At 38.1% G+C, this 105,312-nt stretch overlaps 4 protein-coding genes across 5 annotated transcripts; 3 read left to right on the plus strand and 1 right to left on the minus strand.

The window, feature by feature from the left end:
• Positions 1–17,871: 17,871 nt before the first annotated feature.
• Positions 17,872–51,730, minus strand: LOC127630948 (ubiquitin-associated protein 2-like). 2 transcript variants are annotated; one of them, XM_052108848.1, is made up of 27 exons: positions 51,660–51,730; positions 50,078–50,209; positions 49,434–49,511; positions 44,399–44,509; positions 43,988–44,132; positions 43,515–43,592; positions 41,372–41,432; positions 41,077–41,150; positions 40,067–40,119; positions 39,908–39,978; positions 36,493–36,679; positions 35,903–36,107; positions 33,215–33,450; positions 32,803–32,990; positions 30,201–30,339; positions 29,993–30,032; positions 28,520–28,649; positions 28,340–28,397; positions 28,014–28,206; positions 26,673–26,764; positions 25,882–25,932; positions 25,714–25,789; positions 24,824–25,168; positions 24,185–24,292; positions 21,509–21,570; positions 20,911–21,102; positions 17,872–18,612 (listed from the first exon to the last, which is right to left on the minus strand). In XM_052108848.1, exons 1-27 carry the CDS (start codon positions 51,726–51,728, stop codon positions 18,532–18,534), a joined length of 3,255 nt encoding a protein of 1,084 aa, XP_051964808.1. In that variant the 5' UTR covers positions 51,729–51,730; the 3' UTR covers positions 17,872–18,531. The 2 variants fall into 2 exon arrangements, with proteins under 2 accessions (XP_051964808.1, XP_051964809.1); XM_052108849.1 differs by lacking the exon at positions 24,185–24,292.
• Positions 51,731–52,331: 601 nt separating this feature from the next.
• adamts13 (ADAM metallopeptidase with thrombospondin type 1 motif, 13) lies at positions 52,332–85,735 on the plus strand. Its single transcript, XM_052108893.1, has 31 exons — positions 52,332–52,569; positions 52,864–52,930; positions 53,439–53,707; positions 56,530–56,692; positions 56,911–57,044; positions 57,664–57,747; positions 57,860–57,984; positions 58,138–58,284; positions 58,392–58,526; positions 59,460–59,610; positions 61,017–61,121; positions 61,868–62,019; positions 62,583–62,646; positions 63,369–63,495; positions 64,438–64,586; positions 69,056–69,176; positions 69,294–69,374; positions 71,713–71,894; positions 71,994–72,144; positions 72,933–73,062; positions 76,167–76,346; positions 76,733–76,928; positions 77,229–77,337; positions 77,450–77,579; positions 77,680–77,853; positions 78,569–78,773; positions 79,055–79,415; positions 81,551–81,697; positions 81,785–81,961; positions 83,179–83,360; positions 84,882–85,735. The coding sequence occupies exons 1-31, from the start codon at positions 52,486–52,488 to the stop codon at positions 85,053–85,055; spliced, it is 4,656 nt and encodes a 1,551-aa protein (XP_051964853.1). The 5' UTR covers positions 52,332–52,485; the 3' UTR covers positions 85,056–85,735.
• A 6,493-nt stretch (positions 85,736–92,228) lies between these two features.
• On the plus strand, positions 92,229–95,080 carry timm17b (translocase of inner mitochondrial membrane 17 homolog B (yeast)). The gene is made up of 6 exons (XM_052108931.1): positions 92,229–92,387; positions 92,754–92,853; positions 92,933–92,996; positions 93,123–93,251; positions 93,487–93,597; positions 93,781–95,080. The coding sequence occupies exons 1-6, from the start codon at positions 92,362–92,364 to the stop codon at positions 93,858–93,860; spliced, it is 510 nt and encodes a 169-aa protein (XP_051964891.1). The 5' UTR covers positions 92,229–92,361; the 3' UTR covers positions 93,861–95,080.
• Positions 95,081–96,267: 1,187 nt separating this feature from the next.
• Positions 96,268–103,484, plus strand: praf2 (PRA1 domain family, member 2). The gene is made up of 3 exons (XM_052108594.1): positions 96,268–96,475; positions 98,019–98,236; positions 101,053–103,484. The coding sequence occupies exons 1-3, from the start codon at positions 96,297–96,299 to the stop codon at positions 101,190–101,192; spliced, it is 537 nt and encodes a 178-aa protein (XP_051964554.1). The 5' UTR covers positions 96,268–96,296; the 3' UTR covers positions 101,193–103,484.
• Positions 103,485–105,312: the final 1,828 nt, after the last annotated feature.

Raw genomic sequence — 105,312 nt, forward strand, 5'->3', positions numbered from 1 at the left:
GTGTCCTTGAGCAAGGCACTTAACTCCAGGTTGCTCCAGGGGGATTGTCCCTGTAATAATTGCACTGTAAGTTGCCTTGGATAAAAAGCGTCTGCCAAATGCATAAATGTAAATGTACTTGACATTTTCTCAACCAACTTTTTGAGGTATCAAGAATGGTTTTTAAACAGTAATGAAGGATCTATATTGGGCACTTATTGGCTGCTATTCTTTATTATTTGGTCCAAGTCATCAATTTCCAAATTATTTTTTTAATTACATTTTTGTTTTATAATGAAATAAATTAATATGGTGGTGGCACAATTATATTTTTGTCTACAAAACTAATTTCAAACATTTAAGCATACACCTTCAGATCAAAAGATTTTTAAGATCATGAGAAACATTTCAGTCAAGTGTTTCAATACTTTTGACCGGTAGTGTACAGGGCCGTAGCTAGTGGGGTGAAAGGTGGTAATGATTCTAGTGGCCCACAGGTCCAGAGGGCCCCACAACAAATTCTAAAAAGGGCCCTGACCAATATACAGTCAGGGGGCCAGAATATCTTGCTATGGCCCTGTATGTATGTGTATATATACTCAGGGTTGGGAGGGTTACTTTTGTAATGTTTTCCACCTACAGATTATGGAACACATGTTGTAAAATGTAATTTGTAATGTATTCCATTAGCTCACTCAAGGTCAGTAACATATTCTAAATACTTTGGATTACTTCTTCAACACTGGTAGATTTTTTCACTTGTTTTGACTATAAAGACTCTGCCAGTTAAGTAAGACAAAATACACATGTCAAAAATACATTCTCTGAATAACCTAAATATCTTATGCAGTGTTGATTCTAAAACAAGATTAATCTAATTGATCTTGTTTTAAGGATTTTTCAATATTTTTAATATCAAAGATCTGACTAGAAAATGTTTTATGATACAACGTGAACTTTCCTGATAAAAAAATTATGATCGTTTCTGGTAACTTCTGCATGTAAAATGGCTAGAAATAGCATTTTAGCATAGAGTAAATATGACAATTTACATAAGGTTTATTTCTAATTCTTCTGCTCCAATCTTACTTCTCTGTCTGCTCGTATGAATGTAACGCATCATAAGAAAATGTTTCACCGCTGTTCAAATGCAATTTGGATCGCATCATTTATATGGATAAATGTTTTCCATCTGAAAGGACTAAATATTAAACAAATGACAATAAAATGCAAAGTAATCTCTGCAGTAATAAAAATACTTTTTGAATGTAACTGTAGTGTAACACAGTTACTTATATTTTTTATTTTAAATCCGTAATCCCGTTACATGTATTTCGTTACACCCCAACCCTGTGTGTATGTATTTGTATATAAACTATCGTAAATATTGGGGTAATACCCAAATATCTAAACTCTCCGAATATACCATTGCAACAATTGTATTTAATTTTTTAAAAGAACACATCTCAGTACAATAGTCAATTGGCTAGTTGATTTTACGAACGTTCCATGATCTGAGTTTGGAGGCGGAAATTCGAAAAGCTCAAATTAATAAAGAAATGTTGATGGGAGTATTTTTCGATGTTGAAAAGGCTTATGATATGTTGTGGAAAGAAGGGCTGTTAATGAAATTAGAAAGTTTGGGAATTGAGGGAAAAATGTATAACTGGATTTCAAGTCTTTTGTTTGGAAGAACGATTCAAGTTAGAGTGGGGTCTGAATACTCTAGGATTCTCTCAATTGAGAATGGAACCCCTCAGGGAAGTGTGAGCAGCCCTATTCTTTTTAACTTAATGATTAGTGACATATTTAGTAATATTGAAACTGGAATAGGAAGATCATTGTATGCAGACGACGGGGCATTGTGGAAAAGGGGACGTAATATGCTGTTTGTAGAAAATAAAATGCAAAAAGCAGTGAAGGAGGTGGAGAAATGGGCTGAATAGTTGGGGTTTCGGTTTCTGTGGTAAAGACACAAGTAATTTGTTTTTCTAATAAGAAAAATATTCCTAAGTTAAATATTAAAATGTATGGTCATCAGCTGGAACAAGTTAAAGTAGTGAGATTTCTAGGTATGTGGATGGATTCTAAATTAAATTTTGGAGTCCATATTCAGAAATTGATAGAAAAGTGTAAAAAGGAATAAATGTTTTAAGATGCTTGTCAGGTGCTGATTGGGGGGGCATGTTGCCAGTCACTGAAAATAATTTATTATGCAGTGATCAGGTCAAATATAGACTATGGAAGTATGGTATACAGTTCTGCGAAGAAAACTTTACTTATAAAAATACAAGTTATACAAAATCAGGCCTTACGAATTTGTTGTGGAGCATTTAAATCTTCTCCGGTAGTATCACTACAAGTTGAATTGGGAGAATTACCGTTGGAACAACGCAGACTTCAATTGAGGATGAGTTACTGGTCAGGTGTATGTGGACATCTGGAAAGTCATCCAGTAAAAATATTGTTGAAGGAATGTTGGGAGTATGAATACAAAGAAATAGCAAGCTTTGGTTGGTTAGTAGGGAAGGAGGCAAACAGCTTGGGATTGAAAGATTATTTAATAGCCCCCTCTGTTCCAATACCAGCAATTCCTCCTTGGATGGATCCCATGCCATTAATTGACTTACAAATACATAAAGAAATAAATAAACCAATTAGCATATCAACTGAATTAGTAGTTAAACAGTATGTAAATCGAGAGTACTATTCAGTATTACAGGTATTTACAGATGGGTCAAAGGAACCAGAGTCTGGAAGAACTGCAGCAGCAGTATTCATTCCTACATTTAATTTAAAAATTACAAAAAGAATATCGGATCATGTATCGGTATTTACTACTGAATTAATTGCTATCATATTAGCACTACAGTGGATTGAAGACGTTCAACCAGCTAGAACCGTGATATGTACGGATTCAATGGCTGCTCTCACTAGTCTTATGAGTGGAAAATCTGAATCTCGGCAAGATTTAATATTTGAAGTTTTGCAATGTTTATTTAGAGCAAGGCAGTTAGGGATACTGGTATTTTTTTCTCTGGGTGCCTGCACATGTGGGTGTGGATGGTAATGAGGAGGTAGACCGGTTGGCAAAGAAAGCATTAAATCATGCACAAATAGAAATGAATGTATCACTAAGTAAATCAGAAATCAAGCGATTAATAGCAATTGAAATTAATAAAAGATGGCAAAAGATATGGAATAGTGACTCTAAAGGAAGACATCTTTATCAAATTCAAGAACAGGTTGGAAATGAGAGGAAAAGATATGGAAATAGGAAAAAAGATGTCATTATTACAAGGTTAAGAATTGGTCACACTGCATTGAATTATAGTCTTTATAAAATAGGGAAGCATGATACAGGAAACTGTGATAAGTGTGGGGATTTAGAAACAGTGCAGCATATTCTTTTAGAATGTGCTGCATACGAATGGGAGAGACAACAGTTAATTCAAGAGCTACAATGGATGGGAGTTGCTACAATTTCAATAAGAGTATTGTTAGGAAATGGGTCAAGACAATCAAGAATTCACGAATTAATATTTAGATATTTAAATAAAACAGGAATAATAAATAGAATTTAAATATTTATTTATTTTTTTCTCTCTCTCCTCTCGTTTCTTCCAAAGCCAAGTATACTCCACACTCCAGATCAGTAGGTGGCGGGAATGCACCATTTATGTTGGTCTGCCAATCCGCCATTAAACACCAGAAGAAGAAGAAGAAGAAGAAGAAGAAGAAGAAGAACTTTCCATGATTGTCAGACGTCACTGGTGGGCGATGGTATTTCCGGTCTAACGCTACGTTAGGTTCATCGACGACGCCGGTAACTGTCAGGTAAGACTAGGACCAGATAAACATGGCTTTCTACACCAGGGGGCTGTTCCATAAAAGCCGCTTAGAAAAGCGGGGATTAAAGTCCAAAACCTGACTTGAATGAGCCGAGCTAAACATCCGCGCTTAAATTGGTTCCATAACAGTAAGTTGAGGATCATGTGATCTTACTAATTTGAGTCAGGTTTAAATAGTCTAGATAATTGCGCGTGCACGCCATTGTTTAAAAGTCCTGAAAAGTCGAGCATGGGTCAATCGATTTACTCTGGGCTACCATGGCAACAAAAGGAAAAGATAGAGCAGCGATGTTCACGGCAACAGAACAGCGTTTGCTATTGGAAACATATGAAGAATTTAAAGATGTCATCACCAAAAAAGGCAATACAGCGGCAATAAATAAAGCAAGAGAGAAAGGTTGGCAGGAAATTGCTGATCGTCTCAATGCGTAAGTAGCGGCGTAAACTATTTAAAATACTTTATCAACATTGAATGTGTGTCACAATACATTGCAAAGTTTGTGTGTGAATAACAGTAACATTAATTGCTTTCACGCAGCAGCAACTTAAGTGAAGGAAAAAGAACCTGGCAACAGGTGAAAATAAAATATAAAAATATAGTTCAGAATCGTAAGTAAATCTAATGGTATGTACATATGTAATCAATGCCAGCTTTAAGTTACAACTATTCATTCATTACAACTATTTATTTTTTTAATTGCAGCGACCAAAAAGAAGACTGAGGTTGCTGGCACTGGGGGAGGGCCACCACCAGCCAGCTTCACTCCTGCAGAGGAGCTGGCTTTGGAAATTAATAAAGGGAGGCCCGTCCTTGAGGGAATAGAGGGGGGGACATCATCTAAAATGATATCACGTAGTATAAGGAGTGAGTATATAAAAGGTGTGTGTGTGTGTTTTATTATCATTATTCCTTCTTATCATTATTCCTTATTATAGCAGTAGTGTCACGTAGAGGTACTTGTGCTACTGTAATGGTGCATTTTGGTAAAAAAAAAAAAAATTTTCTATCAAGATTCTGTATGCATTATGGATCCACCAGACATCATGTTGCCTGGGAGTATGAGACCTTTTAAATCAGTCATGTAAGCTAATGAGTTTAACTGAGTTTAATCAGTGGTCACAGGGAGAAGGCCCATCAGTTGAGGAGGATGAGGAGACTGTGTCTGTATGTTCAAGGAGGCCTGAGGTACTCACAGGTTCCATGCTATACTGTATTGAATATTAAAAAGTGTACTTGTGTGATAAAATGATCATAATGTGTTTTCAGTATGCTGACACTGTTCTAGAGCCCTCTCAGTCTGGGACCACATGTGACAAAGTGAGTGTTTTCATTTCTTAATAATGTGACAAGAGTATTCAATGAAATAACTTAAATCTATGTTGCTACAGAACCCAGAAAACATAAAAGGAGTGTATAAACGCTACCTCCTTAAACAAATGGAAGCGATTGATATCGACATCCAGTATAAAAAACTGAAGATGAGGAAGTTGGAGCTGGAAATTCAACAGCTACAGAAAAATGCAAGTAGAACTACCATTTTTAAAAAAGGAAAAGAAAAAAAACATTACCTTTTTGATCACTTTCTACAACATTTATTTGTGTGTTTTCACCCCTAACAGGCAGATTCACTCTGAATAAAGACAAATCACATTAAATACTTTGACTTCTGTGTGTTTGTTCAACTAAGGAGAAAGTTGAGGGGCCAGTGGAAAATTTTAAAGGCTACACATGGTTTAGACCATATTAAGCAAAACAATTATTTGCATATGTGTCTCGTATAAGTCTGCCTGTTTCGTTTTCTTCCAATACTGCTTCATTGCCCTAGTCTTCCTCTTCAACAATCCTTGGTTGCCTCTCTCTCCTCAGACAAGCAATGTTATGGAGCACTACACAAGCAACTACAATGTCACATGCCCTAGGTGGAGTCACTCTGAGGTGCCTCAGGCACTGAAACCTTGACTTTATCAGCCCAAATGGCATCTCTATACAACCTCTTGTGCGTGCATGGGCAATGTTGTAGCGGTGCTGTGCCTCTGTCTGGGGCTCCTGATGGGGAGTCAAGAGGTAAGGCAGGCATGGGTATCCCTTGTCTCCCAGCAAAACTCCGGAGAATTCTCCTGCATAGACAGAATGAATATATATATATAGAGATATATAATGTAGTTTTTTTTTTCTTCTTTTTTTAAGACTTTTTGCGATTTAAGTGATTACTAGCATACCTCTTGCTAGTTGCTGGTAGAGAGATGAGGCTCTAAAGATTCTGGAGTCATGCACAGAGCCTGGATATTTGGCCTCTAATAATAATAATAATAATAATAATAATAATAATAATAATAAATTTTATTTGTAATGCACTTTACACATGAAGGAAAATATCTCAAAGTGCTACAGGTGCACAGGTAAAAAACAAACAATAAAAATTTATTAAAACACTTAATAACAAAATTAAGAACAATTGGTGACAACAAAACAGGATATGTTTTAAGAAAAAGCATTTAAAAATAAGTGGGTCTTTAATTTATTTTTAAAAACCTCTATAGACTGTGGCGCCCTCAGGTGATTAGGGAGAGCATTCCACATACGAGGCGCAGCTACCTGGAAGGCCCTATCTCCCATAGTACGGAGTTTGGACTTAGGAACCTGGAGTTTGTGGCTGTCAGAAGAGCGGAGATGTCGGTGTGGATTATGCAAAGTAATGAGTTCTTTAAGGTACACTGGTGCGCTACCGTAGACACACTGATAGGTCAGGAGACAGATCTTATAATCAATCCTGAGTCTAACAGGGAGCCAGTGAAGTTTTTGGAGGATGGGTGTGATGTGCTCAATTTTGCGAACCCCCATCAGGACCCTGGCAGCGCAGTTCTGAATGTACTGCAATCTTTGTATGCTCCTGCCAGGGATCCCAACAAGTAGTGAATTGCAGTAGTCAAGCCTGGAGGAGACAAAGGCATGCACCAGCATATCTGCATCAGAAAAAGAGAGGGAGGGGCGGAGTTTGGAAATGTTCCGGAGATGAAAAAGTGCAGTTTTACAGGTGTGTTGGATGTGAGTGTTAAATGATAGGTGCGCGTCAAATCGAACCCCCAAGTTTATTATAGAGGACGTCAAAGAAATATCATGGCCAGCAAATGAGTAGACTGTCAGGGGGGAAGATCGGAGTTGGTGTGGGGTCCCAATGAGGAGACCTTCAGTTTTGGTGCTGTTTAACTGGAGGAAGTTATCCGTCATCCATGCCCTTGTCTCCTCCAGGCAGGCATTTAAAGTGGAGAGTGAAGGTGTAGATGATATGGGGTCCAGCTTGACATAGAGCTGAGTATCATCAGCATAGCAATGGAAGGCAACGCCATGCTTGCTGATGATGTGGCCCAGTGGGAGCATATAAATGGAAAAGAGAGTAGGGCCGAGAACAGAGCCCTGGGGCACTCCACAAGTAACTGTGTAGGGCCTCGACCTGGCTCCCCCCAGGGTCACATACTCAACTCTATCAGTCAGGTAGGATCGAAACCATTGAAGTGCTGTATGTGAGATGCCAATGAAGTGTTGCAGACGATGGAGTAAGATGGTGTGGTCAACAGTGTCGAAGGCGGCTGTGAGGTCCAAGAGAATAAGGAGAGATGGAGAGCCCTGGTCAGCAGCCACAAGAAGATCATTTGTGACTCTGACCAGGGCTGACTCTACGCTGTGGCCGGAGCGGAAACCAGACTGAAATTTTTCATAGAGACTATATGAATGAAGATGATTATGAATTTGAGTTGAAACAACTTTTTCAATGACTTTGGAGAGAAAAGGAAGGTTGGAAATGGGCCGATAATTTGAGAAGATATCCGGATCGAGGGATGATTTCTTAAGCCGAGGGTTGATAAGCGCAGTTTTAAGCGAGATTGGAAAATGACCCGATTGCAGGGAAGAGTTAATGATAGTAGTGATGAGAGGACTTAAAGAATTAGTATTTACATTACATACTCTAGTACTCTACATTTGTAGTACTCTACATTTGTGATGATGCAATCTGCATCACTAATCATCTAAAATAAATTAAACCTGTAGGTCACTACATTTTAATTGCAATGAACTAAACACTGGTGCCCAGCTTAGTACAGAACACTCAGTGCTAGAGCATAGCCTTCAATATCATCTCAGTGGGACCGTACCTGTACATTGATGCTGTGTACTGATTTCCTATTCACAAAGTCCGCTTCATGTGGACCAGACGGACACTTAATACGCACATGGGTGCAGTCCAATGCACTGATAACATTTGGGAAACCTAGGAAAATTATTTGTTTGTTTTAAATATGTCCCATGTAAAATCAACAGTCAAGAAATATTTCCAAGTTTTATAGTTATTTGAACTTACCAGCTATTCCATAAAAGGCATGTTTAATGGTACGAATAGCTTTGTGGCCAGGAATGTGATGAACACATTGAGTAGTCTTTTTAAAGAAAGGTACACAGTTCAGTACAGAGCGGCAAACTGATGCTTTGCTGATATTCTCTGCATCTCCAACTGTGTTCAAAAATGTTCCACTGGCAAAAAGCGAAGTGCAATGCACACCGTCTGTGGGACTGTGAGCGCTCTGTTGCGGCATGTATTATTTGCAATGTGTGGGCTTAGTAATCTACAAATATATGCAATGCCATCTCTTGAGACCTATATCGCTCATACAGGTAGCTGTCATTAAAAGCCAATGGGTCTGACCTGTCTCTGAAAGTTCTCTCTCTTTGAAATGCCCTCCGCAAGACTATAGCTCCCTCATCCACCACCTCACCTATGAAAGGACACGCCATGGTTAAGTTTGGAAACGGGTTCAGCTCCCTATTTATATACTTTTAATTAATTACCAAACTCATTAACCAAACTCACCAATTAAACACACAAGTTTTGAACATTTCTTAGTGTATTTATACCTTATAATTTCTTACATTTATTAGTAAAGTACATTTCCTGATTTATTTAAAAAACAAATTTTATTAATAGTGGTTAAGTAAAATAAAATGACATCAAAATACCAGCAGGTGAGTATAAATGGTATGCGCGTTAAGCCTGAACTCAGACTTAGCCTGACAGTTAGCCTGCCCTGGACCAGGTTAATTTGCCAGCATAAGTTGCCGGGGTAACTGAGTTTGAACTTTTTTAAGTTTGATTTATGAAACCGAATCTACCAAAAATAAGCCTGACTAACCGAAATAAGCCTGGCTTATACTCTAATCTTGGTTTATGGAACAGCCCCCAGATCCCTTCAACATCTGCCAAGGATAACGATAAATGACATACACCGAATAATTCAAGCGTCATCATCGGCTCCCAAGAGCAAGAGGGAAAAGGGTTTCAAGATATACATCGCTTCATTTATTGACAATTATGAAGGTAAGTTATGCTATGTCTTTAGCTAGCTGTAGCCGTAACGTTAGCGATGATGCTAGGTGACGTTAGGCTAGAAAGTAACCTTTACAAAATACTTATTAAACGATTAATTTTAGTTGTTGGTCACATGTGGTTTATTATATGTTCATTTTACTATCTGACATTGAATAAATGTATGGGCGTTTCTTCAACAAGGGGCACTTTTAGGCTTGTGAAGTTGAATAAAAAAACTTGTTCAAAAGTCACGTAACACCGTCTCATAAGTTTAAATTATTTGTCTAGTTTTAAGGTCTGTAAGAGGACAAACTTAGATTACAAGAGAAGTTATGAGACTGTGTTAGTCTCATAACTAAGAAGTTATGAGTTATTCTGTTTTAGATAACAGCAGTGAAATGTCATTTCCACCACATCTCAATGCTGTTATTTAAAAACAGAATAACTATGTCAGTCAAGAATTGTCTAGGATCATTTTTGTAACTAGTTTTATCAGTTTTTCCACAATGTACAATAATTATACATTTGTCAATGAGATAAATTAACTGCCCTAAGGACCAAACGGTGAACAGTACACCTGTCACACTCTGAAATGTAATACTGGTTTGGGCAAGAGCTTATTAGAAAATAAATGACTTGCATTTTTATATTAAGTAGAGCATGATCTCAGTAAATTGTGGATACATTTTTAATGTGTGATGAGAACTTTTTAAATATTTTTTAAAAATGTGTGTGGTGATGGAAATTACAATGAATTAATGAAAATGTGGAGATGTTTATTAGAAAAACAATTAAACTCATCACACTCAGTAAACTCAATTCACAAAGCCATTAAACATAACCACAACTGTTTTTAGTGTAGTGCTGTGTTTGATGTATACAACTGATTTGTCTCACAGATGAACGGTTACAGTGCATACTGTAAATAACTGACACAAATTATGGCAAGGCAAAAATATAAGCAATAAATGATGCAACAAAATTGAATTTTCATTCATCTAAATGAAATCAATTAATATAAAAGTATAATTTAGAAATAAAAATAATATTATAATCTAAATATAAAAAGTATTGTAATGTATTATAATATAAAAAGTATTACACAAATCTACTCTTGCAATCCATATCAATTGTACTTTGGTCATATTTTTAAAAAATGACATTTTTGGTTACAAAGTACATAAAAGTGCCCATAGTCTAAGAATCACCCATATACTAATGACTTGTGTTGTTCAGTTACATGTATTGACAGTATTTGGTTATCCCCAGTATCAAGTAAAGACAGACAGGGAGAGTCAGCATCCGTGCTACCTGTCATAGATCTTTGAGGAAACATGAGAAACCTCACACCATCAGAGTAGGATGAAAGACAGTTCAGTTGTTCGTCTGATCCAACCAGTTCTATTCTGGGGCTTCAATTTGGCAATGATGGGTTAAACTGGCAAACAAATGTATAATTACCTAAACAAGTTGAACATCTTAGACAACTATCTAGCTAGCCAAACGTTTGAAGTAGGTAACACTATGATGACACGTGCCTGCCCTATTAGTGTTCTAGTAGACCTACCATTCCTTAATGATCCAAGATGGCGGCGCGGTAGCACGCAGCGGCCACTCCGGATCCACAATGGTGCTATTTTTGTTAAAAAAGCCCGACTTTTGCAACACATGGACATCGGTGCAACCAGTGTTCGTGTCTACCATCGCCAGACACTACTCAAATATAAGACTCATGCAAAAACCAAGCTGCATGATGACCTGCAGGAGGCGCTACGCGTACTCGGCTTGCTGCGGAGACCAGGCCTCCAGCCCTCGGCGTCGCCTGATGCCGTGGCCGGGAGAGGATGTCGAAGCGTGTGCGAAAGCGGAAGCGCGGAAAGAGGGCGGGGTCCATGCTAGGCTAAAACAAACCCTAGCCGGCCGGCTCTCCCGCCTATCCTGCTCTCAAATGTTTGCTCCTGGACAATAAACTGGACTATATCCGACTCCAGCAGGCTACGCAGCGTGAGTTTAGAGACTGCTGCGCCTTTGTTTTCACGGAGACGTGGCTCAGCGACAGAGTTCCGGATGCCGCCATTCAGCTAGACGGGCTCGCCTCGCTTCGCGCCGACAGAAATACAGCTCTCTGCGGTAAGACTCACGGTGGTGGCTTGTGTGTTTACATCAACACGGAATGGTGCAAGAACTCTATGCTAGTCTCTAGTTACTGTTCATCGCTGTTGGAGCTTGTGACTGTTAGATGCAGACCTTTTATCTACCACGGAATTCACCACTGTTTGCATAACCGAGTTTACATTCCCCAGCGCTAACGCTAAGGAAGCGCTCTGTGAACTGTATGGGGCTATGAGCTTAACTGCAGAACGCCACCCCGACGGACTGTTTATTGTCGCCGGAGATTTCAACCATGCAAATCTCAAGACAGTGCTCCCTAAATTCCATCAGTATGTGGACTTTGCAACAGAGGGGCTAACGCGCTTGATCTTGTTTACACAAACATCCCAGGCGCGTGACCGGGCGGAGCCCCGCCTCCACCTCGCTACTCAGACCACATCTCTGTTATGTTAATTCCAGCATACAGACCGCCAGTCAGACGCACAAAACCGCTTCAGAAGCAGGTGAAAACCTGGCCAGCAGGAGCCATCTCTGCTCTTCAGGACTGTTTTGAGTGTACTGACTGGCACATGTTCAGGAGGCTGCAACATATGGCGATTCTACCAACTTGGAGGAATACACAGCATCAGTGACCAGCTACATCAGCAAGTGCATTGATGATGTCACTTTCTCCAAGACCATCACCACACGCTCCAACCAGAAGCCGTGGATGACTCGCGGAGGTGCGACGCTGCTGAGGTCCCGAGACTCGCCTTCAGAGCAGGCGATAAGGCAGCCCTAAGAACAGCTAGGGCCAAACTGTCACGGGCAATCAGAGAGGCAAAGCGCGACACGCCCAGAGAATCCACAGTCACTTCCAGGACAGCGGTGACACGCGCGCATGTGGCAGGGCATCCAGGCCATCACCAACTACAGGACAACATCAGTTGCCTGTGACAAAGATGCCTCCCTTCCAGATGCGCTGAACGACTTCTACGCCGGTTTGAAGTGCAGAACGACGTGATGGCGAGGAAGTCCACCCTCCTCCCAACGACCAGGTGCTCTGTCTTACCACGGCAGATGTGAGGAAAACTCTACGTAGAGTCAACCCACGGAAGGCTGCTGGACCAGACAACATTCCTGGCAGAGTGCTCAGAGGATGTGCAGACCAGCTAGCAGATGTTCTTACCGACATCTTCAACATCTCTCTGAGCAGCGCCGTCGTTCCAACGTGCTTCAAGGCCACCACCATCATCCCCATGCCAAAGAAGTCTTCAGTGTCCTGCCTCAACGACTACCGTCCCGTCGCGACTTACACCCATCATCATGAAGTGCTTCGAGAGGCTCGTCATGAGGCAGATTAAGACCCAGCTGCCCCCTCACTAGACCCACTGCAGTTTGCGTGATCGCTCAAACCGCTCAACGGATCGATGCCATCACCACAACCCTCCATCTGGCCCTCACCCACCTAGACAATAAGGACTCATACGCTCAAATGCTGTTCATAGATTTCAGCTCAGCATTCAACACAATCATTCCCCAGCACCTGATTGGAAAGCTGAACCTGCTGGGCCTGGACACCTCCCTCTGCAACTGGATCCTGGACTTCCTGACTGGGAGACCTCAGTCAGTCCGGATCGGGAACAGCATCTCCACCACCACCACACTGAGCACTGGGGCCCCCAGGGCTGTGTGCTCAGTCCACTGCTGTTCACTCTGCTGACTCACGACTGTGCAGCAATGCACAGCTCGAATCACATCATCAAGTTCGCCGATGACACGCACCGTGGTGGGTCTCATCAGCAAGAACAACGAGTCAGCATACAGAGAGGAGGTGCAGCGGCTGACGAACTGGTGTAGAGCCAACAACCTGTCCCTGAATGTCAACAAAACAAAAGAGATGGTTGTTGACTTTAGGAGAGCACAAGGTGAACACACTCGCTGAACATCGACGGCTCCTCTGTGGAGATCGTCAAGAGCACCAAATTTCTTGGTGTTCACCTGGTGGAGAACCTCACCTGGTCCCTCAACACCAGCTCTATCACCAAGAAAGCCCAGCAGCATCTCTACTTTCTTCAAGGCTGAGGAAAGCACATCTCCCAACCCCCATCCTCACTACATTCTATAGAGGGACTATTGAGAGCATCCTGAGCAGCTGCATCACTGCCTGGTTTGGGACTTGCACCGCTTCGGACCGCAAAGCCCTGCAGAGGATAGTGAGGACAGCTGAGAAGATCATTGGGGTCTCTCTCCCTCCATCAAAGACATTTACAAAAAACACTGTATCCAAGAAAGCAACCAGCATTGTGGACGACCCCACACACCCCTCACACAAACTCTTTACCCTCCTCCCGCCTGGCAAGAGGTACCGAAGCATTCGGGCCCTCACGGCCAGACTATGTAACAGCTTCTTCCCCAAGCCATCAGACTTCTCAATACTCAGAGACTGGTTTGACACACACGTGTCCTGAGTTGCACTTTAATAACTGTCACTTTATAACTGTCTGCTACCTCAATAACTGCTATGTGCATAGAACATTATCTCATAGTATGTTATGTTTACATTTTTAGAAACTGTCATCTTTTTGCACTACTGAGTACTGGTTGGCGCTGCACTGTCTATTGTCCTGTTCATTGTCAGTAATTTGTTGTACTGTCCTGTACTTTTTGCACATGTTTGCACGTGCACTTTATATAGGTATATATAGGTAGTTTATATAGGTATTTTATTCCGTTGTGTAGTCTCATGTGGTCCTATGTTGGTCCTTTGTTGTTTTTATGTAGCACCATGGTCCTGGAGGAACGTTGTCTCGTTTTGCTGTGTACTGTACTAACTGTATATGGTTGAAACGACAATAAAAACCACTTGACTTGACTTGTATGAAACCCCAGAAGCTGGTTGTTGAGACAGTTGCTTTGCTGTTTATATTGTGTTGTGTTTAACTTACTTACTTTCTTACTAACCCTAAAGTAACCTCATTCTCTAACTCATAGTAGCTAACTTGAAAAATAATGCAAAATGCACTTTTGACTTTGAGATATCTGATCAGTTTGTGATCTCTGCTGATTATAACACACTTTTTTGTTTTTTAAAAGATTGTCCTAGAAGACTCCACTCCTGTTCAGCTCTATGAGGTCGAGTGTTCCTGTGTGGCTGGAAGAGCCTTAATCATAATGTTGCATTACTGTATCAGACTGTACAAAACATGTGTTTGTGTGAAAATCAATGTAAATAGTTCTCTTTAAGAAATGCACATGTACATAAACAACAAACCTATACAAGGTACCTCTTGTTATTATGAATTCAGTGTTAGTAGTTATTAGATTACATTAAATTTTATTGTCATTTAGCAGAGTACAGGTACAGAGCCAATGAAATGCAGTTGACATCCAACCAGAAGTGCAAAGAAGCATTAAAGTACTGTTGAGTACTGTATTACAGGTGAAACTCGAAAAATTAGAATATCGTGCAAAAGTTCATTCATTTCAGTAATTCAACTTAAAAGGTGAAACTAATATATTATATAGACTCATTACAAGCAAAGTAAGATATTTCAAGCCTTTATTTGACATAATTTTGATGATTATGGCTTACAGCTTATGAAAACCCCAAATTCAGAATCTCAGAAAATTAGAATATTGTGAAAAGGTTCAGTATTGTAGGCTCAAAGTGTCACACTCTAATCAGCTAAACACCTGCAAAGGGTTCCTGAGCCTTTAAATGGTCTCTCAGTCTGGTTCAGTTGAATTCACAATCATGGGGAAGACTGCTGACCTGACAGTTGTGCAGAAAACCATCATTGACACCCTCCACAAGGAGGGAAAGCCTCAAAAGGTAATTGCAAAAGAAGTTGGATGTTCTCAAAGTGCTGTATCAAAGCACATTAATAGAAAGTTAAGTGGAAGGGAAAAGTGTGGAAGAAAAAGGTGCACAAGCAGCAGGGATGACCGTAGCCTGGAGAGGATTGTCAGGAAAAGGCCATTCAAATGTGTGGGGAGCTTCACAAGGAGTGGACTGAGGCTGGAGTTACTGCATCAAGAGCTACAACACACAGGCGGGTCCTGGACATGGGCTTCAAATGTCAAGCGTCTTACCTGGGCTAAAGAAAAAAAGAACTGGTCTGTTGCTCAGTGGTCCAAAGTCCTCTTTTCTGATGAGAGCAAATTTTGCATCTCATTTGGAAACCAAGGTCCCAGAGTCTGGAGGAAGAATGGAGAGGCACACAATCCAAGATGCTTGAAGTCCAGTGTGAAGTTTCCACAGTCTGTGTTGGTTTGGGGAGCCATGTCATCGGCTGGTGTTGGTCCACTGTGCTTTATTAAGTCCAGAGTCAATGCAGCCGTCTACCGGGACATTTTAGAGCACTTCATGCTTCCTTCAGCAGACAAGCTTTATGGAGATGCTGACTTCATTTTCCAGCAGGACTTGGCACCTGCCCACACTGCCAAAAGTACCAAAACCTGGTTCAATGACCATGGTATTACTGTGCTTGATTGGCCAGCAAACTCGCCTGACCTGAACCCCATAGAGAATCTATGGGGCATTGCCAGAGAAAGATGAGAGACATGAGACCAAACAATGCAGAAGAGCTGAAGGCCGCTATTGAAGCATCTTGGTCTTCCATAACACCTCAGCAGTGCCACAGGCTGATAGCATCCATGCCACGCCGCATTGAGGCAGTAATTAATGCAAAGGGGCCCAAACCAAGTACTGAGTACATATGCATGATTATACTTTTCAGAGGGCCGACATTTCTGTATTTAAAATCCTTTTTTTTTATTGATTTCATGTAATATTCTAATTTTCTGAGATTCTGAATTTGGGGTTTTCATAAGCTGTAAGCCATAATCATCAAAATTATATCAAATAAAGGCTTGAAATATCTTACTTTGCTTGTAATGAGTCTATATAATATATTAGTTTCACCTTTTAAGTTGAATTACTGAAATTAATGAACTTTTGCACGATATTCTAATTTTTCGAGTTTCACCTGTATGTGCAGTTATGTGGACTAGTTATCTACTAACTCATACAAAATGTCAAACGTTGCATCACAATGTTACAATTATAGGAGCCATGTTATTGTTGAGTGTAGTATGACAGCTTGTGTCTTTGTATAATAAATGTGTGAATTAACTCATGTATTTGTGTTCCTCCTGGCAGTGTAAAAGACAATAAATGACATGTAAACATTGTCAATACTTCAGACAATTTTCTGAAAGGTATATCACAAGATACAAAAAAACAAACAGCATAGTAAATTACAAAATATATAAGCAGTATATGGAAGCTCACAGAGAAAAATACAGTCCTTGGCGCTGGTAAACAAAAATTGTTCCACTCAAAAAGACATGGCACAGCTCCTTGAACAAGTTTTCGGCGTCCTGTGGTTATGATGAAATCTTCTAGCTTAAAATGTCGACTGCATAACCGGGTGTTATCGGTAGGAGTGAAGTTCTCGCGTCTTATCTTGACTAGCCACTGAGCTCGTACCTCAGGCTGATGCGGAAAACGATGAAAACTTCAGAATTATACCTCGATGAAACGGCACATCGAGGAACACTACAATGTAATTTAGAGTTGCCAATTTGATACTGATATGTAAGACGTTTCTTATTTACTGTTAACATTTTACATACGGTACTCACTGATAGCTTGCCACTCACTCTTCCACAACATCTACATCGGAAATACCGGTAGTAACCTAAACCGGAAGTCCCCCCGCCCACCACGCAGATTTCGAACGTTCGTCGCGTCACCTGTGCACATAGCGAATAGAATGCTGATATTCCAGTAGATTCGATTTTAAGTGATCATGCAACTGCTGTCACGAATTATCCTTCAGTTTATCTATCAAGGATGCTGCAGGGGTTTTTAAATCAAATTTAAGACTTAAAACATTTTTCAAGACTTGAACAAATCAAATGAATACTGTATCCCCATACCAAAACAAACAATTTTATTTATTCATAGCGCGGAACTTTCAACTTTAAAGGCTGAAATACACCGGGGACTCTTATTTTGAAATGTTTGCGCTTCATTGCTTTTAACTGCTCAACCAAACAATCAAATATGAACGCTTACAATAATCTACAGCGTATTATAACATAAACAATTAAAAGTAAACATTGTCATTTTTCATCAACACTAAATCATCATCAACAATTGATCATAAGCGATCTCTTGTCATAAATCTCTTGATGTGTCCTTATGATTGTGAACTGCTCTACAACTGCTGGAAACACTCACAAACTCACGTTTTCACTCTGAAGGACGTGCATCAGTTCATAATCTCTTGAAGTTTGTTACTGGCATTAGGTCATATCACGATCCCTGTCATTCAGACTCCAAATTTATGACATGTTTAAATCATAATTAGGTCATATAAGACTTTTTATTACCTTACATTTCGGAAAACAGAATTTAAGACATTAAGGATCCATGGGAACCTCGATGAAAAAAAAAAAAAAAAGAACAGATGATTCGAACAGTCATGTGTTTGTGTGTTATGATTCATCTTTAATATATAAACTGTCAATATGCACCTGCCATCACCTGAGCAGTGTGACAAAAGAAGCTGACAAATGGGTGAATAGCTCAGAACCTTTAATCAAAGGGGAACAAGAGTAAAATATAAAATTGATGGTATGTTTTTTTCCTTTTCTGTTGGGACAGAATTTTAATTTCTGCTTTAAACTTAAATTCTGACAGAAGTTAACTTCAGCACCATAGTGCATAAGAACAACCCCCAGAGGGAGGGACTCAAGAGTGGAACAATCTGGATGTTGAAACCTCATGATGTCATAAGTGAAACCCCCACAATATTTCACCCTCCTCCACTGTCAGTGCTCTGGCTCTCTCATTGCAATGTCTCTCTTCAGTTTTCCTCAAAATGCCTTGCCTTTCCTTTAAATGTTTTGCTACATCTCTGCACTTTAAAAAAAAAAAAAAAAATCAACAAAACAAAGAGTCCTTCTAAAAAATAAAATGGAGTGACCATATCTTACAGTGTGTTTGGCTTCTTAACATTTACAGTATATATAAATACTTACATAAATATCTTACATGGAAAAACCAAATTCAGAGAAGGAAAAAACAACATGGGGAAAAAAGCACAGAAGAACTTTGGAGGAGGGAGGACGGGGGAGAACTGATACAGTGTGTGTGTGTGTTTGTTTCAGATGAGAGGCAGGACAGTGCAGGCACACAGATTTGGGTTTTCATGTCAGTAAAAGTATGAAGTGATTGTTCAGTTTGCCCAGTAAGGAGAGCTGCTGTAGTTGGACTTGCCCTGACTCTTCTGCATGCTGTTGGACTGACTGCGTTGGCCCTGCAGAGAGCAAAGAGAAAAACAACATAACATCAATACAACACATTAAAAGGGATAGTTCACAAAAATCCCATAAATGCAGCATAAAAGTAGTTCATATGACTATAGTGTTTCAATATATATTTTCAGAAGTGATATGATGGGTTTGTGTGAGAAACAGATCAATATTTAAGTAATTTTTTGGGCAAGAAATTCTTCTCCCTGCCCAGTTGATGGAGATATGCATGAAGAATGAATCACCAAAAACAGGAGAATGTGAAAGTGTTCTTCATCTTACACACACCTATCATATCTCTTCTGCAGACATGGCTTAAACCACTGGAGTCTTATAGATTACATATACACTCACCTAAAGGATTATTAGGAACACCATACTAATACTGTGTTTGACCCCCTTTCGCCTTCAGAACTGCCTTAATTCTACGTGGCATTGATTCAACAAGGTGCTGAAAGCATTCTTTAGAAATGTTGGCCCATATTGATAGGATAGCATCTTGCAGTTGATGGAGATTTGTGGGATGCACATCCAGGGCACGAAGCTCCCGTTCCACCACATCCCAAAGATGCTCTATTGGGTTGAGATCTGGTGACTGTGGGGGCCATTTTAGTACAGTGAACTCATTGTCATGTTCAAGAAACCAATTTGAAATGATTCGAGCTTTGTGACATGGTGCATTATCCTGCTGGAAGTAGCCATCACAGGATGGGTACATGGTGGCCATAAAGGGATGGACATGGTCAGAAACAATGCTCAGGTAGGCCGTGGCATTTAAACGATGCCCAATTGGCACTAAGGGGCCTAAAGTGTGCCAAGAAAACATCCCCACACCATTACACCACCACCACCAGCCTGCACAGTGGGAACAAGGCATGATGGATCCATGTTCTCATTCTGTTTACGCCAAATTCTGACTCTACCATCTGAATGTCTCAACAGAAATCAAGACTCATCAGACCAGGCAACATTTTTCCAGTTTTCAACTGTCCAATTTTGGTGAGCTCTTGCAAATTGTAGCCTCTTTTTCCTATTTGTAGTGGAGATGAGTGGTACCCAGTGGGGTCTTCTGCTGTTGTAGCCCATCCGCCTCAAGGTTGTGCGTGTTGTGGCTTCACAAATGCTTTGCTGCATACCTCGGTTGTAACGAGTGGTTATTTCAGGCAAAGTTGCTCTTCTATCAGCTTGAATCAGTCGGCCCATTCTCCTCTGACCTCTAGCATCAACAAGGCATTTTTGCCCACAGGACTGCCGCATACTGGATGTTTTTCCCTTTTCACACCATTCTTTGTAAACCCTAGAAATGGTTGTGCATGAAAATCCCAGTAACTGAGCAGATTGTGAAATACTCAGACCGGCCCGTCTGGCACCAACAACCATGCCACGCTCAAAATTGCTTAAATCACCTTTCCTTCCCATTCTGACATTCAGTTTGGAGTTCAGGAGATTGTCTTGACCAGGACCACACCCCTAAATGCATTGAAGCAACTGCCATGTGATTGGTTGATTAGATAATTGCATTAATGAGAAATTGAACAGGTGTTCCTAATAATCCTTTAGGTGAGTGTATGCATCCTTATGTAAAGTTTTGAGCTTCACACTTCTGGCACTCATTCACTTGCATTGTATGGACCTAAAAAATCGGAGAAATTCTTATAAAAATCTTCATTTGTGTTCTGCTGAAGAAAGTAAGTCTTACACATCTGGGATGGCATGAGGGTGTGTAAATGAGAGAATTTTCATATTAAGGTGAACTATTCCTTTAAGGTATCTGTTTATCGAATAATTGACATTCAGCATTTGATTTCTATTTAAAAACACCTGATGGCACTTTCCACAAATAGGGCACAAAAAGTTAATCAAAGTGACAGTGAAAGGTGTTTAACCTTCAGAAAATGTTCATCCACATCAGGTGGTCACACTAAATATTAAACCAGCTGTATAATTTCAAATGTATGATATCAGCAATTTTTGAAACCCATTACCAGCTTAAGTCCCAAAGTGTTAAGAAAATATTTGTTTGATCATTTTTACAACATCTTTTGTAACAGTGTTGAACGGTAATTAATACAATATTTTTCAACAAGGATGTAAAATAAACTTTTGTAATCATGACATTAAAGATGTGTTCAGTTCAGTTTATGTAACATCTCATAGTTCTCTCTCTAAAGACCATGAGATTTGTTGCTTTAAAACAAGTAATGGGACACAAATTAGTCTCTTATTCGTGGAAAGTGGCACATAAAATGAATTCTCAAGTGCAAAATTACTTTTTAGAATACTTTCACGAGTGTATATTTCACCTGTGTGTCTTGAGCCATGTGGTGGTGTAGTAACTGTGAGGGGGGCTGCTGATGATGGGGCAGGATGTGAAGGAAGGGGGCTGGGGCGTAGCCGGGGGCACCTGCAGGGTTAAGCGGCCCGCTTCCTCCCAGAGCTGAGGGCAGGCTGAAGGCAGGGGCCGTTGCTGTGGGGAACCCCTGCTTGTCAAATGTCTAGAAGGGTCAGAGGACAGAGACACAGAATTAATGTCCTATAAAAAAAAATTCAACATGCAGATATTGCATGTAAAATAAACTTTTGTATGCTATTTTCAGGTTAGGTCAAAAGCGAGGATCAAAGTTAAGAGGGAATAAAGTCCATTTATACCAATCAGTGTAATGTTTGTAAACCATGAACAGTTACTCAGACTGAGATTAAGGCAGATCTTGAACACATGCCTGATCAACAGAATCAGACTACGAGTTCATGCTGATGGTGACTAAGACTTACATGAGGGCGTGTAGTTGACAATTATACATTTTAGGTGAATGATTCCAGTTCAGCAAACTGAACACCTGTTCATTTACTCAATACCTGTAAAGATGTTTTGTCCCACCAAGAAGAGGCATGAACCCTCACCTGAGTCTTGCTGTAGATGGTTCCTGTAAGCTCGGAGCTTGCAGATCCAGACAATCCTGGTCCTGTGAAGTGGTTTAAAATATTAAACATGACAACATGACAACATATATTTTCAATACATTACCTTCTAAATGCCAGATTAAGATCTAGTTAGATTTATAGAGGTGAACCAATCTTGGACTGATATACATCAATGACTAAAGGCGGTGGAAAACACTGATAACCGATTAATTGGACGATTGTTTTTAAAATCGATATATAGATTGTTAAAATGTATTTTTATTTTCCCTCCTTACTGTGACAAACACAGACATGGAGCATACAAGATACAAAATGAATAAAATCCCAGATGCAGTTTACAGATCTACCAAATTCCATTTGTGCATAACACAGGACTATTAACTATAAACAAGCCAAAACACATCAGGGACTCTTATTTTGAAATAACGGAAACTTGGCTCCATTCAATGCTCTAGTTTAAAGGATAGGTTCACCCAAAAAGTTAGTCACCCTTATGTAATCCCAGATGTGTATGACTTTCTTCTTTTGAACACAAAGATTTGTATTAGAATAATATTTCATCTCTGTAAGCCCATACAATGAACATGAATAGTGACCAGTTCACAGAAGCTCCAAAAAGGATATAAAGGCAGCATAAATGTAATCCATCATACTCCAATGGTTAAATCCATGTCTTCAGAAGTGATATGATAGGTGTGGGTGAGAAACAGATCAATAAAGTTTTTTTTTTTTTTTTATCTCCAATTTCACCTCTACATTCTGATGTGGAAGTGACTTTCACATTCAGCCATGGAGCTGGTCAAAAGTGAAGATTTATAATTTGCCTAATTAAATAACAATGGTGTTATAAATGTCTAATTAGGTTTGTTGATCCGAAAGTTATTGTGGTGGTTCCCCCGCGGTTTACTTTGGCCTTACAATTATTACACATTTTGAACTTTATGTATTCTTCACTCAAACAGTGAAGATCTTCCATGCCAATGACATGTTTACATGCGGCTGTGACGTTATTGCCAGCGCCGCTGGCAACAAAACGGACCGGCTTGGAATCGGTAAGACGTGAGTCTGACCGGCCGATCACCGGTCCGGGCATGCGGAAAATCGTCTAATTCCGGTCCCTGGCCGGTCGATCGGTGCATCTCTAGTTAACACCAATAAGGGTTAAATGTGTTAAAACACCAATTGTTTTGTGAAAATATTAATTAAAACCTGAATGACTTTTTCTAACATGGTGGGAAAATCAATATATGCACATTTGAGATGCCGCTGTCTGAACTTTGAAATGTTATTTTTGTATTTAAAAAATACTGAAACATTTTGTTTTTAAGTTTAAACATTGATGGCATGAAATCAAGGGACAAACATTCTTTTAAAATTGTTTAAATTATTATTTTGTTCAGCTTTTTGTTTTTGCACACGTGTTAGGCCTCGCACTAATTCTTGCATGAAAATTATTTACAAAATTATAATAATAAAATAACTTTAAATGCCACAGAAGTCCTGAACCAGTTGATAGGGACAAAGGCTTTTTCAAGCAATTAACAAATTCAAACTTCAAGTTGAGGGACATGTTTGTCAACATATTTTAATAATGACCCAAATGTTGTCAGCCACAACCTGGTAAGACACAAAGCTTTCTTTACACAAGGGGGCACTTGAGGGCTCAGAAAACCACTGATCCACATTCAAATCTCAGAATGTTTTATATTTTTTTCACTCTGGAGAGTAATTTTTTATTAAAACTGATAGTTGCAAAGATTCATACTTGTGAATGGAAATCCATCACAGCAGTATCTATAAAATATTTTTTTTAAATCCTTAATCAGTAACAATCGATTGTGGCCCATTCTGTACAGTGCTGCCAAAATAACAGGCGCCACGTGACATTGCCTTCTATTCGCTGTCATCTGGACCTCTGAATTTACATGGCACATGATAATGATACTGTAAAACTAAACTTAATAAACATTAAATAAAAAAGTCCATGCGCTGCACTATATAGTGAGCTTGCAGTGCCCTGTTGCACGTGCCCAATTGCCCATATGGTTAATCCAGCCCTGTATGTAAAGAACTGACTCAATAAGAATCATTTGCTCATCAATTTAACCTTACTGTTCACACTGTATGTTTCTAGCTTGTGCTTCTCGAAACACTGTCAGAGTGTGTTAGTACAGTGTTCCGTCCACACCAGCGGAAGAATGCATGTTTGATAACCATTAACGGAACCGACAGTCATGAAAATCCATCAGTTTTTTTTTTTTATGCAAGCTGTTCTGAATAGCATGGTATGAAAAAACCTTCAAATAAATCTTTTATTCTCCATGATTCATGACACGAGCTGTGAGTTCAAGAATTGGGTTAGGGGGATCTGGTGTTTGGCTGTAGCAGCGGGGGGATGTTTTGTCTTTTTGTAACAGGATTGTATACGTTTTTTGGGAAAAACTTTCCATGTATTTAAGCTATTTAGTGATTTCAGCAACATATTTAATAGCTTTCTATAATTCAAGCACTTTATAAGCATCGCTTGGTAATACATGGCTATTTTCAAGGTTTTCTAGTACTTGTATTTATAAAAAGCCAAATTCAAGTATTTCAAACACCTTGTATGAACCCTGTTTATTATTTTATAGAGTAATGTATGAGTGTAAGGTCTACCTTTTCCTGTACTGTTGTTGACTGCTTTGGCCTGGGACTGAGAGCTGCCTCCATATCCTCCTTTCCCATACTCTCCTCCAGCATGAGCCTGGGACAGCTCGTCAAAACCTTTGCAGAGAACAAGAGCTTTCAAACTAAGAAATGCTGGAGAAACCTTGCGTTTCCCAGCTTTTATAAGAAAATAAATGTATGTTACATTGGGGATTGAGAGTAATTGAATCACAACAAAAATAGTCATCATTTACACATTCGTGAACAAATCGTTCAGACTGTTTAATGAAAACCGTCAAGGGTGAATGTCAGGATTATCAGTGAATGACGACTTAAATTTTGGTCAACTCTTCATTCTTCACACACAGCTATCGTATGATTTCAAATATAGCGCTGATTCTTTTGAACTAGTTATTCTTAAGTTGCTTTTTCTACCTTTTTGATGCTTCATTCTCCATTCATTGTATTTACATGGATAAATGCGACCAGTACATTCTTCATAATTTCCTTTTGTGTTCCATGGAAGAAAGTCATACATGTTTGGAATGACATGAGGCTGAGTAAATGACTGATTTAATTTTTTTTATGTAAACCATTCTTTTTAATAATCCTATGAGGAGTCAAGCAGCCTGTAACTCTGATACTTACCTGGGCCATACGCGTGTTGGCTGTATCCGGCTTGGTGCTGGTACTGGCTGGACGGGCCCATGGCGTGCTGCTTTGTGGATGCTGGGGGCATGAAGACAGTGGGGCCGTACTGGAAGGCACTGGGCACTCCCGGGTAGTATGGCAGGCTGGCGTAGCCGTAGCCTGGGGGGAGTGGAGGGTTGAGGAAGGCCTGGGTCTGACCTTGCTGGGCTAGACCAGAGTTCTGTGGCCCTTGAGTTTGAGGGGGGATGGCACTCTGTTGAGGCTGTGAAGGGGGCACGGAGGAGAGGCTGGTGGCGGGGGCTGGGGAGTTTGAGTCACCGCGTCCAAATTTGGTGGGCTCCCCTGTAAAGGCAAGTCACAAAAAAGTATGTGTAACAGGGCTGTGAAACTAAATTACATTTCATTTACTGAAATATCACCAAAAATATAATTATGTTCCAATTTAAAAAGACATTATTTCAGGTCCAGGGGAAACTAAAATATCTACAAGACAGCCGAATATCTACGAGATCCCTCTTCATTGTGTGGCTAGTATTATTTCTGGACTGTGCATTTTACAGTATACTGTATTTTACTTTTATAGCTCTACGACAAAGTAAAGCAGAAGCACAGTTCAGTACTTGTTGCTCAGATGTCCAGTGAAAATGAATAAAAACATTTGTAAAAAAAAAAAAAAAAAAAAAAACACATTACATTTTTGAATCGGAATACACATAAAGCATCACAATATCATATTGTGACCAAGACATCAATATAATATTATGGGTCCGAACTTATTCCCACCCCTACATGTTTAAGTACTAGAATGTAACAAATGATTTGACCCCTTCCTGTCAGAGTAACAGTAGTTGCACGGAGAAAAAAACCCTGCATAGTGGACTGCTTACCAGAGTATGGATTGCTTGCTAATCCACCATCTCTGCCAGCTAGTGTTGTACCAGGGTACGTCATTCCATAATAATCCTGCAGAGGAGAAAGAACCAAAAACTTATGAAAACAGGGCATTCCTAACAGCCAAATGCGAGTGTTGTTGAAGAAACCAGTGAAATCCTCACCATGGGCAGACGGGACTGCATCATCTGTAGGTCTTCATAACCATAGATTGGCTTTAGGGGTGAAAATGAAATTAAAAGATCAGAAACAGAAATACAAGCAGGGTAGTAGTAACGCTGAGACTAGGGATGTGCATGAGTAATCGATTAATCGAGTACTCATTCAGCTTTCAATATTCGAATAGTAACAACACTACTGGATTTTTGCAATTTAATTTTTTCTTTATGCCTTTGCCTGCCGTGAGCAACAATGAAACTACTTCTCTCACCTAAATCTAGCTATTATAATCTTGCATTGTTGTTGACCAAAAGATTTCATTTTAAGTGATTGTAACGCTTCAGAACTCCGTGATTGCAAATATTTTTGCCGTTAATGTTTTCATTAAAATGTTGTTGTATTTTATGCATAGTGCAAATTTTTCATAAGAAAAACAGATTCAAAGACTGAACTTAAGTTCTAAATTTCAAGTAATAGTAACAGTTTTTTTTTCTGTGTTTGAGTACTGAACAAAAAAATTACTCTATATGGGCAGCCATAGCTGAAATTATAATTTGCGTTATTGCATTAAAATAGACTATATATATATATATATATATATATATATATATATATATATATATGTTTCTAATGTAAAGAAATTGCTTAGCTGTTAATCTGACTCAAGACTTCTTACTTTTGTAATTTAACACACAAGGCACAAATGGAAGGTAAGAAACTTGAAGAGCTCACAATAATGCAATTGAGATCAAATCTTTGCTTTATTAATGTAAGAGCAGTGCAGCCATATACTAACTGGGTAAGCAGGAAGGAGGCCACCAGGACCCATGATGTACTGACTGGCCAGCAGAGGCGGGACTCCTTGAGCCAGGTTTGGAGGAGCTTTACCTGAAGATAAGGAAAAATGTGTTAGACTAATTTAATAACATATCTTTATTAAGTTGTTACAATTTACACATTGCAAACATACTTAACTGAACTTTTATTTCTCCCCTTCCCCCTCCAAAGGAGCTTTTACATTAAATACTGTACATTCCTTATGTTGATTTAAATACATAATCCATAATTTCACACATCTATAGCTTCTTCAATATCTATATTTTTAACAAAGTCCAGTAACACCTCCCATATATTTTGAAATTCAGAGGACTTCTTACCACATATGTAAGTTTTTCTAGAGCCAAGCTTGATATAAAACTTTTAACCATAAACCTAGAGTAGGGCAGCTAGTATTTTTCCAGCATAGGGCAATAGCGTCTGGCTTTTAATAGGCATAAATCCACAATTTTTCTTTCTTTAATAGAAAGAGAACAATTGTCTGGGTGTATATACACGGAGTATACACAATACAGGGTTTAATAGAACTAAAGAAGAGGTAAATTGAGAGATATATCGAATCAACCCATTCCAAAATTTTGCAACTCCTCACTTTCCCATATACAATGAAATAAAGTACCTTGAAGTTTATTGCATTTAAAGCACAGATCCGTGATATTAGAATGAAATGTAATTCGTTTTACCAGAGTTATATACGTTCTCATTGTCCAATTGTATTGTATAAGTCTCATCCATGTGTTAATGGTTTGCGTTTGTGCCTTTAAGCAAATTGTCCCCCAATCCTCATGTGAAATATAAATGTTTAAATCTTGTATCCACAATTAGTCTTTTATTGTCAGAATTTTCTTTTTGATTTTCCACTAGTGATTATATAATTTGGTAACCCACCCCTTACTGAAACAATTCTGTATAGAAATATGGAGGAAGCTGTTCAGAGTTCTTTAGTCATGAAAAAAAAAAAATTCTTAGTTGGAAACATTTGAATTTTTTTTTAGGAGGTATATCAAACTTTGCTGATAACTTGACAAATGGCATTAAAATATTGTCTTCATTTAAGTAAATCAGTCTACCAATGCCCTTATTTAACCACATTTTAAACCCCGTATCAATTTTAGATTGGTGAAAAACAAGAAAGCACTGGAGAATCATCAAGATATTTATGTACTTCATGCCATGTAAAAGACAAATTACATATTTCACTGCTGACCGCACATCACTTTTAAACTCAATTTCAAATTTTAATTTGACATTTAATGTGTTGGCATGACAACACATCTTAAACTTTTCATCTGCACTTTACCAGAGGTGCTGGAGGTGTTCATAGAGGTCTGCTGTGGTGCAGATCGGCCAGCAGATGGAGCGGATGTGCCATTAGCAGCTAGGCTCTGAGTTGCAGCGTTCAGTCCGTTTGAGTTAACTGACGAGCTGGACACACTTGACACAGAGCCGGAGAACACGGGCAGGTTCACGCTCACGTCAGTGCCCATCTGTGACTAGAGGAAGCCATTCAATTAATTTTGAATAAGTGAATAAGAAAATGTGAATAGCTAAAGTGAGGAACGCTGAACCAGGAAAGACAGAATAGATTGAAGAATAATCCTGCAAGACTGTGTGAAGAGAACTTACGCTAAGGGAAGAGCTAGTGGGTGCTGATAATCCGAGAGGGTCCACACTGCTCACGTGACTGATGAGAGAGACAACAACCCAAAAACAAACATTTAGAGAACTGATAAAATCAGCCAAAAAGAGCCATAAATTCCTCTCATGAATAATTAATTAGATGACACATTGCAGTGGAAGTAGTACCTGCTAAGAGAGGGAAGAGCTGTGCTGAGAGCAGGTGCTGCTGTTGAGGAGGTGGAAGATTGGAGCGATGACATGCCGTTTTCGCTCGGGACAGCTGTGGAAACAGACTGTGGAGTGCTGGACGGAGCAGCTACAGGAAGACAAAGACTTAAAATGTCAAAAGGTCAAAGGTCAAATGCAAATATTTGTCTATGCTACAATTCTCATTATATAGTTTCTAGTTGGTCCCCATGCTGGGAAACTCCATCCACAGTGAAATCTTGTGGTCCAGAATCCCACTTCATACAACATTTCCCTTAAGGTAATAACAGAAAAATGACTTGACACTGGATGTGTTATACCCAATTAGGACATGCAAATGGATGCAAGGTGACTTGCTTTGTAACTTTTAAAGGAATAATTCACCCAAAAATATAAATTCTCATAATTTTCTCACCCTCATGCCATCCCAGATGCATATGACTTCCTTTCAACTATAGAACACAATTGAAGGATTTTGGAAGAATATCTCAGCTCTGTAGGTATAAACAATGTAAGTGGATGGAAGCCTGAACTTTGAAACTCCAAATTTTCACTGTAAGTCTCTTTCACTTCTTTTGTTTTTTTGGCAAATCACATTCTTCATGCATATCACCAATTAATGGTCGGGGCTGGTTAAAGGTGCAGATTTATAGTACAAAAGGACTCTTTGTTTTTGGATTACTTTTATGTTTCCATTATGTGATTTCTGGAGATTCGAAGTTCTGGCCACCATTCACTTGCATTGTATGGACCAATAGAGCTGAGATATTGCTCTAAGAAAAAAATTATTTGTGTTGTGCAGAAGAAATAAGGTCATACACATCTGGGATGGCACAAGTGTGAATAAATCATTTTTGGGTGAACTATCCCTTTAAGTCTAATTTATATATTGGAACAAGACTAATTTTTCTCCTGAACAAACTGAAGCACCCAGGGCAAATGAAACATGGTGTTATACTAGACGCAGCATTGATTTAAAATGAGTCTGTTGAGGGTGACGTCATGAAATGATGCCAACGCTCAGGCAGAAAACATCAGTAGATAAGCGGCCTCATATAAAAACTTGTACAGAAAGACAGGCTTATCTCAAAGTTATCCATTTGGAACGTTAAGCAAGTAACATAGCTAGCTACAATTTCCTCAGCTGGCTAGTGGGATTGTAAATAAAGAAAGTCACATCCAAAACAAAAAGATTGGTTTTCACCAATCATCAGCACTATTTGACTAGCAGAGTTCTCCTAGGTCAAGTACATAACCAGATGAACACCTTGGCAGAACAAAAATGTCAGTGTATTTCATCATTATTATTATTATTAGGCAAACTTATATAAATTAGCCTTTGGAGGCTCAATAAGGTTAGTTTGGGGTTAGGGCCATGCCAACATGTCAGGCACCAATAAGGGCAGATAATAATGTAGATCTCACGTAGACGTAATGCAGATAATCACATACCTTCCTGTGAGCTAGATGTCCTCATTTCACTAAATCCATTCTGTGGGTAAACAGAGATTAATTGATTCAGGTGTCAGGTATACTAACATTTCACTTATTAAGAGCAATCATACTAGAAAATCATTTTGGTAAGAAAGATTCAAATTGAGAACTCATTTAAATAACTAAAACTAGTTTAAATATAAGATGAAGGGGTTATCGGTCATACGCTGAGAGGGGTGGTGGCCGATGACTCCACTTTGGTGGCAGAAGAGGGAGCCATGACAGGAGCAGTAGTAGTGCTGGGAAAACCCAGAGATGATGATGGGTAACTGGACTCTGCTGGAGGCAAACCACCTAGAGACTCACTAAAATGATGAGAGATGATACAGACAGGAAGAAACTGATTAGAAATGCATTACTATGACACTCGTTTATTGTATCAAGTCAATACCGGGTTGGACAGCAGTCACAAATAAATCACAGTTTACAACAAAATGAACCATGAATGAGGGAAGAGTTAAAGGCATAGTTCTCCTAAAGGAAAAACACACATCTTTCCAAACCTGTATGACTTTCGTCCGCAGATGCAATATTTGTCTTTCATTGAAACTTTGTAGAATTAAACAAAAAATTCAAATTGGTCTCCTCGCAAATAAGGAAGCAAAGGCCAAAGCGTATCTATGATCAGTATTAGTTGATGTGTTATCAGGAGGCACCCCAAATATAGCTGTAAGAGGGCAGGGGGGAATAGATCCGGGAGTACGTGAGGTGACAATGGGGTACACAAATACAATTCTGAGATTTACCGTGCTTTCAATTTCATCACAGTCTAAAATAACATTCAAACCCAGTTCATGTATTTCTCACTGGCAAAAATTATTTTGTGCGCCCTCAATTGTAGAAACACCAAAATGATTGTGTCATAAAGGTCAGAAAAATATGCAATGAAATAACCAGATATTTTGCGGTTAAAATAACGGATCTACTCATGCGTCACACAAGTATCTTTTTTCGTCAGCCCAGCCCAGTGCAAGATGACATAGCTTAGTGATAGCAAGTAAACTACTTCACTGTTTTGCCATCCTCGCACATGTTAGTCGTCCACGATTTTATTTTATTTGCAGTTTAAAATGTAATTTGTATTTAAAGTTAGATGCATAGGGAGTTTTGATTCTGATGGTATATGTTCAAAAGCTTTGATGACAGGTGTCAGACAGAAAATTAGCTCACCCTTGCTAACAGTGTCAAATTTGACATAAAAAAAAGCACCCTGAGCTGACCGCGCAATTGCACAGATACTTACCCTCAATGCTCAAATTCGGCCTGCAATGATGTGCAATTCCACGCACAGAACCGAATGCTATTCTTGCATACTGCGACACGATGAGTGGGGAGTTTAAGTTATGCAGTTATATCATATCTAGCATTCCCATTTCAATCGGTAAGCCATTTATTCAGTATGTATATGATTAATATAACATGTACAAATATAACATGTTTAATATAAGGGAGTTGTTTTACAAAGACAATTGTGTTAAACAGACATATTTTCAAATGACCATGTGTGAATGTTTGAAGGGGTACGCGCCACTGTAAAAAGTTTGGGAAAAACTGCTTTAGAGAAAGTCTCTAAGTAGGAGTTCCAAAATGTTGCCAGCCTTATACATCCCCAAACCATATGGTATAGGGTATTTCCTGGATAAATCTTGGCTAAAGCTAACTGAATAATGGAGCCGATATACGATTTTAAACTGAATAAGGTCATGGCGTACGCAAAGTGAAGATGATTGAATGCGGTTAAGAGCATCTTGCCAAATCTCATCTGAGAGACATGTCTTCTTCCCAATGAGATTTTACAATAATCAAAGAGGGCGTTCTCAAAGAGCTAATATAATTATACATCTTGGAGAGCATACCTCTAAGTACCAAAGTAAGGTCTTGAACAATCGTTTCAAGGTGGGTTCTGGGGGGTAGAGAAGTAAAGCCTGGAAATCTTTTATGAGCAAAATCCCTGACTGGCAAATAGTGAATGAAATGTACTTTGGGAAGATTAAATGCCTGACATAGTTGTGAGAAACTGGCAAATACGTCATCTATGTATTGATGCTCTATTTGTGTTATTCCTGAAGAATGCCAGGTTCCAAAGGCAGAGCTATGAAGAGATGGAGGAAGTAAAGTATTATTTGCTAAAGGAGAAAATAAACCGTTCATGCAGGCCAAATGCTTTCTTAAACTGATTTAGGATCTTGAATGAATGCCAAACTACAACATTATTTTTGGACACAGACACTGGAAAAAGAATAGAGGCACCAAACCGTGCAGATAGGAAGTAGGGGTGAGTTGTTTTTTCTCTGTTTTTAACCAAATGGTGTATCAGCACTATCTGGTAATTTTACTAATATTAGCTGCTGAATAGTAAAAAGAAAAATTAGGGCAGGCCAAGCCACCCATCCTTTTAGGCATCTGCTAGAAGTCTCAACAAATTCCAGGTACTTTTCCTTGCCAAATAAAACAGAAAATTAAACTGTTCAAATATTTGTTAAGAGTGTTAGGTAAAGAAATTTGGGGAGAAACTTTACAGAATTAAGCCTGCCAACAAAAGAAAGTGAATACAGAGACTTTTAAGGTAGTTTTTGCCCATGCACTTTCACTGAACAAAAAAAGAGAAGCTTGGACATTCTGCCAAACGTCTCCTTTTGTGTTCTACAAAAGAAAGTCATACAGGATTAAAACGACATGAAGGCGCGTAAATAATGACATACTATTCTTAAAGTATCAGCAATTAAACTGAACAGATCAAACATGCTGAGGCAGGTAAACAGACACACCTGATGGTACTGGGTTTGGAGTACAGGATGCTCTGGGTTTGAGCAGCAGCTACAGGTTTCTGACAGCTAGTTTCTGATTGGTTAAGATTCTCCACAGTGGACTCGGGTCCAAAATCCAGTGCACCGAACTGCACGTTCAGCCCAGACACATCAGCAGAGCCTGGCATCTCCACTGCTGAAGAGGGGATCTGGCAATCAAAATGCATAATAGCTTGTTTATTAACTAAGAAATTAGAAAGTACATTTGAATAAAGAACATTTTCTTTGGCAATGGGATTTGGAAACCATTAAACAAGTTAACGCTACCATAGTACTCCCAAAATGAGCCTTCACACTAAATTTTTTAACTCCGGTTCACTTCTGTGGGTGTTCCTCGTTGCCAGATCAATGAAAGTACTAGTTCTGTCAGTACCTTGGAGGGAGGGAGCATTCTCCGTCTCTGTGGTCTGATGTTTTTGGCCTGTGTGGGCTCTGTTGTGGTGACAACAGGCTCAGAGAGGGGGTTCAGGGATGGAGAGGGCCCATCATGTGGGGGGAGTGGGACAGGGTCTCGAGCCTGAGCCGGCAGGTCCGACTGGATTGCTGAATTCTGATGCTGGGTCAGTTGACTTAGGATGGGGGATGGGTCAGGTTGGGCCTTCAGGTCCACTGTAAAGAGCAAAGAGAGCGTGAAATTTAAAGCCGTGTTAAATAAAACGGGTTTAAAAGCTTTGATGGCAAGTAATTGGAAATATGATGAGCCCATTGTGTTGGAACACCTTAAAATGTATAGGCAGCTATACATTCATACCCACTGTAGTGAGTATGAGCTAAAAGTTTTCAAAAATGATATGGACAACATTAACTTTGCATTCAGTTGACAAGTGTATTTTTTTTAAATATAAACCTGAACAGAAAACATTTTCAATTAAAATTGTACAATATATATTGCTCAAAAGCTGCTTTAAAAAGAATAGCTAAAGGCAACAGTGGAGAGGAGAATCCCATGAGAAATATACACTAATACAAACTCAAATTAAACAATTTTTCATTATAAGAAACTACAATATTTGTATTATATGAGCTGTGCTGAAAACTGTAGCGTTTTACAATCTGTGTGTGCGCGCGCGTGCTGATATGTGTGTGTGTGTGTCAAAAACAGAGTAGCGCTCATTCTCAGAAGTGTGCTGCACATACATACTGTATATTTACTTATTAAATACATCCTTTGCGATTCACAAAACCATTGTATGGCTTCAAGAGACTTTAAATTTAATGCACGAATAATTTTGACTGCTACAATGGTGCCTTTATGCTTCTTTAATGTCATACTGGAGTTTGACAGTAAAACGACACACAATACCACATTATCAGAGCACTGGCAAATGCACTTCATTAATGTGCTAATGAGCAAGAGAACAATCAATTCACATCTGGGAATGTGGACTATAATGTGCAACATACTGTATATGGCAATAAGATACAATCAGTAATGTTCCAATTGACAACATCTGTTTTAATGGTTATTATATTTGTGTGCATTATGCAGTGATTTTAAACAACTGTACTTAACACAACTATATGCAGTATTTGTGCCAGTGGTATAAATCACACTTGTAAATTATTACATGTTTTAACTGATAATATAATAATTTTTTTCCACTCAATTTTTTCAAATCTCCCCTCAGATTAACACTGCAGAGCTCCAGACTAAAAAAAGGCTAAGGAGCCATTTGGCTCCTAAAAAGAAACATTTAGGAGACAAATGGCTTTTTTTTAGTTGCCACATCACAGAATTGCTTGATTTAGATTGTTGTTCAAAAACAAGATAGAAAGCAAAAGACATCTCATAGCTCATTAAACAGGTATTTCATATATATATTGTATAATAGTGCACAAATTTGCATTCCCCTTCTGTCTCATACGTTTTCAAACCCCTTTCAGAATTTATATAAATATAAGAGATAAAATATATTTTTATTTAGTTCCGCCCTTCAGAATCTACATAACAGGTATTTATATAAAGTATAATATGCATATAGTAGTGTGTTGCCGCCTTGAGCGTCAGTGAAAGTTTGCACCTTGTGTAATAGTTGTGTATGAGCCCCTCAGTGGTCCCAAGTATCAAAAGCTGGATCTCACATCACAAATAAATAAATTGTGTGTATATATATATACACAGCTCTGGAAAAAAATAATAATATTTATATGTATGTGTTTGAATAAATTAATTTTTTTTATTTATTCTATAAAGTACTGACAACATTTCTACCAAATAAAAATATCGCCATTAAAAATTATTTTTAAAAAAGGGAGAAAAGTGGCGCAAGACACACTGCACTGGCACTCTAAAGATGCATTCAAAAACTCACAAGATGATATCTGATGAAACCGCATATGAAAGCACACATCCTGACTGTCGCCGATGGCGACTAGATTTTAAATTATTTTCGCAAATAATTTTAAAACCATTTTAGTTGCAGTCTGGAGCCCTGCACTGCCAGTCAACTTGTCACGCGGGTGAACAGAAATAGTTTGTGAATATGTCTCGAATGTTTTCTTTCTCTTTCCGTAAATCAACAAAAAGCAGCTTGTGGAGAAATATCCTTTCTTTTTTTCAATCTGCTTGCCAAGGTGTTCTTTTCATCCATAATGGGCGAAGGGCAGACCAGCTAAAAAGTCCTTTGCGCCACCTACCATACCAGAGCAAAATTCGCTTGTCGATTAGCGCTACCAATTGTAAAGGTTTGAATGTGCGAAGACGATAATTCGCCTTTCTTTTAATGTGAAGGGGCCATTTGTTGGTGATTCGGCTCTCATAATCTTTGGTATGCAAAGGCCTTTAGTGTTTCTGTTACCGGATATTGAAGTAACAGTTTCTGTCTGAAAAAACGAAAATAGCATTTTCAGCAGCCGAAATTTCAGTGCAGACAATTTTTTGCAATTTGAAAGAAGAATGAAATGGTAATGTCAAAGTCTGTAAATCAACTTTTTACTTTTCCATAGACCGGGGGGTGGGGGGCTTTATATATTAACACTTTTTCCATTTTTTTAATATAAAAGCATCCCCTTACAGCCCCTTGGGGCCTAATATATTGACCACAGTGTGTGTAATACTAACTGTGAGCTGTTGTAATGGGCGTCTCCTTGGGTTCATTTAGAGTCATAGGTGAAAGTGCAAGTGGAACTGAAGCAGTGGGTTCTGCAGAAACAGTGCCATTGCTTAGGGCGCCTGCCATCTGACTGGACAGAGGGGTGAGTTGGGGTGTGCTGATTGGTTCTGCTTTCTGTACATCAATTTGGTGAAGTCTGGATCCCAGCATGGACTAGAAGGCACATAAATTAATACAAACAATGAATACAGGTAATCCTAATGACTTAGTTTGATGAATTGATTCAATTTGATTAAATACTTAACATATGTTTTGCAGCACAAACAAATTAATGACCCAAACATGACCCAAAAGACCCTCTGGTACCAGCATCAGTATTAATGCATCGTTAACTTTCAGTTTGTTTGCTTTGTGGCTAATGCATATCCTTTTACAAAAAAAAAAAGTTAAAATAAATCTCTCCTGAAACTGAAAAACCTTTATTGAAAGCCACACTTTGAGCAAGTGTCTAGAGAAGAATTTTGCATTTCATCTGCCTAAATGTGGTGATTAACTGAGCTAAAAGACCGCATGTGTTTGTGCTTGCGTTAGATCTCACAGATGCGGCGTGTGCATAAGTGCCAGCGGCAGCAGAGGCGTAGCTGTGCGTGTTTGCTCGGGTGGAGAGTTGCTGGGAGTTGGTGAACACCAGGCTCTGGGTTAGAGTATCAGGGGATGATGGCTCGAAACCGGCCAGCTCAGAGTCACCCTCTGTCATTTTAGGCATCAGAGATCTGAGATCCACCCTGAGAAGCACAGAGAAAGAGAATGAATTGGCTTACGAGGAAGAGAGATTTAATTGACATTTAGGCGCAGCGCTATGTCTTCTCCAATTCTCGTGAGCATGCAAAATCTACAGTAAACGCAATGTTCGTGTCTGGGCAATGTACAATTGGGTATGATCAGGAGTGTTCAGGCCATTTGTGACCATATTTGCACAACAGTGAGTGTATTTGCAAAAATACAGTGCATTCAGAAAGTATTCAGACTCTTTTTTTTTTTTTTTTTTTTTGTTGCACCCTTATGCTAAAATGCTTTAAATAAAGTTTTTCCCCAATAACAAGATTTTTGATAACTTTGCAAATTTATATATCACATTGACAAGTATTCAGATCCTTTGCTATGACATGTGAAATTTATCTCAGGTGCATCTCATTTCTCTGGAACAGCTTTGAGATTTTTCTTTGATTGTGCATATGTGGCAAATTCAATTGATTGGACATGATTTGGAAAGGTACACACATGTCTATATAAGGTCTCACAGCTGAAAATGCATATCAGAGCAAAAAACAAGCCATGAGGTCAAAGTAACTGCATGCAGCTCTGAAATAAATTTCAGCTGCATTGAAGGTTCCCAAGAGTACAACAGCCTCCATAATTCTTAAATGGAAGTTTGGAACAACCTGGACTCTTCCTAGAACTGGCTGCCAGGCTAAACTGAGCAATTGGGGGAGAAGGAACTTGGTAAGAGAATTGACCAAGAACCTGATTGTCACTCTGTTCGAGCTCCAGAGATCATGTGTGAAGATGAAAGAAACTTACAGAAGGACAAGTACAGTGCAAGACACATAAAAGCCAGATGGAATTTGCAACAGCACTCGCAAAAGTATAACTTATATTTAAGATACATCCTCTTAAAGCAAGTCTAATTATCTTATATGTTGCTTCTCAAGTAAGTTTATCTTGTTTAAAACATTTTTTTGACAATTTTACATGGAAAGACAAAACCACTTGATAATGTTGTTTCTTTACCGTGAAATATCATTTAGAGGTAATTTTAAAAGACAAACTTTTAAGTCGGGGCACAAGCTGAATAACCGGTTAAGAGCTAATGATTAATCATTGCAATAATCGCTGAATAATCGTTCTAACAATCTTTAGATTATCAAAATAATCGTTAGTTGCAGCCCTAGGAGCCACATGCATGATTTTAATGATTTTTACAAATGTAATACTCTAAACATCACATTATCCCCCAAGAACATACAGTACATTGATGCTAGTGAAAACACTGGAGACCGGAAATTGAAAGTAGGCATTAGTTATGAATCATGGAACACCTCTGGGTTCAGGAAAAGGTGGACATTTTTTGACTGTTGGATTTTGAATTAACAAGCATTCCATTGAACTGTTTCAACATTCCTTCAATGCAAGTCCATGGGATTTTACAGATTTTTGATCATCTGCTGTGCGGAATCCATTATTAAAATCAGTTAGACCATACAGTATACACTCACCTAAAGGATTATTAGGAACACCTGTTCAATTTCTCATTAATGCAATTATCTAATCAACCAATCACATGGCAGTTGCTTCAATGCATTTAGGGGTGTGGTCCTGGTCAAGACAATCTCCTGAACTCCAAACTGAATGTCAGAATGGGAAAGAAAGGTGATTTAAGCAATTTTGAGCGTGGCATGGTTGTTGGTGCCAGACGGGCCGGTCTGAGTATTTCACAATCTGCTCAGTTACTGGGATTTTCACGCACAACCATTTCTAGGGTTTACAAAGAATGGTGTGAAAAGGAAAAACATCCAGTATGCGGCAGTCCTGTGGGCTAAAAATGCCTTGTTGATGCTAGAGGTCAGAGGAGAATGGGCCAACTGATTCCAGCTGATAGAAGAGCAACTTTGCCTGAAATAACCACTCGCTACAACCGAGGTATGCAGCAAAGCATTTGTGAAGCCACAACACGCACAACCTTGAGGCGGATGGGCTACAACAGCAGAAGACCCCACCGGTACCACTCATCTCCACTACAAATAGGAAAAAGAGGCTACAATTTGCAAGAGCTCACCAAAATTGGACAGTTGAAGACTGGAAAAATGTTGCCTGGTCTGATGAGTCTCGATTTCTGTTGAGACATTCAGATGGTAGAGTCAGAATTTGGCGTAAACAGAATGAGAACATGGATCCATCATGCCTTGTTACCACTGTGCAGGCTGCTGGTGGTGGTGTAATGGTGTGGGGGATGTTTTCTTGGCACACTTTAGGCCCCTTATAGTGCCAATTGGGCATCGTTTAAATGCCACGGCCTACCTGAGCATTGTTTCTGACCATGTCCATCCCTTTATGGCCACCATGTACCCATCCTCTGATGGCTACTTCCAGCAGGATAATGCACCATGTCACAAAGCTCGAATCATTTCAAATTGGTTTCTTGAACATGACAATGAGTTCACTGTACTAAAATGGCCCCCACATTCACCAAATCTCAACCCAATAGAGCATCTTTGGGATGTGGTGGAACGGGAGCTTCGTGCCCTGGATGTGCATCCCACAAATCTCCATCAACTGCAAGATGCTATCCTATCAATATGGGCCAACATTTCTAAAGAATGCTTTCAGCACCTTGTTGAATCAATGCCACGTAGAATTAAGGCAGTTCTGAAGGCGAAAGGGGTCAAACACAGTATTAGTATGGTGTTCCTAATAATCCTTTAGGTGAGTGTACATCAACACAACTCAGAACAGTCTGAAAATCTCTGCAGAGTTTAGTAGATATAGCTTGAAAACTATAGCAGGAATTACAATTGATTACAACCCTAAAAGTCTGTAGAATCACAGTATGTTGGGCTTTGTCAAAGCAACATAATTCAAATTCACGTTCCTGAGGAAAATGCACTTCAATGGTTGCCCAGTATTGTAAGAATTGCACTCCGGTCTAGAAATGTATGCTCAGACAGGCATTTCTACACTTCATTGGTAGAGTGTGATCTCATTTCGTGCTTCATAACTGCTTTTTGAAAATTGTATTCAGAGCTGTTTAGGACTAGTTGACGCATGCTCTTTTTCATGTAGGGATCTGAAGTGCAAGGCAAGCCAAATCAAAATTCAGCATCTTTTGGTGGGATGTTATCTTCAGTTACATGCAATCTTCCTTGAGGATATTAAAGGACATATTTATAGATGTCAACGTCAGTAGACACGAAAGCTCTGTGCTAGCAAATGTTCAAAGCACATGAAGCACTTACCCCTGTACAGGCTGCATCTGGTTCTTGGAGCCAAGAGCATAGGAGGCGGTAAACACTTTGGTCTCAGATAGCTGTTAAAAGGAAAAGTGAGAATTAAACATAAGCATGATCAATCTTTTCTTTTAATTGTTTAATGTCAAGATTCCTGAGATGACTCACATCTTCATTCCAGTCTTCTGCAGCCCAATCTTCCAGATTGTCCTTCCAAGCTCCTGAAAGGAGAATCAGTTTAGTAATAAGGTACATTCATACTATCAGAAACAAATATACAGGGTAAATATACCATTTCATAGTCTGCCGTAGCTCTCAAATTTGAGCTTGCACATATTTACACCAAGGTTGACTTCAGTGATTGTAAAGTCATTGGTTCTTACATGTCTCGTTTCATGACCGACTGCAATGTATTTTCAGCAGAGCAAGATTTTCAGTAAATAAACTGGAAATATTATCGTTAATGTCAAAAGTACCGGTACTTGGATACCAAGTCGATTTAAAGATGTAACAATGCCAGTACAGTAACATTAATACCTTGCACCGCAACAATTCAATCCCAGCACACTGTCTGACTGACAGAAAGACGGCTGCCTTTAAATGCTCACATGCTTACAAGCGCATGCCATTAATCCCTTTACAATTAAATGGAAAATAAATCAAATTAAAAGTGATATGTTGTAGTGTGATAATTAAAATGCTGATTTATTTAAATACAGTCTGCATGTGCTGTGTGCTTCAGCACACATGTGAATGTGTGAAGCCGCTTATACGCTAAAAACACAGACAGATATTCACCTTTAATGGCATCTTTTAACCATATGAAAGTGAAGAAAAGCCGAGGGACACTTTTTATAACACAGTTTAACAGAATAAAACCATACATGTTTGGAACAATGTGAGGGTGTGATGACAGAATGTCCAGATTTGGGTGAAGTGTTCTTTAAAAATCATAGTGAAACATCAACTCGCACTGCGTAGGTCAGATCCCAAATCAACATTCAGAGTTTCTGCCTATATTGTGTGAAATCAATACTACTTATACTACTTGTTCTTCTCTCTGCTGAGAGCTGTATTACACTGAAAACTCATTAAGTGAAAAGCTTTGGAGACGGACTTCCATTACCTTAAAGAAACAGTGCCGTGGCCTAAGATCTAGATCAATAAACAGCACTCACCTGCTCCTTCAGTAGTCTCATTGGCAGCCTCTCCTGTTTCAGCAGAGCCAGTGAACTCAGCAGAGTTAAATGTTCTAGAAAATACAAGCAAATTACCCTGTGTGAGAAAGCTGAATCAGGAACAGGTTTTTTGTAGCATAATGAGTGTGTGGAAATATAGACTTATATAGAGTAAAGATTAGAATTTAGAGGCCCTGATTAAGTAATTATGTAATCATTATCAAAGCCACATCTGGAATGCTTAGAGATATTCCTCACTGAAAGGGAGACTAGAAAGGAAAGACTAAACACTCACCCCATGCCCTGAGAGAATCTGCTTATTCCAGCTCCTCTGCCTCTCCCTCGCCCTCCTGCTCCTAAAACGTCACATCAACACACAAAAACAAAAGATTACAATGTAAAACAAGTAATTTTCACATATTGTTTCAAAGCAGCTTTACAGAACATAACACTGTAATGTCTTAAATGACTGAATATCACGCCTTGATGTTTGAGCTAAAGAAGCAAAATGTATATTTTTTTTCCTCTAGAAGTGTATTAATGTTTTTTCAAGACAGTCAAGATGTTAGCAGTAATTTTGTCATTCTACTTGACCTTGCAAAACACCTTATCTCAGACCCATTATTGGGCTGTATTTTGTTGCTACTGTACCTTTAAGGCCATGTAAACAACCTCTGTTATGATTGGTTATCAATATCCCAAGTTGCTGAAAACTGAATAGACATGAATATGTAAATGTGGGCAGTCATATGTTAATGTACTGATAGGTCTGACATCATAACCGCAATGTACTCTTTATGACCTTTTGTGCAGCTTAATTTCAATAAACAGTCTGGGTAGACTGGGGAGCACACTTCCTATTTTGAATGTTGCAGTATGTCCTATATTGTACCCCAAATTGAAGCTGAAGTATGTAATTTCTGCGCCACCAAACAGAATTGCGAAAATAAACTGTTTTCAAAGCAGCTTTTCGAATACGCCCCTCATCTTGTCGTTTGAACCGTCAGGTTCTCATCAAAAAATCCTCCATGCGCAGCAATGACAGTTTTGCAGATTCTTGGCATTCCAGCTGTTAATTTATCCAGATACTCAGGTGACATTTCATCCCACATTTCTTGTAGCACTTGTCAGATGTGATTGTCTTGTCGGCACTTCTCACGCACCTTACATTCTAGCTGATCCCACATAAGCTCAATGGGGTTAAGATCCATTACAGTATTTTCCAATTATCTGTTGTCCAATGTCTATTTCTTTGCCCACTCAAACCTTTTCTTTTTGTTTTTGGTTTCAAAAGTGGCTTATTCTTTGCAATTCTTCCCATAAGGCCTGCACACCCGAGTCGTCTCTTCACTGTTGTACATGAAACTGGTGTTGAGCAGGTTGAATTCAATGAAGCTGTCAGCTGAGGACATGTGAGGTGTCTATTTCTAAAACTAGAGACTCTGATGTACTTATTCTCTTGTTTAGTTGTACATCTGGCCTTCCACATCTCTTTCTGTCCTTGTTAGAGCAGTTGTGCTTTGTCTTTGAAGACTGTAGTGTACACCTTTTGTATGAAATCAGTTTCAAGCATTGTATAGCCTTCATTACTCCAAAACAATGATTGACTGATGAGTTTCAAGAGAAAGCCATTTTTGACCAAATATTGACCTTAAGACATGCCAGTCTATTGCATACTGTGGCAACTCAACATCAAACACAAAGACAATGTTAAGCTTCATTTAATGAACCAAATAGCTTTCAATGGTGTTTGATAAAATGTCAAGTGATTTTCTAGTACCAAATTTAGTAGCAATTTAGCATGATTACTCAAGGATGGCTGTTGGAAATGGTTCTTGTCTAGATTTGATCAAAAATAACTTTTTTCAAATAGTGATGGTGACGTTTTTTACATCAATAATGTCCTGACTATACTTTGTGATCAGTTGAATGCCACTTTGGTGAATAAAAGTACCAATTTCATTTCAAAACAGCAAAATCAGTACATTATTCCAAACTTTTGGCTGACAGTGTAACTACAAACAAGAGAAACGTCAGTTCATTCAGTTTTCCGACAAAATATCTTCTAAATGTAATAAAAAAAATGTATCCACCTCTAGAAAGCATATACATTTTTTATGCGCATTTTGGAGATTTTATTTGCATCTTGATGCTTCCATCCAGCAGTTTTAATACAATATCCCAAAACTCGTGGATGGAAACCCAGCTATTGACAAGTTCTGTCAAAATATCAAATACTGTATATGACAAGTATTCAGCAATTGATCTGCAACTGCAATCATAGTGCTCTTAAGAAGCATCATTAAGATTTAACATACAAAAACAGTTTATGACATCACTGTCACATTAATAACCATTCACTGGAACCAACTAGCAGGTAACAAAGTGGTTGAGAGTCGAGTGAGAAAGAATGACTTTGAGTGTGTTATTGTACAGACCTCTCCCTCTTCCTCTGCGCCCACGGTCTCCTCCTCTCTCTGCTGGAGCTGGATCAAACCCGTTCTCTTCTGATCGGCCTGAAAACAGAGGCAGAGAGCAGTGCATGCTTATATGCTACACCTATTCTCCAATCACAACAAAAACAACATTATGAAAATTATAAGACAAACAGCCATGTGTGTCCCTGAAAAAATTGTATACTTAAAAATAAAATGAATCCTATTTTTATATTTATATTATATCTTTTTTTTTTTTTTTTGCAGCGAGACATTTACATGACAATAACGCACATTTTCTATCCCAATTCTCACCACTCTAATGCATGAAGAAATTACATTTAAATTCAGGTTATAAAAATCATGATAATTATCAATAAAAATAACTTTTTAAAAATCAATGTGCCTGAATAAAATTTCACTATTCTGCATGCACATCCTCATGTGCAAGTAAGGGCATGCATAGAAATAAACACCTTCTTGGTTGCGGCTGGCCCCTCGGCCACGTCTGTTTGGACCCCCACGACCCCTGCTTTCCCTTTCTCCTCTCTTCTCTCTGTTCTCTGCTGTTGTCCCTTCTTTTCCAACACTTTTCTTCTTGCCAACAGTTTCCCATGAATCCTGTGCAAAGAAAGTAGCAAGGAAGGGGCCATAAAGTGAATATTTGAAAACACAAACAGTCAATGAGTCAATATTAAGCTCAAAACAGTTTGACAAAGACCTTCAGCATCTTGATAATTTGTATGGCAGGCTAGTAATGTCAGATACAAATAATTACATGAATAACAACCCAGTCTAGTTTTTCAGGTATAATTAATAGTTACAAGAGAGGTAATGTGACTGAATCAGAAACAAGTAAATCAGGATAAACTGCAGCGTGTGTGCACCTTGTCAGTGACCTCCTCCAGCAGGAAGTTGATAGCCCTGTTGACATCTCCATTGCAGTCATGAAGGGCCACCATACATTCATCCTGATTTTTGCCTGTAACCTCCATGAGCTACAACACAAACACAATCAAATGCAAACTATTTAGAATATGACAACATAAGTGGCAGTCAGACACATCTCATTCATATTAAGCTCAAATGCAGCATTTGTAGCATAATATCAATTACCACAAAATAAAAATATTTAATAAATTGACTCGTCCTTCAATTATGATGTTATGGTCTCACGATTTGATTCAAAGTATGATGCATCTTGTCCTCCAATTTCTTTTTTTCTGTCAAAATGTCTTGACTCTCTATTTTTCCCTTTCAGCTTTTTATTTAACAGCAGTTTTCAAAAATCAGGAGTCACATTACATAAACTGGCCTTTGACATTCTGTATGCACTGTGAACAAAACATGGAACATCCACAAGATTAAATAAACGGTTCTAGTTTAGAGTATCACAATTTTTCAGTTTCATTCTTTACAACCACATAAAAATCTCTTAAAATCACAAGAAAGAAAATAGGTTCTCCATCAAAATACACTCAACATTATTAAATTCTTCAACTGATCACAGTGCGGGTAAAAATTATTTGCACACTTCCTGATTTCTTCTATTTTTGTGTATTTTTCATACCAAATTGTTTGAGATCTTCAAAATGAGATCTAACATAAAACAAAGGCAACCTGAGTAAACACAAAATAAAGTTTTGACATACACACACACATACATATATATATATATATATATATATATATATATATATATATATATATATATATATATATATATATATATATATATATTTATTTATTTTTTTTTTTATTGAAGCAAAAAGTTATTCAACACCTTTATCACCCATGTGAAAAACAAACTGCCCCCTTAAACTTAATAGTTGGTTGTGCCACCTTTAGTAGCAACAACTGCAACAAAACGCTTCCGATAACTGGAGATCAGACTTTCACAACACTGTGGTGGAATTCTGTCCCACTCTTCTTTGCAAAACTGCTTTAGTTCAGCAAAATTGGAGGGTTTCTGAGCATAAACTGCCAGTTTAAGGTCCTTCCACAGCATCTCAACTGGGTTCAAGTCAGGACTTTGACTAGGCCACTCCAAAACTTTAATTTTGCTTCTTTTGAGCTATTCAGAGGTGGATTTACTCCTATTCTTTGGATTGTTGTCATCCTGGATAATCCAGTTGCACTTGAGCTCCAACTCACGGACAGATGACCGGACGCTCTCCTTTAGGATTTTCTGGTAGAGAGCAGGATTCATGTTTCCCTGAATTAATGCAAGTTGGCCCGGCCATGAAGCAGCAAAGCATCCACACACCATCATGCTTGACCGTAAGTATGATGTTCTTTTTGTGGAATTCTGTGTTTGATTTACACCAGATTTAACAGGACTCCTGTCTTCTCAACAGTTCCACTTTTGACTTATCAGTCCACAGATCATTCTCCCAAAAGGTTTGAGGATCATCAAGGTGTGTTTTGGAAAAATTCAGATGAGCCTTAATTTTCTTCTGAGTTCATAAGTTCTTCTGAGGCCAGTGTCTTTCTGATAGTGAAGTCATGAACAGTGACCTTTATTGATGTGAGAGACACCTGCAGTTCCTTGGATGTTCATTACTGTGCCAAGTTTTCTCCAGTTGGACATAATAGCTCTCACTGTGGTTCTTTGGAGTCCCAGAGCCTGTAAAAAAAGCTTTGTAACCCTTCCCAGACTGATGTATTTCAATCACTTTTTCCCTCATCATTTCTGGAATTTCTTTCGACCGTGGCTTAGTGTGCTACTGGGTGAGACCTTTTAGCCAACGTCATGCTGCTGAAAAAGTTCTAGTTAGGTGTTGATTAGATTGAACAGGGATGGCATTAATCAGGGCTGTGTGTATCTAGTCCAGCTGATCCCCATTATGAATTCAGTTTCATACATTTGGGGATTTAGTAACTAAGGGGGCAAATACTTTTCAACCAGGCCCAGTTGGTACTGGATTACTTTTTTGCTTCAATAAATAAAATTATCATTTAGAAACAGTATTTTGTGTTTACCTTTGTTTTATGTGAGATTTTGTTAGAATTTTGTAAACAATTTAGTAGGGAGATAAACAGAAGAAATCAGGATGGGGCAAATACTTTTCACAGCGCTGTGTGTGTATATATATATATATATATATATATATATATATATATATATTAAAAAATACTGTTTTTTTGTTGTTTAGTTTTTTTGTTTTTTTTGTTTCAAGCATTGTTAATCATTTAATAGCATTGAATTATTATTTAAAATTAAATTATGCCATGCCTATTCATATAAAATATTAACTATATCCATAACTGTAAGTTGCTGGGCCAAGATTAAATATATATATATATATCTGCTTCTGTAAGAGTGCAGCTGTCAGCTTCTCTCCTCTGCACAGATGATAGTAAAGCAGTTTAAATAGCATGGTTGTTGCTTCAGAAATGTATCAAGGATCTCGAATGCACTGTTCCATTAGTTTTCATCAGGTGTAGGCACTGTCCTGACAAGTGAGTGACCGGCAATAAGCAAAAGCCAAAGAAATGGAGTTTGTGCAAGAATAGAGAAAGGCATAGGGAAAGGAGAAAAAAAAAAAAAAATGAAAATATCACCTAAAGCAGGGCACAAACTAACACTTTTTGGTTTTTCTTAAGTTGGGGTTCAAAGTAATTTAATTTTTTTCCCATTAATTTTACACATGGGCTGGTACAAATATGTAGACTTGTTTCATGAATACAGCGTTTAGTTTTTTCACCATCTCCCTGGAAAAAAAGAAAGTGAAACGTTACAACGTGCCCCATAGGCGGGCACGCAGTAACATGCGAGGGGCACATTGTTACCTGACCGTTATGAGAGCTTAAAATCCCCCTCTAACAACTATAACTTGTCAAATTCAAATAAATAAAAGATAAACTAAAATATTATATCAATAAAAGCCATTTATTAACTTTGTCATATATAATATAGCAATTAGTTTCACACTTGACAAAGACAACACAACAAAGCCACAGCATTTGCCAAAACAATGCATGGATTGATGACACACACACAAGCTTTAAGGGGACTTATGTAAATTACATATCTGACTGCACTGAATTTCATATAGTTTGTTCTAATTGGGGCACGTTGTAACAGCGCAACTGGGATTTAACCCTGGCTAGTCACTTCTACGTAGATAAAAAATTAAGACTACGCAAGCATGCTAGCTAACAGATTGGAGATTAAAATGATACCAAGTTTGTCTAGTTTTAACTAAACACTAAATACAGAGATGAAAATTCACTTTCCTGTGAATTTTTACTTTTGCTGCTTAATGAAGTTTCGTCTAACCAGTGTGTGTGAAACATTTAAACCATGTGTTTTAAAACTAGCCCCATGTTAATTTGTGCCTCTCATTATTTTCTGCTGTTTTTTCCCCCCGTTCTGTGCAAATCAATGCAACAACAGGTGCGAGCTTGTCTTTCATGTTGTTTGTTGGCATGTTATCATGAATAAAATTTCCTGTTGCCATGTATGTGGGTTTGTGAAAGAATTTCGGGATAGTAGATTAATTCAGAAACAAGTGGTCATGTGTTTGATACACCTAGCCTGCAAACAGTCGTGTTTGTGCACTTGACTTTGTTTCTATAACCGTCTCATCCGTGCGCCACTGCGGTTTACACTGAACTAAGAATCGATTCTGATTCTTTTGAGAATCGTTTGAGAATCAATGTGCACTGACTTTGGTTTGGTGTGCTATCATGCGCTGAGCGCATAACATTTAAAGCACTCCAGATTCATTTTAATTGCACATTTGTGTAATTTCACATACCTCCATGTAACAGGGCTTGAGATTTTAACCAGACTGCATAGCAATACCACGAGCAAGTTAAGAAATTATCAAAGATTACTATTGAACAATAATATTATGTATTATTATACAATAATGATATATTTCTATAATAATGTTTTATTATTACTACATTACAACAATATAATACTCAAGTTGACTGGGTTCAAAAATAATAATGAAAAGTGAGCCAACACTCACTATTTGACCAAAAAAAGAAAACACTACACAGCAGGCATGCAATATATGTGTGGTGTTTTTCCCCCCTCTGTATTCCATGCAAAACATGATTTAAATTTGGTTAAGAATCACTTGCATGTTTTGTTTATTATATCGCAGTTCAAATCTCAATTTGATTTTTGTCCAAATTAAATGTGAGTAGGGCCAGAAACAGTAATATAGAGTAAAAAAACAACATTGTATCAAAAGTATAGCCACAAGATATAAACATCATACATGTTAACATTATTTTAGTGTGATAAAATCGCATGCTAACCTTATCGGTGTAATGTTATATCCAATATTACTGCTTTGTTTTCATGAAGACGCAACAAACCCTGTAATCTGGTAAACTGACTCTCTGTGGTCATTACAAATCCCAGGGCACTTCTCGTAAAGAGCAGGGACCCTGGTGTAACCCTGGTGTCCTGGCCAAATTCCTCCATTGGCCCTTCTCAATCATGGCCTCCTAATAATCCCCATCCATTAACTGGCTGTATCACTCGACTCTCTCCTCTCCACGAATAGCCGGTGTGTGTACTGGTGCTATATGGCTGCCGTCACATCATCCAGGTGGATGCTGTACACTGGTGGAGGTTCACTGTGTAAAGCTCTTTGAGTGTAGTAACATTCATTCATAACCTCCATTACAATGGTAATCCCTGGTTTTGTTGCACTAAAATCATGCAAACACATAGTTTACATCTTCCGGCAAGGCTTTAGAAAAAGTGTGTATTATAATGTGTAGACATTACATACACTACATAATTTAAAATTATTTCCAGTGCCAATCAACATTTCACCACAAATTCTGTCCAATGAACTTAAATTGTATTGAAGCCAGATCATTAGTAATAGTAGTGGCCAGCAAAAACGTATTACCGATATTTTCCAGACATATTGGGATGTTGGCACCACTCACCTGTTGGACTTTGCCCTCAAAATCTGCATCATTTTTGTCATAAATCATCTGGGCGAGTCGGATCTGTTCAGCTGTGGCCTAGAGACAGACGACACAATTAAACACCCGCTAACTTTAAAGGGGCCATGACATGCCCTTTTTTATTGTAATATTTTCCTTGAGGATCACTTATAATATTAGTAATTAATTTTTTAAAAAATAAAATAACTATTATAGTAAAACATGATAGATTCCCACCCTCATTCTGACCCTCTGTCAGAAATACTTGGTTTTGGTGCTGCTTCTCCTTTAAGACCTGACCACTGGCCACTGTTCTGATTGGCTCTATGCTCTTGACTGACCTGCTCACTCCTTGCCATATCACTGCTCACCGTTACTGGGCAGGGCTACGGAAATGACAATGCAAATATCTACCACAGTGTGACCTCACAAAGAGAGTGAGTCGTTTTGGCAGCTTGACTTCAACAAATGCTCTTTCTGCAGTGATGAGGAAGTTTTGAGTTCTGAAACTTACAGTATGTTTTTATAGTAAAACGACCTCTATATGTTAAAAGACAAAGGAAAATTTGATTCATCATGTCATGGCCCCTTTAATGAGAACATATGGCCCAAACATATGGCTAACATTCCTATGAGTTCCTCACCTGTATCTGTTTCTGTGAAGTGTGTGTGGTCTCTAGTAGGGCTCTGTCCTGATTGCCCTGGACAGCATTAGCGACCACTGAAGTCATCATAAACAGTATATATAAAACAATGTATGTACAAAATAGAAAAGTCTGGGGGAGAAAAGGAAACAGAACCAATTACATCTTAAAATTTCCCGAGGAGAGAACACAAGAACAAAAGAAGATCCAAGACATTTGACAAAAGTAGGAATTCTTGTTGGAAGTGTTTTGGACCTACTTTTTCAACTTTTATGACAAAAATGAGTGACTACCATTTATGAAAGGTTTACTTTACACTTTCAAAATGCATTCAATACCAATGTATCCATGGCAACTAGGCATTTAAAACCCATGTAACACTGTACATGTTAAGAGAGGCTGATGAGATTTATAATATTTCCATCCAATTTTCAGATCATTCATACACCATCCTTTGTACCTTTTCACAGACACTGAGAAAATGTTTGAGAGATGTTTGTGTAAGATGAGGTTAGTGACAGGTGCAGAGGGCCTGCTGCTAGTTTAACTGTCAACACAGTGATTCCAATGTAAGACAATCATCCCCCTATCTGCCCAGCCTTTAAATATAGCCATGCAAACATGGTCTGGGACTGGTGTCCACTTACCCCACCCCAACCCCACACCTGAAAAAAAACATGCCTGCATTTACATTAGACACAACAACAAGAACAGTCCATCAGTCTAAACTAGATCATATTTGTTGCTCTGTAGATGTTTACTCCCTGATGCGGCGAGGCCAAAAAAACTATCAGCCGTTGTGTGCGTTATTATCTATACTGTCTAAACGTTCGGATGTGGGGTTTAAATAGCCTGCACTGCCCTTTTACTTTGATCTTTTCAGATGTAATGTTAATGTTTGGCTAGTAAGAACAAAGACGCTTACGGGCTGTGCCTCAAAAACAAGTGAGCTTCCTACCTAGACTGCATTATAGGCATCAACAGCGATTTTTCCCAAGATCGCTTCTACAAAACCTGCTGTCCAGGTAGCCAGGACGGTGTTTTTGTAACACAGACGAGATCTTATCTAATGGCGATTAAAATCAACGCGGTAACGGTTTGAAAGCCTCTTGATCAACAATAGACGAGCTTCAGTGCGGAAAAAACATGCTGTCATTTAGGAGCAGCGACAGTTGATAGGAGTGATCGGTAAAATGGCTAACGAGATTCGCACCTTAGCAACCAGCACACAAACTCAAATTGGGAGTCGTCAAAATGTGTGTGAACTGGTTGAATCTAGTAACATAAAAACAAGCTCTGCATCTACATTCAGTTTAGCAGCAACAAAAGCAGCTATGAGTGTAACGTGTTTTAACCAAATGCGAACACGCTCGGTTAACTGTTTGAATCCGCACCACGCCGCGCTGCTGCTAATGCTACGAACAACACACAAACTAAAGCTGAATTCTTACTACTAATATATCTATATTGAGTGCTGATTATATAAAACAATTAGCCAAGCAGACGATTCTTTTACAAGCCAAATTGAATCGCTTTATGTTGAGTGTTTCGTACCCTCTCCGCTGTGTTTGTTTTTACCTACCCACAGACCGCACGCGCTTCCCTCATACACGAGCGCGAACCTTGCGACGAGCAACAAACTGATTTCCATCATAAAAGTCCTCACTAAAATAAGCTGCTCAGTCAGGTTTAAATCGCGTTGACGACATTAATAAAATAAAAGTCTCACCCCAAAAAATAAAAGAAACTGTAATTTTATTACAAGTATTTTAAAATAGAATTTAATCTAATTAAAATTACTTTATTTTTGTAATCTGATTACGTAATCCTGATTACATGAATGTGTTTTTACCCAGCACTGCCAACAGGACTCATGTTGCTAAATCAAAATCGATGTCTGTTTCTAAGGTCTGTTTAGACGTTCTTACTGAGATATTAATTCACTGATGGATTTATTTGGACTTGTTATTTTTCCTTTAGCTATTCTTTTTTTTTTGTACTTATTTTGTTGGCTGGTTTAACATCATGTTTCAGTATAGTGCTAGGCATTTGTTTATACACGAGAATCACCTCTTGCAGCTTTGTCACAAATCAATAAAATAAGCTAAGAGCCCACCACAGCACAGCTTTTGTTACCTTTTACACAGATCATGGTGTGTCAACAAATATTGCCTGTAATTCATCAACTCCGATTCTGTGGCGCATGCTCCTTCCTGCTGATCAGTAACATTTTTGTTTGATCTTTGAAGCTGAGTGTGAGACATTGGTCAATGTACATGACAGTTTTAACCAATTTCAAACGTTTGTCACAGTCAGAATTGTGTCAGTACAGTGAATTGATCTCAAATAAGTCTTGTGCTGGATCAGCTTCACTTGCATTGGTGAATAAATCAGTCCAGTAGTCAAATATGGGAAGTCTTATATGGCTCTTTCTAGTTCCAGGCCTCTTAAAAACGACAGCTATACTCATTTCTCAATCCATTTTGCAGAAGGTAAGAGATTTTTTTTTAAAGACAGAATTATTACCTACTTAATATATGATTCAGGATGTTTAATACTTTATAGATTTTAGAGACAAAAATAAAACATAACAAATATAAGACATATACTGGTATGAAGTATATACAGTATGTAATAAAGTGACATAAGCAAAATGTCATATGCATTATTGAACTTGTAGACTGCAATGACCGTACACGTTTAACAGCAAGTGTTCCTGTGAAATATAATACAATACACTATTTTTCAATCTGCAATTAAAACTGTATGTTTTTTTTCCTCCCAAGGATTTTTTACAGTCACTGAAACCTCAAGATTTATATTATTATTTTGATACTATTTCTTCCAAATCAGGTGAGTCTGATTGAAACATATTGAGAAATGGTGGTCTAACAGTGGTTAGAGATACAGAGTCTATAGGTTCATACAGTAAATAAATGTGAAGCTTGAATAAGCTTGAAGGAGTCAATAGGTTTAAAGTGAACATGGAATATGGAATGAAAAATGTGCCATTGGGACTTGAACTTGAATTTTAGGACTTAAGTTTTAACAATTTTACTAGAAATTGAATTTTCAGTTTTTAACTTGAATTACAGCAAACTTAAAATTCAAATGTATGTGGCGTGAATTCAGATTGTTAAATTCAGATAAACATGTTTGATACACTGATTCAGCTTTTTTCTTCAGATTCAGGTAAAATTGACAAAGCCATCCAGGTACTCAGAAAGAGCAAATTTCATTAAATTTAATAAAATTTCAAGTAATCAAATTCAAGTCCTAAACTTCAAGTTCAAGTCCCAATGGCACATATTTCATTCCATTATGGAAAGCCACACTGTCATTGGCTGATCTTTCTATTTAGTGCCTCAGTTTGAGCTGGTGTGGGTGAATTGCTCGAGGAATGAGTCTTTCATAGGGCTATGGAGGTGCTCGTTTCAGGCCCAGGGAGAGCGCTTTGAGCTGGGACAACACAGAGACGAATATCCAGTGTCCTGTCCCTCCAGTCTGGAACTAGTCATCAACTCAACGGTCAGTGTGGTGAAAAAGAGAGAGGATATGTGCTGTGAGCAGCTGAAATTGCTGAGGCCGGCTCACACCAGAACACTTCTGCCTGTCTGCCATGGGAAATTGGTAGGAACTGCATGTTATGGATGTTTTAACCCTAAAATAAACACTTATAATAAAAATGGGGATGTTTTTACAGTAGAGAATCACAGTAAATGTCAGAATAAATACATAATAGTTTTACTGATACTTCCTCTTTATATGACACATATACTGTATGTGTACCAGGGGTATTACTGTAAATATCACCTCCCTTTTAGTTTTAATACAAAATAACAACAAATGAAGGTTTCTGTTTTCATGACTGCGCTAGGCAATGCGCAACAATCTTATCTTCGCGAGAGCGCTAATTCTAAGCTAAATTTCCGTGCCAGCGCAAAGCACAATTGGCCATGGGTGGGAGCTTTTGCTCTATCTGTTGGTGTATTGTACAGTACGTTAATGAAGTGGCGGTGTGCAAAGCGCAATTTGCTAGTTTCATAAGAAATACAGTAGGTCATTCTCAGCGCAAATTCTAAATTCAGTTTGTAAAATTCATGTCTAAACTCTAAAATATAGTGGAACAATGAATTATGTCCCTGACAATCACTGTTGTAGCCATTTAATGAAACCAAATGTATGAGATTTGTGTTAAGCTATCTATAGGTCATGGTTTATTTTTCATTTATTATTATTATTATGTTTAAATTCACAATTGCATTTATAATCTCATTTGTACTGGTATTTTTCCACCTGTTGTCGTAATGATTTTTATATCACTGCAAAATGGGCTGTGGAAGAAGTTGGAGAGGGTAAAATGTTTGGATTATGGGAGATATTATATTCTTTTTTTTACCACTTTATTTATTTATTTATATTTTTGTTTAATTGGCAATGTAATTTGAATTTATAAATAAGTTAGGTTAAAAAGTTATTTTTTTAAAGCAAAATCAACTGGTAGATGCAAAAAAAATTAAAATCAGTTGGTGAAAAAAAAAAGAAAAGTAAAAAAAAACCTTGATCCACAGCCTAAACTGGAAGGCCGATAGAATTACTGGAAATACTGTGTGTGTCATTAGATCAGTTTGATTAATAGTACTTGCATTCTCTATCATTTTATGGAGTGTACATTAAAGTTATGACGAGAACGCATTTTCCAAGTCTAAAAACATACCTGACATTCAACAAGGCACAATGCACAAAAGTACTCAAGTCCATATTTCTATTCTTCTAATTCATTGCATACAGTCCATTTACACTAACAAATTCTAATGAATGTATGTGGCCAAAGGTATTGGTAGACATAAATTTTGTGTTTTACAAAGTTTGCTTCTTCAATATGTAGATCATTTTTTCACATGTTTCTATGGTATACTGGAAAACAATGATAAGATTTTCATGAGTTTTAAAGGCTTTTATTTGCAAAAACATTCAATATATGCAAATATTCAATATTTACAGTGTTGACCCTTGTTCATCATAACCTCTGAAATTCGCTCTGGCATGCTGGATATCAGCTTCTGGGCCAAATCCTGACTGATGGCGATCCATTCTTGCCTTATTACTGCTCGGATTTGATCACAATTTGTGGGCTTCTGTTTGTCCACTCGCCTTTTGAGGATTGACCACAGGTTCTCTATGGGATTAAGATCCAGGGAGTTGCCTGGCTACGGATCCAAAATTTCAATGTAATGATCTCTGAGCCACTTCATTATCACTCTTGCCTTGTGACATGGTGCTCCATCATGCTGGAAAATGCATGGGTCATCACCAAATTGCTCCTGGATCATTGGGAGAAGTTGCTCTTGCAGGACGTTTTGATACCATTCTTTATTCATGGCAGTGTTTTGGGCAGAATTGTGAGAGAGCCCACTCCCTTGGATTATGTTTTTCTTGGAGAGAAGTGGCTTCTTTGCTGCCCTTCTTGACACCAGGCCATTGTCCAAAAGTCTTTGCCTCACTGTGCGTGCAGATGCACTCACACCAACCTGCTGCCAATATTGAGCAAGCTCTGCACTGGTGGTGACACGATTCCGTAGCTGACTCCTCAGGAGGAGATGGTCCTGGCACTTGCTGGACACCCTGGGATGTGAAGTTCCTGATGATCCGGTAAATTGGTTCTTTCAGGTGCAATATTCTTTGCAGCAATTTTCTTGCACGTGAGGCCATTTTGATGCAAATCGATGATGGCTGCACGTCTTTCTTTTGAGGTAACCATTGCGAGCAAGAACACAATGATTGGAAGCACTTCCCTCCTTTTATAGCAAACAGTCTGATCGTATAATCCAATCAGAATGATTAGAGTGATTTAATCTGACTAGTACTCGTTCACACTTTCCCAGGTGCTGCTGATATGAATAGTGAAATTATGTTAGCTGGTCATTTAGTGCCAGGGCCAAAAAAGTTTTTGGCCAATTAAGCTTTTTGCTATTATTTAAAATGCATCTGATCAATCTGCACAATACTCTAGAAACAATGTGAATCAACACCACAACAACTGAAGCAGAAAACTTTGCAAAACACAAAATGTATGTCACTGCCAATGCTTTTGACCATGGCTGTACTGTCTTTGTTTTTATCGCTGGTGCTTGACAGGGAATTGACTATATAAAAGGATGCAGACGGTGCAATAACCGGAGAAGAACCTCCGAATTTAGTTTCACTTGACCCAGCCCACTAGATTTGCACAAAAGTACCATGCTCGCAGACTACACATAGGACATATCGCATAGCCCTGCACTTAGCGGCCCAAAATGTGAAAACAATTAGTTACCATGATCAAAGACATATACATTTACACATTTGAATTTAGGAGGTGTTGTCCTATATATTTAAGTACAGATATAGAAGACAAAAATGTCTTTTCCAACAAAAAGTGTTGTCTGTCTGATTATGGACATTCTCCCCAGCAAGGATTGATTCAGTCTAAGGAGAGGAGGCTTTATATTCGCCCGATGCTTCAAAAACACATCGACCTCTGGAAGGACCATACTGTAGATTTACCCTCTGGTGAACCTCACCTTCTATTAACCCAGAATTTACCTGTGAGGACACGTCTTAAACAGCCCAAGAGTGAGTGATGTTTGTGGTGGTGAAATACCATGGAATTATTGTAATTTTTGTTGAACTGGCTAAAATCTTGAATTTTAGCTTGAAGATTTGAAAGATCTTGAAAAGTGCCATTTTTTTATTGTAATGAAAGGTCTTCATAATCCCAACTGTCCTGGATAATTTTTTTTTACTGCTTATGCTTTTATTCATTTTATTTCATTATTTGCCCTCTGTCTTAGGTCAGTTCAGGTTACGGAGAACGCTTCTGGGGTCAGAGGTCACACATCTGGAGCTTGCAGTGGTAGTGGGTCCTGATGTTTATGAAATTCATAAACAAGACACTGAGAGATACATCCTCACCAATCTCAACATTGTAAGACAATTTGCAATGAAGAAATCGTACAACATACAGTGGGAGATCTGAAAAGGCTTCTGTTAAGCATTTTTCTAATTTATTAAATTCCATTTAAAATTATGATTTCGGCACAACAATTGGAGCGTAAAGTTGAAACGTTGTTGTGAAAAACAACTACAACATGAATTTGAGAATGTCTTAGTATTTGGTACATTTCCCCCTTTTGATTTAATGACAGCATGCACTGAAGCTCACATTGACTCAACCTGATGATCCATATTATCCAGCATGATTTGAGAATGTTCCAAAGAGTATATTGCTTACCGTGATGGAAGCAAAAAATGTGACCTTTTGTTCTAAAGAGTTAACATGGGCAAAATCACAAATTTGTTTACATTTGATTGAGACCTAGAAATAGTGCATAATCTAAAATTTTTCTGATTAATTTCACGTAATACCCTTACTTTGATTCAAATTTAAAAAAATACTAAAACTTGTTTATTATCAGGTTTAAATAGACTTTTGAACCCTGTTTTTTAATGTGGACTTTTGGACCCCATTATATACAGTATGATCAGCCATTTGTGTGCTAGATTTTACTTGGGGCTTTACAACACTCTGTCTTCTGCACTTGCAGGCCTCTGAGCTTTTGAGAGATGTCACCCTTGGGGCAAATATAAGAGTCCATTTGGTTCGCATGATCATTCTCACAGAACCAGAGGTAACAAACAAATTGTTTGATATGATACTGTCTCATACACCAGCACCAACAGCACTATAGTAATCAAGTAGGACAATAAAGTGTGTAAAAGGCCTTTTGTTTTTAACCACAGCCAGAGATCCAGATCTCAGAAAACATCACCTCTTCTCTAAAAAGTGTGTGCGAGTGGGGTCAAAAGGTCAACCCTGGTGCTGACACTGACCCTTTACATGCAGATCTGCTGGTGTATATTACCAGGTGTGGTAATAGCTTAACAGCACAATTATAAGTCTTTATTGTGTAAGTTTGTAGTATAGTATTAATACAGCATTTCTGCAATAACAGTCTATTTGCATTACTTTCATTTATTATTTTATACTTTAATTAGTATCTTCTTTTGACATCACTAAGGTTTGATCTGGTGTTACCCAATGGGAATAAGCTTGTGAGAGGTGTAACTCAGTTGGGCAGAGTTTGTTCCACCCAATGGAATTGTGTAATTACAGAGGACACAGGTTTTGATCTCGGCATCACCATCGCACATGAGATTGGCCATAGGTAAGCCGATAGTAATAATAAAGTTCAATTGCTCTAGCATATCTCACCTCTTCAGTTTAATCAGGTTGCATAATTGTAAACCAGATTTTGCCTTACTTTTTCTCCAGTTTTGGCATAAATCATGATGGAATAGATAACACGTGCCGCTCTAGTGGGTTTATGATGGCATCTGATGGAGGTTATAACAGTGTAGATCTCACCTGGTCTCAGTGCAGCAGGGATCAGTTCCACACCTTCTTCAGGTATCAGGTTACTAAATCACAAAATCAACAGCTATGTTTGGAATAGCATAGCATGCATAGCTCTTACTACTTGTTGTTGTTGTTGTTGTTGTTGTAAGCAATCAGTTCATTTTGAATCTCCTTTTAAACTATTTTGTGACCATGAATGGGTCTAGGGAGGGGGCTGGGGGGACATTGCCCCCCTAGATTTTCCTTGTGCTCCCCGTGAAAATTCCTGGCCTCCCAGACCAATGATGAAACACAATCAAGGGGGACCAACCTAAGCGGAATTTTCAAGGAGGAGCACCCTCCAGTCCGACAAAGAAATAAAGACTGATATGCCCCCCAAAGATTACATGATAGTACCGCCCTGTGACTCATTATTTGATAGAAATAATGCATTTTTATTTCTGAGATTATTATTGGATGCTACACACAAATGTAAGCATGCAATATTGAGGTTTAGTAAGAAATAAAACTAGCATACTACTTTTTGAAATGTTTGTTGTTGCATATCGCACGCTCTTCCCAACACATTTTTAAAAAGTAACCAGAATATACAGTGCAGTAAGCAGTATGCTAGTATTCCACTCCAAACATAGCCAGTGATTACAATTAATTGACTAAATATCAATGCCACTGTTCTGTACTGTTTCATTTTTTTACTAAACTAGTTTTTGGGATTTATTCCATGTTTATTTCTAGATAAATATATATAAGCATTATATATTATTCCATTTTACCTATTTTATTAAGTTTGTGTCCAACTTCTTTCCCACATATTCTTTTCCTGTCCAAGTGTTTTCTTATTTCATCTATTCTTCATCATGTTGATATTCATCATCACATGATTGTATGTAGGGACCTGTGGGCCCCTAGAATCATTACCACCTTTCACCCCACTAGCTACGGCCCTGACTGTATGGTTAAGTCTGTTCATTGACTGTTGTTTAGTGCAGGTAAGGCGGAGTGTGTGAAGGATGTGCCTGTGCTAGATGGTACTGTGTCGGATATGAGGCCTGGTCTCTACTATGGAGTGGATGATCAATGCCGTATTGCATTTGGCAATTCAGCTACTGCTTGCTCGTTCACTAATGGTGATATGGTGAGTAAAATTACCATCATTATAAATTAATAAGTAAATATCAAGTAATGTATTATTAGCATTAATTGTCAAAGCAAGTATCTGGAATTACATGTTTTGCTAACTGTCATGTTTAATGGGTTAATGGTTAATACTATCATCATTTATAGACATTATTCAGGCTAGATGTCTTATTGAATTTTACATGAACAAAAACAAGGCTGTGAGGAATGGACTTGATACTCAACAGCATGCACCTAATGTGTAAAGTTACTAGATCAGATTACATTTTCACAACTGTCTAATCAAAAGTGTTTAGAAAGGAGTATTTTAAATGTTCAGTCAGCTTAGCCATCATCATCAAGGTGCACAACAGAACAACTCATTGATGAGACTGTAGTCTGCCTCACAGTCCAGACATTCCTGTCAAAATTAAATATGGTGCTACTCTTACTAAGTTCTATTGTCATTACTTGCAACTTTGTCAATAAATATGTTGCCTAGATTTTCAAGATTTTTTATTTTTTTGTGTGTGAGGTATAGAGGAATTATTCTGGAAAGCTTTTTATATTTTTTTTATAATTAGCTTTCTTCTGCTGAACACAAAGATTTTTAGAAGAATATTTCAGCTCTGTAGGTCCATACAATGCAAGTGAATGGTAGACAGAACTTTGAAGCACCATAAAGCACATAAAGGCAGCATAAAAATAGTCCATATGACTCCAGATGTTAAATCCATGTCTTCAGAAGCAATATGATAGGTGTGAGTGAGAAACTGATCAATAATTAATTCCTTTTTTTCTATAAATCTTCTTTCAAACAGCTCTTCTATGCACGTTCATGAGAATTCTTCATGCATATTGCCACCAACTGGGCTGTTGTGCAAATATGATTTATTTATTCATTATCTTTGCTTTAACCATCCCTTTTTCCTTCACCTCCTTGAATAGTTGGTGGTGATATACACAAAGAATGTGAATCGCTAAAAAACAGAAGAAGAAGAACTCTGCCTTCTTGTGAACGTGCATAGAATGGCTGGTGAAAGTGTAGATTTATAGTAAAAAAGGACTTATATATTGATCTGTTTCTCACCCACACCTATCATATCACTTCTGAAGTCATTTGGACTGCTTTTACACTGCATTTATGTGCTTTTTGGAGCTTCAAATATCTGGACAACATTCACTTGTATTGTGAGGACCAACAGAGCTGAAATATTCTTCTAAAAATGATTTTCTTGTGTTCAGCAAAAGCAAGAAATTCATTATCATCTAGGATGGCATAAGGGTGAGTAAATAATCGAATTTTCATTTTTAGCTGAACTATTCCTTTAAAAATACAAGACATGGACTAAAAGCCTCAAAGGTCCAATATTAATTTCATATGGTATATAAATGTGATGCTGTTTTCTCTTTATTGTCATCAAGGCAACTTGTCGTGTTCTGTCCTGTCATATCAACCCACGTGACCGCAGTTCTTGTACTCGTCTCCTTGTTCCTCTTTTGGATGGGACGGAATGTGGGCCCAGTCAGGTGATAGATCTGTATTTATATATGATGAAATATGTAGATTATTAGAAAAAATATAGATTTTAACCAAGTTTAAGTTTATTTTACATTTTGCATTGTTTATATACTGTAGAGTTACGGAATACATGTAATGGAAATCGTATTTAAAATACAAAATATTAGTATTCCACTACAGTTACAATTTAATTGATTTGAAAAATCCTTAAAACAAGATCAATTTGATTTATCTTATTTTAGAAACACCGCTGCATGAGATATTTAGGTTTTTCTGAGAATGTATTTTTAATTTGTCATACTGTACTGACATAGTTTTTATAGTCAAAACAAGTGAAAAAATCTGCCAGTGCTGAAGAAGTAATCCAAAGTATTTAGATTACATTACTGACTTTGAGTAATCTACCGGAATACATTACAAATTACATTTTAAAGAATGTATTCTGTTATCTGTAGTGGAATACATTTAAAAAGTATCCCTCCCAACCCAGACCCTGTATTGTATATATATATATATATTATAATACAGTGCATTCAGCATTATAGAATATTTTGAGACTGACATTCATGATGCGCATTTCTGTTGTTTTACACTTTTTTATAATACAATCCTTTCATTTGGACTACAGAATTTCTGTAAAATGGTCAAACATTCTTGTGACGCCTATACTTCAGTTTTATGCAATTCAGACCATGAAAAATTCTTATTTTGTGACCAATTAAACTGAATCGCCTCCTTTTCTGTGTTACTAAAGTGGTGTTTAAAGGGTCGGTGTGTATCTCCTTCTAAACTGGGTTCCTCAGTGGTGGTTCACGGTTCCTGGTCTTCATGGTCTGAATTCTCTTCCTGCTCACGAACATGTGGTGGAGGAATCACTTACCGCAAGAGGCAGTGCAACAACCCCAGGTGCAAATGACACCCCTGCTTAAAAGACCAGTATTGCTGGTCACCAGTGTATGTTGTGTTTTGTTTCCCCAGCATGGGATGCTAATGTGCTGGTGATAGACCATACTGTTCAACCCGCTTCACCAGCTAGGCTTTACTGGGGAAAAGCATGGCTATGATGGGCCACCAGCTATACCAGCACCAAACCAGCACTAACACAGGGACTACTCAGACTACATATAAAATATATTTCTCCTCTTGCATTGATATTTTGATATTTAGGGGAATTTTCTTACCCCATTTATACATACACACTTTTTGTGGCACTTTTACCCCAAGCCCTGGTTCATTTCTGACCCTGTTGCATAACATGTAGCACACAAAAATGTAGAATGTGCTGTGAAATACAATATGTGCTAATGTATCAAGAGTATCTAGTATGACAATTTTTTTTAAATCCAGCAAGTGTTAATTTTTTTTACCTGAACACAATTATATATTGATGATTTTGCACAGAAATTAGGGATTTTATGTAATAATAATCTACATGTATGTGTTCAAAGTGATGTTTCTGTACATTTCAGGCCAGCCTTTGGTGGTATCATTTGTAAAGGACAAGACACAGAAGCTGAAATTTGTAATGGACAGGTAGTAGCCACCAGGCATGTTTACACTGGGTCTGTACAGGTCATCTTAAACAAATGAAAGATTGCACCATCCATATATTGTACATGTGGCTGCAGTTATATATGTGTGCAGTGTTTTTTGTTGAGTGCTAAATAGCATTTATTATTTCAATTTGCATTATTTCAAAGAGCATTTGTTGAAACCAAGCTACCAAAACAACTCGCTCTCTACTCTCTGCATCTGACCACATGAACACATCAAGGCCTACTTTACCTTATCACTTCTTTATCGCCAGTAGTGGTGAGCAGTGAGATGGCAAGTAGAGAGCAGGTCAGTCAAGAGCAGAGAGCCAATCAGAACAGTGGGTGTTTACTGCCAATTCTTAAAGGAGAAGCAGCACTAAAACCCAGCGTTTCTGACAGAGGATCAGAATGAGGGTGGAAAATTATCACGATTTACAAATATATGACTATTTTTTGTGAAAAACGTTATTATTATTATTATTATTATTATTATAAGTGAACCTTAAGGAAAATTAAAATAACAACAACAACAGCAAAAAAGGCATGTCATGACCCATTTAAATACTTCCTATATTTTATATATATTATAATTATATTAATGGTATAATGATAGTGGAAAGAAAGTGTAGTGTATGGCCCCTTAAGAAAAAAATGTCAATACTTCCCTCCCAAACAATGTGCATGAACTTCTAGATCTGATATTGTTCTTCTCTGTTACAGCCATGTGAGAAGACTCAGCTGGAGTTTATGGCTCAGCAGTGTTCAGCTACAGACCAGCAGCCTCTGTCAGTGTCTACAGACTCCAGCTCAGTCTACACCTGGATCCCTGCTGTCAGCTACAGCTCAGGTAACCACAGGAGAGCTGAAAATACAAAAGTGACTTAAGTGCAGAACAGGGTTATTTTACATAGTTATATATATAACTATACATAACTATATATACATATATATATATATATTTATATTTAGTTTTGGGGTTATGAAAATAACATTCCAAACATGTCAGTTTTTATTTTGGTTAACGAAAATGTTTTTTTTTTTAGTTTTGTTAACTATAATAACTGGTGCAGATTATGTCTAATACATGCATTACAAAAACCCTGATATCCATGGTGCATGATGGTGGTCTAGTGCAGTGGTTGAAGCTCAGGGTGTGTAATCAGAAGGTTTGATCCTCATAAGGAGCAAGCATGAGCTCTCACAATTTTGCACTTGAGCGAGGCACTACACCCAGGTTACTGAAAGTCCTCCCTGAAAGTCACTGATTGGCATACTGTACCTGGAGTAACCTGGACTTGGTTGACCTTTTTAAAAGAAATTTCTATTGAAACTTTTCAGGGAAAAAGCTTTCAAGGTAACACCATTGTTTGCACTGCTAGACCGTTTATGTACCGTTTTTCAATGTATGGTCTGATAATGATCCTAACAAAAGAGCTAGAGCAGTCTACTGTTGCCATGTTGACCTTCTCTGCCATAAGTGAATTCTGTTTGAGTGTCTATTTACCACTAGGTAAACAATTAGCTTGTGGTTACTGAAACATTTGAAAACCTTGCTGGAGCTTTTAAGACCTTTGCGGGTCAGACCCCTCAAAGCCCTTCATAATTTACGCTTTGTCCAGGAGGACAGTCTTGGTAATCAAGGCAATTTTATGATGCTGTTCTATGGTAACATCACATTGAAGATGCAAAAGCAAATTATTAGGATTCTATTCATTTCTGTTAGTTTCACTTGTTTAATTTGTTTTTCTCTGTTGTCGTATCTAGCTTTTTCTCTTTCTCTCTGTTTTAGGTGACACTCAATGTAAACTGATGTGTCGCTCACGTGAGCAGGACTTCATGGTGAGTCGTGGGTCTCAGTTCATTGATGGGACACGGTGCGAAGCTGATAATTCTGCACCACAAGGCTCTATTTCTGCTTGTCTGGGTGGGAAGTGCCAGGTAACACCACATCTGTACTTTAACAGTCATAGCACCACCTATTACATTTACATTTACATTTATTCATTTGGCAGACGCTTTTATCCAAAGCGACTTACAAATGAGGAAGAACATCAGCGAATCATCTTAGGGAGACAGTGGTACAAAAAAGTGCCATATTACAAAGTTTCACTATCATCAGAATAGTATACAAAACAGATTTAAGTGCAACAAGAAATGTAAATAATTTTTTTTTTTTTTTTAGTGACCGGTTAAGTGCTTTTGGAAAAGATGTGTTTTTAGCCGTTTTTTGAAGATAGAGAGTGAGTTAGCTTCCCGGATTGAGTTGGGAAGGTCATTCCACCACCGTGGTATGATGAAACTGAAAGTCCGGGAAAGTGTTTTGGTGCGTCTTTGTTTTGGCACGACAAGGCGACGTTCCTTAGCCGACCGCAGGATTCTGGTGGGAACGTAGCTCTGCATAAATGTTTTTAGGTATGTTGGAGCAGACCCAGTGACTGTTTTATATGCCAGCATCAGGGCCTTGAATTTAATACGTGCATGAACCGGCAGCCAGTGGAGAGAGACAAAGAGTGGTGTAACATGTGCTCTCTTAGGTTCATTAAAGACCAGATGTGCTGCTGCATTCTGGATCATTTGCAGGGGTCTAATAGCACATGGAGGAAGGCCTGCAATGAGAGCGTTACAGTAGTCCAGTCTAGTTATGACAAGGGACTGAACGAGCAGTTGTGTGGCATGTACAGAGAGGAAGGGTCTTATCTTCCTGATATTGTAGAGTGTAAATCTACATGATCTTGCAGTTTTTGAAATGTGGTCTGTGAAATTTAGCTCATCATCTATGGTTACCCCTAGATTTCTGACCGTTTTGGAAGGCGAAACTGTAGTTGGACCCAGCTGCACGGTGATGTTGTGTTCAACAGCCGGGTTGGCTGGAAAGACAAGGAGTTCGGTCTTGGCAGGGTTGAGTTGAAGGTGGTGTTCCTTCATCCAGGCTGAGATGTCTGCCAGACAGGCAGCGATTCGAGCGGTCACTGTGGTGTCGTTGGGCTGGAAAGACAAGTAGAGTTGCGTGTCATCAGCATGGCAGTGGTAAGAGAAACCATGTGACTGAATGATGGGTCCCAGTGATGTTGTGTATATGGAGAAGAGAAGTGGCCCAAGCACTGATCCCTGAGGTACCCCAGTAAGTAACTGTTGTGGCTTGGATACTTCCCCTCTCCATGCTACCTCAAAGGACCTTTCTGAGAGATAAGAGTTGAACCAGTCAAGCACAGTTCCAGTGATACCCAGTTTAGAGAGGGTGGAGAGTAGGATCTGATGGTTGACTGTGTCAAAGGCAGCAGAAAGGTCCAGCAGAATCAGAACGGATGATCTGGATTCAGCTTTCGCCTGTCTCAGCGACTCGATGACAGACAGCAGGGCAGTCTCAGTGGAGTGTCCACTTTTGAAGCCTGACTGATTTTCATCCAGCAGCTTGTTCTGTGAGAGATAGGTGGAGATCTGATTGAAAACTGCCCTTTCAAGTGTTTTTGCCATGAATGGGATGAGAGAGACTGGTCTGTAGTGTTCTATCTGTGTGGGGTTAAGTGCAGGTTTTTTCAGCAGTGGGGTTACTCGAGCCTGCTTAAATGTTGTGGGAAAAGTGCCTGCAAGAAGGGATGTGTTAATTATGTGTTTAACTGCCAGTAGGATGGACGCAGAGATGGCCTGGAAAAGGTGTGATGGAATGGGGTCAAGGGAACAGGTTGTGGGGTGGTTGGAGAGGAGGAGTTTAGAGACCTCAGTGTTAGTTAAAGGAAAGAACATAGGGAAAGAAGGGTTGCATGCAGGAGCCAGGTGTTTGACAGGGTGTGGTGCTGTGAATGTATTGCTGATGGCTGTAACCTTATCAGTAAAAAATGTGGCGAATATATCTGCTGTCAGTGATGTGTCAGGTGGTGGAGGGGGAGGGCAGAGAAGTGTGTTAAATGTTCTAAACAAGCTACGAGTGTTTGTGGTGCTGTTGATCTTGGTCTGGTAATATGAAGTTTTTGCAGTTTTAACGTTATTTGAAAAAGTTGCAAGCAGAAGCTGATATTTACCTAGATCAGCTGGATCTTTAGATTTCCGCCATCTCCTCTCAGCTGCCCTGAGATCAGTCCGATGTTCACGAAGGACGTCAGACAGCCAGGGGCTGGGTGATGTAGTCCGTGCTGGTCTAGAGGAGAGAGGACAGATGTTGTCTAGACAGGTTGCTAAAGTAGAGCTAAGTGTGTCTGTGGCAGTGTTTACATCAAGCATGGAAAATAAATTTATTGTGGGAAGAGAGGCAGAGACATCAGTGGAAAGGCGAGAGGGTGAGAGGGAACGGAGGTTACGGCGAAAGGAAACCAAAGGTGGGGTCGGTTTTACAATGGATGGGAGAATAATGTTGAATTGAACAAAGTAGTGATCAGAGACATGTAAAGGTGTAACAAGAATATTAGAGGTGGTACAGTTACGTGTAAAAATGAGGTCCAGCTGGTTGCCCGACCTGTGAGTTGCTGTGGTGTGTAGTCTTTCCAAGTCGAATGATGCCAGAAGAGTATTCAGTTCAATGGCCTGGGGTTTGTCTTGGTGTATGTTGAAATCACCAAGAACCACAAGTGGCCTGCCATCCTCTGGCAAGGAGGACAGCAGGACATCCAATTCCTCAAGAAAGCTTGTCAGCTGACCTGGGGGGGCGATAGATGACAACAACATGTAATTTTGTGGGTTGCATTGTTGTAATAGCATGGAATTCAAAAGATGTATTGTTACATAGTGAAGCCTGTGGTGAAAAAGTCCAGTTAGGCAACTATCCCTATTAAAGGGATAGTTCCCCCAAAAATGGAAATTCTGTCATCATTTACTCACCCTCATTCCATCCCTGATATGCATGACTTTCTTTCTTCTGATGAACACAAACAAAGATTTTTAGAAGAATATTTCAGCTCTGTTGGTCCATTCAATGCAAGTGAATGGTGGCCAGAAATTTGAAGCTCCAAAAAGCACAAACATGCAGCATAAAAGTAATCCATATGACTCCAGTGTATAAATTCTTGTCCTCTGAAGTGATATGATAGGTGTGAGTGAGAAACAGATCAATATTTAAGTCTTTTTTTTGTATAAATCTCCACTTTCACATCCACATTCTTCTTCTTTTGTTTCTTGGCCATTTGCATTCTTTGTGCATATCACCTCCTACTTGTAGATTTATCTACATTTATTTACTATAAATCTACAGAGATTTATAGTAAAACTAGTATAGTATTACAGTTTCTCATTCACACCTGTCATATCTTTTCTGAAGACATGAATTTAACCACTAGAGTCTAATGGATTACTTTCATGCTGCCATTATGTGCTTTTGGAGCTTCAAAGTTTTGGTCACCATTCACTTGTATTGAATGGACCAACAGAGCTGAGATATTCTTTTTAAAATATGGTTTATTCTCTGCAGAAAAAAAGTCATACACATCTGGGATGGCATGAGGGTGAGTAAATGATGAGATCATTTTTATTTTTGGGTGAACTATCACTTTAAGTATAAGGATTGTACACAACAGAAATGTAAAGTTGAATAACACCTCTTATACTACAGGGCTGTTGAATGCTTGATTCTGATTGGTTGAGAACGTTCTAAGGTGTGCAATTATTTTCAGGGAAACGCACGGCTAAAGTAGTTCCAGGCAGGTCTTGACCGCATTACATTTCCATATCACTTCACGTAGTCAACTGTAATAACGGAAAATAGGATACAATTCATAACAAGAAGTGACAGCGTCAAATCCACTTCAAGAGGATTTGTCACCAGACACAGCAGCCCAATACGTCGTTGGATGATTTGAATTCTGTCAGCCCAATGCGCTTGATCTGCCATTTTCGATGTCTGACTTCACCATCAATGGAAACGTGCAGTTTAATTTTAATAAATAAATTCGTTCGAATTAACGAATGAATTATAACGTATGAATTAATAAATAAATTAAATAATATGACGCACATGATTTTCTGTCTCATTTTTGCAACCTCTGTCTCTCTAATAACTACACTAATAACTGCATTAGTCTGCTGTCAGTGGCTCAAACCTCCGTTACTAACTCTAAAATGACGCTTTGGAATTAGCAACGGAGGCATGGGATTAGATGCGTAAGAAATTAGTCCTACATACAAGAGCGTTTTAATGACAAAAACTTGACAAACGTCTAGAATCACATCATCTGAACAATGTTTCGAGGTGTGGTAACTGTAGTATAAGCGGAATAATTGACTCCGGGCGTTGAATTATTAGAAAATAATGCACACCCGAGGTGTAACGGCCACTCCGCTTCACGTTGTGACCGCATTACCACCCCAGGTGTGCATTATTTTTCTAATAATTCAACGGCCCGTCGTCAATTATTCCTTACATATAATACAATAGGTATGTCATGTATTTTAATATTCTTTTGCCTGTGGTGCTACACTAGCTTTTTGGCTGTGATGGAGTAATGCATTCTGGGAAAGTGGAGGATGTGTGTGGGCTTTGTGGGGGCAATGGCTCCACCTGCCAATTCATATCAAACAATTATTCAGGTGGAGAGGCCAGAGGTAATGCATATCCTTTTCCACATATCTGACATTTGATGTGTTGTCTGCTCAAATATACACATAAAAACATTCAAACACCTCATTCTCTCTCCTTTTCAATTCTGTTTTCTTCTCAAGAGTACATCACATTTCTCTCCCTTCCAATAAACGCCTCTCGAGTTCATGTGATTAATAGGAAGCCAGTTTTTACACATCTTGGTGAGTATCTGGGTACAATATTCCTATTGAGCAAATTAATGTAAACTCTGTGGGGCGCTATATTGTGAAAATTGTTTCAGTTAAAACATTAAAGAGATCATGAAATTCTATTTTTGTTTATCCCCCCCCCCCACCCCTCCTTTTCTCCCATTTGGAATTCCCACTACTTAGTAGGTCCTGGTGGTGGTACGGTTACTCACCTCAATCCCAGTGGCGGAGGGCAAGTCTCAGTTGCCTCCGCTTCTGAGACAGTCAATCCGCACATCGTATCACGTGGCTCGCTGTGCAAGACACCATGGAGACTCACAGCATGTGGAGGCTCATGCTCCTCTCTGCGATCCACGCACACATATTTGAAACTCAATCGAAAGAGAATAAACAAGCTCTCCACAACATTATAAAACTACATTTCAGGATTTACACACAACGCACATCCAACACATTGCATCCAAATATTTTAAACTGTTTACTCAAGCACATCAGCACCATAACTATAAAACAGTCATGACATTTTAAATATTCTTGAATGGAACTGTTTACTCACGGTTTAGCAGTGTTTTTAACTCCACCACTCTTCTTTAATAACAGTTCCTTGGCAACGCTTGAATCGTGTTATGACTGGCAGTCCACGCTGATATTCGCACATACACTGTCAATAGCACAGTGAAACATGACGCACACACATTGGTGCACTGAGGCACTGATCGCCAGAAACACATCCAATGGTCAAAGAAGTCCAGCTAGTGCTTGTTTACATACACCAACAATTAAAAATAGCAGTTGGTCGCATAAACAGCAAGACGCAGAACAGCTGAATGAAACTGAATGGCATCTCAGTTTCTGAATTGTAACTTGACACCACGTCTTTTAAAAGAAGTGCGATAAACATGACAACGGTCAAAGACATCAGTGTAATGCATGCACAAAAACTTCAAAATAGTCCAGATGGGTCCATTTTGGTGTTCAGAAATAGTTTGTCACAGTAGGCCCGTCTCTCTCACTCTCTGTTTACGATAAGGAATGAACGCCAGTGGGCGGGGCCAAGGGTGCGATGACACATGTTGTGGGGCGTGTAAATAAAACTGAGCTGTCTTGTGACATCACAAACAGACAGTTTTTAAAAATTTATGTTTCAAACAGGTGGGAACAACAAATGCTCTTTTTACTCTGGGGAGGAAGTTTTGAGTTCTGAAATGTACAGTATGTTTTTATAATAAAGTTACCTCGTATATATCTAAATATCAAGGAAACTTTTATTTTTTCATTTCTATATATAGAATATATAGATAGATAGATCAGGCATGTGAGGTATTGTTTAAAAGCTTAGAATCTGACCTTTTCAGATAATACCAACCCTTTTTCATTTATGTTACAAATTAACAAAATAAGGCCTGAAATCATTTGCATCGCAAATTAGTTCCCCCTAAAAAAGTCTTTCACATGGCACTTAAATGGACAAGTCACATATCAAATGAAAGCTCTTATTCTCAGGAATGTGACTGTATAGTTTAATTCGTTGCCCCTTTACCACAGTTTGAAAGACTTTCAAAAGAATCACAAAATTAAATCTGATTTCTGTAAGTCATCAAATTCATATGTCTATTTTATACATCAATTAGTGCTACTGTAAGCCACAAATAGCTAAAAACATTATATTTGATTTTACCTTAGTTGTCTAAAACATTATCTATTTTGTACTTGTCTGTGAGTATTCCAATGTTATATCTTAGATGTCCAGAACAAAATATGCCATCCAACAGGAAAAAGCATGCTAAACAAATCATCATAAAAGTTTCAGACTATTGATGATACAATTTGATATACCATCGCAAAGATGAGGATCTCAGCTTTCTAATACCTAGATTGAGGCCGAGATAGTCAAAGAAACGATGAGGGTGGTGCATAAACTGACAAAAAGACTGGATGTCTGTGGAGGAGCAAATCAGTGAGGGCTAAAATGTGTTAGTGCGCCACCTACATTTCAGATCTATATATTGTGATGGACTGTGATAGAGAAAACAATATTTTGTTCTAGTACTTGCTGCTATAAGACTTTTCAAGGTGAGACAGAGTGAACTGAACCAGAATTACATACTTACAAAGTTGGGACAAAACATCTGTTTATCACAACACATACAATATTATTTATAAATAATTGTATTTCTTTATTATTATTTGTGGGGTTTTCTGAAATTTTTTATTTATTTTCTTTAGTCCACAGTGTGTGTGTGAATGGTGAGCTGTTACATTTGAGTTGTGAAAAATTGCAGGTGGCAGCCCAAAAAAGCATCAGAGTTTATGAGTTAAATATGACTCATTTCTATCTTTTTTATTGCAGCTGTGCTATTAAACGATATGTATGTGGTAGCTGGAGATGAAAGCCCAGCGTTAAACATCACATACCCCTCACCTTTGGAGAGGAGCTTCATCACCTATCGCCTCTACCTCACACCTGACCACCTGCCTCTCACTGAAGAGCTCAGTATCTCTGGACAAGTCACAGACAAAATCCACATACAGGTGTGCAGAAACCCTTCATGTGTTCCTTGTCTGTGAAAATTTTTTTTTATAAATCCTACTAGTTTCAAATGCATTAACCTTTTTTCCCTGTTTTTTAAGGTATACCGGAAATATGGCACAGAGTATGGAGACCTCACCAGCCCAGACATTTCATACCAGTACTACTCTCCTCATACTGTGCCTGTGGAGGGGGTTGCTAAGGGTAAATGGTCCACTGTCATATCCCCCTGCGCAGTCACCTGTGGCACAGGTAACAACTGAGCAATTGCACTTCATATTGTTACTTACTGAGTAGCTTATAACTAGAGCACATGGAAACACACACAAAAAACACTGATAAAACTGCATGTACACCATTCCTTTTTAACTTCCAATAAGTGTAAACTTATTGTTTTTGACACCATGCTGTGGTGAAAAAAAATCCTCTCCAAACTAACCATAAATTGTTCCATAAAAACTTTTTTTGATTATTCATGATCTTATATGCATATGCATTTAGACTTGTTTGCCAATAAATTCAAAAGTGATTACCATTTAGCAATAAGACTCCAAAGATTCAGCTGCTGAAATCGGTCTGTGTTACCGAAATTGTAACCGCTGCCCCCAGTGGCCAAAGCTGGATGTATTGTTGAAGTGAAATGCCCACAGGGTGGCACCAAAAGTGAGTTTTAATTGTATTTGTAAATTATGTAATAGTCAATACGAATGATATTTTATTAACTTTACCTTCTTACCCAAATCCCAACCAAAAACATAACCGTCAGTGGAGTAAAAAATTAAGTTTTAGAGCAAAAATGCAACTTTTGATTTGCACTCATAATTGTGAATGCAGTGCAATTACTTCCTGGTTTCCAGGCTATTACAACTGTAGAGCCACAGGGAAAAGGTAAACATATTTGAACTGATGCACAAATGTCTGATGGGGGTTGGCGCTTGTCAGTTATTTGGCGTTAAGCGGTAAATGGTTACTGTGTGATCATGTTGGATTTATATATATAGACATAGTGCAAATGACTCTTCCAAATTATTCTTTGGCAGGAGTCCAGAGAATCAGTCAGTTATGTGAGGATGTGAGCACACACAAGCGCCTGGAAGATGAGCTGTGTAGTTCATCCCCTCCAACACCAGATCTGCTACAGCCCTGCTTCCTGTCGGACTGCCCACCCAGGTGCCTTTCACACAATGTCTCAAAATAGTAGCCATAGTCGCATACGTCAAACGCGTTTATTTTCGCTTGTGGTCAAAATAGTATACTTTAAATAACTGAGTGCTTGACAACGTGCAACACGATAAGGCATGAGAAAAAAGATAGTTTACAAGAGCGTTTAAGGTACACCCCAATCAGCACACTTTTCTATGCCATTTTGTAGTATAAGTAGTGCAAGTGGTATGTTCAGGCCAGCTGACAGTCTTGCCTGGGCCCGGGACAAGATAATCTTAGATGGGCCCCCCATGCCCAGATCTCTCCTTTTCCCTTGCTCTTCCTCTCCTGTTCCCCTCCTCTGCTCTTCCTCTCCTGTTCCCCTCCTCTGCTCTTCCCCTCCTCTGCTCTTCCTCTCCTGTTCCCCTCCTCTGCTCTTCCTCTCCTGTTCCCCTCCTCTGCTCTTCCCCTCCTCTGCTCTTCCTCTCCTGTTCCCCTCCTCTGCTCTTCCTCTCCTGTTCCTCTCCTCTGCTCTTTCCCTCTCTCTGCTCTTCCTCTCCTGTTCCCTCCTCTCTCTCTCCTGTTCCCTTCCTCTGCCTCTTCCTCTCCTGTTCTTCTCCCCTCCTCTGCTCTTCCTCTCCTGTTCCCCTCCTCTGCTCTTCCTCTCCTGTTCCCCTCCTCTGCTCTTCCTCTCCTGTTCCCCTCCTCTGCTCTTCCTCTCTCTGTTCTTCCTCTCCTCTCCTCTGCTCTTCCTCTCCTGTTCTCCTCCTCTGCTCTTCTCTCCTCTCCTGTTCCCCTCCTCTCCTCTTCCTCTCTTGTTCTTCTCCCCTCCTCTGCTCTTCCTCTCCTGTTCTCCTCCTCTGCTCTTCCTCTCCTGTTCTCCTCCTCTGCTCTTCCTCTCCTGTTCCCCTCCTCTGCTCTTCTCCTCTCCTCTCTGTTCTTCTCTCCTCTCCTCTGCTCTTCCTCTCCTGTTCCCCTCCTCTGCTCTTCCTCTCCTGTTCCCCTCCTCTGCTCTTCCTCTCTTGTTCTTCTCCCCTCCTCTGCTCTTCCTCTCCTGTTCCCCTCCTCTGCTCTTCCTCTCCTGTTCCCCTCCTCTGCTCTTCCTCTCTTGTTCTTCTCCCCTCCTCTGCTCTTCCTCTCCTGTTCCCCTCCTCTGCTCTTCCTCTCCTGTTCCCCTCCTCTGCTCTTCCTCTCCTGTTCCTCTCCTCTGCTCTTCCTCTCCTGTTCCCCTCCTCTGCTATTCCTCTCCTGTTCCTCTCCCCTCCTCTGTTCTTCCTCTCTGACAGAGCTACCAAACTCAACTGTTTCTGTCAAAGATAACGTGTTGTGTCAGGCTCTTATACTAGAGATGCACCAATTACAATTTTCTAGGCCAATTCTGATTTTAGCCGATTCCGTTGTTCTAACCACTTTACAGCAGACTTCCATTTTTTTTTTTTTATAAAACACCATATACTTTTACCCAAACTGAATAATAAAAACACGTTTAAATGGGTACATTTTCTATAAATGTTTTCATTTTTTTTCTGACATAGCCTACTGCAGTTCTTGTTAAAACATACTAGACATGCAAAATCTGTGCATTTTGGGCACTTTTTGTGTGAAATCATATTTATTTTTTGTCCATCAAAAGTGTGCTTTCACTTTTAATTATGCATGAGCAGCGCAGCAAAAATAGACTCGGATCTGGCCCATTATCTGTTCACCGATGCCAACAGTGACGCATTTCAGCCGGCTTTTTATTTCTCATCTCCATAAATATATCTAGTAGTAAAGCTAATGCAAGGGCTAGAAATCAATGAATTCTTTGCTAATACTTCCTCGTCATCAAGGAGAGCGCAGTTCGCACCGCTTTCTCCTTTCCACAAGCGCGTGCTCTCCCGTGGCGTCTGTCGTTGCTATGCAACAATGAACTTGCGCGCCTGTAAAAACGAGCGCGCCGCGTCGCTATTATGAGCTAATATCCAACATATTTCCATATGTGTCTCTTTCCTCCTTTCTTATCAACAAGTGGATTTACAGCCACCACATCAGCAGCACCGCCGGTCGCAATGTCTCAGCACTTTTATGAAGAGGACGCAACTGCACGCGCTTCGGGCATGCACGCGCATCAAGTACCGGGTTTGAGAAAACCTGGTACCGTGGCGTGACGTTTAAAACAAAATTAGTACCGACTTGGTACCGAAGTACCGGGTCTTTGACAACACTCATAAACGTTGGCTGCGCTGTTTCTTACCTTGCTCTACGTTGACTTTACTAACGTTAGTTCCAGCTTCTCCGTCACCACCTTTTTTAAAATATTTGTTTAGGACATCTCGAAGGCCTCTATTTTCTTCTTCCCTTCTTCTCTTTTCTTTTCTTTTCTTTTCTTTTCTTTTCTGAGCACCAGACTTGTGATGACCGGACATTTTGATCGTAACGTTAGCCTACTGAACTTCAAATCAAATGACAACATCAAATTTTGATCAGTGGCCAAACCATTTTTGTTTTGGGGGTGGGCGGGGGTTCTTGACCACTATTTCAAGGACAATTAGGAAGAAAACAAATAAAAAGCTTTTATGTAACTCAAATATTAGATATTTTTTCCACAAATATGCCTATTTTATTTATTTTTTAACAATTATTCCATAATTTAATGAGGGCCCAGTTCTGGGCCCCCCTACCCTGGGCCCGGGACAACAGACCCGTTTGTCCCCCCCTGTCGGCGGGCCTGGGTATGTTAACACTGAAAATGCAACCAAATGAAGTGTACTACGAATACCCGATGGATATACTTCTTCAACCGTCAAAACTAAGTGCTCGACGCTTGTCTTTTGTATAGCGGAAGGGCAAAGTTACCTGGCTGCGATGCTGGTCTGGCAAAATGTTTGTAAATAGTGTTTCATTTTGGAGGAAATAACACTTTCAAAATTAATAAAATACATGGCTGAGTGTATGGTGTGTTATTTGGGACACAGCTTTAGTGTCTGTGTCCTTACCTGAAGCCTACACTGTAGAATTCACTGTACGGAGTGTCACTAAAGTGTCTACTACCTCAAGGGCTGAGTCTATGTTGAGGGCACCGGTTGGGTCATGGCCTTATAAAACTACTCATTATATGTCAGTAGTTTCATTTGTACATTTTCTTGCAGCTGGGAGTTAGGTGAGTTTGGACCCTGCAGCGCTCCCTGTGATATGGGAGAGCGAGTGCGCTCTGTAACCTGTGTTCAGAAGCAGGGTACTGTAAAAGTGGAGCTACCTGACACAGAGTGTACACTTGACTCTAAACCCTCAACTGCTGAGACCTGCAACCCCCAACTCTGTCCTGCCAGGTAAAGTGCAGAAGTGTGTGAGTATTAACGGAATCATATTTAATTCGATTATTACGTGTTAAACGTATCATAAAAGTAGGCCATACGACTTACGGCTCTATTTTCCAAGTCTGCTGAAGTTCCACTGTGTCCTAACCAGATGCTATAAGATTACACCAACTGGCAATTTGTCTGTCCACACAGGATGCGACACGGCACCGCAATACTCATAAACTAATATGACAATTAATTACAATAAATTCAGAAATCTGAACAGTCTGTTCATTGAACGTAAATCTTTTTCTCACTGAAGCTATATGGCTTGGACAGTCTACATGGAGACTGTCTGCAAGTTTGCCATTGTGTGTGTATATTCAAAGAAGTATATATGTGTGTGGGTGTTGTAGATGGCAGGTGTCAGAGGCTGGTGAGTGCTCGGCTGTTTGTGGGCCTGGGGATGCAAAGAGAACAGTGTTGTGTGTCCAGTCCCGTCATGGATCTGATTCTGAGGTTGATCTCAGCCTGTGTTCTGATCCCAAACCCTCAGAACATGTTCCCTGTGTGGTCGACGTTTGTCCTGTTGGCTGGGATACCCAAAAAAAGGTAATATAAAAATACATTTAGCACTGAAATTAGTACTATTGAAACATTCACACTAGTCCTGGAATAATGATCTGATCATGTCCTCGATCCATGTAGATTTTTAAATTGATATAAGCTGTGATACTATGGTGTGATTCAAACAATGACATGTCTCAGTTCTGTAATAAATAACAGCACTATTTGAATGGCAATTGTCCTATCAAATTAGAGGACCAGAATTAATTGTTGTCCAAAATAACAATGGTTACATAATATTATCTAGATGTTTCCAGTAATGTGTTATCTATATGTCTTGTCAAGGCCCAGCTAACCCATACAGATTCCCATATTTTAATGACCCGGTCCAGAATGGTGCCGGTTTATGTTTGGAGCCCTGTGATTGGCCAATGCTCAAAGACCTGTGGGAAAGGTAAATGAGACAACTGAGTGCTTTCTGTTACAGCAAGCTATAAATACCTAAATGAACACTTCCTTTCTAATCGTGTGTGTGCATAATTGTGCTTACTTGTGCTTTTACGCAGGATCACAGCAGGTATGGTTCTCCTGCATGGATCACCAATCACGACTAGATGTCCCAGAGTTCCTTTGTGACAGTACCAATAAACCAGAGCCATACACTCAGCCCTGTAGCCAATCACAGTGTCCCGTGACGTAAGCAAACAGTGCTTAAACTAGCTCTAACTTAGACAGAAAGATGGCATAGACACTGCATATTTTTAAACCTGATGTACATGGTGTTTGTATACATTAGGTGGCGCTACATACAGGGACAGTGCAGTGTGTCTTGTGGGGGAGGTGTAGTGAGAAGAGTGCTGTACTGCTCTCAGATTGGGAACCTGGAAATGGTAGTCGGAGACAGTGCCTGTCAGTCTTTACCCAGACCTGCAGAGGTAGTGGAGTGTAATACTGAAGCCTGTCCTGCCAGGTAAAATACCTCATAAATACACAAAGTGATTCTATTGAATATTTGAGCAGACTGACAGTTACAATTGACTGTGTCTATCCGGCCAGCGATGGGTGATTCTTCAATAGAGTGCAACAGTTCCGGAAGAAAAATCCCATTCATTTTCTCCATAGGCAAATTGATTTTTAACAATAACTTTAAACCTTTTAAGACAGACCAGACATGAGCTCAGAGGTTTTTCATCAATGCTATATGATATATGCCTCTGTTGAAGCCACTAGTCCATGTTATTTCAACTTTATTGCTTAAAAATCATGGTTAATAAGAGAATCATGAGGAACAACACTACCCATAATCCAACAGAGAAAGATCCACCAATCAGAAAATCGTGACAAACAAAGTGCATCTAAAGAGCTCTGCAGCGAACACATGACACACTGTGAATGCAAGAGAGACTTGTATATTTGCAAATATCTGATTATTTTGCAATAGAATTTAAATCTATTGTTTATATATGTAGAATCAGCAACTTAAAATCAAAAGTTTTATATTTGTTTATTTGATTACGTCATTCGCAGTGCTTCATGGGATTGTAGTTTGTGCACTTATGAAAAAGGTAAAGATTGATGTGGATTTTCAAGTGGGTTTTGGTACAATTAAACAAACAAACAAAAAACACTCCAAGAATGCAAAAATGCAAATTTTTGTATTTTATTTTCTATTTATTGCTCTGCAGATGGCAGGTGGGTGATCAGGGCTGGTGTTCAGTGTCTTGCGGGATGGGTGTAGCTGTGAGGATTGTCAAGTGTGTTCAGTATCAAGGAGGTGCAGAGATGGTGGTGGAGGAGAAAATGTGTGAGTCTCAAAAGAAGCCTCCCATCACAGTACCATGCTTCACACAGGTGTGTTCTTTCAACTGGGACGTGCATGAGTGGAGTGAGGTAATGTATCAACATAAATTATCAACGCTATTAACTACATATATTGTAATTGTCAGAATTTCATTTTATGGTTATACTGTTTGACCACTTTCTGGTACATATTCTTCCAAAAATAATTCAAATAAAAAGTACAAAAAGTAGTATAAAAAGATCTACTCAGAAATTATTTCCCATATGTTTATAAATTATAGTACGTTTATATAAAAATGATTGTACATTGTTGCTGTCATTCAATTCCTTTTCTCAATCTATTGTGTGTTTCTCTCTCTCATATCTAATAGTGTTCAGTATCATGTGGTTATGGGATCCAGTCTCGGACTGTGTCCTGCAGGGGCCCATCCAGCCCTTTTCCAGTTAGTCCTTTGCTTTGCCTCCATTTGCCAAAACCTATCACCATCCAGGCCTGCCATAGTCCTGACTGTTCCTCATCCCATACCTCTACACCAGGGCATAACAGCACTTTCACCCAGACAATAGAGCCCCATGGAGGGGAACAGACATGGAGAGCCACAAGTGTGCTTATGAGAACCACACCATTTCCTGTCAGAGTGATCAAGATGAAGAAAAGTTTCTCCGGCACTGCACCAACAGTACAAGTGATGGCAAGCACCATGACTGTGCCAACAGAACCACCACAGACCAGTTAGGTGGCAAGTGTGTTGGTTACACTCACTTTTCATTATTCAATCAATTCCAGATGGATAAAAAGTCCCACACTACATTTTTCCTTGTTTAATATCCCAAAATACATTTAATTATGTAAGCAAAATACAGCGTGGTCTTAAGAACATTATGTGACCATGGCAGCATTTGTGCTAAAACTAAATTAAATGCTTCACTACACGTTTAGCTGCAGTTTCCCAGTGAAATGTCCAGTGGGGGGCGTCAAAAGCAATTGAAATGGTATTGTAATCAGACAAGATTTTTTTTTTTAGGTTTTAATGAGTTAAAAAAAAAACCTACCTAACCTAAAACTTTAGCATAAACCTAACCAATAGTGATCTAAAATAAAATGAGGGATGAAAAAACAGACATCCTTAACCTAAACCAACACCTATGCCGTAGCAAGGAATTCTGGCCCCCCTGACTTGCTCTGGCCATTTTCATATATAAAATACAGTTCACAATTTGTTGTGGGCCCCCCTGGACCTGTGGGCCCCTAGAATATTTACTACCTTTCAGCCCATTAGCTACGGCCCTGCCTAATCCTAACCTATAGTGCAAAAAATACGTGTTTATAAAGTCATAGTCAGCCATTTTACTCGTGATTTGTGTGAAAATAAAATGTTGTAGCGTCTCCAGTGTTCATTTCACCAGTAAAATGCAGCGAAACATAGAATAAGGCATGTAAAAGTCAGTTTGCAAAAATATAGCTGTAGTAACATTCATTCGATGAGACTAGGTTGGTTAAATGGGTTGTAAACAGCATTTCATGTTGACTGTAAAGGGGCCATAGCATAGCATTTGTTTTTAACGTTTCATATTTTTCCCCTGAAGTCCTAATTTATACATAAATTAGTCAGAATTTAGTCTTCCGTGGCCAATATTTACCCCTTCTTTGACCAGAGTTAGGCTGTTCTTGTTAATGTATCTTTAAGAGCTGTGAATTATCTGTGTGATGACTGGCTAATCTTTTCACTTGTTATAAGTTAAAAACACCCCTAGAGTGCTTTGCTTTGTGAATTTTGGAATATGATAGCGCATGAAATTTGTTTCTAATAAGTGAGAAATATCTTGTTTACTGTGATATGGTCCCCAGCAATCTCTTTACGTGTATTTTAGTTACTATAAATCTCTATAAATCAAGAATTTTATCAGATGGAGGGTCCGGATAGCTTAGCGAGTATTGACGCTGACTACCATCCCTGGAATCATGTGTTCGAATCCAGAGTGTGCTGGGTGACTCCAGCCAGGTCTCCTAAGCAACCAAATTGGCACTGTTGCTAGGGAAGGTCAAGTCTCATGGGGTAACCTCCTCGTGGTCACGATTAGTGGTTCTCACTCTCAATGGGGCATGTGGTAAGTTGTGCGTGGATTGTGGAGAGTAGCATGAGCCTCCACATGTTGTGAGTCTCCGAGGTGTCATGCACAACGAGCCACGTGATCAAATGTGCGGATTGACGGTGAGTAACCGCGCCAACACGAGGACCTAGTTAGTGGGAATTTGGGAGAAAAAAAAAAATTATAATTTAAAAAAAGAGTTTAATCAGATATTCAGGATTAGGGGGACCACCATAAGTAATCACTAATATAAATATTTGGGGGAAAGCATCCTCAATGTGTATACTCAAAAACAAACAAAAAATATGTATATTATTAAGATTACTCTTTAAAATTTAAAATCAAAATTCAATTAAATGTAATAATCTTTAACAAAATAATAATAAATAAACTTAATTTAAGGTGAATGGACTAAAATGTATATAATACAATTACACAGCCCAAATAAAGAAGATTATAACCGATTCTGTGTCAATCATTAAATACATTTATTTCTCCACAGAAATGCTTATGTACCTGTACTTCAGTTGCACATGCAAGGTGAACTGAAGTAGAGTTCACAGGGTCCAACCTGAACAAAGAGAGTTCACCCTAATGATGTCATCACACAAAACAACTATTGTCAACATAACTTAAATAATACTACAAAAGAGCCTTTAATAACAACTATTCAAACATAATAACCATTTCAATGATTTTTTGGGGGGTGTACCACCATACATCATCTTTGTGATCCTATTAATGCCATAACACTATGAATAAGATTTCTCCTTCAGGTTTTTGTGGGCGACTCCTCCTTCAGGACTCGGGGACTATCAATCTACGCAATGTCACTCAGAGGAGGTGTATTTTTGCTATTGGTCGACCTCTTGATGAGGTTATTCAAATCAAAATTGTATCCAGCACTCTTAACTGTCAACAAAGTAAGTAGCTCAATTTGTCACCAGACATAAGAATATGATGCAGTACTAGTATGATGAATTGTGTTTATGTGTGTGTGCATCCTCCAGAGGACAATATTGCTTTGTATGACAGACTCATCCTGATGCGTTTCTGTGAGAGGACGACTGGTAGAACGCTGACATCACGGTCCAATGTTTTATTGGTGCGTCAAAGCCGTCTGACCCCTGGCAACGGAGCGGTGATATTTTATCAGAGCTTAAAGAACAAAAAAAGCCACCATGGAGGTGAGCCACTCCAAACACAGCACAACACTTACTCTTTACATTTTTATCAAATGTCCTCAAAAGAAACAAAACATGTGTATTCATGAAATATAACATGGAATTTTCTTTTAAGGAAGGGTATAACCAAAAATGACAATTCTGTCACTTAATACAGTGTAACATTTTTGGAGTTTTAAGTTTTAAGGAATGTCCGAGGGTTTCTCTCTCATACACTGAATGTAAATGTGGACCTGGGGCATGAGTCATGCACTAAATTCCAAGTATTCTGAAGTAGTTTTAAAAGCCTTTCCTTGCTTAACAGACATTGTTTCCATTCACTTTCATTGCATGTAAAAAAGCAGATTGGACATTTTGTTAATAACTTGTTTTTGTTCCATGTAAATGTAAATTATGAAAGAATTGTCATTTTTGGGGGGTAAAATTTTCCTTTAAGTGAGAATGAAATGTTGATTTGATCTATTGTACATTAAAGGGATAGTTCACCCAAACATTTTAATTCTCTCATTTACTCACCCTCATGCTATTCCAGATGTGTATGAATTTCTTTCTTCTGCAGAACACAAAGAATTTTAGAAATATATATATTCAGCTCTGTAGATCCATACAATGCAAGTCAACAGGGTCCAAAATTTTTAAGCTCAAAAAGCACATAATGGTAGCATAAAAGTAAACCATATGACTCCAGTAGTTTATTCCATGTCTTCAGAAGTGATATGATATATGTGGGTGAGAAACAGATTCAAGTATTTTCTTTACTTTAAATCTCTTCATTCAAACAGTCTTCCCCTACTATGCACTCTTCTCCTTAGAGTTCTTCATTTGTTTTTGCCAATTCACATTATTCATGCCTATCACCACCTACTGGGCAGGGAGGTGAATTTATAGTTAAAAAATAATTAAATGTTGATCTGTTTCTCACCCACACCTATCATATCGCTTCAGAAGACATGGATTTAATCACTGGAGTTTTATGGATTACTTTTATGCTGCCTTTGTGCTTTTTGAAGCTTCAAAGTCCCTGATCACCATTCACTTGCATGGACCTACAGAGCTATTTCTCAAAAAAATCGTAATTTGTGTTCTGCAGAAGGTCATACACATCTGGGATTGGATGAGGGTGAGTAATTGATTGAGTAGATCATTTATGGGTGAACCAAATTAAAATGATATCATCTGAATGGATGTGACGCTCAACAACACTCCTGTCTTCTTTTAAGAGTGTGACATTCAGCTGTTCTCTCCATTTGGACACATTGAGAATTTGATCAAGAGCTCAGCCACTTCCCTCTCTAAAACGCAGAGCTGTCGTGTCTTTATTGACGCTCCACCTGCTATGAGGATCCAAATCAAAGCGCTGTCGGTGCACAACACCACTCATACAGAGTCCACATACATACTGGTAAGTAACTGTACATCCACCTTGGTAACTAACTTAAAACAAAACTTCATCAAAAACAATCTGTCATTATTCACCCTCATGTTCTTCCAAACCTGTATGATGTTATTTTATCTGTGGAACACAAAATGTAAATTCTTTAAGAATTTTCATCAAACTCTTTTCCATACAACCACACTTCATTGTGACCACAGCTCTCAAGGTCCAAAAAAAAAAAAGCATACAACAGCATAAAACCACAGTCCAAAAGACCAAGTCTTCTGAAAGTCAAACAACAGCTTTGTGTGAGGAACAGAACAAAATTTATGTTATTGTTATGAACTGCCCCAGTCTAGGATTGGGGAGGAGTAACAAAAAGTTTGGGGTTCCCTTCTCCCATCCCAGCACTCAAATCAACAGTCAACTTATTTTAAAAATAACTTTTATAAAAGCAGAAATAGGAAGTTTCAAAGGCTTCAGGAGGGGGCAAGATAACAAACAGAAAGAATATTCTCTAATGGGGAAATTAAATTACCTATAAAAGAACATAAAAACAAAATGAAAACTCCCTTTCTCACTATAAATGGGAGAAAACACTAACGTTTCAACAAAAATGGCACCAACCTCCATACTACTGTATATTAATGACCATTTACAATATTTACAAAAACAAATAAGAAATGTAAAACTCTAAGTCAAAGAGATCACCCCTCAATTTACAAAAGTAACAGGTTACTTATAACAATGGCCTGTAACAACTAAATTTAACAACTACGACCCTGATCAACTACAAAAATATGCCACCACAGCTGTCTGGAACCGAGAAAGGGAAACTCCATTGCTATGGAGATCTGACTGGGCTTTATCCTGCTTACTTCTCCCCACAATCCAATCCCAACAAAGGACTGATTAGTCATTATTGCAGACAACTGGTTTTGATCAGCCTGCAAGTGAGGGAGGGAGAGATGACAAAGCAGGAAAAAATAAATAAATATAAAAAATCCACAATTGAAACAAACTGGAATTTTAAAAAATTTAAGAATAAACAAAAAATTACGTCAAGGGATGTGACATTATTCATTGAAAATCTTACATTCTGCTACAGCTCTAAAAACAAATTCTCTATACTGCATATTCAAACTGGCATGTTGCATTCAACACATGCCAGGACCGATGGTGTTTCAGTCTCAGTGATGTCAATAATTGCCATTGCATGTTGTTTTATTTCCTCAGATAAAAGCTATCATATGGCTTCAAAAGACATGGAATATAGTGCGCAAATAATACAGACTACTTTTATGGTATTTTTTGTGGAGCTTAAAAGCTGTATGAACTGTTATTGTATATAGAAGAGCTGCGTAAAATTATTCTTCAAAATGTATCTTTTTGTGTTCCACAGAAAAAAATTATATCATTTGTGTTTGGAGCAACATAAAGGGGAGTAAAAAAAGACACAATTATCCTTTTGGGTGAAATTTTCCTTTATACAAATGTTTACAGTGGGATCACTTTTGTACTGGGATTTGATTTTGTTTGCTTTCCCAGATAAGGGATGTGGATGCCTTAAAGACGACAGTATTCAGAGGGACTCAACTTTTCCTGTGGAGCTCCTCGGGAAGCAGGGCTGAAGTGGAATTCCATGGAGAATATCAGCAAATCAAGGGAATGTTCAGAGCAGAGTATTCATATATAAACCCTTCTGAAAAGGAACCAGTGTAGTCTTGCTTCTAGTTTGTAAAGTGCCTCCAAGAAGTTTGGAGAGTTAAAAAATCAGACTAGTTATTATTTAGCCTGTAGCACCACAGAATGTTTTCAATGATGGGGTTTATTAACTTTATATCAAAGATAAAATCTGAAGTATACTGTCTTTGTTTGTCATTTAAAAACAAAGCAAAATGTACAAGTTACTGTTTATATCTAAGTGCTTCTGTTATTTATTTTAATGAACATGACTTTGTCTGTGTAAACTTACAGTTATTTGTAAAAGTTTACAGCAGATCATAAATCACAAATATAAATAAATAAACAACTTGATCTACAAATCATATTTGACCACATAAAGCTGAAGGGCTCTCATCAGAGTGATTCATAAAAAGTCTATATGACTCCAATATAGCTTTGCATAACAACTCCTATTTACCATCTCTGAAAACAACATGGAACTCCTTGAACTGATATGGCATCAGACCATACAGTATTAAAGGCCTTTTCAAAAGTATATTTCTTATGATATAAGTTTCTGTCTATCCATTGTTACTGTGGAAGCACTTTAGTCAATTTAAAAGTAATTGCACTTTGCTTAAAGATGGAATAACAATATGAGCTTACATATCAGTTAATGACACTGAAACTGGAAAAAGCCAGATTCGGGTAATTAAAAGAGTTTTCCTCTCTGAATGGTTGTCAGGCCTTCTGTGATAGTTTATTCTCCCACTAATGAAGCATCACACACTGGTTTTAGACACCAGCTCCTGCAGAGTCTTCATGTCCACAAGTGTATCCTCTAGAAACTGGGACTAGTGGCATTGGTTTCCTCACAATTATTGAAGGCTGTCAAGGCAAAGATGATGTGGTCATCCATGGGATTGTCGCAGACATCATAACCGTCTGGAACCATGGGTCCAAAACACATAACACAGTCTGTTTTTGATAACCTAAAAACACAAATGCTGTATTTACAGTCAACATGAAATTGAAATCGACACCAATTACTTAATGCATATTCCTGCAGTTATTTTGCACAATTTATGTGCATATTATAAATAATTAAAAAAAGATAGTCTCAACCCAGAGCATGTATCGAAACAAACTAAAACGGCTTATTTAGAAATCTTTAGATTATCATTTGGTCACCTGCATTGCAACATATTCAGTGATCAGCAACTCGGCCCTCCCAGGTCCAAAAATGCAGGGAAGGCCTACCGGCAGGCGGGGCCAGAAGGACACTATATCAATGATTGAAGGATAGGACCCAAATGCAGGAAGGCAATTGAAAGGGCTTTATTGAAAAGAACAAAATACAAAACCAAAAACTAATGAGGGAGAAAACAGAATATATAATAACTACAAAAGAAAGACTCTCTTGATGGAGAAAAGGCTAGAACCAAAAAAACAATAAACAAATGGAGAAAAACAAAGACCGACCAATAAAAAATCAGAACAACAGACCAACTGTGATGCAAGGCATATGCGCTCCAAACATTCAAAACAAACAGAATGGCAGGGAACATGAGACAAAGGAGAGCTTAAAGAGAAAGAGGTAAGGGAACAGGTTACAGGTTTGAAAAAAAGGTGCTACAGATCTACTAACGAGCAGTGCGACCTCAAATCCTGATCACTCCTCTCTGCCGATGCCCTGTCCTTCCCTGGGCTCTTCTCGGGCAATGGCAACGCTGATTACAGTAGCTGAGCAGCATCTGTGATCTATGAAGGCATAGATCTAGTAGGGTCGGAGACGAATCATAAAATATCGTCTGTGTAAAGCAAAAGCTTAAGCGCTACACTTCCCGCCACCACCCCTGGAAAATCATCCTCCTTTCTTATCGTTGCTGCTAATGGTTCCAGGGCAAGACAAAACAATAATGGGGAAAGAGGGATACCCTGCCGGGTGCCCCTATCCAGAGTAAAATAATCTGAAATTAAGATCTAAAAAACTCAGCGGCAAAGACATCTGGCCCCGGAACCTTGCTTGTAGGTAAGGCCTTAATTACCTTGCCAAGCTCCTGCAAGGTTATCTCAGAATCAAGAGAATTTGTTTGCTCAGCCGACAGTTTAGGAAGTTCTATGGTTCCACAAAGATTCTAATATCCTCATCAGTAAACAAAGACTTGAAACTATAGTATATCAAGGTAGAATTTTTGAAAAGCATTACTAATATCAATGGCTGAGTTAAATATTTCACCACCAGCATATTTCACTAAGGGGATGGTAGAAAAAGACTCTCTCTGTTTTATACATCTAGCCAGAGTTTTCCTGCCTTGTCCAATAACTCAAAGTATGACTGTGTTGCCCTGAATAGCTAAAACTCCACCCTTCATGACAAAATTGTGTTTTATCTGTATTTAAATCAGGTCAATTTAAATGCCATCAGATGACATTCGGCACTTCAGCTCTGTCTCGGCACTTTTAATATTCCCTTCCATTTCCACGAGTTCTTGTGCTTTTGATTTGTGAATGAGTCATACTGTATGATCCAGCCCCTAAGAACTGCCTTAATGGCCTCCCAAGCCACACCCACAGAGTATACTGAGGACCAGTTGGTCTCCATATAACCATTGATTTCAGCCTTTAACATTTGTTGGAATTCAGGATTTTGCAAAAGGGATACATTCAAACGGCAACTATATGATTTCCTTTTCTCCATATGTAGCAACATCTCTAAACTCACCAGGGCGTGATCTGAGACTAAAATGTTTCCAATTGAGCAATCAACACCAAATGAAATGTGGGACTTAGATATATATATAAAAAATCTATTCTAGAGTAAATCTTATGGACTGATGAAAACCTTCCTTACTAGATGGGTTCAAAAGTCTCCAAATATCTGTAAGACCTTAAGATTTTTACACACCATGTGAAGCATCAATGTTGCTCTAGGGGGCTTACACACTTTTGTGAGTATTAAAGTCTCCTCCAATAATATTTCATGAGGGGTGCCAACAGCATGCAACAGCCCATCAAGATCTATAAAAAAGCCCTGATCACCAATATTATGTGCGAAAATATTAGCCAAAATAAGACTTTGCCCCTGAATTTCTGCTAAAACAATAATTACCTAATTTATCTTTAATCTGTTTGAGACATTTGCATTGTAGATATTTTCTTATCAATGTAATGACTACCCTGCACTGAGCCAGCACTAAAGAAAACATGTCCAACCCATATCTTGCCAAATTTTTCAGCTTTCTGCTGGGAAATTAGTGCTTCTTGAAGAAACACTATATCATATTTCTTACGCTTAAAGGCCCTGACACACCAAGTCAACGGTCGGCCGTCGGACAATGTCGGGATGTCGGTCCCTCTCTGCTTTTTCCTGCCGATTGAGCCGGCGGAGCTCGTTGGCAAGTCAGATCATTCTGATTGGCTGTTCAGCTTAGCAAACCAGTGCACGAGAAGAAAAACGGAAGTGACGAAGCAAGCAAACGACGAAGTCAAGAGGGAACACACAGAATTGCTCTTGATGATTCAGGAGAGGCCAGAGATTTGTGTGAAAATGGTAAGCAAGCGCAGCTTTGATTATGTTTTGTATCCCAGCAGTCACTAGCTCTTCCGGTTTCCCGTTTTGATACAGACTACTGCCACCTGCTGGTACAGAAAGTTATTTCCTCTCACACAGGCACAGAACGGACGTGCTAGATGGCCATCGGGTGTCGTCTTAGTGTGTGTGCGTGTGTGTTCAAGAGCAACTTTTTGACTCAGACTTAGGTCTGCTTTATTCGGTGCTAGTTCTTTGATGTCGGTTTGTTGTGTCAAGGCCTTAAGAAGAGAAATATCCTTCCTTCTTTTTATGGGGTGCCCAAACCCATTCACATACCACATGGAGAAAGACAATCCACTCATATTAACATTTTACATTTTGACATATTAAAAAAAATAGATTGCGTGTCAAAAATCTGATTATAATGATGCAACAATCAATTAACCCCCGAACTTTCCCCAGAACAAAAGAAAAACAGAAAAAGAAAAACATGCATTAACCCTGTGCACGACAGCGCCAACCTGCGTCCATCCAGTCCATGTACACCAACAAGAGCCCCCGTGACAACTTTGCCATCGGATTGCTCAAGTCTGGTGTTTCTATACAAAATTTGTAAGAAAAAATTATAAAACAGAAGATAATCTATAAAACAAACTCCAGCCATTAGGTGGGATAAACACAAGGAATGTGTAGATTCATCCACGTGTAGTGTTCCTCTACAAAACAAACTCCAGCCGCTAGGCAGAACCAACACAAAAAGAAACAAAGAAGGCGCCCAGCATCCTCAGACAATCAAGTGAATGCTCAGTGAGTCAGGTCCACTTGGCTGTATCAAGAGCATCACACAATTACTTACTCAGTCATTGACTTTATGAAGGACAATGCTTGTTGTGGCCATCCTTAGTATCTATTCTCAATTTGGCCGGGAACATCAAAGCAACCTTCCGTTTATGTAAGGGTTTCTTGCATTCCTTGAATCAATCACGTTTCTCTCTTGTCGAATTTGCAAAGTCTAGGAACAAGAAAATGTTGTGGTTCTTCCAAGAAACCCTTCCTTTACTCCTCGCCTCGTGTAACACGAGATCTTTATCGGATGATCTCAGAAATTTGGCCAGAATTGATTGGGGCCTGTCTCTTTCTGCGGATCTCCAAGTCAGAAGACTATGAGTCTGCTTGATTTCCAGCTTATGGCCTGTTATTTTGAGCAGACTCAGTAAGAGCTCATCTAGGAATTTCAACATATTTGGCCTTCTTCGTTCTCAGAAATTCCAACAATTTGGACATTGTTTCGCCAATTACGATTCTCGAGGTCTTCCAATTTTTCCCAAATGCATTCCAAGTCTGATTAGCAGCTAATTCCCTCTCCGATGACTCCAGATTATCAGTCCATTTCTCAACATCTGACACTCTTGTAACCAACTCAGAGAATTTCATCTCCATGGCAGTGATTGATCGACGTATTACAGCAAGATCCTCCAAGTCCGCAACGACCTTCGCCAGCATTGCCAACATGTTTGACAGTTGATGTAGAATCTCTCCCACTACACTGTCCAAATTGAGTCCCTGGTTTGGCCCTGTCAGGGATATCAGTTTGGGCATGTAAGTGTCTTTTTATGTCACCAGAGTCCGATTTTGAATTCTTTGAACACTAACCTAAGGGAAAACATAGGGGAACAGACTTCGATAGAACACCGGTCTTTCACATCTGGTGTAAAACGGAAGGAGGTCACCAGTTAACATGAAAACCAGTTGACCCATAACACCGGCATATTAATGGTGTAAATATAGCATAGTTTTAAGCAGGCGTTCAACTAACTGTAAAAGCCACAGCATTTGGTCTTTAGTGTTATTATTATACATTATGATAACCATCACTTACCGCAGTTCTTGCCAGGATGCACAGCAGATTTCACACAAATGATCCATAAGAATTTAACTGATAGTTGAAGAACAAAGTCTCCCCAACATTCTGTGCTCTACGGGCCCTACACCTTCGCCCTCGCTCGGACAATTTTGACAATTACAGCTAACAGTTTGCACTGAGGTCAAAGAGACATGGAATAAATACATTTTAATACATGAAAGGTATTGATAAAAACTTTTTTGACGTTCGCCACATCATCAGAAGTCTACGTGACTGCCGTTCATTGATGAGACTGCCGTTTACTGGATTTCGACCATATTTATTTATTGATTACATAATGTAGCCATTTTTATCGTCCTGGTGCGCTATGGTGTTTCAATATCAGTGTGGTGGTTGGTTTTGATATGAGGTTTATAATTACACAAAATTTGACAAATTGTATATTTTGTAACAAGATGAGACGATTGAACATATTTTTTTGTTAATGTGGTATTTAAAAAAGAAATCTGGAAGGATTTGAGCAACTATCTCTAATAGGTAAAAAGGTATCTGACGTGTATTCACGCTTTTGATATAATTTTTTATTATAACAACAAAAACTCACAGGTTCAATATATTTATTATTTTTGTGAAATGTTTCATAGATAAATGTAAATACTTGAATCCACTTCTCACAGTATAGCTGATTTATTTCATATATCATATTTTTTTATTGTCCATTAATAGCACAAATAATCATAACAATAATTAATAAATGATATAGATAAAAACTCGAAAATATCAACGAATACTGTTTATTTATAACCTCTTTTAATTGTTTCCCTCTTGCTGTTTTTATTATTTGCACTTTCCTTTTTAGTTGCATTGTTTTTTTTACAGTAAGCAACTTATGCAAGTGTGCAGATTGTTCTAGGCAATAATAAAACAAATAAATTAAAAACAGGTTCATAATTGCTGTAAAGTCGAGGAGAAACATTTTGAATGCTTTTTATATTGGTATAAAACCAGTGTTAGATGTAATGCTTTACTATAGTAATTCATTAATGTAATTAAATGACATTGTCATTGAAGAAAAAGTAAAGTTAGGATTAACTATTTAATAACAATTACTTCTGATGTAATTGTGTTAAATATTGTATAGACTCTAGAACAATTCTATATAAAACAATAGTGAATAGTGAATCGAAATGTAACATATTATGTTAAAATATATGTTTTCTAATTTAATGCAACCCTCTTAAAATTCTTTGGCCAGTTCATTAATAATTTATTTGATTTTATATGATTAATTTGAAAGATTAAAAATAACATATTTTGTCTATCTTTGTATTTTTCATCTGGTCGAGGTTGATAAGGGTTTTAGAAATAATTAGTAATAAGTAATGCAATTACTTTTCAGACAGAGTAATTCGTACAGTAATCTAATTACAGAGATGTAATTAGTAGTTCGTAATTAATTACCTTTTGTTTTAGAGTAACTTACCCAACACTATAAAAAAGTAAGCAAAAATGACAAATGATCTTGGGTCTATATATTGATCCTAACATAATTAATGTTTCCTATTCAAATGTACATTATCATCAGACATTCCATAGATTCATAACATTACAAAACATTTGAGACTTTCACATAGACTTCAATATTATCAGACTGATCCCGAAGCCAGTGTACAAGAGCGCTATCAGCGTTGACAGATGGTGTTTGTTACTTTTCTCAGCGCTGATCAAGATGGACTAATCACAATCGTTTATTATTTAATCGTGTACAGAAATGGTTGGGAATGGACAGTTTGTATGTCAAGCTCAAAGCACTTACAATACATTTAGTGGACGAATATAATGATTAGATAACAAATGTCTGCAGTGACACAAAAGCCGTTCGTGAGATTTGATTGAGCTGTCTTTCAACTCCTCTTGTCACAGAAATATTGCGTAACCGCTCTTACGTCAGCTGTTTATCTATCATGGAGGAGTATGCCCGTGAACCTTGGTAAAGTACAAGCTTTGTGACAATACTTCTGGCATGTTCGCACTTTAGTTAATGAGAAGAAACAGATCATGTTTGAATCAGTTAACATTTTCGTTTGCTGTCTTCTTTGTACATTTATGTGTTTGTTTGTGGACAGTCATCCTCTAAACTATGCTGCTGCTATAGTTCACACACTGTTGACACATTACATATGAACCTATAGTGTTTGATAAACAACTTGTAATCATGTGGTATCTCGTCTTGCTTCAGATGTCAGCTTATTAGCAGCCTTAACTCTTTTTTTATTTTTTTTTATGTAAGATAGCATGTCAGAGGTTGCTTGCCACAGTAATAAAGCTTACCTGTTTACTTGTTTTCTTTTGTTAGTCCATGGAGGATAGTTGATGACTGTGGGGGTGCATTTACCATGGGGGCCATTGGAGGGGGGGTCTTCCAGTCTGTGAAAGGCTTTCGCAATGCCCCTGTGGTATGTTTACTGACATCAGGAAAAAATATTGACTGCAGCTATTATCATTCCATTAAACTGATTCCTTTGTTTTCTCTAGGGTGTCCGACACAGGCTGAGAGGGAGTGCAAATGCCGTGAGAGTTAGAGCGCCACAAATTGCAGGTGATTTTATTTTTCCTTCTTTTCTTTTTGAACCTTTTTGGTCATTTTTTGTATTGTAGCATAAAGTGATGAAGATACAAGGAAAACTAGGCTGATACCATCATGCATTTTCTTTATACCCTTCAGGTAGTTTTGCTATATGGGGTGGACTCTTTTCCACAATAGACTGTGGTTTGGTGCGTCTACGGGGAAAGGAAGACCCTTGGAACTCCATCACCAGTGGAGCTATGACTGGAGCTATACTGGCTGCACGCAGTAAGTTTAGCAAACATTTGTTTTGTTTTTTGTATTATTATCAATATTTTTCCTCAATCCAACTATAACAAAGTAGACTTTAGAGATATAGCAATCTATTTGGAAATAATCACCTGACCGTAGTATTCCATAATAACAAAACATATTTGCTATTACATTGATTTATCTGAATCATCTGGATCATAAGACAGCTTATTGATAAAGTAGTTGCATTAAGTGCATTTTTGTATTGCAGGTGGGCCAATAGCTATGGTGGGCTCTGCGATGATGGGGGGAATTTTGCTTGCCCTTATTGAGGGCTTTGGGATACTCCTCACTAGATACACAGCACAGCAGTTCCAGAATTGTGAGTTACACATGTCAGAATAGACTTGCAGGTTTGCATGTGTGTGATTCAGAGAGTTAACAATATAAGCATACCACTTATATTCAATGTGATTTAAAAGACATTTTGCATTGCATTGTGTTCGATAGCCAATTTTCATTTCATTTTGCTACCCTTAACATTGTCTTCTGTCTCACTCTATAGCGAGTCCCTTTGTGGAGGACCCGAGTCAGCTTCCCCCAAAAGAAGGAAGCCAAGGAACACGTTATGGACAGTATCATTAGAACCACTGTGTTACCATGGTGACTGTAATATAATAGACTGTGAAAAAATCGAGAGGACTGTTAGAAGTTTAGGAGCCTCCGCATAGTTTACAGAACCCTCTCCAGAGACCAGGGGAGGGGATACTCGCCAGAAGCTTTCATCATCCTTTTATTGATGATAGATGTTTATATTGATGCCACTCAGGGGCAAACAGTAAGTAAATTGTATAATTTATGAATTGTGATATACACTTTGGTATTTTGTCCTGTTGCAAAGGGAAGGAGTTGGAACATTGGTAACCAAAGATTTGCATCAAGCACATCCCTTCAATTTAATTATTTTTGTAGTTTACACCCATTTCAACACATCATGTATTGACAACATTCTTATGTTGAGAAAAATATATAGTGATTCTACACTAGAAAAGCCTCAAGGATTTTACATTTCGAGCAATTTTTAGGAAGTTGCACTTAGTGGATCAGATAAATGTAAAGTATTTACCTGAAAAAACAACAGTTTTAAATCATTCAAATTTTAACAAAGCAAATGAGCAATGTATGGCTGCAGTACATTTTTCTATGTCTCATTACTTGTCATGCAAAGTTTATTTTAATCTAATCCATGACTTGAACCTGGACAATTGCTTAACCAGCAAGAAAGGTCCTCTTTTAGGTCCTATTTTGATGTTTTGCACCTTTTCAATTTTGGAGCCACTTAACCTTCATTCTTTTAATGCCAAACTGAACATTTGTGTTTATGCTCCATTTGATAATGTGCATTCAGGAGAGACACTGTTGTTGAAATTAAGATTCATCTTAAGCACTTTAATAATGTTCCTCTACCAAATAGTTTTTAGCGTGTCATTCATCCTCTCTGTGTTGTTTTGTGCTGAGCAGTTTCCTACACTCACTCATCACTATATACATTTTATTATAATTTATCACAGGTTTATATGATGGATTTTTCTTCTTTTTTTTTGGTGCTCTTCAAGAAAGAATATGTATGAGTATCTTGTCTTAAATTATTTGTATTGTTGCTATAGGCTTTAAAAGCTGGATGGATGGATGGTTGCTATGGTTTGTATTAGAAGTAATATTCAGTCTTAATCAATAATTTTGAATAAATAATGTTATTAAAGCTGATTGTAATATTTTTGATGTACAAAAACAATCTCCTATCCCAGCTCAATATGCAGAAATAATTAAAATAAACCATTTGTTGGCTGATTTCTTAGAAAAGTGTAAATACTGCAGCTCTGTGGCACTTTCAGTATTCCTCTGGTTGTTTTGAGTGACCTGTCCAGCCTGACACAACAACATTGGCTCAACCAATGATATGAGTTGGGGGCGGGATTATATGTTTGTTCGACTAATGGCAGGTGAAGGGTGTTTTCAGTCAGTTGTTTGAAAAAAAAAAAAAAAGTGTTTATTTTTGTAATTCTGTAGTGGTGCTTTAGCAGAATTAGAAGTATTACACACTTCAGTTTTAAAGGGATAGTTCACCCAAAAATGACAATTCTCTCATGATTTACTCACCCTCATGCCATCCCAGATGTGTGAGACTTACTTTCTTCAAAACAATACAAATTAAGAATTTTAGAAGAATATTTCAGTTCTGTAGGTCCATACGAATCTCCAAAAGCACATAAAAGCAGCTCAAAAGTCTCCAGTGGTTTGATCCATGACATCAGAAACAATATGATATTTGTGGGTGAGAAAAAGATCAATATTTAAGTAATTTATTTTACTTTATAATGAATATCACTACCTACTGGTCAGGACTGATCAAAGGTGGAGATTTATTCTAAAAATGGATATTAAATATTGATCTGTTTCTCACTCACACTTATTATATCCCTTCTGATGATATGTATTTAATCACTGGAGTCATATGGATTACTTTTGCTGCCTTTATGTGCTTTTTGGAATTACAAATGTCTGATCACCATTCACTTGCATTGAATTCACTTGGCCTACAGGTCTGAAATATTCTCCGAAAAATCTTAATTTGTGTTCTGCAGAAGAAGAAAGTCACACATCTGGGATGGCATGAGGGTGAGTAAATGATGAGAGAATTTTAATTTCGTGTCTCATTAAATTATAAAAAGAAGAACAACATTAATGTTAAGTGAGAAGTGCATATAAATAAATATAAGTAATATTTATTTAAATATAGTTATTATTATATTTGACTAATAATATTAATTTTTTTGTGTCATCAATTTTTTAAATATCGCTTCATTGGATATATATTTTTTTAATTGTTTAGTTTGAACAAAAATTCAGCAATGATTTATTGATTTATTTAAATAAAACATTTTTGCCTACACCAGACTATGTTTAAAAAGAGAATGTGACGGAAAAGGACTGTTTATTTATTCGTTGTTCTCCCAGTAGTTTTAGTGGAAACGCGTTTGCAGTGCATGCTGGTAAATGTAGTTTCCGACATCGTCAAAAATGGTCGACCTCCAGCCTCCGCCTTTCAGAACATTGGACGATTTTCTTCTGGGTTCGGCCAGATTCGCCGTGCCTGATATTCGCAACTTAGACCGGTGGAATAACAGAATAATAAACAACTTGCTGTATTACCAGTCAAACTATTTTGCATCCTCCGTGGCATTGCTGCTCATAGTCGGGTAAGAAAACGCCTGTGACGTGTTCTTTCATTCAGAGTGTCTTCAGTGGTGAACACTTTCGGATTGCAGCTCCCCCAGTCATTTGTAATTTTATTTCATCGCCTCACTGAAATGGAAAAAGCAGACTTTTCTCGGGTTGTACCCCATTGTTGCATACTTACATTACAAACACTTGCAGACGATAAGATCTTGCCCTCTGAGTCTGACAGTTTCATTTTAGAGTGAAGCAAATGTGGTGTGTTTTAAAAGTTTATGGTAAAAGGTTAATCTTTTTTTGAACCCTCTTGTGGGTTTCGGGTAATTTTTTGACCAATTTTGAATTTTTTCCTTTAATAAAAATGTTATCCTTTATCTGAGTAGTTAAGACTTGGAGACTTTTCCTCCACTACCTATCTAAACACAAATAAATCTTGATTCGAGAAGTCTAAGTGGTCATAAGAAAAATAAAAAGCAACACTTGTGGTGTTTGCGTTGAGACTATAAATCATCCACAATGCAGAAAACACACACACAGACACAGGTTTGTTTGATTATATTGGTGATCTCTCAATGACTTCCATTGATTTCATATCAGGCTGATGATATTTTCTATTTCCAAACTCTACCCCTAACCCAAACATCACACACATATGTGCACATCACTAGATTTGAAGATCAACATCATCGGACCAATTTAAGAGTTTCTCTGATGAGGACATTCGGCCCTCACAGGTGTAGATAAACTTGTCTATAAATGCCAAAGTCTGACCCCTCTGTGACAAAGTTTATTCTAGAATTTAATGTTTGAAATAAATGACCGTTATCAAAATAATAACTCTGTTTTTAAACTGTCTTTTCTTTGTAACAATCAGATTTGACTGTGGCAGGATGGTCAGGTTTGACAACATATTGGAGCATCAATGCAAAATCTGACACTTCAACACAAGTGGATAAGATTTTTTTTTTACAATTTTACAAATAACAGTTTTTATAATGTCTAAATATATATCCAAAGAGTATCTTGTGATAATATCAAGAAATTACGTTATTTTTTAAAGCATTGGCTGATAGAGAGCCAATGCATAGAGCACTGAAGCATCTACTGGACATAGCTGTCATTTCATTTCATGTAATTGTTGTTTTTTTTATTCCAGCAGATGTCACCAGAGACCCCCAATGCATGACAAATTGTGATATTTTGACACTTTCAATTTACTGACATGAAGGTTTTTATTGAAGTGAACATAACATAAAATGTGCTTATTTTATATGAAAATTAATGGTGTCATTTAGTCATTTAAAATGTAAAATTTTAGTGTTTTTACTTTAGTAAAATTTGTTTTTACATATAAAAATATATATATATAATAATATATATATATATATATATATATATATATATATATATATATATATATATATATATACTACACGTATTATACACATTACACATGTATGTTCATGTCATTTTTGACCCACGAACACCATGAGTGTGGCTCATAAGCAAACACCGCACAAGGGTTGACATTTGTTTTTCTCCCCTTTCTGTATATTGGTGCCATAGGTATTTCCAGCCATTTCAGCTGATTCTTGGGGCAACAGTTGTGATTCTTCTATTCCTGGGTTTTGTCTGGGCTGCTGAAAACAAGGCTGCAGTTCGGCGGTTCCGGAGGACTCATCCATCCCTCTCTCTGGCTGCAATCTTGGGCTCCAGTTACCTACTTCTGTCTGTTTTAGGAGAAGTGGCTGTTTTCCTGTTTGGCATTGCCTTCCCCATTTTAAGTTAGTATTAGTTGTTGTCTTTGAATGCCAGTGTATATTCAAACCCTTGAATTAATCCCAATGTGGCAGCTGTTCTCTGTACCCAGAGCTTGGAGTACTTCAGCTACAACTAAAACTAGTAATAGAGTGCAAAGTTTGGGTTCCGGAAGTAAAAATCCTATTATAATTTTTTTCATAGACGAATAGATTTTTACCGATAACTTACAAACCTTTAAAGACAGACCTATTGTGATCTCAGAGGTTGTTCATCAATGGTATGCTTCTGTTGAAGCCATCAGTCCACGTTATTTCAACTTCATTGTTTAAAAATCGTGTTTAATAACGAGTCTGTTTCCCTTCCCCATCAAACTACATGTACTGTATATTTGTATATATATATATATTGGAATATTGGAAAATTTTGCAATAAAATGTAAACTATATTGTTTCTATACTTATTATCAACAACCAAAAATCAATATTTTTATATATTTCCATCAGTTTATATTCGATTACGTCATTCACAATGCTTCATGGGATTGTAAGTACACAGTCTTGTACCTTTATCTTTTTGTCCGATTTTCAAAATAGTTTTTTGCCTCGAAACAAAGTTTGTAATGTTTGTAATCAGCTGATTGGTTTGGAGCATGGCTCGGAATGCTTTTATGACGAATTTCATGAAAAGTCTATGGAAAATACTTCTGCAACTCAAACAGCTGAAAAAGTGGGCTGGCACTGTTGCGCTCTTTCAGTGGTCGACCGATAGTGGATTTTGCTAAAACCTATAACTAAGGTGGCCAACAGTGGACTGACTTGCTAGAAAGACTTATTCACTTCGCACAGTTCACAGAAGAGCCCTAAATACGCACAGTTAGAGATGAAGTTGGCTCAATGTAAAAAATGTTGGAGCGCTTCTCTATAAATGAGCATTAATATTTTCTGCACACTCTGTGAAAGTACAACATGACAACAAGCACTGTTGATCTACTTTTATCCCAACCTACAATTACGTCAGCAATCACCAGAAAAGCAATTAAATGTGCTGTGTTTATGATTTGACTTTGTCCATTGGTCCGAAATATCTCACCATCCACAACAGTAATTAAACAATTCACAAATTCTTACTAAACATTGCCTAAATGTATTAAAATACACTGAACTAAGAATATTTAAATGCCAATACTTTTATTTCTTAAGTGTTAAATTGTAACTATATTTAAACAGTACGCTACATGCACATACTATTTGGAGTCCTCCACATGCTTTTTTCTATATTATTGATTAATTGATTCATGACGACAGAGTATGAAAATGTATGAAAATTGACATCCCTAGGTAAAACCGATATATTTTCCGAATATATATTTTCCTACCTCTGCTAGTTATTACTTTTATTTCATCAGATCCTTTAAAGTCAACGTGAAACACTGTTCACGCCCCTTTTGACTTTCGTAATCTGATTTTTTTCCCTCGAGTGAAACGGGGAACTCAGTGAGAAGAAATTAAATTATCCATTAGGAAAAGAGTGCAACAGTGCCCGCCCACTTTTTCAGCCTTATTGGTTCTGGAAGTATTTCTCCAAATAGTTTTTTTTCCATAGAGATTTAATAAAATTCTTCATAACAGAGTTCTAAGCCATGAACCAAACCAACCAGCTCTGAAGTGAATCATGCCACTACAAACTTTGATTTGAAGCCAAATAATATTTGAAAATTGGACAAAAAGACAAGACTGTGTACTTATCGTCTTTAAAGAGGGAATGAACTACATCCGCATGAAGCATTGCGAACGGCAATCCAATTTAGAACAATGGAAAAATTTACAACTATCGATTTAAGTTGTTGATTCTTAGTATAGAAAAAGTATATTTTAATTTTTATTGTAAAGTATTCAGATATTTGCAAATAAATACTGTAAGTAATTTGTGAGTGAAGAAAGATGGATGAATCTTTAAAGCTATGCTAAGTAACTTTTGGCCCTCTTGCGGTAAAAAAAAAAAGTCTTGCGGAAGAACATTGTTTTGGTTGTGCTTCAGCTGTACCTTCAACGGTGTACACATGAGTACAGGACATCTTATCAGAGCTGAACAGACAAATAAATACTGAAAGAAAGGAACAGACGGATATCTGAAAACATGTCATCTGAGCAGAGAAGTGTCGTATCTTATGCTGTTGTTTTGACTGATTGGAAACATTGATGTTTTGAAATAAATAACATTACAAAAGTTAGGCAACATTTGTTAACATTAGACACAAAGATTTCTAGGCTGATAAGGTCAAACGCTGTGAAGTTTTTATAACTGCACAATATTCTGGCCAAATAGACCACAGTGGAAACTCATTTATAGATTGTTATTGTTACCCAACATCATTTCAAGACTCACATGTCTTTGGCAAGCCTAGAACTAAAGGATTTATTTATATAAATTATTGCCATTATAAATCAAATACACATGTGTGCTTGCAAGTGAAAAGTTCTGCACCGGTTACAGTATAATTATTGTATTTCACTACAGACACACACACAGAGATTGACGTATGTATGCAATTTCCCACAAAATATCTCCCGAAAGCTCTAATCTCATTATTATAGGTTTATCAAAGTTTATTTGGGTAAAGATGGTATGGAAGATGGATTTTTGTTTCCCTTTCTCATTTATAATATTTTGTTATTTTTTAACAAAAAAAAGTTACATAATGTAGCTTTAACAATATGTGCATTAAGAAAGTTGAGTCAGTTTTGATTTCGTGTTGAATTTCATTATTTTCCTTTGTTGCTGGTCTTGATGATACTCTAGGCTTAATGTATAATTTGCAATTCTTTCTTTCTTCCCACAGCGATTCTTATACATGCCTCAGTAAGACTCAGAAGCCTTAAGAATAAACTGGAAAACAAGCTGGAGAGTATAGGATTGAAGAGAACGCCCATGGGCCTGCTACTTGAAGCGCTGGGACAGGAACAAGAGGCTGGATCATAGCTGGTCTAACAACTACCTAGCTTTATTAACATCCACTCCTTCTTCCTTAGGTTCTTCTTGAGATTACAGGAGGACAGTTATAATAGTTGATCATACATATATGTTGGACTAAGTCCTACGACATCTTTTAAAATGGTTAAATAATGTATTTTAAACAATGTGTGGGATGGAGATAATTCATATTTATTATTTGAGTAACAGACCAGTTACTACTTCATTCCATAGATCTGCCATTTCATGATGTCTGTATTGACATTATTCCGTCCCTCAACATTTCTACAGTAGTGTGGGGCCACTTGATTTTGTGAAGAAAATGTAAAGAGAAGGGCGTAATAAGTTTAAGAGCAAGAATTTGTTTTACTTTATTTTGTATTTTTTTCAAGTGACTTAAATGACCAAACTGAAGTATATTGTTTTTACAGATTGTTTTGAGTTTTATTTAATTTTCTTTTGTTTTTAATAAAGTGCCATGTGTGGCCTGGCATGCATTAGCAGTTGCTCTCTTACAAAAGTGCCAAGATTATAGCTGTTATAGTAACCCAAATGAATGAAGACCAAGAATATTTATCTTCATATTCATCTTCATCAATTGCATATGCAGCTAACAAACCACCATCATTAGAGGATGATATCTTGCATATCAGGGTTAGTAATAACCAATAAACAGCGATGATTATTAATATAAATTCAAATGTAATGCACCAGGAAAGTGGTCCAAATTTTTCCATGGAAACACTATGGAGGTTTAACTTTTTCTTTTCTTTTTTTCCTTTAGCATGTTTAACCTTTTTTACAGCTTGTGCATTTAAGTACTCTAGAAGTACTTGTAAGTTTGCATTCCTACCTAACTTTAAAGAGAGTTAGAGCACAAACATTAAGTACTTTTGGAATGATATATATTTGGATTTTCTGCGCCTTATATTGTGTATTGCTTTGATTTCATTTATGGATGAACTTGTGCAGTTCATGTTTAATGTTTACGACATCAGCTGCCTTGTATATGTCATCTACAAATATACTTTCATCATGGTACTTCGTTGTCTTTTTGTCTGTTTCCACTTAGAGACACTGTCATTGATAAAATCAATCTGAAGGAATTGCGCTTTTTTAACGTTCTAATTTTTATGATAATATTCTCAGACTGTAAAGATAGTATATGCATTCAGATGTATAACTACATGCGTCCTTAATACTGCAAAAACTAATTAGAAACAGGAAAAGCCATCATTACTAGTTCAAAAGCAACACTTTTGGCTTCTGCTTTTGGCATTTGGCCCAAGTATACTGTAGGACCTGGGCTGATTTTAAAGTCCCAGTCCATCGCTGACTAAGCTTAATTTACATACACAGTTGAAGTCAGAAGTTTACATACACATTAGCCAAATACATTTAAACTCAGTTTTTCACAAGTCCTGATATTTCATAATAGAAAACCTTCCCTGTCTTAGGTTAGTTAGGATCACTACTTTATTTTAAGAATGTGAAATAATAGTAATAGTAGAGAGAATTATTTATTTCAGCTTTTATTTCCTTCATCACATTCCCAGTGGGTCAGAAGTTTACATACACTTTGTTAGTATTTAGTAGCATTGCCTTTAAATTGTTTAACTTGGGTCAAATGTTTTGGGTAGCCTTCCACAAGCTTCTCACAATAAGTTGCTGGAATTTTGGCCCATTCCTCCAGACAGAACTGGTGTAACTGAGTCAGGTTTGTAGGCCTCCTTGCTTGCACACGCTTTTTCAGTTTTGCTCACAAATTTTCTATCGGATTGAGGTCAGGACTTTGTGATGGCCCCTCCAATACCTTGACTTTGTTGTCGTTTAGCCACAACTTTGGAGGTATGTGTAGTGGTTACTGTACATTGTATATAATTATTGTGTTGTGTAAGTATGCATACATTTGATATGTAAATTGTGTTGAGTAAGTATGCATACATTTGAAATGTAAATTGTGTTGTGTAAATACGTTGTTTATTGTAATTGTTATATGTCTCGTCACTGTCATGACTGCCATGTTGCTCGGAACTGCACACAAGAGGTTCACCTACTGTTGCACTTGTGTATATGGTAGTGTGACAATAAAGTGATTTGATTTTGATTGATTGATTTGATGCTTGGGGTCATTGTCCATTTGAAAGACCCTTTAGTGACCAAGCTTTAACTTCCTGGCTGATGTCTTGAGATGTTGCTTCAATATATCCACATCATTTTCTGAAAGGCTGCTCAGCAAGGTAGAAGCCACTGATCCAAAACCGCCATAAAAAAACCAGACCACAGTAAGGTGCTCATGGGGACAAAGATCTTACTTTTTGGAGAAATGTCCTCTTGTCTAATGAAACAAAAATGTAACTGTTTGGCCAGATGGCATCATCTATTTTGTGAAGTGCACCAGTCCCTCCTCCAGCAAAACACCCGCACAACATGATGCTGCCTCCCCCATTCTTCACGGTTGGGATGGTGCTCTTCAGCTTGCAAGCATCACCCTTTTTCCTCCAAATATAATGATTGCAATTATGGCCAAACAGTTACATTTTTGTTTCATTAGACAAGAGGACATTTCTCCAAAAAGTAAGATCTTTGTCCCCATGAGCACCTTACTGTGGTCTGGTTTTTTTATGGCGGTTTTGGATCAGTGGCTTCTACCTTGCTGAGCAGCCTTTCAGGTTATATTGATATTGGACTTGTTTTACTGTGGATATAGATACTTTTCTATCCATTTCCTCCAGCATCTTCACAAGGTCCTTTGCTGTTGTTCTGGGATTGATTCACACTTTTCGCACCAAACTGCGTTCATCTCAGGAGACAGAATTTGTGTCCTTCATGAGTGGTATGATGGCTTCGTGGTCCTATGGTGAATATACTTGCGTACTATTGTTTGTACAGATGAACATGGCACCTTTAGGCATTTGGAAATTGCTCCCAAAGATGAACCAGACTTGTGGAGGTACACAATTTTGGGATGTCTTGGCTGATTTGTTTTGATTTTCCCACGATGTCAAGCAGAGGCACTGAGTTTGAAGGCAGGTCTTAAAATACATCCACAGGTACACCTCCAGTTCAGTATACCCCCTTTCAGAAGCTAATTGCCTAAAGGCTTGACATCATTTTCTTGAATTTTCCAAGCTGTTTAAAGGCACAATTAACTTAATGTATGTAAACTTCTGACCCACTGGAATTGTGATTTAGTCAATTAAAAGTGAAACAATCTGTCTGTAAACAATTGTTGGAAAAAATTACTCATGTCATGCACAAAGTAGATGTCCTAAATGACTAGACAAAACTATAGTTTGTTAATATTAAATCTGTGGAGTGGTTAAAAAAAATAGTTTAATGACCTAAGTGTATGAAAACTTCTGACTTCAACTGTACAAACACTGATCAGCCACAACATAAAAACAACCTGCCTAATACCGTGTAGGTGCCACCAAAACAGCTCTGACCCTTTGAGGCATGGACTCTACAAAACCTCTGAAGGTGTCCTGTGGTATCTGGCACCAAGACATTAGCAGCAGATCCAGTAGAGGTTCTAGCTTGTTTGGCGCCCTGGGCAAAACCCGTTTCAACACTGAGCAGATACTTTACATCCTGTAAATTGCGAGGTGGGGCCTCCATGGATCTGACTTGTTGATCCAGCACATCCCATACATCAAGGTCATTCAATTAAAGTTCCAAGAGGTCTGGCCTCTACATTTTCTTGCCAGCAAAGGTCCGGATAATTGTATGTAGTTTACACAGTGTCGTATGGCTATGAAATAATATCATATATATTTTTGAATAGTTTTTATAAGTTGGCAGCAATAGTAGTTTTTGTAAAAAAAATTATAATAATTCTAAACAGTCAAAATAGTCTCTTCAAAATAAAATATTTCATAAAGTCTTCATCAGTGATGGGCACTTGAATATGAATATTAAAAGACAAGATCAACAGTTCATTTTGAAGCTAAATGTTATTATTCCAGTTTTTGTTTCAACCTTTTGATGGATAAAAATACTGTGTGGGGGTTCAGGGATGTACCCTGAGAGGAAAATGTAATTCTTGATGGACCATTTTCCTTAAAATAAAAATCTACAAACAAACAAACTATTTATATAACAGTGAAGCATTAAAATAGTGTTTGCT

The sequence above is a fragment of the Xyrauchen texanus genome, chromosome 37 (assembly GCF_025860055.1).
Source record: "Xyrauchen texanus isolate HMW12.3.18 chromosome 37, RBS_HiC_50CHRs, whole genome shotgun sequence".
NCBI classification, from domain to species: Eukaryota; Metazoa; Chordata; class Actinopteri; order Cypriniformes; family Catostomidae; genus Xyrauchen; species Xyrauchen texanus.

Bases quoted from the DNA above. Each gene is read 5' to 3' on its own strand.
- LOC127630948 (XM_052108848.1), bottom strand. From the start codon at position 51,728: ATGGAAATCAGTTTGTTGCTCGTCGCAAGGTTCGCGCTCGTGTATGAG. The intron at 49,512-50,077 runs GTGAGGAACTCA...GTCTGTCTCTAG, and splicing joins CTTCACAGAAACAGATACAG to GCCACAGCTGAACAGATCCG. The intron at 41,151-41,371 runs GTGAGTGTTTAG...TGTATTTTCTAG, and splicing joins AGATTCTCTCAGGGCATGGG to AACATTTAACTCTGCTGAGT.
- adamts13 (XM_052108893.1), top strand. From the start codon at position 52,486: ATGGGAAGTCTTATATGGCTCTTTCTAGTTCCAGGCCTCTTAAAAACG. The intron at 56,693-56,910 runs GTGAGTGATGTT...CCTCTGTCTTAG, and splicing joins ACGTCTTAAACAGCCCAAGA to GTCAGTTCAGGTTACGGAGA. The intron at 69,375-71,712 runs GTGAGTATCTGG...TTTTTATTGCAG, and splicing joins GCCAGTTTTTACACATCTTG to CTGTGCTATTAAACGATATG.
- timm17b (XM_052108931.1), top strand. From the start codon at position 92,362: ATGGAGGAGTATGCCCGTGAACCTTG. The intron at 92,388-92,753 runs GTAAAGTACAAG...TTCTTTTGTTAG, and splicing joins GAGTATGCCCGTGAACCTTG to TCCATGGAGGATAGTTGATG. The intron at 93,252-93,486 runs GTAAGTTTAGCA...TTTGTATTGCAG, and splicing joins AGCTATACTGGCTGCACGCA to GTGGGCCAATAGCTATGGTG.
- praf2 (XM_052108594.1), top strand. From the start codon at position 96,297: ATGGTCGACCTCCAGCCTCCGCCTTTCAGAACATTGGACGATTTTCTT. The intron at 96,476-98,018 runs GTAAGAAAACGC...TTGGTGCCATAG, and splicing joins GCATTGCTGCTCATAGTCGG to GTATTTCCAGCCATTTCAGC. The intron at 98,237-101,052 runs GTTAGTATTAGT...TTCTTCCCACAG, and splicing joins CATTGCCTTCCCCATTTTAA to CGATTCTTATACATGCCTCA.